At 48.1% G+C, this 143103-nt stretch overlaps 1 protein-coding gene, 4 long non-coding RNA genes and 1 other non-coding gene across 8 annotated transcripts in view; 2 read left to right on the top strand and 4 right to left on the bottom strand.

Annotated features, from left to right (window-relative positions):
- The window catches only part of LOC130543049 (uncharacterized), a 4718-nt gene extending 471 nt beyond the window's left edge, over positions 1 to 4247 (top strand). Inside the window, exons 1-2 of the long non-coding RNA XR_008958073.1 lie at positions 1 to 753; positions 1511 to 4247. The exon at positions 1 to 753 is cut by the window's left edge and continues 471 nt beyond it. This is a non-coding gene — a long non-coding RNA (uncharacterized LOC130543049). The remainder of the gene's footprint in view (positions 754 to 1510) is intronic.
- Positions 4248 to 13037: 8790 nt separating this feature from the next.
- Positions 13038 to 27835, bottom strand: LOC130543050 (uncharacterized). Its single transcript, XR_008958074.1, has 3 exons — positions 27677 to 27835; positions 20173 to 20525; positions 13038 to 18678 (listed from the first exon to the last, which is right to left on the bottom strand). It is a non-coding gene; the product is annotated as an uncharacterized LOC130543050 (long non-coding RNA).
- A 13005-nt stretch (positions 27836 to 40840) lies between these two features.
- On the bottom strand, positions 40841 to 40913 carry TRNAV-UAC (transfer RNA valine (anticodon UAC)). Its single transcript has one exon. It is a non-coding gene; the product is annotated as a tRNA-Val (tRNA).
- Positions 40914 to 58274: 17361 nt separating this feature from the next.
- Positions 58275 to 63796, bottom strand: IRF2BP2 (interferon regulatory factor 2 binding protein 2). 2 transcript variants are annotated; one of them, XM_026504145.4, is made up of 2 exons: positions 62627 to 63796; positions 58275 to 61996 (listed from the first exon to the last, which is right to left on the bottom strand). In XM_026504145.4, the coding sequence occupies exons 1-2, from the start codon at positions 63621 to 63623 to the stop codon at positions 61281 to 61283; spliced, it is 1713 nt and encodes a 570-aa protein (XP_026359930.2). In that variant the 5' UTR covers positions 63624 to 63796; the 3' UTR covers positions 58275 to 61280. The 2 variants fall into 2 exon arrangements, with proteins under 2 accessions (XP_026359930.2, XP_026359929.2); XM_026504144.4 differs by having other exon boundaries at positions 62579 to 63796.
- Positions 63797 to 104135: 40339 nt separating this feature from the next.
- LOC130543053 (uncharacterized) lies at positions 104136 to 107331 on the top strand. Its single transcript, XR_008958077.1, has 3 exons — positions 104136 to 104441; positions 104788 to 105985; positions 106659 to 107331. It is a non-coding gene; the product is annotated as an uncharacterized LOC130543053 (long non-coding RNA).
- On the bottom strand, positions 104382 to 112261 carry LOC123001316 (uncharacterized). 2 transcript variants are annotated; one of them, XR_006410075.3, is made up of 4 exons: positions 112070 to 112261; positions 108745 to 108866; positions 105879 to 106132; positions 104382 to 104812 (listed from the first exon to the last, which is right to left on the bottom strand). It is a non-coding gene; the product is annotated as an uncharacterized LOC123001316 (long non-coding RNA). The 2 variants fall into 2 exon arrangements; XR_006410076.3 differs by having other exon boundaries at positions 108703 to 108866; positions 112070 to 112254.
- Between the last annotated feature and the right edge of the window lie 30842 nt (positions 112262 to 143103).

The raw sequence follows: 143103 nt of genomic DNA on the forward strand, positions 1-143103 counted from the left end.
GCCCAGAAGTCCCGGGTTCCGTGCGGGGAGGTTGCCTTTGCAGGAACCACTGCAATCCCTGCGTGTCCAAACTCATGTTCCAGGGAGGAGACAACAGGGGATGGATGAGCGGCCCAGGCTGGGAGGCGGCCAGCATCCCGCCGCGGGCACCGGGGCTTGGCACCCCTTTCCCGAGGGGAGGTGGAAGTGAATACATCAATGTGGTGGGGTCAAGTTCCAGTCTGCCTCAGTGAAACCCTGGGGAGCTCCTTCTTGAAAAACAACCGGGACAGTGTGACAGCTGTTTAAGGATGCCAAAGAAAAGGGTCCCCCGGGAAAGCTCCCGGGGGAAGGCTCTGCCTGCAGGAGGCTGTGAGTGACAGCCGGCAGGAGTGGGGACAGCCGGCCCGGGTGAGCCATCTGATTCGCCAGTGATCGGAAGCACGGCACACTTGTCAACGCTGGTGGTCGCGATGACCACGGCAGCGGTGCCACGGGTTAGTACCGGTGGGGGCGCCTACGGAGCAGTAGAGGGCTCGGAAGGACTTGACCGTGAGATGGTTGCCATGTTGGAGTCCTTGCTGGTCCTCCAGCGGTTTCGTTTGGGGCCTTGATAAACAAAAGCCACATCGGGCTTTATGGTTGTCAGATAGCTGCAGCTACTTTAACCTCCGGTTCATGACGCGATTGCTCCTCATGACAAACCGGTGGTGGGACATAAAGATGAGAAACATGGGGACAGAAGTCTCCACCTGGAGAAGCTATGCACCAGAGGTAAGGGACCTCACGACACTCCCCACGTGCCCGGGCACCGCCGCCTGTGAAGCCGGCTGGGAGAATTCTTTCTATGGAAGCCCCTGGGCTTAGATCCCAAACCCCTGGAGATCCAGGATCTACCACTTCCTAGCCACGGGAACTGGGGCGCATTAGCTCCATGGTCTCCTCTAAACACTGGAGCGAACGATGCCTACCTCAGGGAGGTTAGGGGAGGTCAAAGGGATGAATACACGCATGACCTCTTACCTTCGAGGGCAGTCACCTGGCAGGCGCGGTGTCTGGAGGCCTCTGCCTCAGCCTGGGGAGCAGGCCTAGAGCCCTGGAAGTCAGCCTGCCCACCTCCCCCTGAGAGCTGGCAACAGAGCGGGAATGGGATCTGCCTGTCCCCATAATCCAGAGCACTTGCTACCAGGCTGTGGTGGCCTGTCCCATAGCATACCAGATGACAGATTTGCCCTCATTTTCTCCTGGGCCTCTCTCGCTTGGGGCAGCAGAGGGGGCCCTCCCTCGTCTGGGCCCCGAGGGCACCAGCCCCGGGGAACTGAAGGCCCAGAAAGAGTGCAAAGGGGAGTAACCAGGGCACCAGGGAGAAGGAGATTCGTTATATTCTTTCTAGATGAGTCTCCCGGCCTGCGGCAGCCCAGGGCGAGTCCCAGGCCTGCAGCAAACCTGTCCGCTGTGGGGCTGTCTCAACATGCTGTTTGGAAAGCCAAGGTTTTCAATGTAAACTTTGTTCTCCCCTCCCTTTCTTCAGGGATTCACAGATGCAGCGTCTCGCGGCGTTTCCTCTCCAGGGTCTCTGGGGCTGAGATCTGAGGTCACACGACATGTCTGTCGGAACAAGTCCACGCCGTGGCCACCCAATCGCAGAGGGCAGGGCTGCGACGGCATTGGCTCCTGGGTCTGCCCCGGTGTAGGGTTCTCAGTGGCACTATTTTTGGCAGATTTTTTTTTATCCTTGCTCTTTATCACAAGCCTGTCGGGCAAATGACAGAGGAATTGCAAGCTTGAATGGGCTTGTCTGACAGGCCAACTTTCATCCTGGGCGCTGCTGCCTGCCTTTTAAAAAGGCACTCTGAGCAGAGGAGAGTAATTTCACACTGATTCCTTGCTGTAATTTGCTTTTGGGTTTAAAATGTCGCGTTTCAATCATCCTAGCTCTGTGCTGGAGGGGAGAAGATGGACCGCACGTGCGGTCCCTGTCTTTGTAACACACACGCACAAAGGCCACTGCTCTGCTCTGAAGCAACGGCGTAAGCCTCGCTGGCGAGCACACCAAGGAGCTCGACCGCGTGCAAGCAAGTGCATTCAAAGGAATCCGTAATCAGGGGCCAGTTCTAGCAGAGAGCGAGCGAGCTGCGGGTGACACAAACCCTACGATTGGACGTCCCCATCATCAAGCATGGATTAGAATACCTTTCTTCCCCCCCGCCCGGGCTGCAGAAAGTGGAGGAGATGGGGGGCTTTAGGCAAACCTCAAAAGTAGAGGGGTCCGAAATCCTGGGGGGACCTGAACACTCCACGGAGGAGGCGAGATCCAGAGGGGGTGGAGAAATTCAGCTTGGACAAGCGTGAGCTGAGAGGTCCAGGTGGCCTCCAGGCTCCTGAGAGCGGGTGAGCTTGTGCTTGCAGCACCGTCTATGGCAAGGGCGGAGGCTCGTGGAAAGGTTAAAGGTCAGGGGACATGGTTGTGCCCGGTTCAGCAGCAGGAAGCAGTGACTTCTCCTGACTTGTAAATCATCTCATCCTTCACCGCCTCTCCCCACCCTCACGTAGAGGCCACGCGACCTGACGTGCCGTTCTCTTTCCTGGGATGGCTTCTAACGTCTCCTGTCCTTCATCATGCTCCTCACCGGGCTTGTAAATTCTCTGAGGTCAGGAACCAGTATCTAGCCCTCTCTGTCCGCTCCAGGCCGACCCTCCCCTGCACCCCTTGGGCAGAGCTGGTGATGCCTCACTCTGGATCCAGCGTGCTCTCTGGAAGCCAGACCGGCTGCATTTCCAGCGGGCTGGTGCTGTCTGGGTGACAGCTCTGTCTCTTCTGTCAGGCTGTGGCCTGGGGGCAGGATCCGCCTTCTCCCTCTCCCAGCTCTTGGCTCTCAGCACAGCGCCTGGCCCTCGGTAAAGGGTTATGGAAAGAGTGTTTCCCACCTTTGGCGCATCATGGGGGACGGCACTAACGGGGCCCGGTATGTTATGTGGGGAGGCAAGATGAATGCTTCAGAGGAAACCAAGGCTCTGGGGCCCCTCCTGATACGCTGGGCCACCCTAGATATGATGTTTTGGGAAGTGATGCTTGCTTTCTGGAACCCTAGCCTCATCTTGAAAATTGGTTCCACTTGTGGGGTTTTTCCAACACTCTCTGTCACCTTTTTCTTCTGGCCTCCGGTGACACTGCTGGACAAGGCGATTTTTCGTAGTCTCCAGAGATGGACTGTCGGGCGTGGGTGGGCAGCAGCAGCCCATGGGGATGGGGAACCAGGCAGAGAGGGGGCCGAGGATCGCGGACTCCATCCAGGCTGCAGACCTAGCCCCTCACCGTGTGAGATGGTGGGAGGGCCTCAGTTGCCCTTTCCGTAGACAGGTGGAACTTAGAAGGGGCGGAGCGACTCCCCATCGTGTCATTCAGAAAGTTAGGCAAACTAGTGCAGGCGAGCGTCTCCGGTGATGCCCCGCACACGGTAACGGCTCATTAAAAGCCAGCTCCTGCCATTTGAAACCAGAAGATGAAACCGAGTCTGGCTTTCTCCACTTGCAGGCTGTCTGACCTGAGCGGGTCAAGGCGCCTTACCTCTCTGCTCAGTCTCTGGTTTCTGAGATGAGTACAGAACTGCTGGCCTCGTTGGTGCTGTGAGAAGCAAGGAGATAAGGGGAGTGACTGTGTTTCGTAAGCCAGAAGGTGTTTTCCTGAGGTAGTTGTGAAGTTACCTGAGCGAAGGCATTGAGAGGTGAGGAACCGTGGAGATCCTGCACGGGAGAGCGACCCCTTAATGAGGACAATGACTGCGTATTAACCAAACGCGGAATTTCTGTGAAGTACGGGCTTTAACAGCCACTTAGGGGGCTATTAACAACCCCCAAGCAAATTGTGACTCTCCCAAGGTGAAGGTCAAGCCTGTGTGTCAATGTGGCTGAGCCACGGTGCCCAGATATATGGTCAAACATGATTCCAGATGGTTCTGTGAGGGTGTAGCAGGATGAAATGAACATTCAAGTCATTGGACTTTGAAGAAAGCATATTGTCCTCCAGAATGTGGGTGGGCCTCATCTAATCAGTTGAAGGCCAGGATTGACCAAAAGATTGACACCCCCGCCCCTTGCAAGAGGAAATTCTGCCAGCAGACTGTCTCTGGACTTGAACTGCAGCACTGGCTCTTCCCTGGGTCTCCAGCTTGCCAGGCTACTCAGCAGATTTTGGACTTCATAGCCTCCATAATCACCATAATCACATGAACTAATTCTTTAAAATAAATCTCTCTCTCTCTCTCACACTCTCTCTCTCTCTCTCTCTCTCTCTCACACACACACACACACACACACACACACACACACACACACACATGTTCTGCTTGTTCTGTTTCTTTGGAGAACCCTGTACTAATACGCCCGTAAACATTTGGAGTCCTCAGATAGCTTTCAACTATACACTCTAACAGTCCCAGTGAATGTAATTTTCACAGAGGGGCCAGTTTCTTCTTTTTTTTTTCCCTAGATTTCTTTTTTTCCCCCTAGATTTCTTTTTTTTTTATAATAATTTTTTATTATGTTAGTCACCATACAGTATATCCTTAGTTTTTGATGTAGTGTTCCATGATTCATTGTTTGCATATAACACCCAGTGCTCCATGCAATACGTGCCCTCCTTAATACCCATCACCGGCCTATCCCAATCCTCCACCCCCCTCCCCTCTGAAGCCCTCAGTTTGTTTCCCAGAGTCCATAGTCTTTCGTGGTTCAACCCCTTTCTGTTTACCCCTCCTTCATTCTTCCCTTCCTTCTCCTACTGATCTCCCTGCTATTCCTTATGTTCCACAAATGAGTGAAACCATATGATAATTGTCTTTCTCTGCTTGACTTATTTCACTCATAATCTCCTTTGATACCCAATCCTGCCTCGGCTGATCCTTCCCATGGAAACCACAGAAAAGGTTCTTGCCCACAGGTCCTCCCCTACCTTTGCCTCCTGACCGACCCTGGTGCTTACCCGTGTGGTCCTGCCATACCTCTGGTCTCCCTATCCCTCACCCAAAGCAATACAATAAAAGGGACAGTGACTGCAGCCCAGCCCCGAGGATGCCCTGGGCCAGCCTCCAGAGACGGGCGAGGAGGTAGTTTGCCCCTGTCCGGTGGCACTCTGCTAGATGCCACAGGACTATTCTATGTGAGATCTAGGGCTGATGGAAAGACAGGCAGCTTCTCAAGCGGCTTGGGCCAAAAGAATCATCCCTTGGCCTAACACAGAAATCATCATCACCATTATCAATGAGATGTAGCCATACAGAGAACCCACGTGAACCATGGTCTCAGTGAGCACAGATGGGCATCCAGAGCTCGCTCTTGGCCCTTTCAGGCCCCTCAGCATTCCCAGTCCCCAGGTGGGGAGCGTTCTGAGGACTCAGCCACCTCACCTGTGGGGGGCGGGGAGCAGAGGGCCAGGACCTCCCGGGAAAGAGTTCAATGACCCTGGGTGACTCATCAAAATCACAGGGCTATATGATGGTAGAACCTGAGAATTTCAGAGCCTGGGAGGGAGCTACCAGGTCAGCGGGGTCCAGCATCCTTCATTTTGAGAAGGAGGAAAGAACTCCCACCGAAACAAGGACGTACACTCACCTGCAGTCCCTGTCACGGGGCCCCAAATGAATGCTGGTCTGAAAATGGGATCGGGGAACAGCTTTCCCTGCAACCAGTGGCTCATTCCAGGGGCTCTCTCCCCGAGCGGGTGATCCACGGAGGGGTCCATCCCTTCATCTGTCTCAGTTTATCAGTATTGGCTTCTCTCCGAGACCCGCAGAATGCGGATTTGGTCGCTCTCATTCGCTCCCCTTCCCTGTGTGCTCTCCTGTGCCTTCACCCCAGGGTGAAGACGAGTGCAGCAGGGGGCTCAGCACAGGGGTGGCCGTGGGGGAAAAGCCAGCCCCAGGCAGTGTCACTGTGATGGTTTAGAGACTCTCCCAGTCCCTCATACGCCTGTGGTTGGTGTCACCGGGGCAGGACTGCTTGGCAGAGTTAGAAGCGAACTTAACGAACATACCCCAAATAATAAGGGGCTGAAAACAAGCGCATCACTTGTCTTCCCAATATCTTCAGATGCCAGGACCGGGGTCCAGTGGATGGTACAGGGGACAAAAAAAATGTAAACAAACCACCCTGGAGAGCCTCTGCTTCCCTGTCCCCCAAGGCCAGGAAGACTACCCACCAGGCGCCTGCAGGGGGTCACTGAGTTAAATGCTGCAGCTGATTATGAAAGGGGCCCAGCGAAGGCACGAGATCAGTAATGACGCTGCTCTTTACAGGAGCTAAGAGAAGGGCAATTAAATCTTGTGCTTCGGGGCATAAAATCTGCCGGGGGGGGGGGGGGGGGGGGGCAAGAATTAATGTTATTCTGAGCACACGACCCTGCCCACGCCCTCCAACAGCCTCTGCTAAGGGACCCAGCGCAGGACGGGGAAGACAGAGGGAAAGCAGGAGGATTTGCTCCAAGCCCCAGGTATTAACCAGCACACAAATCACGAGCTTGAACCCGATGGGCCTCCAGGCTGATCCAGGGTGGCAAATCCGGGCTTCCTGCGGCTTCGCTCCGTACTTGGTTTATTACACGCAATCTGTACAGGGGCTGTTTTCACACCTAATGGCAATCCTGAATCACTATCTATTTCCCATCTTCGCCTGCAAAACAGCAACCCAGAGCGAGCGCTGCGCCATAAATACTGGGCCCCATAAAGCCACTGCTGTATAGATTTGCCTTTCTGTGCGTGTGTGTCTGATTCGCTCGCGCTCTGGCTGCCTGCCAGGCTCTAGGAGAGGAAAAAACCACCCTGAGCATCCCAACAGCCTCATTGTGATCTGTGATATTGAGCAACTCATTTCCACTTCACAGGCTCTGCTGAGCTGTGCCACAGAAAGACAAGTCCCAGACGTGGAAGGGGCGGGAGGAGGTGGAGGGGGAGGGACCGGCGGGGAGGAAGGATGGTGGAGGGGAGGGAGGGAGGGAGGGAGGGGAGAGAAGATGAAAGCAGAAAAGGACCGCATTTATTAAGCTGTTTTTCTTTTGGTGAAAAGAAGCATTTATCAGTGATTTCATATATCATGTGAGAGGTGGCTTCCTGCCAATTTCCAAGAATCCAAACAAGCCGCTGACATCATATGCTAAATATAGCTCTGCCTTTGCTTTAGGTGAATAAATAATGCCGCTGGAAAGGAATAGGTTCTCTTCAGTTACATGTTTATTATGATCAGACTCTCAGGCTTGTGTAATCAAAAGAATAATGCCCAGTTCCAAGGAGGGACTGTGGGCAAAGGACTCAAACAATTTTGGGAGGTGACCTATAAAGCCCTGTTCTGATTGCCTTTCCGTGTGGCCCACGGAGCCTGGCCCTGAGCGGGGTGCTGGGGGATTCAGGTGTTGGGGGTCTTCCAAACCCTGAGAAGTGTGTGTGTGTTCACGTGTGCGTGCTTCCATGTCTGCCCTGCCCTCCACACCGGTAAGGAAGGCTGGCTGACCTCTCTGAGGGAAACGCACAGAAAGGTACGGTCGGTCATGAGCCTTCCGCCAGGCTGGGCCGGAGGCGAGTGCACACTCGGAAGAAAGGGCAGAGGGCAGGGTGCGGGCTGTGGTCAACAGGGCCAAGGCAGGCCCTCCATGTCCGCAGGCCTGCAGGATGGGGCCCGCCTCTAATGGCGACTGGAGATCCTCCCCCGCTGCTCTCAGGCCTTGATCCCACCCCCTAGAGCTTCCGTGTGCAGCGTGTTGTGTCGGAGTCATCTGAAGAATTCAGGTTTAGAATGAGACCTAGGGAGGTTGGCCTTTTCCCAGCTCACCCGGGGGGCGGGCTGAGGACAGAGGCAGCCATGCTGAAGGGCTTGCGGGCACCTGGGGGGGGAAGCAAGGGGAAGTGGGGGAAGGGGACAGCGGTAAAGAGAAGAAAGGACAAGAAAATGAGCGCAGGGAGATAAGGAGACTGTGAATCAAAATAGCTACTGGAAGGTGTTGGATCCCCACTCACATCTGCAAGATTTCTCTTCCCAGTCAGGGATACAATAGAGGTGGTTACTATGGAAACGTGAAAAGCAGCGCGGGAAGGGAGAGGGCTGGGTATAAAGAGGAAAGAGGAAAAGGCACATAACACTTCAAAATCATCAAAGAGGAATACTACGGCCCTTTCCCTCTCTGTGAGGAGAATGGAAGTGATTGAGCCCAGAGAGCGGTGAATGCTACCATCACGGGTGGGGTCAGGGACTCTCAGACACTATAATCCCTTTCTCCCCCTGAAAGCCAGGCATTGAACCTGCTCTCCTGCAGTTAAGATCAGCCACTGGAAAAGCATCTCCAGGCTGCTCGGGGCGGTCAACTCTGCGGTAGACTGCACGCTCCGCTGGGTTCGGCCGTGGCCTTCCAGAACGACCTTGGAGAGATCAGGTCATTTTTCTGTGTCACGGTCTCATCACCTACCTGCCTCCCAGAGAGGAATGACGAAGCACTTTGCTCAAGAAAGAAATGATAGTGTGTTTAAGGCAGAAGCATCGCAGTGTGGGGAGCTCGGGGTGCGGCGGGGGAAGACGTGAGCTCCCGCGGCCAGAGCCCTGAGCGGCCTCGAGGGGCCAGGACGCATGCACAGGCCCAAACCTCATTTATGGCTAACCAACTTCGCTTCATTTCAGGGCGGGTATTAATGGGATGAAAGTGTTTTCTGAAGCTAGGGAGAGGTTTAACTCATCTTTCATCCGGAGCTCACAAACAGGGCCTTGTAGATACGGGAGCTCTCCGATATAAATACAATGATCCACATATGTGACTTAAGTGTTCCTAGTAGCCGTATTTAAAAAAGCAAAAGAAACAAATAGCATAAGTTTTTTTTTTTTTTTAAAGATTTTATTTATTTATTTGACAGAGATAGAGACAGCCAGCGAGAGAGGGAACACAAGCAGGGGGAGTGGGAGAGGAAGAAGCAGGCTCATAGCAGAGGAGCCTGATGTGGGGCTCGATCCCATAACGCCGGGATCACGCCCTGAGCCGAAGGCAGACGCTTAACCGCTGTGCCACCCAGGTGCCCCAATAGCATAAGTTTTAATACAACTCCAATATATCTAAAATATGATCACTTCTTACTACAATTAATACGGAAATGATCAATGGGGTATTTTATATTCTTTTTCTTTCATACTAACTCTTTGAAATCTGGTGAGTGTCTTACACTTGCAATACATCTCAATGAGCCACGTTTCAAGGGTTCAATAGCCACATGTGGCTAATGGCTACTGTATTGGATATTGCTGCTCTAGAATTTTCTATTCTAGCTTTGAGGAATACAAAGAATACAAAATAGGCCTATTCTGCTCAGACACTAATTCTAACCACTTGCCTTGTACCACTATTTGAGCAATAATTACACACATACACACACACACACACACACACTTTGAGCAGGTGGTCAATTTTGAATAGTTCTTTTGCCCTTGAACAGTTTACCATCCGGTAAGTAAGATGAATTTCCATTTTACACCCTCAGTTGATGGGCCTGTGAAATCACACAAACTCAGTTCGAGTCACGTCTCTGTCACTTCCTGAGTGTTACTTTCAGAATTTTCCTCAGTTGTAAAATGGGAATCAGGCCACACAATTGCTTTTAGGAGCATAGAAAGTAATGCCCCACACTAAGCCTAGGAGGGCGTAGGTGTTGGTAAGGGTAGCTCACTTCTTGTCCCTTGCTTCAGCTCTGGTTTACCAGTCTGCCCTGGACCAGCTAAACTTCTCCGGGTCTCTGTGAATGAAGAGACTAGAATTGTATGTGTCTTCACATGTAGGAAACCACGAGAGTAGAAAAAACACTTTAAGGACTAGAATTGGCTTGTTTCACTAATTCAGTGAGAGGAAGAGCTGGGTGTTTTCACAGCACAGAAAGATACTAAGACTAGCCATCCTCAGGCCTTCTTTTGACGGCTGTGAACTACATAGAAGATATTTAGAGAAGATCATGAAAACATGTCCTTTATCTTCTTGAGCCTGCTGTCTAATACAGTAGCTATGAGCCATTTACATTAGTTAAAATTAAAAATTTATTTTCTCAGGCACCCTAGCCACATTTCAGGTGCTCGGGAGCCATGCGAGTGAGAGCGGCTGCCGATTGGACAGTGCGGGCACAGAACATTCCATCATCACCACAATGCCACTCGGGAGTGTTGAGCCATTCGTTCGCTCTGCAGCCAGTATAAAAAGGCAAGACATAATAAGTAAGCCGGTCTAAAGTCCCACTGGATGGGTTTGACTGACTTCACCACTTTCGAGATAAGTCAACCTATGTAAGTTTCTGAACCTCTGGATGCCTCGGTTTTATCATCTGGAAAGTGGGGATGATGACAAGAGAATTTAATTCAGTGGGTTTTGCGAGAATGAAGGAAGGCAACGCGTGTGAAATGCTTACCGCAGAGCCTGTGATGTTGTAAGTGCTTAATCGATATTCAAGATTGCTATTAATGATGCCATAGTCACTGTTTCCAAAAATAAGAGAGGGCTGGGATCCTACTGAAAGGTAGAGGTGCCCTTGGTTCACCCAAAAAACGTTCCTGGAGATGTAACGCCTTGAGCTGTAATTCAGAGGACAGTAGGGAGTCCTCCAAGCATTCAAAGCACTCGATAGGCATTTATTGAGCATTTACTGGGTACCAGGCACAGCTATCGATATAAAGATGGTAAGACAGGTCCCTTCCATCTAGAAGTCCTAGAGGAGGAGAAAAAGAGACCATGCTGATGTGAGTAAGTGCTAGGTGAGCCTGGAGAAGGCGCCCCAGACGCAGGTGTGGAGACTCAGGGGGACACAGCAGAGGGGCGATCCCTGAACACCCGCGGAACGATGGTAACTGGCAGGCGGCGGAGGAAGGCAAAGCACATGAGCGGTCAGGCCTTATGTGGCTACTAAAATCACACGTCTCAGCCTCTGAATCTCCAGGGACAGTGAATCAGCCTCTTGCCGGTTGACAATTCTGGCTCCAGCCCGTGCACGAGCACCCCCTGTGTAGGCAGAGCCCCCCAGGAGCGGGGAGCACCACCCAGCACCTCCCACCAGACCAGCAGCCGTGGGACCCGCCCGACTCTCCAGCTCACGGCAGAGGTGGGGAACCGGGGAGATCATCAAACATGGCTCGATTCTAAGACAAGTTTGAGCATGACGAGTCCAGGAGACTCGCCCCATTATTATTCTGGTCACTGTTCATTCTTTCAAAGCTGGAAGTTTAGCATCTACCCCAACGTCTCCTCTAAAAAGGGCCAGCGTGTCCTTGTGAAGGCTGCCTCGGGGGTGAGGATGGGCCTGTTTGTCTAGTAGTGACAGGCTGCTGTGCCAGCTTGCTGCCCCCAAGGGCCGGATCGGTATGCCAGTCAGGCACCAACAGCCAAGTGGGAAAGGAACAGCCAGAAGAGCATGTTTGCGGGGACTGGGAAACTCTGAGAGGACTGACAGCCCTGGAATATCGATGAGCCCGCTCAGGTTCAACAGCCGGGAGGCAGGAGGCCCCACCAGCCTCCCTACAGGCCTCTACCTGGGGCTCACACCTCCTAGAGCCCTGGAGATGAGGTCATTGGGGTCCTCAGTAGGTGACAGACCCCTCATTTATGTGCAAGGACGGAAACACTGCATTTTTCCTTGGGACTTCTGGTTTTCTCCTGCTTTCTCCTGTTCTTTCCAGCTATTTCCAGAGGATGAAGAGGCCTTTGCAAAGAGCTGCCCCTCCCGATCTCATCCAGTGTCCAGCCTCCCAGAGAGAAATGATTGGAGACGCCCTGAGGGTGACCTGGGTGATCTAGGGTTGTCTGGAACCGCCCTTACGTTTTAGTACCAGAGGTCCTCAGGCCTGGGCCAACTCGGGCAGCTGGTCCCTTGCCTCCTGTCCAGCTTCCTGCTTGGCCCTCAGGGTCCAGGCGGACACACTGCCTGAGAAGCAAAGCTATCTCGCAACAAAGAGCTCTTATGTTCTAGTCGGCAAAGGGCAAGCCTGCCGGGGCCATTTACCCCAGGCCTCAGCTGCCTGACCGGGAATAGAAGGTGGTCAGGAGACACAGATGTGAGGGGAGGAAGCCTCACCTGCTACGCCACACAGAGCACCTGAGGCCAAGCTGGGTCCTCAGCGCCCCAGCCTGCTGGGGACCACAGGGCGTCTGTGCCCCTCCCACTGAGCTTTGGGTCATCAGAGGCCCCGGTGGCGCAGGGGGATAGGAGGAGATGCTTAAGCGTCATGTCCTGATCCCTGTATGTGAGCTCAGTGATGTGCCGCTGTTTACCAACTGGGGTGGGCGGCAAGGTGGAGCCTCGACTTGTCTCATTTGTCCATTTCTTTGGTGTAAATGTTCTGCGGCTGATTTCCAGCGGCCAGTGTGATGCCCCTGAACACAGAACGGGAAGAGGTGCACACAGCTGGCTGTCGCAAGCAGTGCAAGCTGCGTCCTTACGCTGTGGGTACGTCTGGCTGTGCCCACGGAGCCACACAGCCAGGCCCCCGAACTGGACCCGAGAGGAGGCGGCCACTGCACGCTAGGGGGAGGTCGGGAGTCCCGAGTGCCACCCAGCAGCCCCGGGAACCAAGTTACAAGCGATGGGACTGATTCTGAGACAATGAGCGGATCTAACTGGGGCTGGGGGTAGGACCTATTCCATGGCAAGCTGAGCCAGAAGCCGATCTGTGTTCTCTGCAAACAGTAGCAAATGTGGGAGGTTGTGTGATACTCAAAAAAAAAAAAAAAAAAAAAAGTAGAAGGAAAGCAATGATTTTCCTTCCTCACTGGAAAGCATTGTTTTTGTGGGAATAACCTGGACTCAATTATTAAAGTCCCCCCCCTTTTGTATAAAGCATAACTTGTAGTAAACTGCAAGGAGTATTGTTCATTTCAGTTAATGATAAATGATGTTTGACCAGTTTGATGAAGACAGTAAGTCAAACTTAAATGCTCTGGCATTTGATGTCGCTGAAACCACAAATCTTATTAAAAAGCTTCTTACATTTAAAATATGCAAAATGCAAACAAAATTTAGGAGTGAAAGTAAAATTAAATATTTAATGACATAATTAAGTCTTATTAATGGTATGTTCTTTATTTTGCAGATTAAATATTCACAACGATTATCATCTCTTTCATCTTTATTACTCAAGCAATGTGTTTTTCATAATTATTTGTTAGGTATTTTCATTAACATTTGATGAATATTAATAGTTAAGATAAAAAACAGTTTTTATTTCTGTTGTAATGACTTTACAGTGATCATAATATATAACGAAGTATTTATAATGCGTTCCACTTGTTAATATTTAGATCACTGGTTTTGTTGCCACTGCGTGGAAACGTGGACCTCTGGGAGTGATGGATGACAATCGTCACAGTCTGCCATTACTCTTTATTTATTTATTTAATCTACTATTCTTAATGTAGCTTCACTGTGGGAGAAATATGAGTTGCAAACTCACAAATAAAACTAATAGGTCGTGTTTTAGGTTTAATCCTACTCTTGTGTGAATGATGGCGTGCCTATCTTCTTAGCATCCTGATTCATTTCCCATTTTTACCCCATTTTCCTCGCCGTTTGGGTCCATCTGTGTGGACGCCACTCTGGCACATTCTCTCTCCGTGACATTTAAGGTTTAGACCGATGGCCTCCCAGATACTTTCCTTTTGGCACAAAGGATCAGGGTTTTCCACCCTGGACAATATGAAGCAAATGCATATGGCTCTCCTAATTTTCCATTCACGCGGTGATTGCGGAGAGCAAACGGGAGCAGGTCTAATCACCCTGACGTTGCAAAAGGCATAGGGTGACCACGCCTCCTGCGCCCAGCGTGGCGGCCTCATGGCACGAGCAGCAACCTCTAGAGAGCCTGTGGTTTCCAGGCAGCCCAGGAGCCGCATGTTACCACCCCGCATCTGGGGCTCCCACACCCCGGATGATGGGCAGGGAAAGGATGGTGATGGAGCCCGGTCTCACGGCTGGGCCTGCCCCCGGCCCGCAGAGCAGCCCCGGTTCCGGCTCCCTGCTCAGCATTCTGGGCCCAGCAGCGGGGGGCATCAGAGTGCAGACGGCGTCGCGTCCGTCGGAACACGGTGCCCTTCGGCTTTCCCCGCCAAGCCTTCTCTCTTCTGCGAAGGCAGCTGCGTTTTCAGAGCCACAGCCTGTTCTCAAGAGCTCGGAACCGCAACGCTGTAAGCAGGAGGGAGGGGGGCCTCTAGCCAATATCAACCCACAGGCAGTTTGTCATTTCAGTTTCGGGGAACCCCAATTCGCTCTGTTTCCTGGGAACCGACCCCGCTGGGCCCTCTTGGGGGGCTCTTTCTGACTCTCCTGAAAAGCTCGCAGAGAGGGACAGATCGCCCCTCTCTGGTGGGGAGCGAGTTGAACACCCTAAGGTCTCACAGCGGGTGATGAGCACAGCTGGGATCCTGAGACACAAAGCCAGGTCTTTCTGGCTCGAAATCCAGTGCTCTTTTCACCGTGACATGACGCTACCTCCCTTGTCAGCTCTTCTCTGTAGTTTTATAGGACACGGGCTCCAGAGGAGGGTCATTGTTAAGAAAGCCTGAATACAGACAGGCGCACAGACAGGTCCTACCTCATTCAGAGGCCAGTGCACGAACCTAACGTCAGGAGGACGATGCTGGAGGTGTCCTGGCCCCCCCGTCCCTCACGCACGCTGACGGTTCGGCTCTGCTCTCAGATCTGTATGTGTGACAGCCCGTCTCCAGCCAGGCTGTCACCCAGGCCTAAGGAGAGGCCAGCCTTCGGGCTCTGTGCCTTCCCCGGCCCCCTACAAACAGCTGTCCTGGAATATCGAAAACTCACATTTTAATACTGTGCTTCAAACCCTTCTACTAGAAAACATACCAGTTCTGGCTATTTCCAGCCATGACATCTACTGTTGTTGCCACTAAGAGCCCGACTGCATGTGGCCAATGCTGCCAAAAGCAAGTCCAGACATGACACGGGCTCACCTCATACCACGCCCCGGGGGGACAAATCTCCGGAGTGACACATGGGCCTCGGTTTCCCCTTCCTGCTTTGAGCGCATCAAGAAGAAAGCACATGTGGGCTCAACAAGGACAAATATGGAATTCCTGCACGCGGGGGTGAGCGGCCTGCTCGGGGCCGCACGCGGTGACGTCAGGCTGGCCCTGGCTCTCATCCGTAATGTCTCTCCTTGTCAAGCCTGCAATGTGACCATTGTTTATTACCTATTGAGCCCCAGCACCATATTTGGCTCTGCACACAAGATTAATAGATTCTTCCTGTCACCAGCCTCACTCGGTGGCAGGGCTCCAGGCCTCCCCACCCCTCCTCTCCTCCTCCTTCCACCTTCCAACAACCCCAGAGGCTCTGAACCCGCCTCCCCAATGGCCGCTGCTGTAGACCCTTTTGAAGAAGCTGTTTCCGGGACAGGAGGGAGCTGATGACAGATACCCAGTCGGCCTCCAAGCTCGGGACCCAGCTGGCCCGGTGAATTCTCTCTGCCACGGAAGCTGCTGACAGTAGCGGGGCCTTGCTGGAGTCTCCCGTGTCCCCACCTGCCCTCAGCTCCTGTGTCCTCAGAGGATAGAGGCCTTGAGGCTGACAGGCTTGTGATTCACAACGTCTGGTGGGTGGGGAGAGCGAACACCCAAGGGCCAGTTACACCGCCTGATGGAAAATAGTCCAGCTTGGAGTGCGGAGTGGAGGTGACAAAGAGCTGGAAACCACGGTCATGGTGTGTCCCGAGGTGTGTCCCGAGCTTCATGGTGACTCCGTGTTGCATTGGTGCCATAAGAACTGTGGCATCAAATAAGGAAGGATACTTTGCAAAGTTGAAAGACAGTGAGGTAGAGGGACAGTGTCCCAGTCACAAGACTGGGAAGCCCGGTCCCTGCTCTGCCACCAAGGACCAGGGTGACTCTATGCATTACGTGCTGAAACTTACCACCACCCATCACTTGAGGGTCACGCTCACTGTAACCAACCCAGTGAATATCTGTCTCCTCGGCCGAAGGTGAAGAGAGGTTCCAGAAGGCCCCCCGTGTCCTTTAACCAGCAACTCCAGTCCCTCCCCAGACCTACGAAGCTCACTGGTCAGTGGGATGGTAGGGTGGTTTTTCCAAGCACAACCGGCTGACTCCAGCTGGGTGACCTACAATTCAAACCAATTCTGATACCAACTGCCAGGAGTCAGCGTAGACCCCACGGGGCTGCCCCCACATCGGACACCAGCGATACACGGGGTCCCCAGGACTTTCACCCAGCTGACTACAAGCTCAGCGCTTCCCATCACCTGCCCTCGGGCTCAGCAATCCGCTGGAAGGACTCACGGTCGCAGAGAAGCTCTGTACTTCGACTGCACTTTACTACAGAGGACAGAAATGAACGCCAGGTGCAGACGTACCCAGGGTGAGGTCTGGAAAGGTCCCCGACACAGGAGCCTCTTTCTCCCCGGAGCTGGGGGTGCGCCAGCCTCCCCACACACAAATGTGTTTGCCAGCTCGGACACTCCTCACCCCCCCTCCTTTGGGGTTTTTGATGGAGGTTTCAAGAAGTAAGCACGATTGCTTAAATCCTTGGCCATTGGTGACTGAACTCAATCCCCAGCCCCTTTCCCCTTCTGGAGGTTGAAGACGAGGTGGGGTGGGGCTGAAAGGTCCCCCTCTAATCATGTGTCTTGTTCCTCTGGGAGTCCTCATGAGTCACCTCAGTAGCATATAAACTCAGCTACGGTCAAAGGGGCCTTTTTTATATATTTATTTATTTTTAAAGATTGTATTTATTCATTTGAGAGAGAGAGAGAACAAGCAGAGGGAGGGGCAGAGGGAGAGGGAAAAGCAGACTCCCCACTGAGCAGGGAGCCTGACTCGGGGCTCGATCCCACAACCCCAGGATTATGACCTGAGCTGAAGGCAGACGCTTCACAGACTGAGCCACCCAGGCGCCCCATCAAAGGGCCTGTATCAATAACATTCCTGTCCCTCAGGAAATCCTAAGGGTTTTAAGAACTCTGTGCCAGGAATCAGGAACAAACACCAAAGACACATGTTTTTTTACCGACAGGTAGACAGAAATACAGGTGCATGGGGGGGTGCTGCAGAGAGCTACCTGCGAACCCCCGTCTGCTGGCGGGAGGCTGGGAAGTGGAAGTGGTCCGTGAAGCGGGCCGCACTTGGAGGGAACCCTGTATGCAGGGGTTCACCGCGGCGACGGTGTGCACTTCGAATCCTAACATCTGTCTGACCCGGGGCAGGTGACTCGCACCTCCGAGCCTCAATCGCCCCGTCCATAAATGGGGTTAATAACTGCAACACTTCAGGGGCTTATGGGATATAAAGAGACTCTTTCAGGAGAACACCTAAGACCATGGCCTGCACATACGAAGCACGCAATTCACTGGAGCTACTCACAGGGAGTGATGACGATGATGATGCAGGAAAATTTCGGGGGGACAGTGAGAAATTGTGTGCGTGGTGGCCCCGATCACCTCGTGATCCTCGAGACATCTGCCGACTCAGGCAACCGTTCCCAGACCACCTGACGACCGGCTCCCAGACAATCGCTTAATGGTCCGTGGGGTGACCTGTCCTCCTTCACGCTGTGGAAACCACAGGGCTCCCCTCCCTTTAACAGCTTCCTTGAGGTCTAGAAATTTTTGCATGGTTTGGCTGGCACGGGATCCAAACGTGATGATGCCCTAATTAGAAAGAACTAATTTTTGAAACAACAGCCATAAAATATTTGTTAAACAAAGCAAAAGCATTAATCAAAACAGGAGGGAGAGGGCCAAGTTTTTGTGAGGCGGCCTTCCAGCTTCTGGTAGATATGCCTCAAAATAGGCCCGAGAGAAGCCAGTGTCAGGGTGCCCCAGATGCCTTGAGGGAGGACGATGGGGAGACCCAAGGGCTGGAGGTCGCTTGCTTGTTGTGGGGCTCAGGGATCTAGGAGGCCCTGGGGTGGTCTTGAGACTGTGGCCGGCTGAGACCTCCAGGCCGAGCGGAGGGGAGCCCAGCATGGGGGACACACGGGCAGCTCTTGAGCTGTACCCGCCACTCCCTCTGTCCACCAGGGGAGCCGGGAGTGAATGACAGTGGAAAATTTCAGGCTGTTGTTGTTTCCTTTGTACACTAACCCCCCTTCCCAGGCACCTCTTCCTCTCCCTTCAAAGAAACACCCAGCATCTTGCCTTGGGCCTCAGGCTGGAGTGGTCTGTCATCCACATCTTTGAGTAACTGGGTGCCACTCTGCAAGCTCAGGCTTGAGGGACAGGGATGGGAGCCCTGTCGGGCCTTGGGCACAGCTCCCTGGACTTCTGGAATCAACACTCCCAACACCCGGGCCAGGACTGGGGCAAACACATCCACAGCCAAGCTCACTGCTGCCTCGCGCAGTGCTGGCAGTTCAGGGCCTTGTGGTGCCATTGGCAGTGTCGCTGGCCTGCAGCCTGCCTGGGGGTCTCACAGAAGGGCTCTCAACCAGAGAGAAAATGAGATTCTCCCCCATGCGCACATCTGTGGAGAGAGCGTCACCTTGCTCTCCTTCTGGAGCTCTCGGGAAGCCATGACACACGCTTGGGGTCTCCCTTAGGGGTTCAGAATGATGGAAGCCAAGGATTCACCAGAACACACCAGCTGGCAGCTCCATGGGGAAAGGGCCAACCCCACGGGTCGCTCCTGGGGCCCAGGGCCAACCAAAGAGGCCATGTGGAGATACATTCACTCTGAAAGAAATGGGGAGGAGGCTGTGAGGACCAGGAGTCGGTGAGAAGCACAAGCGGCAAGAAGGCAGAGCCGAAGTTGGAAGAGTTAGCCCAACCCAGCAAATGAGCATCGACATGGACGGAGGGCCAGGCTCGTGCTAGGTGTTTAGAAACAGAGGAGCCGAACACGGGCTTGACAAGGACGCCGGGCAGGGGGCATTAGTTCTCAAACTTTGGTGTGCGTGCACGTCTATCCTGGAGCTCTCCCAGGACAGATGCCCAGGCTCCACGCCTGAGACTCAGATTCATTTTCACAAACCACCCCAGGCGCTTATATGGCAGGCAGTTGGCGGCTCAGCCTTTGGGACTCACTGGTCTAAAAGGCACTCAGAGGAGGAATACCCACCCCAGCTTGGGGACATGGGGTTGTAGGAGGGAAGTCTGGGGACAGACTTGTCTTGGCACAGACACCGGAGCCAAATGAATCTCAAAAAACAAGGAAGAGAGAGAATGAGAAGCAGAGAATAGACAGAACATTCCAGGCCAAGCACCATCGGAGCAAAGAAATTGAGGCGAAGACATGTCGTAGGTCAGGGTAGCTTCCTATGGGCCCATGACCCAAGTCGTCACACAGGCCCCGCGCTTGGAGCTTCGTGCGCTGTGGTCGCCATTTTGAAATTCTTCATTTTATCCTTGAAGTTTTGTTTTGAACAAGGGGCCTGCAATTTCACTGCGCTCTGGGTTCTGCTATTTATAGACCAGCCCTGCTGGGGTCCAGGGCATGACAGGAAGCTTGGGTTTGAAGTGGGAGTGAAGTAGAGGTGGCTAAAGAGATAAGCAGTTAAGATCCCCAAAGGCCACATTGAGGAGCTCAGGCTTTGTCCCACAAAGGGGCGGGATTTTCAGAGGGAACAGTGGTTAGGTTTGCATTCCATAAGGACAGCTCAGGAAGCTGGGCCAGGTGGGTCTGCACATGGACACCGGGGGTGGCCAGGAGGCTGTGAGGACCAGACTGGGATACCAGGGGCAGCTGGAGAAGAGATGGTGGAGAAGAAACCCATGGTGAGTGTTTGGAAGTGGAGGTGGGGTGAGGCAGGGAGAGAAGCCAAGGAGGACTCCCAGATCTCTGGCCTGAGCAACGGAGTTGTGCGTGCTCCCACATTGCAAGTGTTTTTGTTTTTCATTTCCTTATCTGGGATGGTGTTTACCATAAGCACATGTCAGCCTTGTTCATATTTGTCAATAAGAGCTGTGTTGTAATATAAAAATAACTTCTACCCTTTAAGCAGAAGAAAAGATGGGGAAAAGGGGGCTCTGGTCCCAAATTCATTCACCTGTCTACGTCCCCGGTAAGATGTCCAGTTCGTGGGTGGGCCTTGCAGAGCGGCCCACGAGAGTCATCCCTAAAACTCCATGCTGAACAGGGAGATTTCCCAATAGGCCTGCAACTGTATTTGCTTTTTTCTACCCTGAATACCAATTATTTTGTCCTTTTGCTAGAAACCCAGCACTGACCTTGAAAATATCATTCGTGTTGGTAAACACACCGGTTGTTTTGCCAGACGTGGAAATCTGTGCTTTAGCTGTGACCTCAAGACACCCTTGCTCCAAAACCAGCCGCCGACAGGTCTCGGCCCAGATGGGCAAGCGTCCCGTGGATCTGAGGCTTGGAGAGAAGTAGTCTGAAGCTAATGCATTTCTCTGAGCCCCTTTGATCTAGAATCAGGCTGACAATCCTGGGAGGCCAGACTCGCCCGGAGATTTTCAGGCTTTTCCTTGGATTCAGCCGGCTGTGCTTGAGAACGTTTTCCCTCCGGCATCTTGGGCCTCGGGCTTTGAATAACTTGATATTACAAATTAAAATCACCCTGAAATATGAATGAAAGGTTTTAAAAAGAAAAGAAATTAGATTTTGCTCCAGTTAGACCTCTTGAAACGGGCAAACAGGGGCTGCCTCGGAGCCGGCTTATTGACTTGCAAGATAAACTAAATTCAGCAAAGAAAAAAAGTCCAAATCAAGCAGCAATCACAGAAGGCATTAAAAAAATATTACTCTTAGTAAATAATAATTATTCAGTTTTTCAAATACTCTAACAGCATTTTTCCTGTTCATAAAAATACACATGTAGACTATAGAACTTTTAAAAATGTAAATAACAAAACTACCCAGAAACCATCACACAGAGATAATATTGGCACATTTTGAGGTGTCCCCTCTCAGCCTTGTTTCTATGCACATATTTATAAATTCTTTCAAAGTCACTCACTCTGAAGGTTTTTTTTTTCAGAGAGGGAGAGAGAGTGAGGAGGTTGGGAGGGGCAGAGAGAGAGGGAGAATCTTAAGCAGCGCCGAGCCCAACGCAGGCTTGATTTCACAACCTTGAGACCATGACCTGAGCTGAAATCAAGAGTTGGACGTTTAACCGAATGAGCCACTCAGGTGCCCCTGCTCTGAAGCATTTTAAAGATAGAGATCGTGGATTAAACTATAACATTCATTTGAAAACCAGATGAGTTAAGTGGCCGTGTTTTAAAATCATTTTTTTCCTCAGTCAGAAAAACTAAGAGGCAGCCCACAGAATGGGAGAATATATTTGCAAATGACACTACAGATAAAGGACTGGTATCCAAGATCTACAAAGAACTTCTCAAACTCAATACACGAGAAACAAGTAAACAAATCAAAAAATGGGCAGAAGATATGAACAGACACTTTTCCAATGAAGACACACAAATGGCTAACAGACACATGAAAAAATGTTCAAAATCATTAGCCATCAAGGAAATTCAAATCAAAACCACACTGAGATACCACCTTACGCCAGTTAGAATGGCAAAAATAGACAAGGCAAGAAACAACAATTGTTGGAGAGGATGTGGAGAAAGGGGATCCCTCCTACATTGTTGGTGGGAATGCAAGTTGGTACAGCCACTCTGGAAAACCGTTTGGAGGTCCCTTAAAAAGTTAAAAATTGAGCTACCCTATGATCCAGCCATTGCACTACTGGGTGTTTACCCCAAAGATACAGACGTAGTAAAGAGAAGAGCCATATGCACCCCAATGTTCATAGCAGCAATGTCCACAATAGCTAAATCGTGGAAGGAGCCGAGATGCCCTTCAACAGATGACTGGATTAAGAAGTTGTGGTCCATATATACAATGGAATATTACTCAGCCATCAGAAAGAACGAGTTCTCAACATTTGCTACAACATGGATGGCACTGGAGGAGATAATGCTAAGTGAAATAAGTCAAGCAGAGAAAGACAACTATCATATGATTTCTCTCATCTATGGAACATAAGAACTAGAATGATCAGTAGGGGAAGAAAGGGATAAAGAAAGGGGGGGTAATCAGAAGGGGGAAGAAACATGAGAGACTATGGACTATGGGAAACAAACTGAGGGTTACAGAGGGGAGGGGAGTGGGGGAATGGGATAGACCGGTGATGGGTAGTAAGGAGGGCACGTATTGCATGGTGCACTGGGTGTTATACACAACTAATGAATCATCGAGCCTTACATCGGAAATCGGGGATGTACTGTATGGTGACTAACATAATATAATAAAAAATCATTATAAAAAAAATCATTTTTTTCCTAATTAAATAAATAAAGTATACCCAGTAAAAGAAATGTGTAAAATACAGAAAAGCACAAAGGAAGACAATAATAGTCACTTGAATTCCAACCAAAGAAAACTATGATCAATGTTTTGGTATGTACCTTTCAGTATTTTTTTCCTTGTGTATATGTGCCTTTCTTAGTTATTAAAAATAGTAAACAGTATAGTCCAGTTTACTGTTTGCGTTTTTCATTTAGTGATACAGAAAAGAATATTTCCTTTAAGAATAAATTTCCTTCTACCTGATTTTTAATGGCTACCTAGACCCTATTCCTCTTTATACATGTATAATTATTTACCTACCCAATCTCCTATTGGAATTTATAGGTTGTTTGTAATTTTTCATATTATAAACAATGTCATGGTTAACATACTTATGAATAACATCTGACTATTTTCTCATAACAAATTCCTAGAGAGTAAAATTGTATTAAAGGAGATATATATATATATATATATATGTATATATATATCCTTATTCGATAGACACTACTAAATTGCTTCCAGAAAGGTTCTACTAATTTATACTTTCACTAGTCCAAGCTTTTGAAAACATGACTTAGTGGCAATTTAATTATCTCTGTTTTTCCATCTGAAACAAGACAGAAACTAGTATCATGGTGAGCGTGACCCAGCGAGGCCTTGAGAAGAGTCACCATCATGTGTATCCAGCATATATTTTCACGTGTGCTCAGTGTGTGAGTGGTGCGGACTGTCTTTTAATTCTTACGACATCTCCCCAAAGAATTGTTTTTTAATCCCCACTTTTAGATAAGGAAAGCGAGGCTCAGAAACCTCAGATCCTTGCCTTTGCATCCATGACACCACGCTGTCTGCATGACCACAGACTCGCGCGTGGCGGTCCAGCGGTGATGCAGTCAGAGAATCCTAGCCCGGAACCCGGACCTACAAACACCAGGCACTTCAAACCTCGCAGAAACACATGCTTTACTTTAAATAAGTCAACGAGATAAACATTCGCCTTTCTGATACATGTAACATAAACACTCTTGTTCCTGGATTTGTTTTTTTTTTTTTTTTTCAGGTAAAAAGATTGCCAAGGTTTTGTCCTCCTCTCCTGGAGGCAAGGAATGAGGGAAGGGAGGGAGGGAGGCTGGGGAAGGGAGAGCCGGCTTGCTCAGAGGACCGAGCAAGGTGAAGGAGCCTGTCTTCCAGGTCTGTGCTGGCAGACCTCCCGCTTTGAATCAGAAGTAGGGAATTTGCTTTGGTTTCCTGACTGGGTTGCCTTGTTTATCAGCCACAGGGCAAGAAACATGCCACAGCCATGAAGTAAAGTTGACATGGCATCCTGGGGGAAAGGGAATGATTCCAGAGGCTGAGTCACTGCTCTGTTGCAGGTACAGAATGAGGCACCCTACAGAAATTCCGAGCCGACTGCCAGACTGCGGGCTGCAATAACAAAGAGAGACAGGTCTACGGATGACCTAACACACTCTGAGTATTTTGAAATTCCTGGGTTGTAAAAACGGAGAATGACAAAGTTTCAAGTAGACCTACGTTCACTCTTCCTTCGTAACAGGAATCAATCCCACGGTTGCCTAAAAGTTGAGCATTTCATTAACAATAGTGGCAGCCAAGGCGGTGATTTATTGGGGGAAGGTGTGTCCGTGTAACTGCAAATTCCCCCGCACGGGCTGGCGCCTGAGCTCTTCCCACTTTTTTCCTGCCTTCCTCTCCATCAACTGTCGTTATTGACATCCACCCACGTGTTGTTCTCTGAAAAGACGGAGGGCCAGCAGCGAGCCCCATAGCATGCTCAGCAAGTGCCATGAAGAGAGGACATCAGAGCTCGTCCTGTCTAGCCAGAGACCTAAGCAAAGCTGCTCGTGATTCTGTCACTACACCTGCAATGCCCCTAAAGGAGCCTCCACCACCCGCTGGCTGCGTGACCGAGCCGGAAGCTCATCACTCTACGCCTCAGTTTCCTCTTCTGTAAAATAGGGGCAAGAATAGGTTAAAAAAAGGGGGGGTGCTCCTGGGTGGCACAGTCAGTTAAGCATCCAACTCTTGGTCATCTCAGGGTCATGAGATCGAGCCCTGAGTCGGGCTCCGTGCTGGGCGTGGAACCTGCTTAGGATTCTCTCTCTCCCTTTCCCTCTGCCTCTCTCTCAAATAAATAAATAAATCTTTCTCTCTTTTTTTTTTTTAAAGAAGGGATTAAAAAAGGAGGGGACATTGGCCACTGGCCTGTGAGAAGGATCCAGAAATGCCGGTGTTGTATTGCTTCTTGTTCAACCCCAGCTGCTTAATCTGCCACCTCCCAACATTTAGCTGCCCTTCATCGAGGGGATGGCAGGGAGAGCTCTCGGGCAGGCATCAGAAGGCATCGTTTTAGTTCAGACTATTATTTATCACTTACCTGTTGTATGCCCTTCGTACTAGTGGTCATAGCAGTAGTAGTAATAGACAACCTGACTTCGTGCTGGGCATTTCATGCCAACTTAATCCTCACCATACCTTGTTGACATAGGTAATATTATTCTCCTAATTTTACAGTGAGGCTTAAAGAGGATATATAATTTGGTCAAGTTCCCACAGCTTGTAAATGTGTATTTCCTGGAACTCATCCAGGAAAACTGTTTCTAGAGCCCATGATCCTAACCATTGTTCTGCCTCAACTTTTCCAAGTTGTTTTTTGGCCCACCAGGACCTTATTATTTGATCAGTGGGTGTAAAGAACATTTTGGAGGCCTGTTCAGCATATTTTGGGAGGAAGAGCTGCTCTTCTATTCCAGAAGGTTCCATCAGAGCTATAGATTAAAGGGCCTTCGGCTACGATCATCCTGTCCCCCAACCATAGAGCTGATGGAGGACAGTCAGACTCTTCCCCTTCAATTATTGTATATGCAACACAAGAAAGAATTTTTCTACTCAAGTTGCTTATCTGGAGCTGCCAGGGGCCATATTTCCCAAGGTGTGGACAGGGCCTTCCTTTGCTGGAAAAGAATAAGATCTATAGATAAACAGAAATAAAATATGGATGGCTACTTAGAATCCCTAGTTCCAGTTCAGAGACCCTGGTTCTCTTCATTATTGCTTCAACTCCATGATCAACCCAGTGCTTCCACTGTGTAAATGAATAGCCTCGTGTCTGTGTGACTGTGAGCTCCGTATTTTTGCTGGCAATCAAGGAAGCAGGGAAGGGGCATGAGGGGAAGCTGTAGACAAAAGGTACACAGAAGTGAAGTAAATTACTTTCAGTGAATACAATTGCATTAGAGACAAAAGTCAAGTTAGAAGGAAATCATGTTAGAACCAGAACACACTTGAAAAAGCATTTCATGCAAACCCTTCATTTTACAGATGTGGAAACTGATTTGCAAATGGACAGGGTAACTAGCATGGTGTTAGGCAACTGGCTGGGGCTGAGCTCGGGATTTGGCTGAATTTAGGTGACCTCCCACTTTCCCAGGACTCTTCCTGGCACCTGCCCTACCTTCCCAGATAGGTAGTTGGAAAGGAGATGAGTGCATTACAGATGAATGTATAGACGATGGGTAGATAAATGGACAGATAAATTGGTAGATGGAAAAATAGAGGCTAATAGATGGGAAGAGAGAAACAGATTTAGCAGAAGATTTGATCGTATAATAAAAGCCACTGGAAAATCGAGATTAAGCTAGGAAACGGCATAGTCGAAAAAACACCAGACTAAGAAAACATTCCAGATTTTACGTCTGGTCCTGTGCTCACTAACTTTGTTGACTTGAGCGAGTCCTTGAGCTTCTGTGACTCTCAATTACATGTATAAGTTGGTCATAAATACATTGTGAAAAAGCATACATGTGAATCCTTTGTTAACTGTGAAGGTTTTTTATTTTAAGATTTGTTTATTTATTTTAGAGAGAAAGAGAGAGAGCATGTGAGCAGGGGGTGGGAGAGGAGGGAAAGAAAATCTCAAGCAGACTCCCTGCTGAGCGAGGAGCCCAGTGTGGGGCTCGCTCTCACGACCCTGAGATCATGACCTGAGCCGAAACCAAGATTGGATGCCCAGCCGACTGCGCCACCCAGGCGTCCCAGCTGTGAAGTGTTAATGAGTGTAAGGCATTCCCATCCATTTATGAAACTCCACTGTAATCATGTGTTCAGATTTAGACGCTCCTTGAGGACAGGGACCATCCTTACCTCCTTCTGTATACCAATGCCAGATACTCAATGGGTATTTTTAAGGTCAATAAACAAAGCAATAGCATTGTTTTTATATAAGTGGTCTTCCTCACCACCCGATCCAACCTAGCTCATGGGCTCATCCAATCAATACAGAGTTTTGATTAAACGAAAAATGACACATACCAAGAAGGACATGAGGGCAAGGGGAAGGCCCATGATTGCCCCTTGGCCTGCAGCCTTTCATCTTAATAAACTCTGAGGACTGGTCTATTCTTCTGAACTGCCTGTAACCTGTAACCCAGTTCTGCTTGGTGTTTTTCTTTCTTGTAACACATTCATGTTCCCTACCATCTTGGAAGTGTCCTCTAAACAAAAATACACTTGCAGAGAAGAAAGACATTAGAGCCCTACTTCACACAATCACGGAAGTTCATTCAAGTTACGTTTCAGATCCAAATGTAAAAAAAAAACACACAACAAAAAAACCCAAAACATACCAAAAAATAAAAACCTTTCAAACTTTCTGACCATGGAGCAGGGAGAGATTTTTTAAAACTAGACCAACCAGGGGGGGAAAAAAAAAACATGATTCATAAAACAATGACTGATAACCTTCATTAAGCTTTGAAATTTCTGTTCGTCAGAAGATCCCACTCTCCAACTCCAATTTAATTAAGTTAAACATGTGTTGGTGTGGGTCCCACTTGGGTATCACCACCCCTGAAGTGAGGTGCTCAGCGAAAGGTTGTTACCACACTCAGGATAGCAATGATTTAGGATGCCACAGGCCTGGAAGGATCTTACTGTTCCCATTAGGGATTTAGCTAGATGATTTAGGGACTGGGAGATGGAGTTTGGGGGAATGTGTGCAAATCCTTTGCTACCAATGGAAAAAGAATTTAATATGCACGACCAAACAGGTGTTATGAACACCTCGAGGGAATGGAGCACATCTTTTTTCTTTCTAGATCTTAAGAGCCTTGGGCAGGGTCTGGCACAAAAAAGCCCCTTTGTACATGAAGGGACAAAAGATAGCACTGTCCTCATAGAAGAAAGCTATTGCTTAGCTCAATTTCACCAGGGACTTCTTACTCTTTCGTGTTCATTAACCTATGGCTGTCTTCTCCAGGCTCTGCTGGTTATGAACATTATCTCTTCCCTGCCCCCCAACCCAAAAAGTGATCAGCAGAACACCTCAATCACAGTGACATCTACCCTGTGTTTTACAGTTTGCAGACTAGGTCCAACCTTGTGCAAACATACCTCTCACTTCTGTGTTTGATATGACCTCCCAAATGCTTAGACCTTGTGAGTGAGGACTCCGGCTCCCAATATTTGTCTCAGTCCTTTCTCCAAGTTTGAGAAATGGTTCGCAGCCGTGAGGACTCCACCCACCACTGTCCACAGAGCCCTGCTTATGATGGGCCAGCCCGACAGGCTTCGTGGGCATTGCCTCATTTCGTCTCGCAGCCACTGATGAGGTAAGCACTATTTTTGTCCCTATTTGACAACTGAAGAAACCGAGGGACAAAGAGATGAAGTCATGTGCCCACGGTCACGCTGCTGGCACGTGGCAGACTGAAGACCAAGTCGCCTGACTCCAGAGCTCTCAGGCTTACCAGTACCCTCAACTACCTCTCCTTAGGCTGTACTCCTTTGCTTGTCCCTCTTGAATGCTCTATGTCCCTCAACTGCTGGCTTTCACCCCCTCGCAGCTTTGATGAGCTCAGAGCTCTAGGTGATAGCGTTGCCTCTACCAGCCTGCACCCCCAAGAGTCTCAAAACAGACAAGGCGAATCCTCAGAAAGCAGCTGGATGCTGGGGCATGCCCCTGAGATCTCTCCTTTAGAACGGAGGCTCTCATTCCCCCAGCTGCTAGAAGGGTTGGCTGCTGAGGGCTCACAGCTGAGACTCTTTCCGGGAACCACTCTTGCCTGATGGGAATCACCAAGATCCCCCACCCTACGCACTCGCCTTTCTGGGAACAGGCGGCCGGTGGTTGGTGGATGCAGCGTGCAAGCCCAGGCTTCTAGCCTCAGCTGGGCCAACTCCAAAGGGCCATCCTGACTCCAGACCGATTGCAACTGCTTTCGAGTTCCAGCCCTCCCTCTCCCCAGGTCTGCTTCCTCCACTCCCCAGCGGGCCCTAGTCCCAGGAGCACTCCCCAGTAGATGTCCTGCATGCACCTTGCAGCCTCAGACCCAGATTCCCAGGAATCCCTCTGAACACCGAAGTTAATCAAACGTCTCTGAGCAACGCTTCATCTCCTGATGGCAGAGGGAGGCCTCGTGCAGGTGGTGGTCTCAAACCTCTCCCAGTGTTCCAGTTTTCCTGCCCACCTGGTCTTTGGCATGGCCGTGTGCATGTTGGCTCTTTTTCTTTTATTCTTTCAGTTCACTAGAATTTTCTGTGTGCATTCCTGTGTCCATGAGATTCACCTACACCTACAGCCAACAACAGGGCTGTGCTCTTCCTACAGCTTCTCTCCTACCCCGGACAATGCCTGGAGTGTCTCAACCTGGACCCAAGTCCTCATGATCGTGCTCTCCCCACAGCCCACACCTGTGGGCAATGGACTTGCTTGCAATTTACGTGCAGAAAACATAAAATAAACAGACACGGGGAGGTGTAGGAGTATCGCTGGGTCTTGAAGATGGAGTGCACCCCTACAGGTAAACCCAGAAGTCTTTGGCTAGTGTCCCATCTTCTCTCTCAGCTCAGACCCTCGTTTCTTCCATGTCAAGATGCCATAGTACATTCTGAGAAACCTCTTTATCTCCGACTTCTTTCACTCGAATCCGTTGTGCACTCTGCTGCCAGATTATCTTCCTAAACGAAGCTCTCACCATACCCCTCCCTGCTTAACCACCTTTGTGCTCCCCATTCCCTACCGACGGAAGCCACGCATGTCATCCTAGCATCCCAGACCCTATCCGCCACGAGGCAGCCAGCATTTCCCTTTGTGATGTCGCTTGTTCTCTTTTGTTCAAACGCTCCTCAGGAAACCTGATCCATACGAAGAGCTGCCAACGGTTCGGACTACGCTTCTCTAATAACTTCGGCTCAGTCTCCCTTAATTTACACTCGTCTGTATACTTGGCTTCTCTTCCCTCCAAGATTATGAGCAGCTCGGGAGGAGATGTACTGCAAACCTTAGCGCTAGGACGGTACCAGACACAGAGTGGGCTCTCAGGAGATTCACTGAAGTGACTCATCGTCTCCCAGGGGAAAGAGATTTATTCTCCTCCCTTCTCCCCGCCTTTCTGCCAGTCTTTGTATTCCCAAAACCCATCTATACCGACATTATAGGATGTACTTATTTAGTCATATGAAACATACAGCAACACACGGCATATTGAGACGCTGTCCTGAAACACGCCTTGGGAGAAGGATGATTTGGACGCTGAGGTAGAGCGGAGGGAAATGAGGTCACTGCTTTAACTTAATGAGGGAGAATTTATAATTTTGAAACGAAGATATTCAAACAGTGGACTAAGCCGAGGGTGGGGAGGAGTCCTATAAAATAAAGCGAAGGCCAGAAATCAAAGATAAGCAAGTGGTACATGTATTAACAATTTTCAGGAAAAAAAGGTGAATATTCTTCGGAAGGAATTCAAAGCCTAGTGCACTGCCTTTTGTCCTTTCCTAGACAATTGGCACAGGGCCACTCCTCCTGGCTTGTGGGGTTGGGCTCAGGGTCTGGCTCTGGGGCTCTGACCACCTCTCCGGGCTGGTCGAGGTTGCTGTCCTATCCTGTCCCCGGCTCCTGAGTCCCAGCTCCGCGGACAGTGATATCACTCTCTCACAGCACAGGCTACAAACGTAACTGCCTCCCATTCAAACACACTTCCCCTTATTTCCACAGAATCTTGTTCCCCTGACAAATGTCTGGAAGCTTCTGGTAGGAAGTCAAGCTCAACTGAGCTTCAGCGATAATGAAAAATGTTAGATACAAAGAGTTTCTTAATGAACACAGTGGTGCCTCTGAGTTGCATTTGGACCTGTTGACCTATTTGTCCTCTTCCGAGCTTTGGCCCCTCTGCTCTAGGTCATGGGCATTTCTCTCCAACGGCAGCTCTGTTCTTGCTGGCTGTCAAATTCCAGAATTGGCCCCAGTGGTGAGAAAGAAGGGAGCTTCTCTCCCCTACTTTTTCTAACAACTTGTCAAAACTGACACAGACCTGGTGTTTAAACGTCAAGCCATCCAGGATAGGAAAGGTATTGAGAAACGCTCTAGAATAGATTCAGAGTCAATGAGGGAACAAGTGTGGATAACGGTATTTGTACGAAGGATTTGCGCACTGTGGAAATTTATCCCAATTCATATTTGTCTATAACATCCCTTGTTTCTTTATTGCAGAGTTGCCTTTATAAGAGAGCCTCCGATTCCAGACACACACGCACACGCACACACACACACACACACACACACACATCACTGGAAGCCCAGTGGTCACTGCAGGGTGACCTATAACCCCAACAACAACCTATAACAACAACCTGTAATCCCAAACACCCACTCTCATGACCAACACTGCTCAGGCCCCGGGGCCACCTCCTCCACGTCTGTCCTTGAAGTAAAAGGCACTGCACTTGAGCATCGAGCACCGAGAAGGTGTGTTTGCCCCGCTGCTGACTTTGGAAAGGACCACGACTTTGGAGCGTACGGAGGATTAGAGCAGCAGAAATGCTGGGATAAGAAAAAAGACAAATTCTTTACCTTGTTAATTCTTCCCCTCCTATAGCAAGGATGTAATAAATTCTTGCATAATGAAGAATTATTTCTCAACAGTGCCAAAAGTCCACTCTCTTCTCTTCCCATTCTAATTCAGGGTTCTGGGGGTACATGAAAAAATTACACAGTATGCGTAACGGTTGCGCATACATTTTGGCTAACATTTTGCAATATCACATAACTTATATTTCTTTAATTTTTTACACAAATATAGTTCTAAATAGAACATATCTGATGTGTAAAAGCGGTTCTTGACATTAGCAGCTAAGTGAACTTTGCTAGAATTGCAGATAGTTTTATTTTTATAAAAATATGCATGGAGGTGAAATGAAATCTCCAGTAGATATCTTTTGAAAACCTTCAGATCTATTTCAATAATTTTATTTTAACTTCTGATATTCACTAAGTAATTTGTATTTTGCGTTTTGGTTGCAACAGATAATTTTGACTATTTTTGGAAGAAAAACAAGTTTTTTGAAAACATAGCTAAAATAATTAAATTTTTAGCTTCTCACATTAACGTTAATCTACATATTGATTAAAATATATTCAAATTTTGTACATTTTAATATAATTACATTTACTTTTAATCTGTTAGATTATTGCTATCAAAGGAACACAGATGGTGAAAATCTTGATTATAAGAATATAATTAATGATTTTGCCGAAACGAAGGCAAGAAAATGAATTTTCTAAAATAAATCTATAATCGTTTGTAAGTTCATGTCTTTGTTACTCATCCAAACATCGCCTGCCAAACAACATCCCAGACAGGCTAACAAAGGATCACATTCCTCCCCCTTTGATATTTTGCTAATTTTTCGTCATAGAAAAAACATAGCTCTACAAACATTTTTGTATTTTGTCTTCTGAAGGCACATCAGGGGGAGGACAGAATATTTTTTAAATGGTTTATTGGCTTGACTTCTAACTTTTAAATAACTAGACATACAGTGCAAGAGCGCCAGGCCTGGGGATGATAGGAGCGGGGAGCTCTCTATGGCTGCTGACCCTACGGTGTTTTCTAACTTTACTGAGTAGACACACCAGGACGGGCCCCTCCCAAGTGCTTTCATGCACTTCCTTCGTCCTGCCCACGAGCTTGGGGCGGCTGGGATGCAGGGAGGGAAGTGACTGGCTCATGGTCATAGTGTGATGACCAGGTAAGCGGTCCCTCACCCTGGCCTCTGGGACTCCAAATCTTTCCGCAAGCATCCCCACCACTTCCCACTTCCCCCCTTCCCACCCCCTCTCTGTGGCAGAGGCTGACAGGCCACGTCTGCTCCTTGTTTATTTTGTAGAGATCCTCTGATAAGTGCTTTAATTGTGTCACCTGTTATACACCTCTTTAAAACTACCTGCATCAATATATCTGTTATGGATTTCAAGCTCATTAAATAATCTCAACACGCCGTATGCTATGTGCAGACACTTGATAAATTACATTTTGGCCACAATTGTATTGGTAAAACTTTTGAAACAGCTTAAATGCTTAATACATTGCGCTGCATTAAGACATGAATTAATTAATAAATGTTGGTATAACCATTCGATGTAATATCATACAGGAAGTGAGAATATTGGTGATGAAGGTTCCCAAAACATGGAAAACACGTACAACAGATACAACGGTAAGTGAAAAAAAGAAGCATATAAAATTACACATATCGGGGGTGAGTGGGTGGCTCAGTCAGTTAAGCATCTGCCTTTGGCTCGGGTCACGATCCCAGGGTCCTGGAATCAAGCCCCACGTTGGGCTCCCTGCTCAGTGGGAAGCCTGTTTCTCCCACTCCCACTCCCCTTGCTTCTGTTCCCTCTCCCGCTGTCTCTCTCTCTGTCAAAAAAAAAAATAGATAAAATCTTTAAAAAAATAAAGATAAAAAAACAAAATTACACATATCATCTGTCAGAATTAGGTAAAAATTAGTATACACATAAAAACAGACACACACGAAAAGAAAAACAGAAATTTACAACTAAATACTAATAGTGGTTGTATTTAATGGTAGTTATTAATGTACTAGAGTGATTTTGTTCTTTTATTTTCTTTTTTCCTATTTTTAAAACGGTTTGGGATTAGGTTAGTTTCATACTGAAAACATATCACTTGTTTAGAATGCATTTTTTTCCTGCAAATAATAGCGATGGATTTTGGCCCAGTTTCGTATGATCTGTGCTACCACCTAATCGTTTGCATGACATGCCCGTCTCCCTGGCTCCGTGCCTTCCGTATGATGAAAGCTATCCCGACCGAGGAGACTCTCCGAAAGTCTGCCTGCTGTTGGCAAGATGCATTTTACAGATCAAGCACTTTAGGCTTTGTCTTATAAATTAGGAGGAGCAGAGATGAAAAGAACCGAGGGTCTTGAGGTTTTCATACAAACTCTGCCAACAGAAAAGTTCTATCACTTTCTAAAGGCAATGCTGTCCATCAAATCCTCCCCCCGGGACATGGAACCGTGCCACTTGGTCAGCGAGCTCCAGATAAAAGCCGCTTGTGATCAGAACGCCTCCTCTCTGTAGTGACCAGTGCCTCCGGGCACGTCATAGCTTCCAGGCCTTTGAGGGAACTGCATCCTCACAGGGATGTGCCAGATTGGAAGCCAGCCTTGAGGGCCATAGAAACATCTTTGAGTAGCTAGGAAGAACCCCGCAGATACTGGGATGAGACTCTCTCTAGAAAGCCCTCGCGAGCCTGAGGTGCACATCCACTTCACCCGTGCCTGTCTTGGGTTTTAAGGTCAGGAACCCTCTCCCAATGGTAAGTGACAAGAGCAGGAAAGACTTGGTCAATGGAAAACTCATGATCTCTGCTGTCTCTTCCCATTCTTCCCCTTCTTTCCTTCCTTCCATCTGAAAACCCACCGTGTGCCAGCTGCTGTCCCCAACACTGAGGACCCAGAGTCACATTAGACACAGTGGTGGCCTGGAGGAGCTCGAGGTCTACCCCTTCCCATTGAGAGTGTGGTCCCCGGATGGCCCAGAAGCTGGTGGGAAATGCAGATCCCCCCTCACCCCTGCTGGCCCCACCACAGACCTACTGACTCAGAAACTGGATTTTTAACAGGTTCCCCAGGAGACAGATGGGCACACAGAAGGTTGAGAAGCTCTGGCCAATAGAACTCTGGGAAGGCAAGCCCAGTGTTTTTCTGAGTGCGGTTAAGAGTGGACCGTGTTACTTAGCGTTCACGAGCTATTTTAGCTGGTTTTGCACACATCATGCAGAAGGACATGTGACTGTTGGAGGGTGCACTGCTGTCCTCACGAGGACAGCCATCACCTGTGGGAGCGGAGAGTCCCTCTGGAAAGCTTTGTGGAGGGGATGGACAGGCAGGGATGCGGAGGGGAGAGGAGAAAGTGGGCATGAGCTTCTGTGGAGGAGTGGCCAGGGGATCGGGAGTGTGGGCGAAGCACGTGCACACAACCGTGGAGGTCCCGGGCCTGAGCAAACGAGTTTGAAGGGATGCCTTCCTGGAAGCCTCATCTGAGCAGGACGTGCCTTCCCTTTCGGGCTGAGAAAACCAAATCGCTTCCCGTGCTTTGTCTCCTCACCTGCAGGTGGCCACTCAACAGATGAAAGCCTTCGAGGGCCCGGAATATGCCAGGGGCACGAGGGGCAGGAAATCCAGTGACCTCTTCTCCCTTCCAGTGCTGCTGAAAGAAGGGTCCTTGGGGATTGCAGAGACGTGCATTTTTTGTGTGGGGTTGTCGTGTTATTGTTGTTTGTTTTGTTTTGTTTTTAGAGAGGAAAGTTTTATTTGTGCTCGGGTCAACCTCCCCTCTACCTACATTAAATTAAACTTGAGACAACACACAGGTTTCAGAAAGATTGCTTCAGGAATAAAAAGGGTGCTGGAGTTTTGACCAAGCCCACACACCTCTTGTGTGCCCCCAGCCCTTTTTGGCAACAAGAAGTGGCGGAAGTATCCAAGATAGGAGTCTCACCTGGGTCTCCAGAATGCCCAGACACCATCCTGGGCATTCCTCATCACACAGGTGTTATAAAGAACGCCTGTGATCTTTCCTTTCTTTTGGCGCTCTGACTTTCTATTGCCTTGGGTGGAAACCAACTCTTGGCATTGGGAGTTATTAGGCGAGAGAGGCACAGATGAAGATTTATAAGTCTTCCTTCCGTAGGAAATTATATATATGGACAACATATTTCATATAACATTTCAGAGAACATACTCTATATCTTTTTGGCACGTGCAGAAAGAATTCAAGTACATTTGTTCTAGATGGGAATAAAAAAAGTGAGTTTCTTCTTCCCATAGTCTTTGAGGAAACAATTTATAAGTTGCCAATCTCTTGTATACGAGAGCTGTACTCTCCAAACTAAACACAGATCATCAAGAATCAGCTGAAAGAGCCAAGTCCTAGAAAAATTTCCTAAGAAAACTGAACCACCTGCTACAGGAGAGAAAATATCCGGGCCTGAGAAATAAAATCCCCTGAAGATTGTGTTGACATTTAATTGCAGTACACCCAGCACCGCTATGAAGACAAACTACACCGTTCTCAGGAGGAATATGGCTATTAGTCAACCTACGCTACACACGTGAGCCCAAGTACTGCTAAGTCAAAACCCAACAAAACCCATACTTGGCATCACGAAGGCAGAAAAGCATATTACTGGCTGAAAATTGTTGTGGATTAAATTCACATTCATTCATCTTAAGCCCCATAATATCTTTCCTTGGATGTACTGGAAAATGTTTGACCATCCTGCGTGAGAGACTGTAGATTCATGCCTCTGCTTCTGCCGAAAGTTTCCAAAAGCTGACAAAGAGCCCACTCTATCCGTTCGAGAGAGAGGAGAGCCATCCTTTTCGAGAGAATAAGCAACACACGTGTCTTCAGGTCTGTGTCTGCATATACCATGCCTATTTTGAGGAGGAACTGAGTTCCTGACAGAAAAATAACTTTTATTTATGTTAACACATTTGGGATGGCTTATGTATTAGTCAGCTCAAGCTGCTGTAACAAAACGCTGCAGTGTGGCTTGAACAACAGATATTTATTTCTCATCGTTCTGGAGACCGGAAGTAAAAAGTCAAGGTGTCGGCAGATTTGGTTCCGGGTGAGAGCCTGATTCCTGACTTGCAGGTGGTCGCCTTCTTAGTGCTTCCTCAGGTGGCACAGAGAGCGAGAGAGAGTGAGAGAATGCGAGTGAGCTCTGATCTCACTCACTCTTCTTGTTTCTTAAGATTTTATTTATTTATTTGTCAGAGAGAGAGAGCACAAGCAGGGAGAGCTGCAGGCAGAGGAAGAAGCAAGCTCCCCACTGAGCAAGGAGCCCTACTCAGACTCGATCCCAGGACCCTGGGATCATGACCTGAGCCGAACGCAGACACCCCACCGACTGAGCCACCTAGGTGTCCTGTCATTTACTCTTCTTATGAGGACACTAATCCCAGCCCACCCTTGGGGGCCTCACCTTCATGACATCATCTAAACCTAATCCCTTCCAAGGACCCCACCTCCAAATACTATCACGTTGGGAGCTAGGGCCTCAACATGTGAGTTTGGGGGGGACACAGACATTCAGACCACAACAACTTCCAGGTGGAAAAGATGGAGTAGGAACCAACATGGCCACGGAGGTTCTCAGAGCCCCGCACAACAGTTATCTGAGAAATACTCATTTATGCCCCCACAGAACTTCTGGGCGGCAACGTTAGTTACGTCACTTGGACACAAGCAACATCCACTCACCCTTCTACGTAAAATCACAACTTCCCGTTGTCTCTCCATTCAAGTAAAACCTCTTCACGCGACTGACAAGAACATCTGAAGCTCGGGTTTGTTACTTTTCCAACGCAGTTCTCACCACCCCTCTGGTTTTCTCCCCGGCGACCCCACGCACTCCCCCCTGGAATGCGGGTCGCTGCCCCGGGCTTGTATTGGCACCAGTATTTACCGTGGGGCCCGTGGAAAGCTGTGCGAAGGTGGGATTTGAGCTGGATAAAAGGACAAGTAGAATTTCCAAAGGAAGGGCCGGTGGGTGCACAGGCACAGGGCGCATGTGGCCAGAAAGCAGGCTTGGAGGCGCGAAAACCTAACACTTGGGCCAAGAATGAACAACCTTCTGTTTTACAGGGTTCCTGGGCAGCTAAACATCGATTTCCTTACGAAGAGGAATCGAGTCTAACTATTTTAAAGACCTCTTCCTCGAAGGTATCTCAGAGGGCACGTGACTAATGCAATCCTAGTGGTTAGGCTTCCTGTGTCTTACTCGAATGTGCGCTCGGGAAAGTTCGCTTGATATTTTTCTTAGTTGTTTTCGCGGAAGAGGAGCCCCCGCTTCTTCCCCGGGCTCCGCAGGACTAATTTTGAAATGCGTACTAAACGTCCATCACTCAGCAAGTAACCATCTGGTCTCTGAGCCCGATGTGTGCATGCGCACACGTGTGCGTGTGTGTGTGCCCGAGTGTGTGTGCCCGCGCGTGTGCCCGCGTGCGGGTGTGTGCGCCCGCGTGTGCGCGCGCGTGCACGTGTGCTGGGCAGGCTGTGTTGGAAGGACAATGTGGCAGGGACGGGCCTAGTGAGCTGTGTTCCCAAACATGGGCAGTATCTCGTTCTGAGGGTGACACACCACAGTGGGGTGCGTTCCCGGGGAATGGCTAAAGCCAGGGTTCCCTTTCACTCACTGCGGACAGAGCATAAAAATATCTCCAGCAGGCATTTTTCCCAAAGGCCGGGGGGAGGGGAGGCAATTCACTTTTAGGAGAAATACCGCCTATCTAAAAAAATGAAGGGGGGGGGAGGTGTCAGACTTCACTGGGGTTCATTTCCTAGCGTGTTTGGAGGAAGAGTCCGCAGTTGCCGTTGGGAAGGTTGAGGTCTAACACCAATCTCCAGGGGAGGGAGGTCGACCCAGGGAAGGTGAAGTTCTCCTCCAGGCTAAGTTTCCAATTCCTCTTGTGAGGCCTGGGGCCGGGCCCCTGGCAGCTGGCTGTCTCCGGCCCCGCGCGGGGGTGGTGGGGGGACCGCTCTGGACAGAGCCCGGGCCCACCCACCCCGGCTCTTGCTTCCTGCGGCAGCCACTCGGGTGCCCACGCCTCAACCAGCCTTATTTTCAAGGCACCCAAAAATAACAACATTTGATACGGGGCCTCTGAAGGCTTTGGCTGGGGTCATGTTTCCAAATTCTTGACTCAAGTATTGTAAATGAGAACTGCTTTTTTTTTTTTTTTTTCCAGTCAGGCTATTTTTTCCCTCTTTCTTTTTTTTTTCACAAGTTGTTGGGAGAACCCCAACCAAGGAATCAGTGCTTAATGGGTCACAGGGTATAAATAGTAGTGTTGAGACCATAACACAGGGCTCTTTGTACTATCATGCAACTAAACCTAAAAAAGGAGAAGGAGAAGAAGAAGAAGAAGAAGAAGAAGAAGAAGAAGAAGAAGAAGAAGAAAAGAAGAAGAAAGAAAAAAGCTTCCAAACAGACCAGTTAACATACCAGCATGGGGCTCTGCGGGGTATGCGGAGATTTGAGCACAAGCTACATTCTATATTTGTCCACTCCAGCCTTCCACTACCGACATCTATTTACAGCTTCCCCGTGGACACAGGATACCCTATTCATGAAATAGGTACTCACAGAAAAAAAAAAAAAAGTCTGTATTTATTTTTGTGCTGCCGATAGTTCATAAACATAAATTAAAGCAAATAAAGTCAACCCCGAATGGGGAAACCCCAGCTCTGGGCTCACCTCCCCAGCCCCTAGCTCTGTGAAGGTCTTTTTACTTGTCAGTGGGCAGGAAGCTTTTCTCATCCGTGAAATGGGGACAAACATACCTGTTCACTCAAAGTTGTCACTAAGTGACATGTGCTGCCGCTTTGAAAACTAAGAGATGGAATCTGGGGGCTTCTTGGCTTTGAGGCACTCTTTAAATATGAGATATTATCCTAATTAAGCTAAATTTTCATCATGGGGTCAGTGCTTTGATGAAGTTAAATGGGACGATCCAAAGGATCTATTAATTTGCTACCAGTCATTGTATTTGGAGACCCTGAGGGATCCTGAACATTGATTAGTTATGACAGGCCTGACGGTGTATTTCTGGGTGATTATGGCAAGCGTTGGGTGGTATTATAAGGGCTGCCAATTTTCATGTGACAGTGAAATTCATGGCTCTAACACGAGTACTATTATACCAGTAGAAGGGACTGGGCTGAGGGACATGTGACTTAGCAGCTGACAAGCGCAATAATTCTCAGAACTCCGTGGCTCAGAATGTGTGCTGGCTACTGAGAACTGGGATTTTAGAAATAGAAAGTTCAGATTACAAGCCTACTGGGCAGAAACTTGAACTCCTGGTGCTGGCCACATGCCCTGGGTATTCAGGGGTGGGCCAAGGTGCTGGCCATTCAGTGTCCTCTGTTTGAATTCTGAGCCTGTGAGCAAAAAGTAAATAAATTAAAAAAAAACATCATCTTTGGCAAAGAGCCTCTTTCTTCTGTGGACTCTCCTGCAGGGCTTCTCGGGCAGGATTGACCTCTGGGCTGCCATGAGCCCACTGCTCCATTTTTTGGTGGGTGGTACGTGGGGTGGAGAGGTGGGGGGGGGAGCGGGGTGGAGGTACCACTTTTGTTCAAGTTGTTGGATTAACCAGAAAATGAGCCGAGGACAAAACAGTGGGGGGCCGAGTGGGGTCACGCTGCGCGGGGGAGGTAACGGCGCCTGCTAATGAGGTGTAGCGTTTTGGTGGCTGGTATTTGAGTCGGTGGCTGGGGGAGAGGAGCAGAGAAGGGTCCAGGCAGCATCGCTTAGTCCTAGCGCTCACGCAGAACCGGGACGCACCTGCACTCTGATACCAGAGACCAAGGAGCACACGCGGAGTCCCTACCAGGTAGCAGACACGGTGCCAGCAAGCACTTTGCACAGATCGCCTCATCCGATGTGCACCTCATCTGAGGTGCTCTTCTTACGCCGGTCCACACACAGGAGCAGAAGCTTAGAAGAGAGCGTGTCCGAGATCACACAGCTAGTGACGTCGTAGAGGTGGAACTGGAACCCAGACTTCTTGATATCAAAACCTAGGCTGTTCCTGGCTTGGCTCAACTTCTTTCTTTCCCCATACCTCTCACGCACAACACAGTGCAGCTAGCACTCAGGCTCTCTCGGGGGTGAAGTCAGAGAAGCCTCTGAGAAAAAAGGTCACAGTACCATACAGACCCCAGGACTGGCCCTGGAGGGGAGGGGTCCTGGCTCCCGCTCTCCTCCATGCTCTCAGTGCCCGGCAGCCCTGCTGGACAGAAATCGGGAATATCTGGGCCTGGAGCTGGGGACCTTTGATGTGAGATTTTAGCTTATTCTCTGTGCCATAAATTGATAAAAAGAAAACCTGCGTTTCAGGACATTTGTACACACCCAGGAAATAGTATTTAAAAGGATCCTGGGGGCACCTGTGTGGCTCAGTCAGTTGAGCGTCTGACTTTGGCTCGGATCATGGTCTCAGGGTCCTGATCTCTACCCCAGGTGGGGCTCCCCTGCTGGCGAGGAGGCTGCTTGTCCCTCTCCCTCTGCCCCTCTCCCCACTCGTGCTCTTTCTCAAATGAATAAGTAAAATCTTTAAAAATAAGTAGAAATAAATAAAAGGATCCTGATTGGTAAAGATGAAAATAAGCCTATTTTTTCCCTTTTTTGCTCATTTCATCTTCCAACTTAAATGGGAATGAAGGCAACTTTGTGGTTCCACCGGGACTCGAACCCAGGAGCTTCTGCGTGTAAGGCAGATGTGCTAACCACTACACCATGGAACCCAAACACTTATTATCTACTTCAAAAAGCATGTACAACAGTCCCCCTTATCCATGGTTTCACTTTCCCTAGTTTATTACCTGCGTGGGACCAATTGGTTGGGAAGTAAATGATCTTCCTGATATAGTGTCTATGGCCTGATGCCAGGTCACAAGCCCACGTCACTCACGTCACTTCATCTCATCTCATCTCATTGGCATTTTTATCATCTCCCGTCATCACAAGAAATACAATAAGATATTTTGAGAAAGGGATCACATTCACGTAACTTTTATTACAGTATATGCTTATAGTTGTTCTATTTTATTATTAGTTATTGTTGTTCATCTTTTACTGGGCCTGATTTATAAATGAAGTATGTGTTTATCATAAGTATGTATGGATAGGAAAAAACAGCATACACAGGGTTGGGGACTATCCCCAGTTTCAGGCATCCCCTGCGGGTGTTGGAAGCATCCCCCGGGGTTAAAGGGGCACTGCTGTACCCTGTGTCTTAGCCTCCCAGGGGCTACAGTGGTTAACTTCCTCAAGCTGCTGTGACCACAGCCCTGACTCTTATATGTTGAACTTTGAGACACAAACTCCTCACCCTAAATCATGCCACCCTCTGCTCCTGCCTATAATTTCTGAAGGAAGATCAGTGCTCTGAAATCTTTAACCACCCCCCTCCCCCCACCATTGATGCCAATTCAACACAGCATCTCCCAGTAAACACCCAAGGAGGCTATCTCGGATGCTGTCCTCGGATTGATTGCTCCTATTTTCAGATCCCCCAGTCTGCTCATCTCTGTCTTCCTGGGTAGACTGAGAGCCTCCCGAGTGGCAGGAGCCCGCACAGTGCCTAATGCGTGCAAGTGAGCGAGTCGCGCTCCTCGAATGGGGGCCACAGCGGCGGAGCTGGAGAAGCAGCAGGGCCGGAGCAGCACAGGGGCAAACACGGATCCTCAGCCTCACCCGGCATCTCGGCAGCCTGGCCCGCTTCCGGTCGGGGGTGCTTTGGCATCACCTCCCCGCATCCCGACCTAACTCCGAGGGGTCGGGGAGGACGGGACAGCTATGATTTTTGCCAAGGAGTGTCCCAGCCTCACATCAAGTCACTGTTACTCTCTTACCTAGGCATTTGTCATCTTCTGCCAAGACGGAGCCCTGCTCCAGTTTGCGGAAATGAGGCATATTCGCAGCCTTGGAATCATCTTCCACGCCCTTTTCTCACCGCTGCCCGAAATCAGATCGGGCTCCAAACCTTATCAACAAAGCTCTTTGAAATTCTCACTGAGCTCCTTCTCCGCCCCAATCCTGGTCCAGTTCCACAGAAGGGGAATAACGTAATAGCCTGTCCCTGACCTTAACTCCAGCGTCCCTGGGTTCTTCCATTCTCCATCAGTACTGGGACCAGGGCCAGCTTTCTCATGACCACCCCTGGGCTCCAGGCGCCTCCCTGTGCTTAAGTCTCTGGGCCCTTGGAGTCCCACCTTCCCCCATTTAGTCAAGTTTTATTCCCCACTACCCCCCAGTAATTAACCTGCAGTGACAGAAGTCACAGATTTTTCTTCTTGATCCCAAAACACATGCTGCTAATTTCTGCTCTGCCTGACGTCCTCTTGCCTCCCCTCTGTTGTGCCTCCTCTTAGGCCTCTCTGGTGTCCATCTTCCGCACGAAGCCCTCCTAGTCCCTTCCACCCCTGTGTGGCCCGTTCCCTTCTTGGAACCGCACACCTGGAGTGTAGACGAGGCCCTTCCGTACCTGCTCGAATGCCATCTCAGAGCTCCAAATAGATTCCAAGTTCTTTGAGAATAGGGTCTTGAATCTTATTTATCTCGCGTTCCTCACAGTACCTTGGGAGGGAAGAACTTACAGAAGCTGGTGCTCGGGATTGATCTTTGCAGAGAAAAATTAGGAACGCGTTAATTAAGAAGTGGGAGACATGTCCTACTGGGAGAAGAAAGGGCTCGCCGTGGGGTTTGGCGGCACAGGCTGCTGCCGCTGCTTGTGGTCATTTATACTTTTCTCTCTCCTTCTCCTTTCCCTTTTCCTTCGTGATCATCAACTCGCTCTCATGGGCCATTCCTTTACTGTAGGCTACGAGACCGCTAGCTCTTAAAAAAATTATAACAATCTAAAATCCACCCTGTGGATTTTAATGTATAGATTGCATACGATAAACATTTGTCAAATGAATTCATTCATGAAGCTTCTGGTACCCAAATCCACAAAATCCCACACCACTAAAGCCATATACCTCCTTCTTTGTTCTTCATGCACGAACACCGGCTTTGCAAGGTTTTAGTCTTAAAGCACTTTCCCTAATTGCTATCTCTTCTCTGTTTTCTCCTTTTCCTTCCACCTCTAGTCTGTCCTATTCCATTTTCTTGTGTCTTCTTAAAAGTGATCATCTGGCTTTTAAAACACCCTCTCATGAAGTCCCCGAGTTATTCATTATCATCGTTGGACGTGAACAGAGTTGCCATAGCAAGAGGCAATCCATGGAGATAGATCAGTGGGAAATGGACGACTTAGGGAATGATCTCTGTATATCCTATGACAAAAATTCAACATATTACTATATATATTATGTGTATATATTTATATATACACAACTTCCAGATGGAAGGCGCAGCATCAAGATGTGTGCGGGTACTGATTTCTCCCCTAAAGCACTCTTGCGTTGACTCTGAACACCACCCAGCACCTACAAGGGGGCGGTCAGTGAACTAAATAATGATGTCACAAGCCAAGATGCTGAACCTTGTTGGATCGTGCCGCTCTATGCCACGGCAGAGCTCAGGAACCTATGGGAGTGCCCCCTGAGAAGCCCAGGTAGGATTCTGGGAGAGGAAATGAGAAATAGTCCATAGGATACATAGCTCCATGCAGAGACGCTACGTGTTTTAAAGCTAATAATTTATGGTTTCTTTGCAATAGCAATTCTATATTTTATTCAGCATAGCAATCACCACAATTGATTCATAAAAGCAAAATTGCCTAATCAATGGACTAGAAATACAGTCACTGTGAATATAAATTCTTTCCTCTTCTAATGATACCCAGCTAATCATTCCGGCTCTTCTGGCTCGTTTTCCTGATTAAACCGGGAGAAGAAAGACAACAGGAACATGTGACCCCTACATTAGCAAACTAGGCATGAAGAATGAGAATGAACCCGTGGGTAAGCGAAGGGTTTGGTGGGATTTGTTGAATCCATTCTGTGGCACATCTTAACTAATATTCCCCACACTGCCAGGGCCCCCAAAAGTGTTACCCTTAAACGCTGAACACCAGTGGTAAAAGAAGATGGCATTTAGGGTTAGAAGGTCTGGATTTCGATGGAGGCTTCATCGAGTAACTTTCAGCCAGGCGTGACTTTTCCTTGCCTCGATTTTCTGTTCTGCAAAAAGGTTTCTGATGCTTTTGTTTCCAAGACCTGAGAGAAGCAGAAGTAAAGTAAGTTACACAGCATGGCATAAGTGGTCAGCGGCATAATTGTTTTTTCTGCACAACTTAGAAAGCTCTGTCTGTTACTATAGGCAGCACCCTAGTCTGATTCCAGCGACGTTCTACCCCCATTGTGTCTCTCCCTAGCCTGGAATGATATCCAGGCACAACTCTGCTGAGTTTTTTCTCTGGAAGTCTCAGCTCCCGCTGGTGATACGCCGCTTCCTTCCACACAACATCGGCTCAAGCAGTGGAAGGTTCTCGTCGCCCAGTGGCTGATGGGAGTGCCAAGTGCTCATGGCCAAGCTGGGCTGGCCAACATGCACGCCTGGTACACCCGTATGAGGAGAACACTGAGCAGGAAGGGTTGGCGGACTTCTCAGCAAGGGTGCAGGGCGATTCCTCCCCTGGCATTCTGTGTGACACACCCGTGCCAGTAATTACAGTCGCATCTTGGTAGAGAGGGAAATGGCACAGACAGAGGGAGGAGCAAAAGAGACATTTTATAGCTTGTGAAAATATGTCCGGCCATTTCAGGTTGTGTTTTGTTTCATTTTATAAAAACAAATTACAGGGGCACCCGGGGGGCTCAGTGGGTTAAGCATCTGACCCTTGATCTCCGCCCAGATTTGGATCTCAGGGTCGTGAGTTCAAGCCCCACGTTGGCTCCAAGCTGGGTGTGGAGCCTACTTTAAAAAAAAGAAAAAAATACAGATCAAAATCTCGGAGGCAGCCCCCTCACCTGGGCTGTCCCGACATGTCTTCGAGCCACCTTCTTCCTGCATTCTCTGTCTGGGCCCCGCATCCCTGTCAGCAGTGTGTGAGTCACTCACCTCAGCTGCCAGTGGCTCCCAGTGGCACCCCACAGTTCTGCCCACGTCTAACAGTCGTAAAGCCGACTGCTGTGAGTTCAGTTCTGGTGATCGCTCCCTCAACGGCAGAGAGGCAGACCCATCCAGAGCAAGGAAGTCTGAAGACACGCACATCGCCCAGTCTACCAGCCTACCGGCCACCACCCTGCCCCTCCATGCTGGACTAACCCTGCCCTGACATCCAGGCAGGGAGACCCCTCCTTCCCAGAAGCTGTCCTTTCCTGGGTTTAGGGCTGGGGCCCGTGACCCTGCAGAATGAGACACTCAGCCCCAGGGGTCACCACTCCTGCGGGCTGCAGTGTTGTGTGTGCCCTTGGATTGAACACGCAGCAGCTCTGCTTTGGGGGCTGAGGCGGAACACTAAGCTTAGCTCCCAGCATCCCACCCCTCAGCCACTCCTTTTGCTGGAATTGATTCGACCCCGGCTCCCGAAAAGGTCCCTAACTAGATGGGGACAAACTCCTCCCCCTGCCCTGAGATTGGAGAGAGCAAGGTAGACCTAAGCCAATCAGAACAGAACATTCCCTTGGTCACGTGATGATGTCAGGACTGAGCCAACCAGAGAGAAGCTTGGTGCTCGCTCCCCCTTTCTCCCCCCCCCCCCCCCGCCCCGTTCTGGAAGGGATGTACCGCTCTCTTTCCTCTTGGATGTGAATAAAGAAGTGTGTCAGCCATGTCACAATCAAGGGAAGCCTGACTGAAGATAACATCAACACTGGGAAGGTAGAGCCAAGAGACCCGGAGAGATGCTGTTTCAAACCTGAAGAGAGTCAAACTCGGAGCTGGCCTGCCTGTGGATTTTTCAGTTCCAATGAGTTCCCTTTATAGTTTGAGCCTATTTGAATAGGATTGCTGGTGACTTTGCATTTGAAAGCATCATAACTGATAAAGCATCATGGTCTGGGGAGGCACGGGGAGGAGAGGGAACTTAGAAGGTGGCCCCTCAGTTAATTTTATGTGTCCAGTCGGGTAGGCCATGCTACCCAGTTGTTTGGACCCACACCAGCCTAGATGTTGCTGTAAAGGTATGTTTTAGAGGTGACTAACATTTAAATCAGTAGACTTTGAGTAAAGCAGCTTGCCCTCTGTCATGTGGGTGGGCCTCATCCAATCAGTTGAAGGCCTTAAGGGCCAAGGCTGAGGTTTTCTGAAGAGGGAATTCTCCTCAGGATTGCAATGTAGAAACCCTGCCTGATTTTCCAGCCTGCGGATTTCAGACTCCAGACTGCAACATCAGCTCTTCCGTGGAATTCCATCCTGGACCCTGCAAACACAACTCCATGAGTCAACTGATTAAAATCTGTCTATATCTATCTATGTAAAATATATATCACAGAACTAATAGGAGCGATACACATACATGTATATGTGCATGTGTGTGTATGTATATATTGTTTCTCTGAAGAACCCTGACCAATACGATGGCATAAGACTTGTCCACTAAGATAGGACAAGCACTTGTTCAGCTGGTTTGGTGGCAAAGTCGGCTTCGGGAGATGATGGCGGGGAGCCCTTAATCCCTGAGGGTCTCAAGCACCACCTGCCAAGAGGTCATCACCATGGAGCCCAGAGTCTCAGCAGGTGAGCAGGGCATGACAACAGGGAACCTGGGGCAGAGAGCCATCCCCTAGGGGATGTCGGGAAAGAAACCAGGCAAGCGGCAGAGTTCTTCCCATGCGCTGGGGCCTAAGGTGGATCCCAGCCCTAGAGGAGGCCCAGGCTGGAGGGCAGGACACCGAGTAGCACCTGAGAGTAGGACCAAGGGAGAGCCCAGTCTGTGGACTTGGGCAGCATGGGCCAAGAAAGGGAGGGAGTAGCTGGGAGCTGTGACTGAGGGGCCGTGGAGCCATCTAGAAGGCTTCTCCAGGGACAGCAATTCTAGGACAGGGCAGGGCAGGAGACTCAGGGAGTCACATGGGAACTCAGTGGTGCGAGGAGATCGTGGGATGAGAGAAGCACTCACAAGTCCTTCGTCAGGTCTGGATCGGCCTGGGGACTGGGGCAGACATTAGCCTTCTTGGTGGGACATAGGAGTGCAGGGCAGAGGAGTGCTGATGTCTCCTCCTCTGTGCAGCGTCCCTTGCTCCCCCCTCCCCATAGAGTGACCATGTCTCCCCAAACCTCCATGGTGACCTACAAATACATTCACTGTGGCTCAGCCAGGCAGTACCTCCCATGTTAGCAACCCCATGTGACATCGTTAGCACACACTGAAATTAGACCCTCTTGGTTTCGCACACGCCCTTTACCACACCTTTCAGAGTAGCAAGGGTACCTCCAGGCTCTTGTCAGATCTGCCCAAAGGAAGGAGCCTCTTCGGGGATCTGTTTTCAGACTTCTTTGTCTCTTGTGGCCTTCCTACGGGGACCGGCGTGCCCGGCAGCCTACCCCCAGGTTTTCCCAGCCTTGTGGGGAGGAAGCCCGCAGTTTTTCCTGGTGCCTTCTGCCTCCTGTCCCCCACTGTGGAGCCCACGACAAACCCCAGCATAACACTTCTGCAAGGCCGAGGAGAAATGGGATCCCGTGGCTTGTAACTGCACCAAAGTCACTAGAACCAACTCCCAGAAAAGGTCTGTGTCCTTAGGATGAGCTTGGGATTGAGGGGAACAGTATTGGGTCAATACTTCACAGATGACCAGAGAAAACGTGTCCAGAAGCTGGTCTTGATATTTTTGTAAATTATCTGCAAGGGGAAGTGAGTCCCTAACTTCATGTAAGGTGAAGCTTCTATGGGTGGAGAAATCCCAGGGTGAGCAGTAAAAGTCGGTATTTTTACATTACCCTACAACCTACAGTGCCTTTTCCTGTTCTTGACTCTGGACCTAATGCCATAGGAATTTGCATTCCCTTCCTGCCTGTGGTGCACTGGGTGACACGCACATTTAGTTAATTTAGATACAACTGGCCTCGGCCTTTGCTGCTAGAGATAGACCAGAACTGGACACCCTCGGGCCTCCCATGCCAGCCTCTCTCCAGCTCCTCGAACCTGGTGGCCTTCCTTTGTCCTCTCCCCCCGGGCCAAGGCGGGGCCACAGATCCCCACATTGACCCCCGGCAGAGGACAGCCATGCAGACTCGTGACTGACGCCGGAAGGGACAAACAATTGGAAATCCATTCCCACTGCAGGTGGTGAGGGAAGGTTCTGTGCAGTGGGGGTTTGGATCGAGAACTCTGGAGTTGGAGGGGATGCAATTTAAATGAGGATTTCCAGAAGGCCTATTAGAGAGCTCTTGTTCCCACAGAGGGCCCCTGGGGAAGCCCTGAGTGGCAAGATCTCAGGTGTTGGGTGAGGGAAGAGAAGATGATGGGTCGGTCACCCCCCACCCCACACTCTGATGCGTCCTGCTTGGGGATAAAAAACAAGCTCTAGGTTTATTGGTGTGATTGCCCCAAGGAGACTTGATGTACCCCTTGACTTAGCCCTCACAGTCAGCTTAAGAAGTCGGTGCTCTTCTTATCCCCATTCTACAGATGAGGAGACCAAGGTTTAGAGACAGCACAGAACTTATCCAAGGACAAGTTGGTGGGCCCAGGCTGTGCATGAAGGCAGTCGTGCCTTTGACCACTTCGTGCTGTTCTTCATTAAATCTTTCACTAAAGGAACCACTGCAACCAGCTCTGACGGCCACCCGGGGAGCTGTTAGGAGAGCCGTGCTGCTGTGCACCCTTCCTGCTACCCCCCCTTTCCTCTCTCCTCCCGTGCCAGGAGAAGGTGGGGGGCCAGAGCAGGCACAGCCAGCACCCACTCTGGGTTCGGCCATCAGAAGCCATTCCCACCATCGCTGTAGGCCACCCTGAGGGAGTCTGACACCAGCCAACCCCAAGGAGAAGCTGCTTCGTCCTGCTTTACCTGCAGCCCCAGCTCTTACCCTTGTAAAAGCACCTCACGATACATCACCCTCTGACTCGGACTCTGGTGCGTTTGTTGGCATATGCCCCTGACCTTTTCTTCCTGGTTTTGCTGCTCTGTGCCTGTCTGCGGGAACCCTCTTGCCTGGCTAAACAGTTTCTGTAGGATCCCTGTGCTTGCTAACCCCCCAAGATCCATCCCACTGAGTTGAGCTCTGTTCCTTCTCCCGGTCCCTTCTGGCAAGCCCTGCCCTGTGGCTGGCCATGCTCAGTTTCCTCCTCCGCGCAGCCCTCCTGCTGCTCTCTCTCCAGCCGAATGACCGTGTTTCCACTGAATCTTCCAAATACATTTTTATGACTCTTATCTTATTGTTTAAGATTTTGCACCACACTTCCCTCATGAGACTAAATTTATTGCTTTAACAAATATTTACTGAGAACGTTCACATGCCACACACTATTAGGCCACAGGGGATGCTTTGCCCTGCCTCGTGGGGTTTACACTCTAAGGCATGCAGGTGTTGGGGTGCAGGGGAGACAAAAAGTTATAAACCAACAGATACATTCAATGTTTGATGGGGAACAGTGCCAAGGGGAAGAATCGAAGAGGGAACGGGGGGTAGGTTGGGATGGTTTTTTTTTTTTTTTAAAGATTTTATTTATTTATTTGACAGAGATAGAGACAGCCAGCGAGAGAGGGAACACAAGCAGGGGGAGTGGGAGAGAAAGAAGCAGGCTCATAGCAGAAGAGCCTGATGTGGGGCTCGATCCCATAACGCCAGGATCACGCCCTGAGCCAAAGGCAGACGCTTAACCGCTGTGCCACCCAGGCGCCCCGGGATGGTTCTTTTATATAGGGTAGGTGGTAAGCTGAATAACGACCCCCCAAAGATATCTGTGTTCTAACACTCTGAACCTGTGTATATGGGATGTTACAGGGTAAGGAGACTTTGCACATTTGATTAAGTTAAGCATTTTGAGATGACCAGAGTATCCTGAACTACTCAGCTGAGCCCAATGTAATTCTAAGTCTTTATAAGAGGAAGGCAGGAGGCAACGTGGGGACAGAAGCAAGAGGGTGGAGTGGTGGCAGGAAGGGGTCACGAGCCGAGGAATGTGGGCATCCTCCAGGAGCTGGAAAGGGCAAGGAGACGGGTTCTTTCCCGAAGTCTCCAGAAGGAACCAGCCCCGTCAACATCTTCAATTTAGTCTTCCGACAGCCAGAACTCCAAGATAGTAATTTTGGGTTGTTTGAAGGCACTAAATTTGTGTTAATTTGTTACCCAAGCAACAGGAACACTGGGGTGGAGACCTGAAGGGAGTGAAGGAGTGAGCTATGCATACATCTTGGAAGACCATTCCAAACAGAGAAGAGCAAATGCAAAGGCCCTGAGGCAGGAGCCTGATAAGCGAGATCAAGAAATAGCCGGAAAGACAGTGTGGCTGAAGTGAGCACGGGTCCGAGCCAGGTCTGAGAGCTAGCACGGCCATGCATCTGACTCTAAAGGAGATAGAAAAGTATCTCAACAGTTTGAGTGAAGGAGAAGCAAGATCAGGCCAATATTTTTAAGGTTTATTCTGGCTGCTGCATTGAAAATAAACTGCAGAGAAGAAGGGATAAGCTGGAAGAACAGTTCAGAAGCCTCTGCTTTGCCTCAGACAAGAGATGATGACGGTTTCAACCAGGTGGCAAGAGGTGATCAGATTCTGATTACATTTTTTTGAAGGTAGAGCCAAGAGGATTTGCTGAGAGATTGGATGGAAGGTGTGTGAGAAAAACTGAAGTCTACAGCCCTGCAAGGTCTGCGGCCCAAGCCACTGCAAGAACTGCCATTTAGTAAGAGAAGAAAGCCTGAGGGAAGAGAATTCGGGGGCTGGATGTGCGGGACTCAGAGAAGGACATCGAGGGCAAGGTATTTGGAGTCAGCATATAAATATTATTTTGAAACCATGATTCTGGACAAGATTACCGAGAGTAAGTGGACAGAGAGAAAAACCATCTGAGGTCTGAGCCCAAGGCACTCCATTCAGCGAGGTGAGTCAGTGAGCTGGGGAGTTGGAGAAAGAGGTTTCTGGAAGCCAACCTGAGGACACTGTTTTAAAATAACTCTCTAGGGGCGCCTGGGTGGCTCAGTTGTTAACCGTCCGCCTTTGGCTCAGGGTGTGATCCCGGCATTCTGGGATCGAGCCCCACATCAGCCTCCTACACTGGGAGCCTGCTTCTTCCTCTCCCACTCCCCCTGCTCGTGTTCCCTCTCTCGCTGGCTGTCTCCCTCTCTCTCTGTCAAATAAATAAATAAATAAATAAATCTTAAAAAAATAAAAAATAAAATAACTCTCTAACTCCAGCCCGAAGCCCAGCACTGTGGGGTGATGTGCCCAAATTCATCAAGCCCTTGATATGTGCTGGGTCCCAAGGTATGCGTGTTAGAGACCTCTGTCATTCAATCCCCTCAACAACTCCATGAGGTAAGTAATATCCTTAACCCATTTCACAGATAATTAAATTGAGGTCAGAGGGTTAAATGCTAAGGTTAGGAAGAGGTGGAGCTGGGGCTGAAATTCAAGAGCCCATATTCTGCCCCACAAACTAGACCTGCAGGGGAGAGGGGGAGGGAGCCAATGAGTGAACGCAGACATGACTACGCCCAGGCAGGTGGTTCTCCTCGTGTGACTTTTCCTCTTCCATCTCTCCTTTCCTTCTTCGCTGCTTGCGATTTGCCTCATCCATGAACAGCTCCAACCTGACTCATTCCATCGAAGCCCCCAACGTCTCAGCAAACACTGGCTGATAGATGAAGGACCCCCGGCTCAGTCTGGTCACGGCTGACACCCCTCTCAGGCAATGTGTGTCATGGAGACTCCGGTGAGTTCCTTCCAGGGCCACAAACGTGTGGTGTCGATGAGCTCGGAAGGCTTACTTACGGAGGTAAAGACCCACGTGCAGAGAAGTGTGATTTACAAGAAAATGAAACACTTTTTTACACACCCAACATTTTTACCAAAGTCAAAATTCAGTGAAGGTGTGTTTTTCTTTTTCATCAGACATCATTTTTATTGATTGATTATTTTAAAAACCACAATAGGCTCAAACATGTCCTCACCCCACCCCTACCTGCCACCAGGTGGCAAATACCACCCCTGCCTTTAGAGCCATCTGAGTGCTTGGGATAGCCATTTGGGTGGTTTACGGGGAAGGTGGCCCTTCAGTAAATAAGTCTGAGCAGAGAAACTTTTAGGAAAAGTATTCATTTCCTTCATCTGTGGTCTGTATTTTAATTTTATTTCCAATAGAACTGTGCATCCCCCCAAGGGGATGACACCTTCACGAATCATCTGCTGCTACGCTTTACACTGGGTGGGTGTCCTAGGTACCCGACTCTAGCCAGAGAGACGATGCATCTTCTATGATGACAGCAGGGGGAGCCCCTTCTCTCCAGTGTTTCGAGGCTGTTTGCTATTTTTCCCTTTGATACAATAACCAAGAATCTATATTTTTAGTGGTACACATTCACGGCACCCAAATACCTAACGGGCATCACGGATACCCAGTGCTTTCTCGTGTCTGGCTGATAGATGAAAAACCAAAAAGCTGTCATCAAGATAGTCCAGTCTGATCCCTTTGCCCCTACTAAGGTAAGTACATGGTAATTTAAAAAAATAATAATTGCCAATAGAAGCACAAAACTTGATTGAATTACCTGAAATGGCCACCCAAAGCCCAAGAAGTCCTGGAGGGTTCCTGACTTCTGTTCCAGTGTTGTGTGTCTCGTGCAGAATTGGACAGTCGTGAGGCGTGTTCACATAAAGCCTCTCTCAGCATAATTCCCTCTTAAAGATCTTTGTGAAGGAGCCGAGCAGGTGACTCGAGTGTCACCGTGTTGAGAGCAAGAGTCACAGGAAAAGAGCAAGAGTAGCTTCCTAGGACCGAGCTGCAACCTGAGAAGCCTTCTGAGTTCCTGGATAAAATATATAAGGAGTGGGCTGTTCTGTAGGAATCCACCTCAAGCTTCTCAAATGTTTTTGCGCCTGTTGTCTGGAAAGAAATATAGGTTGGTGAAGGAAGTCATTTGCTAGACTTGGGTCTAGGTATTCTCAAGCCTGGAGCACGGCTTTATTCATGTATTTATTTATTTATTTCCCATCCATCTACCACAATCAAGTTTCAACAATGACTGAAATTATTATACAACACTTAGTCCACAGTGAGGTTCCTCAGCCCCCACTGCAAGGCTGGTAACGAATGGCATTTTAGTGCTACTGCAGGGTATTAGATTTAATAATTAACAAAAATGAGAAGTTAACGAACCGCGGGGCACCTCAAGCGCCCAACAGTACCATGATGAGATAAAAACTTCTTTGCTGTTGTTCTAATTGAAAGAAAGGTTTCTCTATAAAAAGGCAACTCCGTTTTAGGCAGTCCGTGGTTACAGTACTTTATTTGACTTCGTAGTATCCATATGGGCATGTCCTGAGGTCTGCTTAATAAACACATTTTTATGGACATGCACTGTGCGTGCATTGGTGTGCTTTCCCCGAAGACAGATGCCCCTTAAATATGAGTGTTTACTCCACCAGCACGGAACATTTGCCTTATTATAGCCACAGTCTTAGGAATTAAAAAAAAAAAAAAAAAAAAAAGCTAGCATCATGATTTCCAAAAAGGGAGTGACATTTGGGGCAGCTCTTGTCATGCGCCCTCCCCAACTTAGAAAATCCACCCAGGACAGCCGGCAGCGCGTCAGGGACCCTCGCAGCAGCAGCCAAGGCTCTTGCTGACGTACGGTGGATCTTTTCTGGGCAACCGAGGGCTCGCCACACCCCTGAGCTGGCTGGCACGCCGCTTGCTCGCCTCGCCCGGCAGGAGCCAGACCTTTACTTTATTTGGTTCACGACGCTGTAACCAGTCCAGCGCGCGCGGCCGGGGACGCACGCGGCCGGGAGCGCGCGCGCACGGTCCTCCGGGCACGCGGGCGGGGGCGCGGGGCCGCGGCTCCTGGCTAATTATAGCCGCGCAGCTGGCGCGCTGGCGGGGCGGGCCCGGGCGCCGACGCCCCCGTGGGGTCCCGCCGTACGGCCCCACGTGCGCCGAGCGGGGTGCGGGGCGAAGGCGCTGCGCCGGCGGCCCCGGCAGAAGTTCTGGAATAAATAAACACGGGCGCGGCGTGAGTCAGGGTGCCGCGCTGGAAACCGCAGCGAGGTCTCCTCGTGGGCGCAGGCCCTGACGCAGGCTGCTGGAGAGGCAGGGAGCCTCCTCCCCTTTCCTTCCCCTCCAGTAAACAGGGCTTGGCAGCGCTGGCCGCTGTTTTCTTCCTTTCAAAAACGCCGCTGTGAGCCACAATAAAAAAGTGAAAAAAAGAGAAAGCTACAATTTGACGATTTTGACCGGGCCAATATGTTTCCAAATGGCCTCTTGGTACTTGTAGGAAGATACTGAGGTCCGGCGGCCCCTTTCATGCATGGCGGTTGCATGCTGGGCGTAATGAATTTCTTGTGTGCAAGCACTTTAGACTGCGGACTGTGTTCCTGTGTCAGAGTCCTACTGAGGTTTCAGATAGAAGTTCTAGAAAGAGACTCCATCCTCCACGTAAGGATTTAGCCCTAACTATACTTTCCAAACTGGTGCAAGGGAACCGACGCGGGGTTAACTTTCCTCCAGATGGGCCCTTCATCAAGCAAACTGACATCCCCTTCCTATCTGTGGAATTGTCTTTAAGCTCCAAGAGAGCTGGGGCCTAGACTCTCAGCTGTTCAAAGCCTGGAATGATGTGCCTACTTACTAGGTGTCAAATAATAAGGGCGACAACCCATATGGTGCTTATTAAGAGAATAGTATTCCAAAACTTCTCTAATGACTGTGACCCTCCTGTGAAATTCTGATTTCAGTTGTATATGGGGTACAATAAATCTTTATCTGTTATCACCAAAAAAAAAAAAAAGTTAACGGAATGGCTGTTTGGAGGCAGAAATAACAAAAACAGAGGTAAGAGGCTTTCATCCTGGGTTGAGGCACGCAGCGCCTGTTCTGCTTTGCAGCGCACGCAGCCTTCTCAGTCTTTGGAGCACACGGGAGGACCCAAGCCCAGGCTGTGTGCAACAAAATGCTGATTTATTCAGACCCAGGCCGTCCCTACTCCTACGTTTCACTTCTATGCAGAAGAACTCTTACTGCTGTGGTTAATATTTTAAAATCAAACAGTAAAAGAAGGTAAAAGCTCAGTAATCTGAAGCTCTTTTAATAAGCTCTTATTATACCTTAAACTTACTTTTAATGAACTCTTACTATACATTAAAACAAATTTAGGCCCTGAGTTCTGATGAAGTGTTTCTGGACTTATTTTTCCTGTCAATATAAATAGCCACATTAACAGTTCAAATTATTTGATTTCAAACCATCATGGGAAAGAGAGTTTCCAAAAGGCAGAGAAATATGCAATGACCCAAATATTTATCTGCTGAAGTTGCTGAGTACCTACGCAACAACACGTGACTCCTTGGTTGTGCGTGATGCCTGTCCCCTCGTGGGCATCTGAATGTTAACTGGTAGTAGTGATATAGAGAACGCAATAGTCACTGCTAAGTAAACGTGGTTAAGTGATGGGCTCTACAGATTATATAACACAGTTCATTTTCCCCAAAATGCAAAGTATATTTAGAAATATTCAAATGGGACATTATTACTCTGTATAGGATGTCTTATCTCAGCATCAAGGGCTTCTACTGAACTGCTGGAGGAGGCTCTTCGATTATGCAATCCAACTTCTAACGTCCATTCAAAAGATGAGATCAACCAGTGCATTGAAGCTTCCAATTTAAACTAGGAATCCCGTAGTCTCTTATCCAGGCCTTGTCTGACCTAAAAGAAAATCACCTCCTAGAGGATTTTCGTGGCTGACTTTGTGATAAATTTGATGTGCACTGAAGACTCATTTTACGAAGACTTTTGAGTTTTAAAGGGCTACATTTTTTTCAAAGCAGTATTATAGAAAAAACTGCTTATACCATTCCAATAGGGTTGTTCTAGTAAGGAGATTTTACTCAATTGTTTCTCAGATTCAAAATAAAAGAATAGCTTTAAGATCCAATGTCTACATGACTCTAAAAATGATTTTGACCATAGCATACGTTTTTCCCCTAAAATACCTTTTCTGTAGTTTGTATGGGTTGGTTTATGCTGCTTAGTGCCATACAGAAGAACACAATAGTTTGTGACAAAGATCAGTGCTGATGTAGATTTCATATTCTATAATTTAAAAAAAATGATACCTTGAATTTAAAAAGTAAAGTCTTTTAAAATCAAGCATTTGAAATTGTATTGACACAGGGAAGGAGCAGGTAACAACAGACTAATGGGTTAAAACAAAGTTCACTGTTTAAGTAGGTATGAATTAGTTAATGGTAAATAGGGATAGTGCGGATATCCCTAATTATGGATTTATCTGGGGATTAATAGAGAAATCCACAGATAATCCATAAATCCAGTCACTTTCTACCTTCCGACCTCTGAATTTACGAATTGACTCTTTGTATATTGGCGTGTCTTTTAAATCACTGCCAGGGGTTCATAACTGGAGGAAAATGCAGGCTGTCAACAGGAACAGCAACAAAGGCTTTAGATTATTAATAATCTGGGAAGTTATGCCATAATTTTTTATTATAATCAATACTGTTGCTGTCAGAGGCCTAACCGGTGGCACTGAAGGAGTTAAACAGCATCCCCCACCCCTGCCTCTCATTTCTAAAACCCCAGATGATGAAGTAGGTAAATATGTATTCCATTCATTGGTGCCTCTGACCTTGGTCCGTGACAGAGGAAAGGCGTGTCTTCTCACACTGTTCCCTACGAAGAAAAGGCAAGCAAATGAGGGTGACTCAGGACTTCTAGTGGCCTACACACGACTGAACATTTTTCTGAATGATTCCACGTATACACTTTGGAATCAGGAAGAGAAACATTTTACTCTTCACTAACCAAATAAAACCATCTATAAATCATATGCAAAACAACTTTGAGTAACGAGGGACTTCAGTCTAGGAATTAAAAGGAGTTCTGTATTTTCCCTTTAACTTTTTTCCTCCTTTGGGGAATAAACAAAGACATCTGCCACATCAAGAGTCTGGTTTATTTGTTTTTTTTAACTGGAAACTGAATGCAATCATTAAAGTTTACTTTGGGAGGAGCTTTTGAAATTTTAAAAATGACTTCTGCAAGCTGCAGTCTTTTAAATTTTACTAAAAATAAAATTTAGCAGTTTTAAGTTTAAAAAAAAAAGGAATAGTTCAACATTTCTTTTAACCTGATTACTAAATGAAACATCGTGTTGTGTATTATAAGCTATAATTAACTTATTAAGAATACAGTTTCTTGAAAACTGCCTTAAGCAGGCTACTAATAAAAAAAATTGACACACTCATAGTGATGGGTCCCCCAAGTTACCAGACAACCCCTACTGATAATATACTCGGTTACACATTAACGGTTGCTGTTTAGTTTAAAACACATAGTCTGTGTGTACCCTATCCTCAAACTCTTTGTCAGGTTCACAACTTCCTTTCCTAAGAGTCTGCCAAGCCATTGATCAATAAAACGAGTGAAGGCTGCAAACCTCTAGGAACTGTCTTACAATGTCTTGCAAATGTGTGCTGGGGCTTCCCACCTCTTATCTCTTATTTATAAATTCAGATTTCAGGACGTCAATAAACCTCACAAAACCTCACACCTGGCTTTCGCTCTGACTTTATTCCAAAGCTTTCCAAAAGGTAGGCTATTTTCCCCCTCTTTTGTCTTCACTGCCTTAGTCACATAGCCCAACATGGCTGTTTCGTTCCAAAGCTTTCCAGAGAGCAGCTCCATGTCTCGACAGCCTTTTCAGTGTTGTCAGGATCTTTTCCTTCCAGTCTACGATTGCAGAGTGGCTGGCTCTACTGCAAGTTGAAAAATAAACAAGTGCTTTCTGGCTGTACTTTGTTCAGCTCTTCTCTTTATCTGTTTCCCTTATCCAGTTGCCCTTTCCCCCGGTCCCTAGCACTTTTTTTTTTCTACCATCAGTTGCCTTTTTGTTCTGCAGTCTTTTATCTCCTGTTCTTCTCCTGCAGTTCCAAACCCCAACCCCAACCCCACACATCCTTTGGTCACATTGCCGTTAGTGATTAAAGCAATAGCCATTCTGAGCTGACTTTAAAAAATTAGAAAAGGCCTCAGAAAATGTTCAGTGCTCCCAATTTTATCTTTATTTAATGCTAATAGTTAAAGAAAAAAAAAAGATACTGTAAATCTGACAAATGACAGAATGCAGGTGATTTTTCCATAGCGTGATTTTAAAATATAATAATGTAGATATCTGAGATTACACTCACTTCAGCTGACATGAATTTCATCATATATAGAAAAAGTATCACCTTCAACTTAAAAAAAAAGTAAAGGTTAAAAGGTGGCACACTTTAAAAATACGTGGTGGCCAAGGAAAGGTATATAGTAAAAGTTGTAAACCATGTGTACGTTCTCATAACTTTTAATGTGAGGCCACATGAAAGACAGTACATCTGTTAAATTCTATAAATTGTTAAAGCAAAAAGGGAAAGCTTTGACACCCCATCCCCTAATATTTTGAGTATTAAAAGCACAGCTGAAATATTTAGGATCTGAAATCTGATACTGCCCGTGTACAGGAAGTAGCTTTCTGACCTTTTTATCCAGCTGCGGAGAATCTCTGCACTGTCATCAGGTACAACAAAAGATCAAACCCGTGTCCCAGTGTTAACTTTTTAACTTAAGAGAATGCCAGAAAAATAACCCGGATCAACATTTTACAGCTGCAAGCCTTCCACGAAGGCCACCCAAGGGCCAGGCAGACTCATGCAGACCTTAGATTTTAATGGGAGTAACCTCAATACACAACCCTTTAAAGCTATTTCTATTCTCCCCCCTCCTTGAACACCAGCACAGAGAAACCATACGTTGTCTTTTCCACAGCTGGATAGACTTATTCAAAACAGCAGGATGGTTCTTTATTAATCTTTTTTGGAAAGCTTATCTGTATTGAGATTGCAAAGCATACAGATAGCTACCACGAATTAGGTCAAATGACTGATCAACTTGTAAAATCTATGAGGTCAAATTCCAGTTTATAATAAAGTGCTTAGATACACATTTATACAACAAACCATAATAGTTGAATTCTTTACACGTCTTTATGGGCATGTAAAATTGACTCTGTGTTTCTGCATGTGTGCATTTACATAAGAGAAACCAGTCTGATCTGAGTCATAGATGAGCCAATTAAAAAAAAAAAGTGTAACAACAAACTGGTTAATCATGCAACTCTGTTTGTAATATAACAATGACCGGTAACATGAATTTGCAGAGCATTAGTAATAGGTGCACTCATTAAAAACACTACAAAAAAAAAAAATACTGTATTTGGTGCAGTATCTGATTTTCAAGTGTTAATAACTCGACCATTAAAAAATATTTGAGCAATTTAAAAAAGAAAGACAAAAACGTAACCAAAAAGAATCCAAAGAGGGTAACAATCTCTATCTTCAAGTTAAAATAGAAGCTAGGTCGTAAACGATACACATAAGTTGTAGTAGACCTTGAAGCCATGATTCAGCCTAATTATAGGGCCAGTTACAAACACCTGAACATAAAAGGATTTAAAATAGTGTTCCTGTCAATGTTAGATCGTAACAGCACAAAAGAAAAACCAGTATCACTGTGAGACAACTATTTCTAATAACAGATGATTTATTGGTTTAAAAAAAATCATTTTACTGATGCAAAATAGTAATCAAAAGAAATTAGTTTACAAAAGGTTTCTAAGAATAGTTTGAGAGGTGGGGCCTGCCTATTATTAAAACCCTTTCTTTAATTTTCACTAGTTTATCTTTTTTTTTTTTTTTTCCAGAAGAACAGTATTATTCACTTGGTATTTCAAACACATGTAAGAAGGAAATTACAGGTTTCCTCCACCCCCATCTGGGCTGTCACTGATATGCCCACGGGCAGTCCTGGCAGCACCACGCGCTGTTACTGTCATTGTACCATACTGTATTTAGCACTCACTAGAAACGGGGTGTAGGTGATAGTACCAACAGCAATAGCACTACAGGTAAATGATAAAAAAACAAAACGAAACACAAAACAGAAACGAAACCAATCCCACAATCTCCAAGTTCACCTGAACTGTAACTTCTCTTGCGACTCTTTTTAAAGGAAACGACACCACCAACAACAAACAGAGCTCTAGGGTGTTTAAAAAAGATGAAGTGGCGCTGCAGAGCCAGGCTCTGTTCAAAGATGGCAGTGCCATCTTGTACACACCACCATCCATTACCACCGTCTTCAGTCACTGAATTGTGTATTATGTAACCAACTAGCATGCAGCATTGTAATCCTACAACTGATCACGTGGGCAGTGAACAGTGGTCAACTTTGCCTTTAAAAAAAAAAACAACAAAAAACTCCCCCTCCCCCCCCAAAACCACACAGTCCTGAAAATCTCTCAGCAGCAACTCTCAGGCAGTCATCAATATCCCAACAACTGAACTTTAAGAACAAAACAGAGAAAGATTCAAAATCTATTTTCCTACTACTCTGAGAGGACAATGTTTTGGGGTAAACTTGGTGACATTTCTCAGTGGCATGCCGCCCACTTCACAACAGTGCCCCCTTCGCTCATTCCCTTTCCTTCTCCACCAACTGGCCTCCAGCCTGAGAGAAGGGCCAGCAATAAGGAATAACAGACAGTAAGGCAATCTTACAATGTCAGAAAATGTATTTGGCTTTTTTTTTTCTTTTTAAAATAAGTGCATACAAATACAGCTAGAAGCATTTCGGATTTGCCAAGTGCTCTAAAAAAGCAGCGCAAGTCACAGCCTACATTGAACGGTAACTGTCACCAGGATAATAAAGCACAAAGATATGCTAATAACATTAACAAAAGAAGAAAATGCCTTTATAAGTACATACCTTTTGTCGTCAAAAAAAATATAGAAACACAATGTATTCAAAAAAATCAAAATTATACAGCCATGTTTATGAAGTCTACATTTCCCTTGTCTTGGATATATATATATATATATATGTGTGAGTGTGTGTGTGTGTGTATATATATATATATATATATATATATATATATATATATGGAGATATATACACAATTCAAGCAGTTTTAGTTAAGGGTAATCATCAGGTTTTTCTGAAACCGGAAAGTCACGAGTCTCTCTCTTTTTTCACTTTCACATCTCCAGCAAGGATGGTTGCAATTTCCCCTTGCATAAAGGCCCAGGGGACATTGGAGCCCACAAGAGGGCATTTTTCCCCACTGGGACAATAGACCTCTCCACTAGCTCCCTGCTGTTTGATGCTTTGTCTGGAGCAAGGGAAGCAGAACTTGTGCGAAGGGACAGACGGGCACTGCACAAAGTGGGTGTCCTCCAGCCGCTCGTGGCAGAGGGTGCAGCACAGAGGGGCGCTGGCTGCCAGAGAAGAGTCTGGGAGGCTGGCAGGGTGCACTGGCTCCAGTCCTCCTGTGCTGCCTGCCGCCTGGCCCCCCACCTCTCTGGGGCCTAGCCTTCTTTGGTTCATAGAGGACGGAGAGGGTGGACTGCTGCTATTCCTCCTGGTAGTGGAGTGAACCTGGTTGGCATCTTTCGAGGCATGACTGCCCCCTGCATTGTCTGCTACTAAGATCAGGGCGGCCATGGGCGACTGGCCATTCTGAGCCGCTTCAGGCGGTGTGGTCCGGTTGGAATGAGGTGAGGCAGTGGGTGGTGGTGGAGACACAAAAGAGGATGTAGGAGTAATGGGGATCTTGAGCCCTTCTGTGGGTGTGGACAGCCATGGCTGTGCCTCTCCATTGATCTTAGGGGGCCCAACTTCACCTTCTGGTTCTGGAGAAGGCTTTCTTTTCCTTGCTGTTCTTGCAACTGGTTGGGGCGGGGGGGAAGAAAAGGGAAAAAATAAATAAATGGATGTGCACTGAAAAGGCCATTTCTTTTACTGACACAAAACAAGACTCACTAAAGAATTTCTATTCTCTTAAAGCTTGTATAGAAAATCTCACGAGTTTCAAGCGCACGTGCAACTCACAACACTTAAGACTTATGGGGCCCTGAGGCTGGATTTTAAAAGCCACAGAACACAGCACCTATGTAACAGCCTGTTTTTACACATGCATGCAGGTACCCAGGTTGAACTGTGCATACGATTGCTAACGTCCCCTAACAGGTTAAAAGGTGGCTGGTGCCCTCGCGCTCCCATCCAAGAATGTGCTGGGAAAGGAAAACCCTGTGTCAGTGCCTATCAGCCCAGTCTGACTCATCTCTGTTATGCTGCTTCAGCACATGAACACGTTGCCACTAAGCACTGGTTCCGCCTCAGGCAGATCAGGAAGTTGGGTGTTTGTTGTTTCTGGGCTGGGGCAGAAGGGTGAATAGAAAGAACACCCCCTCCTCTGCTCTGCGTCCCCCTTTCTCCCCTAGGTCCCCTCACTCCACAGCCGCCCCTACCTGCTTTAGACCCGTTGGCCCCGTTGGCCTCGAAACCCAACAACCTGCCTGCAGTCAGGGCCGGCTCCTTCTTAAACTTGCTCTCGAAGGGCCCCGAGTGGCCGTGCTGGTGCAGCGCCAGCAGCGTGTCTCGCACGGTCTTGGGCCTGTTGACCCAGTCCTGCTCTCCCGGCCCGCGGCCTTTGCTCGCGCCCTCGGCGCCCAGCTCGGTGGCCCCGGCCGCGGTGGCCAGGCTGTCGGTCGCGCCGCGGTGCGAGGGCGGCGGCGGCTGCTTCTCCTTGGCCGCCGCCTCGCGCTGCTCGTGCTCCACGGCCGCGCTGCTCGACACGGACGCTGGCCGCTTGTGCGAGCTCAGTTCGGCGGGCTGCGCCGAGCCCAGGCCCGCGGCCGCGGCCCCCGAGACGGCGGCCAGCGAGGCGGCGGCGCGGCCGCTAAGGCCCAGCGCGGCAGGCAGCGGCGTGGCCGAGCCGTTCATGAGCGGCACCAGGGTGGGCGGCACGGCGTGCCCGCGCCGCGGATTCGGGCTCTGGCGATTCAGCTCCGGGGGCTCCTCCAGCTTGGAGAAGCCGTTGGGCACCAGGATGCCGTTCACGGGCGGTGGCTGCGGCGTCGGCGGCTGGGCCAGGCCCGCGGCCGGGCGGCTGCCGCCAAAGTCGGAGCCGAGGCGCGGGGGCCGCTCGGCGGCGGCCGCCAGGGGGTAGCGCTCCAGGGCCTGCGGGGCGCGCGGGGTCGCCTCGGGGCCGCCGTGGCCCAGCTGCTGCTGCTGCAGGAGGATGTCCTTGGCCGAGAGCGGTGGCGGCTTGGCGGTGGCGGGGGCCGCGGCGCCGGGCGGGGAGCGGCCCTCCGGGAAGCAGCCGTGCGCCCGCTTGAGCTGCCGCGCCGTCTCGATGACGAACTCGACGCGGTCGGCGCCCTCGTAGTTGACGCAGCCGCGGCACACGGGCTCCGTGAAGTCCCAGATCATGGCCCAGGGCATGCGGGGCAGGTCACACAGGTAGCACGACTGCCGCCGGGACGCGGCCGCCACCGCCACCGCCGCGGCCATGTCCGAGGAGCCCGCGGCGCTGGAGGTGGAGGAGGAGGAGGAGGAGGAGGAGGGGGCGCCGCCGCTCCCCGCCGGCACCACGCGCGCCCTCCTCCCCCCCCAACCCCGCGTCTCCCCCACCAGCGGCGGCGGCGGCCGCAGAGGCGGCGGCGGCGGCGGCAAAGCCCGCGAAGGCTCGGCGCCCGCGCAGCGCCCCCGGGGCACGAGGGGCGGCGGGCGCGGGGCGAGGGGCTGCAGCCGCGGCAGCACGTCCCCCCGGCCGGCGCGGGCGCGGGCGGGCGGCGGGGCGGCGCGGCGAGGCGGGCGCGGCGGCGGCGGGAGCTCGGCCGGGGCCGCGGCCGGCCTCCAGACCGGGGCGAAGACGGGCCGCGCGGGCGCGGGAGAGCGCAGCAGGTCGCGGCGGCGGCCGGCGCGGAGTGCGGGGCGGGGGGCGGGGAGGCCGGGGGGGCGGGGGGCGGGGGGCGGCCGCCGGGGCAGGCTCAGCCCGAGCGGCGGGGCATGCCGCGCCGAGGCGGCGGCAGCGGCCGGCTTGGAGCACGGGCGCGGCGCGGGCCCCGGGTCGCTCCGCTGCTCTCTCACAGCTCCTGGAATCGCCGCTCTCCAGCGCCCGCGTCAGCGCCCAGCCCTCCTCAGCTCTGCCGCCGCCGTCGCTGCTGCTGCTGCCGCCGCGGCCGCTCCACTTCTACAGACTTGATTCTTCGACAGCCTCGCACGGCGCCTGCGCGGGCCCCCTCCCCTCGCGCGCGCGCCCGCCCTCCCCCGCGCTCGCGCCCTCCCCCTCCCCCCGCGCGGAGGGAGAACGAGCGCTGCCGGGAGAGCCGGCTCCGCGGCGCCCGCCCGCGAGGCAGCGCCGCCCGTCCGCGCCGCGACCGGTGTCCCCGAGGTGAAGGCGGTGCAAGCGTGGTTTGCTTCCCTCCAGCCGCTCAGCTGCCTGCACTACTCGGTCACCGTTCCTCCCCTCCAGAACGTTTGGGCCACATTGTGCTAATGCTCGTGTTTTTAAAAGCAACACCACTTTGTGACTTGGTGCTGTCAGTCTCTTGAGGATGGGGATTTTAAATCTAGCGTGGTTCACAGTTTTGTTTTGTTTTTTAAGGAGTTACGTTTGAACTCCACTAAGTGCTTTCACACTCGCATTTGTCTGGGAAGGACACACGCGCCGGCGGTGCCCTTAAGTTTTACTAACAGAGAAGTCTGACTGTTCCCAAGCCTGGAACTGCGTCCACACGCCGTTCGGCGGAGCCCTCCCGGACGGGGGCGGGAGCGCGGTACCCCTTGCAAACACCAAGACTTCCTCTCAGCCCCGCCCTCCCCTCTTCCCCAGCACCAGCCTGCCCTGCGCAGCGGGGGTCCTCGCGGTGCCAGAGGACCCAGCCGCCTTATGTAGGACCGCGGAGCGGGCGCGTGACGTGGGCGCAGAACCGCGGATCCGCGTGCGCCGCCGCCGCCCAGTGCGCACGCTCCGCGCGGACGTGACTCGGCGCCGCTGGCACTGGCGGCCTCATTGAACGAACGCACATTCCAGGGATCCGGGGTCTACGGCCAGCGCGGTCGCGTCACCGCGCAGGCTCCGCCCCCTCCGGCAACAGTGGGCCTCCAGGCCCCGCCCCCGGCACCAAACTTGGGCTGGAGGTGGCGCGGGGCGCGGGCGTTGGGGTCCGCGCAGGCCGCGGGGGTGGCTGGCGGGCCGGCCCGTGGGCCCCGCAGGCAGCTGTCGCGCGGGGCCGGGCCGTCGGCTGAAGTCCCCGGCGCCGTAGGGGGGCGGGACCGACGGCGCAGCCGAGGCCAGGGTAGCCCCTGGTGCGTGCAAACCCGCCTGGCTCGAAGGCGGGGTGAGGCCGCAGAGCCTGCTCTGCCACTGTTGGCAGCCGCAGACTGTACCCAGACTGAAGTGAGCACTCGAGTTTCACACTTTTATCAGGAGGAGGAGCTGGTGTGTGTTATGGTAAATCACTTTTGGCTGGTCGTTAGTCTTACTGACTAATAGACGGGGGCTTAGTCACTCTCAGTTGGGACTTAGACACATCAACTCCGTAAGGGCGGCCCTTTGGAGCTTCTTTTGTTGGAAAACAGGCCCACATCGCTCCCCGAGACTGGAATGGGCTGGTTAAGTGTGGGAAGAACAGGGTACTAATTATATTATCTTTCCTACAACTGGATTGGTAGGTGGAGAGAGAAAAAATCCTGCTGACGTTTCTCTCTAGTTGTTGCTATTGAAAATGCCAGGTTGCTTCAAAGGATTAACCACAACGAAGAGGAAAAACACCCTCAGCAAAGCAGTGGAGGGAGCTGCCTAAAGCACATGAAGAAACCTGTTCGAAAGTGGCACAGAAAACGTAATGCCAGACCTAAATGCTTTTACAGGCCAACCCTGCATGTCTTCTCTTGGGGATTTCCAGAGAAGGTGTGCTTGCCATAAAGGTCTCCCCATCTGTTCCCGGATCTTGCTTGCAATTGCAATCCTGCCTCACCCTCTTCCAGCTGGGAGAAGTGGGCCTGCCCAGATCCTTCCCTGGAGCAGCTGGTGCCAGTGGGCTTGGTCACTCCTGGTACCTGCTGCCTGGAACGTCTTTCGGGACCTGTCCCTCTGGTCACTCTCCATGGAGACCCTGTGCCACTCATTGTAGCACGTGACTTCTCTCTCTGGGCCACTGCCCAAAGTGGAGGAAGTCCAGTCTTTGTGCTGCAGAGAGACTAGCCATCTGAACATCCCCAAGAGATGGCCCCCACTAGGCAGTGACTGGAACATTAAAAACCAAACAAACAAAAAACCAAAAAAACCTCCTGTGTTAGAGCCATGGCCTAATTATACTCATTTACCTGCAAGCTGGTACTGTAATACCCTCAAGGGAGAGCCTGCCATTCCATCCCAAAATAGAAATACTGAGATACAAATTCTGCCTTGAGAGGGACTAAGTAAGGATTCTTGTAGAACGGAGCTTTTCTTCTCCAAATGAAGGGCATTTCCTTTTTATTTCACACGAGGAGTTTAATGTCGAAACCGAGTTGTTGTAACTTCCTTAATGAAATGCCTGCTGGAGAATGGAAAGGCTGTTTCAGTTCTGGTCTCTCTTGCCATAAAAGGCTCCGGGATCAAGGGGGTTAAGGCTGGCACTGGATCCGGGGCAGCAATTCCTTATATTGTATCAAAAGTCTTTCATGCTGCCTGGCCTTTCATGTAGCTCCGAAGCAGCTTTATCGATCTATGCTAAGTAAACATAGCTTTGTTTTCGTCTTCCACCCTCCGCCCTCCCTCCCGGCACAGACTGGAGTTGGATCCCTTCCAAAGCGGCTGCTGCAGCAGCTACAGCCGCCTCCTCCACACACAGAAGCAGGGTTTCTAGGGTGAGGCAATGCGTCTGCAATTCGCAGAGACAAGGCAGGAATTGTAATTGTAGTTCATCATGTGATGACTTATGAAAGAGGAAGTTGGTATGTTTTAGTCACGTAGACTCTGCCCTCTTGCTTAAGGCTGCAGGTCCTTTCAGAAGAGCATTATGACAGTCTTTGCCACTCAGAGTCAAGGTTACCAGGTTGGCTGCAGGGAGCTCCTACACGTTCATATGTGGACAGGCAGGTGGATGCCGCATGAAGGGTTGGTGGGGTGGTGGGTTGAGGCTGGCTTTTAACCAGAACGCTGAAATGCTGCAATTTGTCTTAAGAACTAAAGGAAATATTCTATGGGGAACACTTCTGCCAAGATTAGATGAAGCAACAGTCCTTTCCAGCTCTAATTTCGAAGACTTTTTAAAAATAAAAAGCCACAGTTTAGGAGCAAAAGGAAAGCCATTCTGTATGATACCATCAAAAAACAGGAATAAGGGAAGTGATCGGATGTTAAGCCAAAGGGTTGAGCAGTTCTGAGCAATAGCTCGGGGTGGAACAAATCTGCCCTCCCCACACTGCGATTTACATGGGTTTCCACTGTGTGAGCATTAAACATCTAAAATCTGAATCTGGTCCCCGGAGCTTACTCCCATGGAGATGCTCTTGTTAACATACCACAGCCCTGTACTGATAGTCCACAGGGCAGTGTAAAAAACATGGTTCCTTCCAGAGGACCCTGAGGGAACTCTGCCCTGAGGACACGCAGCTGGGGGAGGGTTGCAACGTGTGTGCTCTCCACGAGGTGGTATTCCTAGAGACTGCTGAGTTCATGCACTTCACCCTATATTCACATGCGGAATCACAGCCTTCATTCTTTAGAGTGCAGGTTCTATTAATAGCATGATGTTGCAACCGTACTAGAGCTTCTTAAACTCTGACCCTGGCATATTTGGAGGAGGAAAAAAAGGCAGCCCCATGTCATTTGGATGTCTGTGGATAACATCCTCAGCTCCTTGTACTTGGGCAAAATTGCCATGAGATTGGAAGAGTGCATGTGCTACTCAGGGCTTTTCTACTTTAAAAAAAATTATAAATATGGACTTGAACGTATCTGTTAATGTCAATACATCTATACGTACTATGGAGAGTCATGACACAAATGAACCTTCTGTAGTAGATAGGAGAGCCTTTCTTCTAAGAAATAGCATTTTATGAGAGTTCTACTGGTTTTCAAATTGCAAATACACTTTTTTTAGAAATACTTTCCCTCTGTTTGACCTCTCCCTGCAGCCTGCCTCCCCTGTGCACAGAAAGCATTCGGATATTAAAGAGACTTTTGCATGTGGAGGAGATAAACTCTCTGTGGAGGGTCTAAGAATCAGGCCAAATAAAATCACAGGAGCTCTTAATCACCCGCATATTATACACAGAAGCTGTTAGTCACCAGCCTATGTGTAAACATATGTATAGGTCCCCATTTAGAGTAAAAATTGGGGTCTTGATGTAGGCTAACTACTTACTGTGTCAGAATTTAAAGAGCTAAGTGAAAAATACAGACAAAGGAGAGATTGAGGTCACACACTCGCTCAGTCTGCAAGGAAATTTGTAGGAGAACTGGAAGGGATTCAACAGCCATTTGCTGCCAGAACCCTCCTATTGACTTTTTGGAAAGAGCATGATGAAATGTACTTTTCTGGAAAAATGTCTGAATGCGGGTTTAACGGATATTTAAGACACTCGCCAAAATCCTTTTAAAGATATCACTAGGAAGATGCTGACAAAATAGTGAACTAACTTCAAGGATAATGTTTGAAATTATTGAGATGGTTAATTTTCTTTCACTAGCTTACCTACTTAAAATGTGACTTTCCTGCATACCCTTTCAGTAGTAAGGGGACTGAAAAAATGGAAGATGTTGCAATTCTAAAAGGTTAAGGATCATATGATCACTTTGTGTTTATTATACCTTTCATATGGACATTCAAAAAAGATATTTCAATCACAAATTCTATTATCTTGTCATTCTTTTTCAGAAACCAAAACCTAAGGTGTTGAAAGATTAAGTGATTTGCCTACAGTAGCATTAAAGGTGTCAGAACTGAAATCCAGATATGAGTCCTGTTGCCTAATGATGTAGTCTAGAAGATTCTACTCGCATTTTGAATAAAAAAAAAAAAAATCATGTAAGCACAGTGTAGAAACCTAGCAAGAGAGTGTTAACATTTGTGAGTGTTAACAAAAAGAATGTTAAGATGTGCCAATCTCTATCTATATTTATAGGGGGAAAAAAAGCAATTCTAGGATAGTTCACAGGACATGCAATGCAAAGAACAGCAAACAATCACAACAGATAGAGGGAGATGGTAGAGATGAGAGACAGTTGCCACCACGCCATGCCTGGGATGGGACTCCTTAAATGGCAAGCTATTTTGTGCTGGTCTTTGTGAACCTTAGATGAAAATCAATGTTGGTGGTAGGATAAAAGACGTCCATTCTGGGATTTAGTTGGGTGAGGATATGGTTTGGGCAGTCACCAAATTGGAATACTGTACCTCCAGCCCCATATGACGTGTTTTCTTAAAAACAAAAAGGAAAATCTCATGAAATCGTTTAATTTCTGTTAGAGGATTCCAATCCTAGCTACTTTGCACTCAGACAAATAAATACAAGGGGCTAGGGGGCCCTGAAAAGAAAAAATAAAAAAAAAAAAGTCAAGTCAGATATTCCATAGCCTTTCATGGTTGTAAAGGGCCTATAGGAAGCAAAATGATCATAACTTATTCCAAATAGGCTTTCGTTGTCATTGTTTGTATTTCTTATGAAAAAGAAGTGAGCCAATATGAACTAGACTGACTTTCTCTTGACAAGCTGAAAATATATTTTGTAAAAGAATGCCAATCAGTGGGAAAATTTGGCCTTTACCAATGGGGTTTCAATAATCTGTGCTGGTGGCTTACTTGCTCTAGTCTAATGTGTTTAGAAACAAAAAACAAACAAAAAAGAAGAAGAAGTAGAAGAAGGAGTTCCAATCCAAGATGGCAATGTAGGGAGACCCTGAACTTACCCCCCTCCATGGAACACGCTAGAACAGTTCTTCCCAAAGAAGCACTAGGGGCCAACCCAACAGCTTCTCCACAACAAAGAATAGAACAGGAAAAAAAAAAGTAGTATTGTCATTTAAAACAATTATTTTATGTGTATAGGTGAGATTCAAATAATACCCAAAGATCTAAATGTTTAACTGTAAAATTATTTCTCCGTTTTTTTGGTGTGTGTGGTCAGTTTTATGTACAGAGGAGTCACAGAGAGCTCCCTGCAGAAGGAAAAAAAAAGAAAAATTTAAAAGGCTCATGGTGGGCTGTCATTTATTAATCGGAGTAAGTGCGCGTCCGCATGGGCACATCCGCTCCTGTGCCCACACGGCAATGCCTGTTTGCCAAGGGGAGTGCAAAACCATCGAGACAATTAAGATTCACACTCAGAGCTGAGTTGACACAGGGAAGAAGAAAACTAACTCCAGCTGTGTGGGGACAGACAGCCTGAGTTTGTGCCCCAACAAAAGACCACTGGTAGACAGAAATAGAGAAAGAGATTTCCTAATGGGCAACTGCCTAAATATAGTGTGTTTACTAAAAAGCTTGTCACAGACAGCTAAAATGCAAGTACGGATGAACTTTGATGGACTTGTTGGCCCGCCTTGTCAGCCCTTCCAGCAAATTCCTAAGTGAGGAAACCCGGCTGAAACTTGCCTGCGAACTATAACACATGCAAACTTCCTAGGGGCTATCTCTTAGCATTTCAGAGAGAGCTCGATTTTGAACATTTTCCAGGGTTAACAGATCAATTCGTTCTTCTTCACCATGACAAAGCCGTCGTGTCCGTTCCCTTTTTCAATTTATTGGGGCACCAAGGCAATGAAGACCTTGCCTTCAAAGAAAACGTGCAGGTAAACAACAGCTAGAAGCCACGTTTCCCAGACTGCAGTTCTTTCTTTAGCCCACTGGTGGGCTACCTCCTATTTCTGTTTTCTTCCCAGGTTCTTTTTTACATACATGTAAATACCTGCACAGGAAGTGGCCGAGGAACCATGGGTTCTGTTCACACACCTGGCAGATCTCCTGACGCAGGTCACTGGGACAGCCTGGGCCTGGCGTTTCTCTGTACCAGGAGAGGAGGCGCTGAACTCGATGCCATTTCTACTCAGACCCTTCCCACGCTGGGCGATTTAACGGGACTACGGGGGAATTTGACAGACCCAAGCCCGACACACGTGGCATCACAAAACAATGCAGAAAAATGACCAGCGAGTGTCTGCCCATTATTTTGGGGCATTGTGCCATCCAAATAAAGTTGTGAGGTTAAGTGGCTACCAGATCATCACATCATCTGAGAACATTATGTCTGCTTGGTTTGGGCTCCGATCCCAGGCTAGGAGTGTCTAAGCCACGGTCTGTACTTAGTTTAAGTTAGCCAGGGCAAAAGCATCTGTATCAGCATTAATATGCCCAATTAAAGTGTCTCAAGACTTACGGAAAATATTTCTTTCCACAAGAGACCGCCTTATTTTATTTTAAATATATTTATATATTTTAATATATATATATATATATATATACGGGTAAAGATTATGTATATATGTATATACTTCATACAAAATGGGCAAAGATTCAATATCCTATCGGCAGCCCCTTCAGATTACTCAAGAGGACCTCAGTTGAGAAAAACAAAAAACTGTTCCACACACTGACGGGCATTTGGCTGGTAGATCAGAAGGATGTGGAAACTTGTTTTGAGGGGTTTTTTGTATTCTCACCCAGGATTCCTCTGCTTATAGCTGTGCGGCTTCTCTGCTGGCTCTGTACTGAATTTATAAAGGATGTTAGGGGGGATAAGTTCTAGGAATCCTGATATTTTGAAATTTGTTAACTGTAGTGAAATATTACATTCATAACCTTCTGTATGTGTTTCATTTATTTGGGTCTGATTAGGAAAAAGCCTAATGAAGTTTCTTAAATTCTATCTATTTCAAAAATGGTGTTGGTGGGAAGCACGTATGTGGATGTTTCCACTATTTTTCTAAAAACAAAAAAGAGCCATATTCCTTGCTTTTCATATAAAAATTACTCAATACATTTGAAAATGAGTGTCCCAGAATCAGACTTCCAGATTCCATGAATTCAGAGTGTGGAAAAGGAGAAGCAGCCCCTTTCAGCTGTAACAGGAGACATTCTTTTAAAAGCCTGGAATGCTGAAGCCCTCTTATACTGAAAACATGTCAGGACATGCCTTTTTGGGATGCTGTCAAGTGGTTTAGGCTCAGAATCTTACATTCCATACTTTTGAAGTTGTTTTCTGTTGGCAGACGACCTCTTGATTATTTTCATGTGGTGGGCGTTCAGGCCAACCTCTCCGGTTCCCCGTAATTAACCAACCCCCCCCCCCTCCAAAAACCAACCCCAAAACCTCATACCCTGTGAAGTGTCCATATTTTAGCATAAAGTTACGGGCCGTGGAATGCTGGGCTTATCACGGTCAATCCTATGAGCCTTGTTACAGTTCTTGACAAAAGTCACTTCCAAATCAGGTACACATGACCTAGACTGCTTTACCCTCCAATGCTCGTTTCTACTTTGTAGTAGTTAAGGAAGGAAAAGTTACAGTTGCTGCGAAAAAACGTTCACCTTGAAACCAGGAGCTGTCATTTCCCTAGTAACATCAAATGGCAGTTTCCATTCACCTCAGCTCCTTTTGGGGTCAAGGCTGGGAATGGGTTAGCAGACAGATAAATGAAGGAACTGGTGAATGGAGTCCCTCCTGACTCAGAAGGGTGCAGCTGCCCCCTCGTGCAGGAAGGAGACAGCAGTTGGGTGCAAACCAGTTCTCCCGCTCTAGAGCCCCTGTTTTCTAGAAGTTGTGATTCATGGGTTGGAGGATGACACCACCAGTCCAGTACACTGTACAGCATGAACCTTGTTAAATTAAAAGTAAATGCTTCCCCCCCTCCCACCTCCCCAGCCATCAAGAATTCATTCTACAGGTGCTTCTATCCGTGGCTCCGGAACAGAGGTAGCCCACTTAAAACCCTGGCCACATTTGCCTCGTTGCAGAAGACACGTTAGATGTTTTGATATTTCTCGAACGCCAGCAGGATTCTCCACATGTCCCCAAACGGAGAGGTGTCATCTTGAGTGATGGTTAAAAAAAAAAAAAAAAAGTGTCTCGTCTCATTTCATTTTGTGGGAATCAGTTCTTAATTGTCTGTTTTATTGGGAAATTTCCCAGAGATTTATACACTATGAGAAACTAGTCTGGAAGAAGCCAAACAGGACAGACATAACAGTCAGAGGTCTTTTAAAACATTTCATCTTGCACACCAAGAATACAGCTTGGAAACCATTTTCATGCTTTTATTATGGTATATAAATTATGATATTTTAGGTGAGGCCAATAAAGCCAGCATAGGGGAGAAAATCAGTTTCTTTCTTCAAGCTTTCCAGCGGTAGGAGAATTTAAATAATTCTATGCTAGAGTTTCAACACCTCGGATTGAGCACTGTTGTTTACGAAGTAAGAACAGTAATCCTCACGTAAAAAGGTGGTATTGCTACCCGAGACAGCAGATGGTGTTATTAAATACACAGGCAAAGTCTAAGGTCATAAGGAACTAACAATTAACCAGAAATACGATCTGTCACACTCGTTTAATGGGTAACCTGCCAGATATATGCCACTTGTATTATCGTGAGTGTTGGGAGGCACATACATTGTCAAGCTACAGAGCAGTTATGCAATCAGTTTGGAAATATTGTGATTATATTCTCCTTTCAGCATTTAGTGAAACCAACGAGCTAGAGAGAAAGTGAAAATTGGTGTGATTTCCTCACAATCTTGCTTTCTGTTGCCTACTTTTAAAAATACTTTACCGTTTCAGATTGCACAATTTCACAGCTATCCCTGAATATAATTGGTCTACCCAGACTAAAACTTGTCAAAATTGTGGATTTTGTACTGCTAATTCTAGTGGTTCCGAGGCCTCTTTACATTATCGTAGGTATCATTTTTGCCCCTGCCGATTTTGCAGTGCAAAGGTGATGAGAAAAGATTTGGCTGCACACGGTGGCAGCGCAAGGGGCCAGGGGACACAGCCTGAAGCCAGGAGCCTGGAGGAAGGGCATTGAGTTAGGAGTGGGGGGCAGGGAGCAGGGGGCAAAGTGTAGTCAAACACCAGTACTCAATGGGGACACCATTAAAATCTGGAAGTGGACTCAGTTTTGATTATAAATCAAACACAAATGTATCAATAAAGTAAGATCTTACACGGACAGCCCAGTTCCTCATGAGGGTTTTCCAAGGAGAATCTGCCACAGAGAATGTGCGAACCGTTTCCTTTTCAGTTAGGCTTTTGAGGATGAAGAACTGAATTCTAAATTCATGCAAAGAAAAAATGACCATCAGGGCAGCAACCAAATCTGGATCACGAAGAGGAAGCTATTTGCTTAGAATTTGGAAGGGTAAGCCTTGGCCCATAAGCAAGAACTCCAGAGTGTGTCAGAGAGTTGTAACTGCAGCCATTGTGTCTGCTGATCTGAAGACCAGCGTCTGGAAAAGCTAAAACATCCCCCATGCCCCAGGTGAATAGAAGATGAACAATGGAAAACAAAGTTCAGAGGCCACTGGCTTATCAAAGTTAAGTGGGTGGATCCCAGTCTGTGGACAAAAACCTGTTCTTAAATTTCCCTGCTGCTGGATTTGGTGAGGGAGTCTGAGTCACAGAAAATGCATGCTAATAAGATTTTTTTTCTGGTGCAGTTTCACATATTTAAATGTGTATATTTTCATTTCTCCACATTTAAACTGAGTCAGAAAAGCACAGCATCTGAAGGCACAGACGCCCAGTCTGAGACCTTCATCTACGAGCTCAGGGAGCTCGAGTCTCCATGTGGCTAGGACTCCTGCTGAAACTTCCAGCAGCCCTCAGAAAAGCCAGCGAGGTACCCTTGGGCTGAATGAATGAGAACTTTCTGGAGAGCGGAAGACTGGTGGAGGTCCAGCTGGAAAAACATGTGGCAGCAGAGGCGGAAAGAGGGCTTCATGACCGAGAGCTTCATAAAAAATGTCTGGAGGCTCAGGCAGCCGTTACAACCCAAGATCTTACTAAGCATGATGGAGGTCCTTACTTCTAGGACTGCCTCCAGTTTACCTGGATCCCAGCCAGCGCTGCATCCTCAGGCGCCCCTTGGGATGATGCCCGCAGAAGAACAGCATCGCACCACGTCCTACCCCAAGGCCAGGGCCCCGTGCCTGCTCCCCTGCCCCCACCCTGATGCAGCACTCAAGATGGCAGCTCACTGGGTCGTCCTGAAAGAAAAAAAAGTTTGCAAATGGCTCCAGTCCTTTTCTTTTATAATAGGTCAGGAGGGAGAATGACCATGGTCAATTCTCTTCTCAATCCTGTGTGAACTCAGAGCATTTTCGAGCTGCTCAGTGAGCAAAACCAGGCAGTGTGAGTTTCTGACAACGACACCATGCCAAGATGGGCTCTCCAGATACGTGCACAGCCTTGAGGTTTTATGTCAGTCCCTCTCTGCCCAACGTCATTTCCAAAATAATGGAAAGGAAGATTTGATTTTTCCATGTGAATTCTCCATAATAATCTTCTCTTATTGCCAATAGCCATTTGTGTCTGTTACTGAGCTTTAAGAACATTCTACAGGGAATGCTGTATCCCTTAGAAAAGACATAAATTAGGAGTTGATTATTCAGAATTACATATAAAAAAAAAACACTTTACGGAGTCCATAATTTACCACAGGGTTGTAAAAAAAAAAAAAGCAACAGTAAGTTCCCCTAGAATACTTAAGTAGTAGTATGTTTTTAAAAATGTAACCAACATACACTTTTTAAAGACATGCACAGAATGTATGGGGGAGGTAGACATGTACACCTCTTTTTATCAGTAATACAGTAATAGCTGACACTACTACTTTCCTTCACTAGGTAATACTGTCTCCCTTCCCGTTTCCCTGAGGGTTTTCCACCACCATTTTCCTTAAGCGTGGCAGTCGTAGAAGCCGCAATTATCGGAGTCACAAAACTCAGGGCCTGACTTTATTACCCAATCATAATGACAATTATCCTTCTAGTTTTCCCTTTGTCCATGTACACACATTTCCAAGGCATGTTTTTCCACAACTGCAAAGAGAAAGGCCAATGGTTCACACTCTCTATACTTACACTCTATACTGATAAAGCAATGTCATTAACTTTTGATAAAAGAAGAAGCAAATTATAGCCCCTTATGCTTAGATTATATTTTCCCTCTTAGGGAACTCAAAGCGAAAACCAAGATGACCAGTGTGTGTGTGTGTGTGTGTATACATAGGTATTACTATATTGTTATATAATTATTATATACTACTAAAATATTTTTAATAATGTCAGGTTCAAAGTGAGCTTTCCATCCATCTGGCCAAGGGGGTTGGGGAATGTGTACCTAAGACTACTTGGGCCCAATGGAGAAAAGGCTTTGAAGCCACAGAATTTTCTAGATGTTCAGAGAGAGGAAACAAAGTCACTTCTCAAGTAAAGATTTTCTCTCTGCAGGGCACCGGAAATGCAGAGATAGATATGGTCTGGGGGCTAGCTAAATGTTTGTTCTTTTTAATGGAGGCCCAGCTCCCCCTTGGCTGCCTGGCTCTATGTCACATGGTACGAGGAGCGCCAAATCCCTGTCAGCAGACACTCTGAGGTTTAAGTCCTGTGTGGGTAACGCATGCTCTGTGAAGGGTGCCACTTCTGCTTCTACTGTCCCATTACTGTGTAAACACAGGCAAACCCTTTTCTGTGCTCCACTTCCTCTCTAAGTTGACATACAGTTGGCCCTTGAACAATGCAGGGATGAGGGGCGCCGACCCCCCGGCAGTCGAAAATCCACACATAACTTTTGATTTCCCCAAAACTTAACTACTAATAGTCTGTGTTGACCTGAAGTCTTACTAATAACACGCGCGGCCGATTAAGCTGTATTTTGTATGTTATGTATATTACATACTGTATTCTTACAATAAAGTAAACTAGAGAAAAGGCACACCTGGGTGGCTCAGTCGGTTGAGTGTCCGACTCTTGGTTTCAGCTCAGGTCGTGATCTCAAGGCCGTGGGATTGAGCCCCATGTTGGGCTCCATGCTCAGTGGGGGAGTCTGCTTGGGATTCTCTCCCTCTCTTCCGCGCACGCGCTCCCTCTCAAGTAAATAAATGAATCTTTAAAAAAAAAACTAGAGAAAAGAAAGCATTATTAAGTACATCGTAAGAGAAAATACATTTACAGTATTTTCTTTTATTTCTCGAGAGACAATCCGTATGTAAGTGGATGCTCGCAGTTCAAACGCACGTTGTTCAAGGGTCAACTGTAAATGTGAGATTGGCCGATATGTCCAGAGACCACTCGGTATGGGTAAGTATCACCCCGCGGTTAAGAGTGCAGGGCCTGCAGGCAGAGAGCCAGGAATCTTAGTCCAGTTCTTCCACTTTTACCAGCTGTGTGATCCTAGGCAAGTTCCTTAAACTTGCCGTGCCTCCATTTCCTTATCTGTGAAATGGGTATAAAAGCAGTACTTGCCGCAGAGGTCAACAGAAGGGTGAAACGACATACCGAGTGCCTTGAACAGCTTAAGACACATGACAAGCCCTTGATTCACCCTGGCTTTTGTTATGTTGGGTATTTCCGGACAAGGCTGAAGCAGACATTTTTTTTTTTCCTCTAAAACCAACCAGTTCTTCTACCTCCCGCGGCCAGACTTGAGGATCTTACTTTAGGAACAAGCCCTGCTACTTAGCATCCCTCCACACCCACTGCTCCAGGAAGTAGTTATCACCAAAGCTGCCAATGACCTCATTGTGACCATCTCCAAGAGACTCTTATCTCTAATCCTTCCTGAGTCAGCCGCCACTTCTGTGATCACTCCTTCCATTCTTCTTCTCACTTTGGCTCTTAAAGTGCTATCCCGTGCCTACTGAACTTAAGGCAAGAACTTCACGAGTTCTTAAGGTGTGTGCTTTACCGCCCCTTGCTTTACTCCAGGCTACAGAGTCCTCAGTGCTGGCACGTCGTAGATACTCAGTGAATGTCCGTGGCCCTGCCTTCAACTGCGATGTTGGAGAATGTCCTCAATCTCTGTCCCCTTGTTTTCTTGATATTTGGGTCCTTGCTGCGCTCCCTGGCATCCCTGCTAAGTGACGGAAACCCTGGAATGCCTTCTGACTTATCGTCCACCTTTCTTTACTTGAGACCCGACATTCTTCATAGTTAAACTTCCTCTGCCCAGGTTTCTAATTTTTGTGGTGGGTACATTGTTAATCCTCCTTTTTTCAGGAAACAGATGTAGCAATTAAGCCCCTAAAACATCAAAACCGCACACAATTATTCTGAAAACAACTCCTTTGGGGATGTACGAGATGTGTTGTAGCAAGGGAATCCTATTCTCCGAGAGGCAGGACCCAAGAATGTGCATTTAAAAAAATCCAGTTCCTCGGGTGCCTGGCTGGCTCAGTTGGTAGAGTGTGCGACTCTTGATCTTGGGGTTGTGGGTTCGAGCCCGTGTTGGGTGTAGAGATCACATAAAAAGAAAAGCTTAAAAAAATAAAAAAGGAAATACAAATAAAAATAGAATTCCTTTCTTATACACAGTAAGTATGATAACCATTGGTTCGCTCTCACCCTGAATCCCCTCTTTTGCACGTCTCAATTCAGGGCCACTTCAACTGAACCAAGTTATATACCTGTGAGGATCAAAGTTACTTAATACATTAGCTTATAATATTAAAAAAAAAGAGGCAGATTTCCCTTTGCATGCACACACATGCACATGTGTTCACGCGCACACACACACACACACACACATTGAAGTCAACTGTACATGGGTTTTTAAAAATTACCTATTTATTTTGGATTATTCACACCATTAGACATAGCAGGGCCAATGATACTTTAAAGGAAAAGTTCTAATTTTTAAAACGTTTGAAAATGTTTTAATTTTTTAAAAGACTTTCTTTATTTGAGAGAGAGAAAGAGAGCAAGAGACAGCGTGGGGTGGGGGGTGGAGGAGGGGCCAGAGGCAGAGGGACTCGATCCCAGTATCCTGGGATCATGAGCTGAGCCTAAGGCAGACCCTTCACTGACAGAGCCACCCAGGCACCCCAAAATATTTTAATTATAATTTCTTTTAAAATCGGAAGGGAGAAAATAGTATAACAATAGTGAATATATATTAATGAACTCAGTCTCGACTACATTTGTCTTTATACCACTGCACTTATAGGACATAGTTTTTAATGGAAGAAGGGGCCCACAAAGGCAAAAATGCCCACAGCATTTCCGGGAACCACAAAAGTTATAATGCAGCCCTGGTAATGACAACTGACCTTTTTTAGGTTCATGTGTTCATATGAAGAATTCCTGGAATACTTTCATAGTTTTGATTTATACATTGCCTTAGACTTAGTCTTTGGTATTCTAATTTCTTTCTATTTATTTTGATCCTCCAGAGACCTCATCTCTGGAATTGCTTTTGTTCACTGTCTTTATACTAATGACTTCCAAATCTCTCTTCCCCTCTATCCTTGTGTCAGATTCTAACTTTGAACTTCTAACTGCCCATGGGGTATTTTCCACTTGTGTATCTCATCACAGGCTCAAAACCAACAAACACATCCCTGAGCTCACCTTCCCCTGCTCTTCAGTTCTCGCTCTCTGCTCTCCCGACTGTCTATTAGAATTCCCACTAATTTTGTAGTGACTATGAGCCAACCGGAAGCTCAGGTCCTCTCTCCCGCCCTTATCGGAAGATCTGGCTGGGCCTTAGGTCCTGATCTGAGTCTTGCTGCCCACCCTCAGCCCTGCTTTACTTGACTCTCATCAGACTCCTGTGTGCATTCCCGCTTCCTCCTACAACACAGTTCCTAACCATCCCTGAATTGACCTTAGCACTCTTTTCATCATTTTTTCCCTCTGCTCCATAATCCCACTAATTCAACACAAACTCCTTACTAGTTTTTAAGGGCCCGCCTAAGTGTATCCCTCCGTTCTGGCCAACATGTCTCTCTGTACATGAACCCCCACCAAAGGTGACAGTTAAAGACTCCCCTCACTCTCCCATGAACTGGATTTGCTGTCTTTGTCTTTTGTTCAACTCTACATTCATTCATTCACTCATTTATTTGGTGGACTGAGGCGGGGGGGAGCTTCTCTGGGCACAGTCACCTTAAACATTCCCTTCCTACCTATTCCAGCCCTATATAGCTTTCAAAGCTCAAGTCAGGTCCCCATTTGCGTAGCCCCGGGTTTACCCGTGATCACTGGTCTCCCTCCTCTGCACCCCCACAGCACTTGTGCAGTGTCTCAGAATTGAGCACTTCGTGATGCTTGTGATGTGGGATTTCTCGACAATGTCGTGTGTGCTATTTGTCTGAGTCTCGTGAAGCAATAATCTTTATAGATAATCTACCTTTTCTATCACCCAACTGCACCTTATGTCAAGCCCAGGGCTGGGGTAGTGGTGCCAACCCACTGATTATTATCAGTAACCCTCGTATTTCAAGAGCTTACTATACTATGATCCAGGCACTGTCTGTGCTAGACACTTTATATACACTGATCCCTATGAGGTTGATATTATCATCCCTCTTTTACTGGTTGGCGAAACTGAGGCTCAGAGACATTGGTGAAGTTGACATAGTTGTAAAGTAGCCAAAGTAGAATTTAAGGTCTGATAGGCTCCAAAAAGTATGCTCTCACTCTCTTTGTTAAATTACCTCTGCTTTCGGTGGGTTTGTGAATACTCAAATCTGCTCATTCTCGTCCCAGTGATAATTATGTTTGTTTTCTATCTCCCTTTATGTATGTATATATATATATATATTTTTTTTAAAGTAATCTCCAGGCCCGACATGGGCCTCGAACTCACAACCCCAAGATCAAGAGTTGCATGCTTTACGCACTGAGCCAGGCAGGTGCCCCTCTCCCTTGGTATTTTTTATAGCCTGCTATTCTATCTTTTCAAGGCACTACACTTATATCAGACCCACTAAACCTTCTAGAATTTTATTGTAAATGTCCACCACATATTGGTTATTTGAGTGATATCTATACAAAATGATTGTAAGCATCAACCTCACATGTGGACACACCTGGTCAGTACCTCTCTCTCATGCAATGTAGTATATTTTGACAATTAAACAAATCTCAAGATTTTTAAAAAAATCAATAACCCTACAACGGAAAGAGAAATTTGGAACATAAAAATAGTATCTCAAAATGAATACGTTATATATAAAAGTTCACAACCAGGAATTCTACAATTGGGTTTGCGTTTTTGTTAAGTCATTAATCCTGTGTTTCTCTGTTGTTTCTCCGTGTCCCCTAATCTTGGTGGAGTTCCAGTCAAGCCTTAAAACCAGATGATGGAGTCTATCCAGACCATTCAAAGCCTTTCATACTATTAAGAAAATAAAATAACAAATTAAAATGAACTTGCTTGATTATAAGGTAGTAATTTTATTTTAAGGACTTTTGTGCGGGGGCTGGAAACTCCTGGAGACATTTGTGTCGAAACACATAGCAAAACCAAATCTGTCATAGAACTGTCATCCCCGGGTTTTAGAGCATGCCGTCTCATTACTGGGAGATGATAAATATTTGCTTATTAGCCCTTCGGTGAGACTGGTCTCCTTGTGACAGGAAACGTTACCTGTCTCCCAGTGTCCATCCTTGTCTCTTTCTTGGTAACATTGTCCTTATTATAAATAGTGATTGCTTTCTTCTTCTTTTCATTTTTATTTTTTTAAGATTTTATTTATTGATTTATTTCAGAGAGCACGAGCAGGGAGGAGGGGCAGAGGGAGGGGGAGAAGTGTACTCTCTGTGATCATGACCTGAGCCAAAGGCAGACGCTTAACCAACTGAGCCACTCAGGCGCCCCAGTTCTTCTTTTTTACACCTGAATCATTATTTGCTCTCTGTTCAAAAATAACTCAGCCAGAAAGATTTTTCCTGCTAAAGCTATGATGTGAAAACAGAAAATTTCACCCTAATCTTTTGTTTTATCTTGCTTATTTTGTTTTTACCTATATCTATTTGTCACCTTTATTCCTGAAAGAAGAATTCGGGAATTATGCAATACTCTAAAATAGGGATTAACAGGAAATGTTCCTGGACAACTTTGATTTGTAAGGGAAACAAAGAATTTATTGCTGACTTGGTTACCAGCGGCAGAGTAATCAGAAACTCTGTGAAGGAAGCTGGAAGCTGACCTCGTTTAAAGTCGCTTAAAAAAGCTGAGGTTGCTAACATAATATAATAAAAAAACATTAAAAAAAAAAAAAGCTGAGGTTGATTTTGTAGTTCTTAGTTCTTGGTCAGACTCTCACAACAATTTACTTTTTTTTTTTTTTTTTGGATAGCGTCATGGACATCTGCAGCTTTTTCCTGCTCAACTTCCATTTCTTCCTGTGATACTAGGATCCTCGTTTTCTTTAGGGAACTACCCCTCCCTGACTCCCAGTCCTGGTAGTTCTGAAGGGGCGCCCAGTCACCCTCAGCCCCAGGAGCGGGTGTGTGGTCCAAGTCTGGCCAATGAGAGTTTTAACCTTGCTGATTGGTTTAGGACCAAACAGGTGCTACACGCTGAGCCTATCAGAGCCAACGCTGTCACACGATGAGCCTATCAGAGCCAAGGCTGTCAGCCCCAGGAGCTAGGACTGAAGTCCCGGGAAAGAGCCCTTTTGCTTGAGTGTTTAAACTGATGGAAAGTTAGCCTAGAGCTTCTGTGGAAGAGTCTATCCAAAAATAGGGAGTACCTGCTTGAGGATGAAGTCAAGAGAGAGAAGGCAAAGCCGAAGGCTGGAAGCATGTTCCTGAAAATATTGTTTGACAGGCTGGAACCGACTCCACTTGAAAGTCCACTCCTGAGTTTTTCTGTGTATACATCGCCTTTTATTATGAGTTGCATTTCTGTCGCTTGCAACTGAGAATCTTGACCATACACTTGATGTGTCAGTAAATTAATTAGGATATAGAGATATTTAAAAATTCCTTCATTGAAATTTTCTCCAGTTAGAAGGAGGATGGTCATTCCTCCCCCAAAGGACCTCTTAGGACTTTCGTTTCCCAGAATAGGCATACAGTCCTTTTGTACACATTTTCCTTTTACTTGCACACAATCTAAAGATTTGAAAATATACCTATTTGTTTGCCTGAATGTTCTTTTTTTTTTAAGTTTTTTTTTTTTTTTTTTTTTTTGAGAGAGAGAGACAGCAAGCGAGAGAGGGAACACAAGCAGGGGGAGTGGGAGAGGAAGAAGCAGGCTTCCCGCTGAGCGGGGAGCCGGATGCAGGGCTCGATCCCAGGACCCAAGGATCAGGCCCTGAACCGAAGGCAGACACCTAACGACTGAGCCACCCAGGCACCCCTGCATGAATGTTCTTAATACACTTGTCTTTCCTTGTCATTCACAGTAGGTAGTAGGGACCAAGATGGATGTGTTATTATAACACACAACAAGTGCCGCTTGCCGTAAGCAGTTTTCTTACAATTTGTGATGGCGAGAAAGACGATCATTTTTCCTATAGCCTGTAGCAGAAATCTTCCTGCCTCTCCACTGGAGGTAACCAGCCACGGGGAAGCCTCTTCTCCAGACCACCTTTTACCTGCGGGATGCAGTGTTTTTCTCAGCACACCCTCTGTGAAGGGGCTGGTCCACCACAGTTTTCCATTCATGAGCTTGGGTCAAGCAGAGCACCATAGAGATCAACAGAAGAGCTCCCCATGAGGGAGGGCGCAAGGGCCGCAGGACAGGTGAGCAGTACAGAGGGCTGGGTATTTTGGCCTCTGCCAGTTGGGATGATTATTCGCCAACCTTCCAATGGATGCCAGTGGGAACAGCGCTGCAGGCCAAACTGGATTCTTTACAACTATGTGTTCATTAGGGGAAAACACTTCCAATACAAATGATTGACATGGAAACCGGATATGCAGTCCGCTGCCTAAATAAAAGTGTGCACAGGTAGGCCATTCAGACTCAGTCACACAGAGCAAAACAGGGTCCATCAGGACAGTGGCTGCAGCCTCTGTCGCAGAGAACGAGCGGCGAGTAGCCCAAATGAACGGGGCTGCTGAATGGCACCTCATTTGCAGCGGGAGTTCGGCACCTTTCCTCTTTGCTGCTTCACTGATACGAGGAGAACAAGACATTAGGGCGAAGGATAATGTGCTATCAACACATAAAGCTGAAAGAGAGGGACTCATGAAATGTCACTCATTTGAAGGTCTACTTTAGCCTGTTCTGTCCTCTTACCCCCAAACACATTGCACATTATTTTAACCGTCTGTGTTCCACTCCGAAGCCCAGGGCACCCGGGTTTATCGTTGAGCCCAGCCTCGTGAAGCTGCGGCCCACGATCCAAAGGGGAGTAACTGGTGTGTTTTACTGTCTCTGCTGAGAGGAGGGCATAGATGTTATCAGATCCCTGTGGGACACGTTGCATTGCATGCCTCAAAGAGATTCGTTGAAGTCCTAAACCCTGGGAGGTGACCTTGGGGGTCACTCAGTTCAGGGTCACTGTGAATGTGACCTTATTTGGAAATAAGGTCCCTGGAGATGTAATCAAGTGAAGATGGGACTGTTGTCCTGACCAGAAGAGGAGAAGAGACCCAGGAGAGGACACCACGTGACACCAGACATGGAGATTGGAGCCATGTGTCTACGAGCCAAAGGAATTCCAAAGAAGTCCAGCAACAGCTGGAGCTAAGAGCAAGGCACGGGACAGATCCTCCTCTCGAGCCTTCAGAGAGAGCGTAGCCCTGCTGACACTTTGATGGTGAGCTTCTAGCCTCCAGAACCATGGGAATGAAATTCTGCTGTTGTAAGCCCCCAGGTTGTGCTAGTGTGTGACAGCAGCCCCAGGACACGAACACACCCTGCTAAAGATTAGTAAGGGCTTGCTACTGTGAAACCCACCGTAGAGTAGCACAGAGGAGAAGGGCACCCAACAGCTGTCCCATGTGGTCATAACGAACTGTGCCACCTTCCACAGAGGAGGGGCCCCTCTCCCAGGCTTCGAGATAGCGGCTCTAGATGGGACTGCCCAGGTGCCCCTGGACCGGGGACACGTGGAGGGCAGGATGCGTGCCTCGTTCTCCTCTGCATCCCTCCTTCTGTGCCTGAAAACCGGAAGTGCCCAATAACTGTGGAAAATATGAATGAAGTCATGGGACAGTGTTTTCCGGATGAGCGATTAGCATTACTTTCTGACATCACTGAAGTATTTACCGTCCTCTTCTGTGAAAATATAAGTGGCGAAGACATCATATCCAATGGCTTCATCTGCGAAACCCACTCTGAGACCTTGAAAGACACGACCTTGGGCTTCTTTGAGATCTGATTTGGTTCCTGGCACTCTAAGCGGCAGATGTAACCAGTAACACCTTTGTAAAAAAAAAAAATCTGAAAATCCCACTGATACTATGATTCTGCAGCTCATATGTGGCCTCAGTTTCTTAAGTTTTTGAAAAGATTTTATTTATTTATTTATTTATTTATTTATTTATTTATTTATATATTTGAGAGAGAGAGAGAGAGCATGTAAGCAGAGGAGGGCGGGCGGAGAAGCAGAGGGACAGAATCCCAAGCAGAGTTCCGCCTGAGCATGGGGCCCTAAATGGTACTCGATTTCTTGACCCTGAGATCATGACCTGAGCCGAAATCAAGAGCTGTTCGTTTGACCGACCGAGCCACCCAGGTGCCCCTCAGCTTCTTAACTTTTAGGGCAAGGTGCGTTACTCTCCATTTAAAAATCAGCCCACCCAAAATGATAGCCTGTTGTTTTGTGCGTGAATTCCTCTTAAATGCCTTTTGAGACTCTAGGTGAAAGATACTATCACCAGCAACAAACAATAAGTGAAATAAATACCAGATATAAAATCAGCTTCATGGGCTTCCGGAGGGACATGGAATGTGTGGGGGTTTCATTTGCTGAAAGCCGGGAACTGAGGTACGTTTTAAGAGTTGAATGAGAGCTTTTTTAATAAACTGTAAAAGGCTGTAAAGAAGTCAGTCACTAGGACTATTATTTTTCCTATTCCATATCCTTGATTAAATGACAAACCCAAAGATTCAGTAACCAGCCTTTTCTCTTCCGTGGACTGTGATTTCTTTACCCAAATGAGAAAGTTATGGCTAATATCCCAAGATCCCAGCTAACTCCATTTTTTTCCTTGAAACCTATGATTCTATCAGCAGAAGTGTGTGTATACCTAAGTTCCTGAAATATGAGAATATATTTGGTGACTCTATTGGCACATAATAATAAATTGTTATGCATAAGTTTTTCAGACTATGTTTGGTATAATATAGAAGACAAAATTAAAAAAAGGTAAAGGGGGGAAGTAGAACATGAAAAAATATCAAGCATTTAAGAAAATATATCTATTACTTTAATAATTAAGATTCAACTTATCTAAAGAGGAGAGCTGAAGAATATGTTTATGATTCACATGAGTATATCCCATGCTCATTGAAAAATAGATTTTTAGGAAAAAAAAAAAGAGGAGCAAAAGCTTCATGATGCAGTTAGAAATCCTAGCTGCCTTTTAAATGTAAACAAGCAAACTTAATTTTTTATTACGTAAAAGAAAAAGTTGAACTATCCCTAACTTCACTGCATAAACCAAACACCATATTCAAAAATGACCGTTGCTGAATTTTTTGGAATCAACAACTTTTTCTGTCACTAACAGTGTTTCTTGATATTCCTGAAATCAGCTAAAATGCTGGAAAGAGAATGTAGAAATACAGAGTCAAGAAGCTATTAATAGAGGATTTTGAATTCAAAGGAATCATCATTTCTTGTATATTTTATTTGCTTTTTGAAGAAAATAAGCCTTTGATTTTAGTGTGTGTTCTAGCCTTGAAATCAGCTCCCTACAGAGAAATTCCTGGTTCAATGCGGGGTCCATCAGAGTACCCTTGAACCTTAGGTCACAGGCCCCCAAGTGTGGACAAAGCAACACAGAGCATTGATGAAAGAGGAATCTCTAGGTTGAGTGCTCCTGAAACACAGGAGAAAAACATGAAAGCAGGAGGAATTTTAAACTCTAAAGATGACAAATACTTAGACTGGCCCAGGCTAAAGGAAATGAGGCAATAGGGCTAAAAAAACAAAAACAAACCCCCCCAAAACCAAAAATCAGAACCTGTCATTTCTCTCCATAACTTTCTTTAGATAGCCCTTACATGTTTTAAGAAAATTTTTTTTTAATATTTTAAGAAATATGTAACAGGAGCTGTTCAACATGCTTATATCTCTTGCCCTAGTGATTCTGCCTCTAGATATTTGTCTTAAAATATCAGAAGTGTGTAGAATGATTTTGAAGATGTATTTTTTGCTGAAGCATTATTTGTGATGTAGGGAAAGTGAGAGACAACCTCAATGTACAAAAATAAGGAAAAAGTGAAAAAAATTGGATTCCATCCATGTGATGGAATGCCGTGTAGATATTTTAAAATCCTATTTTCCAAGATAATTGTTCATAAAGGAAAATGCCCAATCTGTAGCACTCAAAAAAGGGCAGATATGCAGTCATATATTCCATATAATCATAATTTTAAATATGTATATGTGTCCGTTTATATATAAAGAAAAAAATTGGAAAAACACACCAACATGTTAACCATCTCTAAGTGGCAGGATTTGAGATTACAGGTGATTGTTCCTGGCTTTTTAAGTATTTTAAGTAGTATTTCTTAAGTCTTTTTAGATTTTTCTACAATGAGCCTGTATTGCTTTTAATAGCAGAGTTTTTAATTTTCAAGGTTAGGACAATCATGGACGTTCCCTTAAAATGACAGTTTCCCCCCTAAATCAGAAATGTGGACACTGTGTTTTGGGTTTAATGGAATGAGGTGGAGAATTATGATTCAGTGTTCGATTTTCACACATAATGACGCAGTCAATGAATGGATATTTACAGAGCACACGCGCATTCAATCAGCCAGTGCTTATGGAGCCCTTGCCCTGTCCTGGCCACTGAATTCATGCCCAGGAGCCAGGGGACCTCAGGGAACAACCCGGGCTGGATGGTGAGGGCGAGAAGCTCCTACTCTGGGTGTTCGGGAATGTCACAAATCACTGAGGAATGAGGCATTCCGAAAGGTTGTGCAAATTTGCCCAAGCTAACTCGCAAGGAGTTGAACCTTTGCTCTCAAGTCCAAGACCCAGAACCGGCTACTCAGCCGGGCTCACCGCTGAGCCTGGAGGCAAAGCCTCCGCAGGTTTCTGGCATGATGTAATGGCTGCTTCGTCACCTGCCCACCTGCCGTCTGGTCTCAGAGGCTCGATTGGTCCTAGAGGCTTGGTTTGTTGTACCGTTGCACAGCTTAGTGCTTTCTTAGCACTCTATTCAACTGTTGACAGCTTGATATTCTGATCAAAGGTTAAAACCGTATTTCTCCGTATATTAGGATGACAGATTGTTGATTTCCCAGATCAGTTCTCTCTCCTTTCCTTCCTCTCTCCCCACCTCTCTCCTGTTTGCAAGCTTCTACTTTCCAGTTGCTTTATCTGCATTTCGTAAGTAGCTCGAAAGAGGAGAAACCGAGAGCTCGGGGACCACGTGGCTATCCCTGCACAATCAGATCCTTGGGGCTCGCTATTCTTTAAAGTCACTGAGGATGGAGCCGAGGCAGCCAGCCCTTCATCCCCCAGAATGAAGGCCGCTGTGTGACTACCAGTGGCCTGTGTTCCGAGCACACTGCCCGGGGTCTGTTTGCAGGGAGCCCCACACCGTAAAGGGCAGGTCTGATTGTGAACAATTTACTCACTTTCCAGAGAGAGTCCTGGTGAACAGGGAAGCATGTAAGCAGGTGGTTTTCTGCTGCAGAAGCCACCCAGATGTGCCTTCTTCCTACATGGGCCACGGCCTTTCCCAGCCCCCGACGTTGGGGTTTCACGTGAGTCACCCAGGAGGCGGCGAGCCACTCATTAAACTGTACCGGCGCGCTCCGCAATTTCTTTCTGTGTAGGGCAGGGTCCAACCACCCGTGCTGGGTCTTTCCAGTCAAAGTGGCTATTTTTCCTCAACCTTTCCCTGCCCCTTGGGATAATGAGAGCCGTTTACAGGGATAAACGTTTAAACCTCACTAGGAGACAGCATAGCCTCGTGGTTAATAAGCACCCTTGTTTCAAATCCCATCTCAGTTGTGCGCAAGCAATGCGTCTTTCAGGAAATTTAAGTTTCCTCACAGGGGTGTGGTCAAGTGATAATTAGCCGTCGCCCCTTGACCCAGCGCCTGGCTGATAGGAAGTCTGCAGTAAAGGCCGCCGTTACAGTTTATTACCCGTTCCTTACATGACAGTGTCCCTAATACAGGACGTGCGCATGCGCGCGTGCGAGCGCACACGTGTTTGGTGCGTGGGAAGAAAGGAAGGATGCAACTGACGAGGCTTGCTTTCGGAGTTGCCGCGGTTGGACTTTTTTTCCTTGGGATGATAGGAATGGGACATTTCTTACATATCATATGGGGAGGTGACTTCAATTTTTCTTTCAGCTCTGCATCATTTGAAAGGGCATTTGGTGACAGTGAGCTGTTTTAGAGGTCTGTGAGGTGGGCTAAAGTAAAAATAAATGAGACAGTGAAATTTTGTTTGTTCTTTAAAGGAAACCTCTTTTTCCCTCCCAACAGCACTGACAGTGTAATGTGCGTTCTGACTTATCCTCTCCTTACAGTCCCCTCCACGCATTTCTTTTCCCCATTTCCTCTCCTTTCCAGAAATAAGATCTTTCGAGCAGTAAGACAGTGCTTCAACTATCCCAAAACAGGGAAACTCTGAGATGGCTCTTAAAGGAGATGAACGAATACTAATCACATAGTATGTAATAATCTCGCTTCTGTGTATGGTACATGGTACACAACCACCGTAACAACCCCAGCCATCTGTGGGAAAGGAGCCGTTCTGGAGAGCTGAGGGCTTGTCCCTCAAAGCACCAGAAAATAACCAACTAAATCAATCAATCAATCAATCAATCAAATAAAATAAAATATTTTTAAGAAGGAAGGAAGAAACTAAAGATAAGATGTTTCGGACAGAAAACTTTCTGAAATGTAACTCAATCTCGACTGCTTTCGGAAAGAGTCTGGGAAACTCATATTTAACGTCTTTTCTTCTTCTCTTGGTCTCAAAGTCATCCTAATGAGAACCGATTCTAATGCTGTTGTATGACAAAGTTATGTGCTTAGGCCGCTGAGACAGGTAGGACGTTTGCCTGCACACTAAGAGACCCAAACTACTGTCCCTTTTAGAATTCTTGTGTCTGCTTTCCACACTTTTCTATTTCCCCCTTCTGTGGGCTGTCAGTATGACTTCCGGTCAGCATGTATGTCTATAGCAAAAGGCCTCTTTACTCCTAATTTCCTAAGTGCTGAGGGGTGAAAGCAAGAAAATCACACTGGTTAAAACTATGTGTACAATAAGCATAAATATTTCCTGAGTCAGGGCCTAGGGCTACTGCTCCTATGAGAGATGTATATGTCTAAGAAAAGTGTTTCTTAAGTTTTGTTTTAGTTTAAAAAAATTCCTTGTTTCGAAACTCTTTTCTGTGTAAGTGAGGTTATGCAATGGTCAGTTCTATGTAAATAAAAATATATACGAAGTATTGTGGACCTACCCACTCCCATCTCTGTCAGCCGTTATTCAGATGCTTGCATTCAGATCATATATTTCCTTGGTGCCCTGAAGTTTTGAAAATTTTAATAGCTCTGTGGATTGAACTGACATGAGACGAAATTATTTCAAGTCTCCTGCAGTGATTTTTACACTCATAAAAATGTTCTCAATGTATCAGAGGCAGTGTTTGATCACAGAGAAATAATACCCTCAGAAATCTAATTCAGGTGCGATCTCCTTTTGGAGAAAATTTCCTATTTTCCCAAATGCTTTGTAAGATGCATTTTCTGTGACTGGCCATTTCTGTTTAAGGTTCTATTGGTCACACATGTAACCTAGGCCATCGACAGGCCGTTGGGATTTCCTGATAGAAACCATCGTGGGTATTAAAAGTCAGTGGGTTGGGAGGAGTGAGTCACCAGACACTGGCACATTCAACTGTGCAATGCTCCTGATTTACAACTTTGTCCCCCTTCCTTGGGTTGTCTCCCACAAGCTGAAGCAACTCGGGAAGCTGAGGAACGCAGAGCAGACTGTGGCTGGGCTGGCCTTCCAGAAAGGTCCACACAGTGGTCCCTGGACCCTGGGAGGCCTCCGCTCCCCCTACGCTGTTTATATTAGCTATCACGCACGGAACAGTCATGTGGTACGCTTTGCAGTCAGCAAGTTTATCTTGTGTTAAAGTTTTACCAGTAGAAATCAAGTCGTGTTTACCCCCGTTCTGCAGCAGGTCATGTGCAAACAGCACCTGTGAACATTTTCAGCACACATGCTGGACTTTCTCCTTCATATTTCTCATCACAACAAATGTTGGGGGGAAAGCCAGCAATTGTCAAATCCCTGGAAAACGTGAAAACCCTCCCCAGAAATGGCTCCCAGTCGCTGCTGTCAGGGTGTACGGGACGTTACCTTTGCCGTCCGCAGAGCTCATTCGTCTATTGTAGACAGCAGTCCTAGCGTAAACCCAAACTCAGCACACACGTGAGAACTCTGAATGCTGCTAACAGTCATTCTCTCCATGAAACAAGAGTCCTTGACAGAATTTTTGTTTTAATGTGTCAGCATTTAAAAGGATTCTATAAACTGGATTTCATCATACTTTCCCATCTCTTTATTTCATGTTTATGTATCAGTCACAGTGCGTGAAGCACAATTCTAAGTGCTTTAAAACACGAATTCATTTAATACTCATAACAACTTTGTGAGATAAGGACTTTACCCCACTTTACATTTATGTAAACCGAAGCACAAAGAGACTAAGTAAGTGGCCCAAGGCCACATTGCTGGTTAAGTGATGGAGCGAGAAGCTGAACCCAGACCAGGGCAAGCAGAGAACTCCTGTACTATGCTGCCCACCCCACCCCCTGTGATTATAAGTACTGTTCTTTTTGTTTTTCCAAACAAACTGAACCAAAGTTGAGTTTTTAAAATATCTATTACATTAGCTTGCTAGGGCTACCATAACAAAGTACCAAGGACTGGTCATAATCTGCTAGCCGTTAGTATGCTAGACATTATTAACAAAATGTCAAAACAAGGGACACCCGCGTGGTTCAGTCCGTTAAGCATCTGGCTTTGTTCAAGGTCATGATCTCAGGGTCCTGGGATCGAGCCCCACATTGGGCTCCCCATTCAGTGGGGAGTCTGCTTATCTCTCTCCCTCTGCCCCTCGTCCAGCTCGTACTCTCTCTCTCTCAAATAAATAAATAAAATCTTTTTTTAAAGAAAGTCAAAACAAGCACCGTGTTCTTTAAGGAAAAATATGGTCATTAGAATACCGAAGTTGAGAAGTTCTCGGGGTTTTTTTTTGGCGGGGGGGGGGTAGTTTGTTTGACAAGTCTCTCCAATTTCAAGTGGGCGAAACTACTATTTTACCTTGATTTCTTCCCTTCCTCTTACACCAAGTGTGAAGGTGTGGGGGACGCTTTATTATCTATCAATCTGTCTGTCTGTCTGTCTATCTATCATCCATCCATCCATCATCTCAACAGACCACAGATTGAGGAGTGAAGTAGTCATCTTATTAGTTAATTGCATTTTTGGCAGGTGTTTGGAAAGACTTCATTTTAGCTTTCTCATCATAAAATGTGTCCTTTAAGCCAACTGTAGAAAGTATGAAGTCATATAAAGGGAAAAAGCTTTATGGCAAGAAATCTAAGGTAAGCCATCTTTTATGACTACGAGTAAATCCTGGGTTACAGTGAAAAATCAGTGATACGTAGACATAGGTGTGTATATATGTAAATGTGAGATACCCTACGGAGTCTGGCATGGAGCAGCTCGTGGTTAAAAATATTAACAGGCAGGCATGAGGTCCCAGTTTCTCCTGACAAATGGCAGAAATTGAGACCAGCAATGATTTCGGTCCCCGTGATGATGAACCACATGTCACACTATAATTTTACTGCTCACAGGAGGGCAACTATTGTCCTGCCCCTCCCAATCCTACTTCAGATTCTCCGAGTAGAGCATGTCTGTCTTAGCTGCGTTCATCGTTTCTGCGACTACCACTCACGGCCGTGGAGACACAACCTAAGCCAATTCCGAAGCATTAGACAGGCATGAGCATAAGTACTAGCCATCGCTTTCCCTTCTTTTCGTTTCGAATCCCAAGAAATGAAAAACAAGCTGGGCGCTAGTGAAGTTGTCAGCGTCATGCTGAATAAACTACAGCAATCCTTTGACAAACCTGGTGTTGTGATCATGTGGTTTTATATTCGTTTATTAAAACTCAAAAATACGTAACCCTCTGTCAAACGCTGGGCTTAGTTCAGTCCCCTTAGAATGATGGTTTTCCTTTCTCCTGGGTCGTGTGTGCCCAGTTTGGGGAGCTGTGTCTGTTCTGTCCTTCAATGAATGGACAGAAAGGTAGGCCAAGAAAAACAATGTTCTCTTAAGTTCCTCAATATTTTGGGCAATAGCCAGATGGTTACTGTTAGATCACAGTATTGTTCGCAATTATTTGTTCCCTCTCCTTTATTTTTTTTTAAAGATTTATTTATTTATTTGAGAGCGAGAGAGAGAGAGAGAGAGAGAGAGCATGCGAGCAGGGGTGGGGTGGAAGAGTAGAGGGAGAAGGAAGAGAATCTCAAGCAGACTCCACACTGAGCACAGAGCCCAACGCAGGGCTTGATCCCACAACCCTGAGATCATGACCTGAGCCAAGAACCAAGAGATAGACGCTCAACCGACTGAGGCACCCAGGTGCCCCTCTCCTTTATTTTTTTTAAAGATTTTTTATTTTTTTAAGTAAGCTCTACACCCCAGGTGGGGCTCAAACTCACAACCCCAAGATCAAGAGTCGTGTGCTCCCCCACCTGAGCTGGCCAGGTGTCCCTATTCCTTCTCCTTTAAAAGGATTATACAACCAGGGTGGCCTGGGTAGCTTAGTCATTTAGGTGTGTGCCTTTGACTCAGGTCAAGATCCTGAGGTCCTGGGATCCAGCCCCACATCAGGCTCCCTGCTCAGTGGGGGAGTCTGCTTCTCCCTCTGCCTCTGCCCCTCCCCCCTGCTCTTCTGTGTGCTCTCTCTCTCTCTCCCAAATAAATAAATAAAATCTTTTTTAAAAAATAAAAGGATCATATATCCTTACAGGTCAAGTATGGGCACCCCCCCCCCCCAGGCCAGCTTGATCATGGGATTGACTCTGAAGGACGTGTGAATAGACATGATACATGCCATTATAAGCAGAAGCTTTAAATGGGATTCTGTGGTACAGCTTGGTCCCTTGCTCTGCTGCCCCCTTCTAAGAGAACAGCAGGTCCCAGATAAAGACTACTCCTTCCACTGCAACCTGGAATGAGAAAAACATGGGATAGAGCCACAGCAGACCCATAATCTACATGTATTGTGAGTAAGAAATAAACTACTGATGTAAATTACTGAGATTTGGGGATTGTTTGTTATGGAGTGACGCTGACAAATACAGTCACACAAGATTTTGCTGAGATTTGCACAAATAAAACAAGGGAGAATGTGAGTGAAAGAAGCTATTACATTTCAAGCCAGTAAGGACTACTTTATGAACATAAAAGAACCCATAGCTTATATAACATGTTATTTGTTGGAAGAATGTGCCTTAGAAAATCATGATATAACAGATACATATACCAAATGCCTGATGCAGATTAAGGAGAGCGGATCTTTAATATAGACAGAGCGTGTTTCAAAATTGTTGTCTTCCAGAATTTTTGTTTTACGTATGCATATTTATGTGTATGTGTGGGAATATTCACACAGAATACTATTTTTATTTTTGTGCTCTAACCCCCCATTTTCTGAGTTCTTGATCTTGCCAACTGAGATTTTGTCAATATTTTCCAGGAATGTATGGCTGATTACAGATTCTAGCTCTGCAATCCAGGAGGGTTTTTGATAAATGATTATTGAATATAAATATTAGAAGGAGAAAAGTGGAGCACCATGACAAGACTTGAGCCTAAAACAATGCTTGTCACTCAGTAGGCGTTAAAACTACTTGCTGACTGAATGAATAGATTTTAATACCATAGAATTAGGTAAGATAAGGGGTTACCTTCGTAGGGAGGTTTGTTTGCTGTATATGTAATTATGAATTAACTCCCAGCTCATCTCATAAAGACTCTGGGTCAGCTCGCTCTAGAAAACATGCCTCGGAGAAGTGATTTTCTTTTCTTTCTCTGTTGGCCCACACAGAAAGGGGAATCTTGAGTAAGAAGGAAAGGTCTAAAAGGTTTTGAGAACTTTTGCACTCTGTAATTATATTCTTTTGGCTTTTTTCTCTGCTTGTTGAATGTTTTTGGATTCTTGTTGTTGTCCTTTGATTGATTCAAGCCTACTATGATGGTCGTCCTAGATCCCGATTCATGTTCTCAAAAGGACATTTGTTGGAGGACCATGAACTGAGAGAATACATTCTTTGAAATTTAGAAATAGGTGGATCCCAAAAGTACCCAAGGACCAATTGTCACTTAAAGTGAGCACATAACTGGGGTGCCTGGGTGGCTCAGTCGGTTAAGCGTCTGCCTTCGGCTCAGGTCATGATCTCAAGGTCCTGGCTCGAGCCCCACATTGGGCTCCCTGCTTGGAGGGGAGTCTGCTTCCCCTTCACCCTCTGTCCCCCTCTGCCCTATGCTCCCCCGCCTCTCAAATAAACAAATGAAATCTTTAAAAAAAATCAGCACATAACTTAATTCATATAATACAAGGTAGATAATTCACTGCTCCATTCCCATTCTTTCACCTATGTATTCTCTCTCCTACAAGATCAGGCGTATCATATGTGGCCTGTCATGCAGCTAATTTGTGGCTGGTTTGTTTGCCTCTCAGTGCAGTTACCGAAGGTTCGTGAAGTCAGGAGCTGGGGCAGCCATCTTGCAAGCATGAAGAGGCAAGCCCGAAGACAAAAGCCAACATTGCTGAGGATGGAGAAGCTAAAAGATGGGAAGAAACCAGGTCTTCCATATCAGCCTCTAAATTAACTAATCCTTGAACTACTCAGCCCCAAACTTCTTGTTATGCAAGACAATAGGCATCATTTGGTTTTGGCCACTTTGCTTGGTGTTCTGTTCATGACAGCTAGAGCCATCCAGAATGATCCCTCGGCCTTTTACCATTTCACAGATTGATTGTTGTGCTCAGACATGCCTGGCTTTCGGCAGAAGAGCTCATATTGGGCTCTCCACTCCAGGAGCCTCTGGTCTCTGCGAAGAGATAATAAACTGCTCGTGGGTCCACAGTTCCTGCTGCTCCTTTGCTTTGTCTAACATACAGGCCATAGCGAGCACTCGAGTGGCAACTGCTTATTTTTTCATAAAATAGTGGCTAAAACATGAATATATACTTTTGAGACTATACAGAGGCTCCTACAAAGAATAGTTAAGGGCCCCGGAGGATGACCACACTCATGTGAGTCCTAGCTCTGTCCTCCCTTGATCAGGGCTAGGGCTCCCAGGGAACCACGGTGTCACCTGCCTAGTGAACCCAATCCCATAAGGTTGCCAAGAAGTTGAATTTTCTGCCTCTACCGTACGTGAGGGCACGCTCGGCATCAGTAAGTTTCCTAAATATAAAATAGTGAATGTGTTCTAATTAAATAAATTAAGGACTCGGAAATTAAATGTAAAAACTAATAACAAACCTCCCATTTGCCCTCAGCAATCATTTAGGCTCACACCTCCCCTGTTAGCAGGACTAAGAGGGCCCAAGAATGGCTGAAGCTGCCATTTCTCTGTCCCCATCCCCTCAACAACCTGTATGTTGTGTGAAGGCGTTAGCAATGTCTGCCTGGCTCACGCGGTCCCTGCCTGAGCTTCTGCCTCCTTGTAGGTGCTAAAAACCCACACAAAGTGTGAGTAAATGATGAGCCGTAATGAGAGGCCCAGGCCTATGAGAGGGTCAGCCATATCGGATCCTGGCGGGCACTGCTCCTAAGGGATCCTGCTCCGTGAGTTCCAGGAAAAGAGCAACAAGGATGAGTTAGTACATTGTTGGCAAAAGGGCTTCACTGAAATCTTGCTGTAAATTTGTTACTGAAAGGGCACTTGGGCATTTACTGTTAAACAAAGACAGGAATCTATAACATGAATTAGAACTTCCATTGACTGAGCAAATGCTGTCTCAAACACTGTGCTCTGTGCTTCAGACATTAATTCATTTAATCCTCCTGACCATCCCACAGGTGCTGTGGTTGGCAACCTCTAGGATGTCCCCTGATGACCCCCACCTCCTGACATCCACTTCCTTGTACAATTCCCTCCCGTTGAGTGTGGGCTGGATTTATAGACTCCATTCTAAAGGACAGTGTGGTAGAAGTAATGGGATGTCACTTGCAAGATTAGGTTATAAAATCATTGGCTTCTATCTTGGGTGCTCCAGCCGCCATGCTGCGAGCTGCCCTGTAGGGAGGCCTATGTGGCCGAGAACTGAAGGAGACTCCCAGCCAAAATCCAGTGAGGAGCTGAGACCCTCAGTCCAACAGCCTGCAAGAAATAGCATCCTGCCAACAACCACACGCATTGATGTGGAAGAGGGGCCTCCCCCAGTCAAACCTTCAGATGGGACTGCAGCCCTGGATGACAGTTCGACCACAACCTCATAAGATACCTGGAGCCAGAAACTCCCAGCTAAGCCATGCCCAGACTCATAACCCACAGGAATTGTAATATAATAAAGAATTATTTAAGCTGCTACATTTGGGGGTAATTTGTTGTGTAGCAATAGATAATATAAAGAGGTACTAGTATTATTTGCACTTTGTAGAAGAGGAGACTGAGGTTCAGAGTGAACAGGAAATGGTGGAGCCAGGATGTGGACTGATGTGATCTGACCTCAGAGGCTACATGATCAATGACTGGAGTCAGTTTCAGATGGTGGTAAGTACGTTGCTACTGTTCAGCCAGAGTTGGTACTGTGCAGACTCTTCTTTGGAAAAGAATCTTCTTTGGAAAAGCTAATATGTATCTTCCCAAGCCAGGTAAAATGTTTGAAAGATTCCAAAGGAAAGAAAATTACAGCATGCAAGCAATCATAAAGCATTACCATTTAATTTCCAGCAAAAATGACCTCCCGCCTCCCAGCCCACGACCCCCAAAGTAATCCCTCCAGCAGTTTCTTCTCTACTCCTCACAATTATGCAAAATACTGCAAATGTGCATGCATGATTGAATTTATACAAATATTATAGAGAGTGCATACACACACACACACACACACACACCCCATCTATGAAAATTTGGGATCACAATTGTTCCTGTTACCTATTGTCGTGTAGCAAATCACCCCAAAATGCAGAGGCTTAAGGCAGCACCAGCATTTTCTTATCTCCCTCTCACGGTTTCCAAGGGTCAGGAAGGTGGGAAGGGCTTGGCTGGGTGGTGGGCTTGGTACCCTTTGCAGTTACAGCCAAAAGCCTGGGCGACCTGGGGCTGCCCGGCTGCCCTCTCTCCCATGCTAGTTTGGTGATTTCAGGGCAGCCTGGCCACTCATTTAGCAGCTGAAGGCTTCGAGAACAAGAGTTCTAGAGACGAGGCAGAAGCAGCAACACTTTTCATGACATGGAGTCAGAATCACGTATTGTCATTTCTGTCAAACCCTGTTGGTCAGAACAGTCCCCAAAGCCTGCACGGTTTGAAGGGGATGAGGCATAGACCTCACCTCTCAGGGGAAGGAGCATCAAAGAATTTGTATACATATTATTGAATTGCCATAGGGGGATATGCTCAACACTTTGTTTGGTTTTTTTGCTAAAGAGACACACCAAAATTTCAGAACTTTGTCAGATATTGCTAATACCTTGTCCAGAGCCTGGCTATCATTCTCTACTTATTAAAAAAAAAAATCAATGACTCCCTATATCAAGATCCACCAATCAACTCAGAACCTTTTTCTAGAAACTTCTTTATAGAGTTGTATTTTCTAACCAGTCTCAGCGGAGCCCAGCTTTTTTGCCACTCCCAACAATGCTGTAAAGTACATCCTCGTCCCAGGTGTCACGGTAGGATTTTGCCAAGGTAGTTGTGGGCTAAATTCAAGCAGTGGGATTCCTGGATCAAAGATTACGTACATTGACAATTACGATTGACGTTGCTAAATTGCTCGTAGAAGAATCTTACTAGTGGCAAATGACCACCAGTCGATAGTCCCTGTAACAATATTTGCACATACCTGTTCCTCCACATACCTTCACAGGCAGTAATTACTATAAAACTTTACAGTCGTTGCCAGTTAGGTGAAAAGCGGTATCCTGTTAGCACTTAGACGTGTGTCTTCAATTTCACGTGGAAGTGCTTGTTGGGAGTTTGTATTATTTTTCTTACAAACTGCTCATTTCTATACTCTGCCCAGTTTTCTACTGGGTTATCCTGCCTTTTGTTTATTGATTTGTACTAGCTCTTTGTAATTTAAGGAAATTAGTCCTGTGTTTCTATTATGTGTTGCAAATACTTGCCCTGTTTAAAAGTGATTTTGTCACACAAAGGTATACGTGCTTTTATGGTATGGAATGTATGGTTTTAAGTCTACCTAGAAGGTAGAGAGGACCTCTAGGACGTCCCTTACAGAGATGATCGGCAAAGTCACCCCCAATTTTTAAATCTTACGGTTTCAAATGTTATCTTTAAGTTTTATCTACAAGGAATTTATTGGGAGCAAAGAGTAAAGTAAAAATCAACTTAAGCTTAACTCGTTTTTCCAAAGGGCCGACCATTTCTGAATGGGTCCCACACCATTTGTGGAATAATCCCTCTTTCTGCCACTTTCCAGGAGCTCTTGCTACCTTTACCTGACGCACGCTCACTGGCCGCTCTGGGTAGATGGTCATTCTGACAGTGACCTAGAATTAGGGTCGAAGTGAATTGTAGCTTCAGGAGAGGAGAGAAAACTGAGAAAGCCCCCAGTCCAGCTTCTCACTAAAGGCAGACAGGTTCTCCATCTTGGGGACCGAATGGAACCCCCCCCCCCCCCCCTCCTGGCGCCACACCCTGGGCCTGGCTGAGAAAAATCTCTGTTATGCCCCTTTGGCAGTTCTTTTCCACTGGACCCTTTTTGGGTCAGTCCATGAGGCAGAGCCGCTGTGTAAGTTGCTTTCACGGGAGCGTTTTGGAGACTATTCAGGAAGAGCTAGCCATGAGCAAAACGGAATTTGAAATAAATCATTTGTCTCTGTGAAGGTGAACAACCATAGGACTTTATATGGCCATGGCCCTGTCTTTAAGAAGGCGTAAGGCACTTTGCCCTGTCATTAAGCCATTTGGCTTGGTGGGGCGGGACAGGGGGAGGTCTCTGGTGAGACCTTTGCTTCCGCCCTTCGTTGATATGACAGAGGCTGGGATGGAGCTGAGGATATCTTTCCAATTGGCTAATCTCAGTTGCTTGGAAAAAAGTTAGGTTGGCGCTGGGAGTCAGCCCTTACCTACCTAAATAGACAGCTGCTGGGTCCCTGGCATGGACATTGGCACCCATGACTGCAAAGGTCCAGGATCCAAGCCAGCTGCCTGGGGTGCTCGGGAGAGGCACGGGGTGCCTCCTTCCCACACTTGAAATGTGCCAGGACTGGAGGCCAGCCCCTGCTTCTTGTCTGAGACAGAGAAATACCCCCTCCACCCCTCCACCCCCACCCCACTGAGGATGGGGCTGTCCCCACGATGCACTCGAGAAGAAGCTGGATCTGGGTTCTCCCACACCCAGCGGCCACTCGGAAGCCCCAGAGCCGGAGCAGGAGCGCCCCGAAGCATCCCTGTCCTACTCCTGTCCCATGTGGAGACTGGGCCCATCAAGGCCTCCCCAGCACCCCAAGCTGGTCCAGGGCCCAGATTTCTACGTGAGGCTTCGTGGCTCAGACCTCAGTAGGGGCCTGGGAGAGAGGGGAGAGCCAGCAGAGAAAATCTCACCCCCCCCCCCCCCCCCCGTGGGACTGTGCAGGTGGCCTCAGGGCCTCCAGCTTCGCAGATAACAAACAGGAGCCCTGCCACCCCAATTGAACAACAATTTAAGGTATCATGCTCATTAAAGGGGTTGCAGGCGTAAGACCTGACTCGATGTAGGTCTAGTAGTTAACAAAAATCAGATGGTTGAGAAAAAGAAATCAGATGGTACATAAAAATATGACTCCACAATGGGCAACTGAGCCGTTGCAGTGCTTTTCTTTTGTTGTTTTTTCCCCCATGCTGCGGATAGTTACACACTGCGTCTGACACGCGAGATGGTAGCTGGGGCTACTGACTTTTTTATTTACTTAAAAATCACTGTGGGGGCGCCTGGGTGGCTCAGTTGTTAAGTGTCTGCCTTCAGCTCAGGGCGTGAGTCTGGGATCGAGCCCCACATTAGGCTTCTCTGCTGGGAGCCTGCTTCTTCCTCTCCCACTCCCCCTGCTTGTGTTCCCTCTCTCTGGCTGTCTCTCTCTTTGTCAAATAAAAAAAAAATTAAAAATCACTGTGACTTGCTAAAGAAGGTTGAATGGTCCCACCTTTCTGTTAAAAAAAAAAAAAAGAAAAGAGGAAAAAAAAAGGCAAAAAAAAAAAAATAAGGCAGTCCTAAAATGAATGGTTTCAGAGAATCAAATCACCGAAGTGGTACCGGCAAGACCACCCAGGCCCAGCACCGCTTTCTTCCTCCAGCTGTCTTTGAAGGCGAGGGTTTAGGCTTGTAATTAAGGGATGCCTTTGTTTCTTTAATGATGCTAATCCTCATCTTGAGGGAAATCACCTTTTAGGTAACATGCAGCCACCACCCCTGAGGGCACGAAATGAAGGAGGACCACACTGAAGTCCCAGGCTCCCAGCTGTCTTGGAGGAGGAGTCTGGTCGCTGGGCAGGTGAGGGGGCGGGGCGCACACTCACCTGTGCGGCTGAGGCCCACAGAAAGGTGTGACCACAAAGGACTCCAGTGCCGTCATAGGGGACAAAAACTACTCTGCAGAAAGAGAACCATCACCGTTTGGATTGTGAAAAGCTGAAGCGTCCCCTTCTCCTCCCCAGACAGCCATTAGAGCCTGAAGCAGGCGCCTGTGGGAAGGCGGGCCTCCGGGTAGCAATGAGCTACCAGGTCCCTAAGGTACCATGTTGAATTTCTCAATCTAACTTTGTTTAGTTTGGGGAAAACATTTTTCGGTCCAAAAAAAAAAAAATCGCTGTGGTTTCTCTCCTACTCCCACCCTCTATAATCGCAGCTTGCAAGAAAGAGTTTCACCATTTTCCCATAAAACCAAAAGAATGAGGATGCTGGGCAGACATTCTTTGTTTCTTTTCTTCCATCTCTGTCGATTGCCCCCACACCAGCCCTTGTGCTCCAGGCGGGCCTGTCTGCCCGCTGTCCCCACACATTCCTCATTCACACTGGGCTCTGGCCAGGCAGCGTCCTGCCCCTTTCTCCTGGTCATACTTCCTCTTCCAGAAGCCAGCTCCATGCTCACCTCACTAAGCAACACTGGGGTAGGGTTGGAGGGAGCCCGAGGTCCTTCGGAGCACACACTGCAGGTTCGGCCCTGTGCCACCTGCCAGCATCGAGGAGCTTAGTGCTTCCTCCCCGCAGTCTGCTGAGATTGTCTGCAATGACTCCTTCACGCTTCCTTTCTCCCTGTGGTCACTTGTAACTAACTCATCGATTCACTCATCATCCGGCAGCTCCTGAGTTCCCACTATGATGGGTCCGCTCTTGTACAGTATTCTTTCGCGCCCGCCCCTTTGTGAGTCTCCTAAAGCCCGTTCACGTGCTTGGGCACGCGGGCACTCTCTTCTCAACTAACACATTTTGAGGGATTCCCTTTGTCTTCCAGTTATTTTCGGTTGCTAGTCTTCTCCCCACTGCTTTACTCACATCTTGGCACTGGTGTGCTGTTTCAACCAATTCTCGTCCATTCTGTTCTATTCCTTTAGCAGGGCGGGGCCCGGGGTGAGTAGCGCCTTAGTCAAAGCTCTTGGGTTCTCATTAATTGCTCTGCGACTGACTCACCGCGTGAGCGTGGACGAGTCACTTCCCTTTCTCACCCTCAGCCTCTCCAGCCTTAGCAGGCTCTCTGCACATCTGGAAGGAACACGGCCAGAGTGAATGCGATGTCCTCTATACCTCAGATGACTATATAATCCACCGGCCAGCTGTCCCTTTTGAGAGCAAAAGGAGTTATTCATAATTATACCGCGACGGGTTTAAACACGTTGGTCCCTAGCAGATTCTAGAATCGCATGTAAAAATGGGGAGAGGAGCAGGCTTTCCCTAGCTTATCACCTCCCAGCCCTTGGAGATAGACGAACACCAACTCGCTGCAGTCTAGTATTAGCTTTGCTCGAGAGGAGGGCCGAGAAATTCAGACTGTCTTTCATACCTTTCTAACCTACGCGCAAAAATAATCAGATACAACCTGGTAACACAGGGTGATCTGAGAAATGGTGGGTGACGCTGGGCAAAGCCGTCATCGTGACAAAGAAGGCTCTTATCTGCTTGTCGTAAGTCCCAGCCTCCCACATTATGCCCTGCCCTGCCCCTCTGACATTTAAACCACCCTGATATCAAGCACTTGCGTAGTTGAAGTATCTAAAAGAACACCTGGCCCTGTCGATTAAGTGGGGCCTGGAGGAAAGGCTAACAGAACTCCAGAACGGCCCTAAGGGGCCTTACTATGTTCTGAGAATTCAGTTGGTGGGAGTGTTCCCATGTAAGATCTACATCTGGGCTGTGGCCGTCGGACCCCTCGACTGAACTCCTTCTGGGAGGGCACCTCCAGGCCAGAAAAGAGAGCCAGCATGCAGTGTGCAGAGGAATCAGGAATCACCAGACACAGAGCTACCCATGCTTGGCTCGGGAACCAGATACCAGGCGCTGGGCAGGAATTCGCCCTTGGGAAGCTGTTGCTTAACCCCTTGGCTTCTCAGGCTCCCTGCCTCCTTGACAGAGGCCAAGGCAAACAGGAATCCTGGGTGAGACCAGACCAACCAGCCAATGCCAGCTCACTTGGGGTTAGAGCAGGGCTGGGAGGGGCCCAACAAACCTGCAGGATGCCGGGAGCTGGGCAGAGTCCCAGGGCCAGGCAGGTCTCTGCAGCTCCCACTTCCCAGTGGAAAAGCGCAGGATTCCCTAAGACTGTTGCAAGAGGCTCAAATTGGCTTCAGATTACGTCTGATCTAGCTAGAACCACTCGGGATCCAGGATGAAGCTGGATCCAGTTACAGATCTCCCTGAGGGGTAAAGAGAGATCCGGATACAACTAGATGTCCAGTTGACACAGTCTCAAGAGCGAGCCCAGCCCCTCGGTGTGGAGTTAGGGTCTGTGGCCTTTGCCCCCAGTCAGCCATCGACATCGTAAAGGGTTTGTTCCGTTATCAGAGGGAGGGGAAGGGGGAGAAACATAGGAGATGGTGTCTGGGTGTGTTTATTTTCTTTTAAAATGTAAACCGAGTTGGAGATGTTCACAGGGACACATAGGGCACTTTGACTGTCAGCCTGTTGGACGGGCAGTCCGCGTGATCTCTGCTCCGCGGTGCACCCTGTTGGCACTGGACAACATGGCAGCCATCTTTACACCAGGGTCTGCGTGACCCACAGGGCTCCTGGACGTTGATCAGGACTTCTCTCCCATTAAAAATGGACAGGCTGCAGCAACCTGGAACCAGGTAGATTAACTCCAAGTTGAAAAAACTTTCTCCTTTCTCCAGGAACCCGAATACAACACTGGAGATCCTGGGGAATACAGAGAAGAGAGTTAGCGGACGCCCGGCGCTGTCCCCAGATCAGGCGTGTCTGATGAACGAAATCCCAGGGAAGCCATCTCTTCCTGGCGTGATTCTGCTCTTACGGGTTTCAGTGATGAATAACTAAGTGTGCGCTTTCCGTTCATAGACACACGCAGGGACCCTGTCTCAGGGCAGGGAGGTGACATCAGGTGGAGATTAGGGAGCTGATCCTTCTAGGCCGATTGACTGCCTGTTGTTCAGCCCCAAATGCAGAAGCTGAAAGTCCAAGCTGCTCCCAGGAGGTCCCAAAGACCCCGACGTTTCAGGACAGTAAAAGTTGGTGGTTGGGGAGGAGGGAGCCTGGGCGGCTCAGTCGGTTGAGCGTTGGACTCTTGATTTTGGCTCAGGTCATGATCTCAGGGTCCTGAGGTCGGGCTCCCCACTTAGCAGGGAGTCTGCTTAAGGTTCTCTCTCGCCCTCTGCCCCTCTCCTGCTGCTCTCTCTCTTTCTCTCTCTACCTCTCTCTCTCTTTCTCAAATTAATAAATTTGGGGGCAAAAAAAAAAAAAAGTTGGTGGTTGGGGGTGAGAGAAGCCAGTGAGGAAGACCCTGTCCCAAGGGGGCTTGTCCTCACTACTGTCCAGTTTCTAAAACTCAAGTTTGCGCTCTTGGGTCCCTTGGCTGGGAGGCTGTCCCGACAGACACAGTGAAGGCACTGTACGTGGGAGACAGGCCATCTGGGCCAGAGCTGAAGACTTGCAGGTTCTCAGGTGACTTAGAGTGAGTCACCAGCCCAGGCCTCTTTCTAGTTAAGCAGAGGCCATGCCCCAGTTTTGAACATCTGAAGGGCAGGCCGGTTGTGGGTGAGGAGCCCGCCCTGATCTGCATACAATGGGGACAATTGCAGGTGCAGTTTGGAGAACCGGAACCGAGAACCCACTGCCCTCCGTGCCGCCCAGAGTTGCTAGGGGTCTTATACCCATATTCACACCAGTGCTTCCTGGTCTCCTGAGCCCTGCAAGCCTCGTTGCCCTCAATTCACTCAAAAAAGAGAGAAAAAAAAAAAAGCCTTACTGAGCAGCCCTCAGCCAACCCCCCTCCATGGGCAAGTCCTTTCTTCAAGGCCAGAAGTGCCACTGTTGACATCACATCCGTGGAGGGAGGAGAGACAGCAAGCAGGGGTGAGTGGGTGATGTCACCCTGTGTTCTTGCTGAGGCGGTGCTCTCCATTCTTGGGGACTGGCTTCAGCAGAGCCCCTGGGACGCAAAGCAGGTCGAGGTAATGCCACTCCTGGACGCCGACGTCTTCTATCAGCGAGCCCAGAGAACTCGGGAGATAAAATGCACAACGATCTCAATTGGATTAATTAATCCGTTTATGTATTTAGCGTGTGAAAGTTCTGCCAGTTCTTTCTAAATGAGGGAAAGGTGCAGGCTGGGTGGTTTGGATAGAATCTGATGAATGGAAGACAGATATGGATCTCAAACCTGAACGTTCTCCAATGCCAGGCTACTGCCTTGGACAGTCTTCGGGGGGCGGGCCATGGGAAGTGGACAAGGAAGAGGAAAACAATCGTGGTTTTCTCTCTCCTTGCTTTCCCCTGCACATTAAGAGTTTGCCTACAGATTCAGCAAAGCCTGCCGGGCTGGGTGGCTCTGAAGACTGCCCTGGACGCTGACTGCAAGGTGTAGGGTCCCTCATCTACTGAGGCCTGTCCTTGGGGCTCGGCCAGCTGTCGGCAGGGGCTCTCCGCTGCCCACCCCGTGTCCTGTGGCAGGAAATAAGGAAGCAGAGGCAGGGCAGCCCTGGGGTGGAGGGGAGAGGGCTGGAGTGACCTAACCTCTCCTTTTTAGGTTCCAGGGCCCTCCCTCAAGGCATGGACTGCGTGAGAAATGGATCCACAGCTCAGGAACCAAAAGAGACACACCCAGCCGGGTGACCTCCCCACCAGCCAGTGACCCGTGGCAGCCAGCTCCCATTGAGAGGTTTCTATATACACGACCCCGTGGGGGACCCGAGTGCCTGGCAACCATGGCTCAGGGCTTACGTAAGTCAAATTAGGGAAGTGAGAGGTGCACATGAGACGTTCTGGAAGCAGGGAAGCCTGGTTGCACACACTGAGTGAGAGCCTTGGTGGGTAAGGCTGTACGAGGAGGTGGGGCTGGAGCTGGGACTTGAAAAGGAAACAGAATTCAAGGAGCAAACCAGAGATGGGAGGGAGCTCTGGGCTTAGCGAGAAAATGTGTGGATAGACAGACTATGGACAAGGTGTGCTTGGGAGAAAGTGAATATTCGGCATGGCAGTGCTGGGGGTCCTGGGGTGGGGGGCAGTGGGAAATAAGGCAGCAAACGTGGGTTCATGCCAGCCTTCGGATGTTCCTGAAAGTCAGGCGAGGGGTTTGGACTGCATTCGGGGGGGAGCTGTGGAAAAGTTTTGTTAAGGGGAGTCAGTATTTATTGAGATCTTACCGTGTGCCAGGGGCTGTGGTCGGAACTGGGGTTTCAACCATGGCTAAGACCTGGTCTTTTCCCTTAGAGACTTTCTTTTTTTTTTTTTTAATTTTATTATTTTTTTAAATTTATTTGACAGAGATAGAGACAGCCAGCGAGAGAGGGAACACAAGCAGGGGGAGTGGGAGAGGAAGAAGCAGGCTCCCAGAAGAGGAGCCTGATGTGGGGCTCGATCCCGGAACGCCAGGATCACGCCCTGAGCCGAAGGCAGACGCTTAACCGCTGTGCCACCCAGGCGCCCCCCCTTAGAGACTTTCTAGTTTGGGGGACAAGAGGGATAAGAAACAGATACTTTCAGTCACATGTGCTCAGTGCGGTGGTGGAAATATTCCCATGCTGCCGGAAGAGCTCAAGGATGTGGCTCGAAGCCGGTCATGAGGAGCGTAGGGTGGGACGTGGGGAAGGGCGAGTGAGGAAGACCTTGGCACCAGAAGGAGCTGGACCTTTATCCTGAGGGCAGAGGGGAGACCATGGACGAGAGGAAGAACCCAGAAGCCAGGGAGTGGCAGGGAACGTGTGCCTAGACGTAGGAGGGAGCCGAACAAGGCAAAGGAGGGGGAGATTAGCAAGTACCCTTTAAGGTGGGTAAATGAGTCTGGTAGCAGCTGAAGGGGGGACAGGGCAGGAAGATCCTAAGAGATGAAAACACCCACCAGAACACGACTGGACTGGGCATGGAGAGGAGATAGAAGCTGGGACTGAGAAGGGCCAAGCAGGATGAGCAGAGAGGGACAGGTCCCTCCATGGCTGTCGCAGTGGTGGGCCACCCGCCTGGCTGAGCGCTCCATGGGGCCCCAGCTGAAAGGGGCAATCTTACTGCCGCTAGTTATCTCTTTGAAGTAAATCTATTAATTCTTTTGTCTCTATAAGAAGACAAAGAAACTTCCCCCTGGCTTCCCAAAGACCACCACTGCTCACACTTTGGAAATTCTTCTGTCAATTTATTTTTGGTTTTTATTTGGTTTTCACATTGTTGTAATCATACCGTGTTTACAATTTTGTATCCCACTGCATTTATCATCCTGGCGTGTATATGTTTCTGCATGTTAAATTTATCCTGCTTATTGCAAAGGTTCATATTTTCATATATATTTACATGCAAAGGCTCACTTCACTGGTTTTCCCTTTCTTAGCAACAAACTTTGACAATGTTTCTTTTCTTTTCTTTCTCTCTCTCTCCCCCACCCACCCTCCCTCCCTCCCAGCCTTTCTTTCCATCCCTTCTTTTTCTCAGAATTTCTAGTTGCCAACTCACTGCCTCCCTTCATTTCACATCTCCTTCTCCAGACTCATGACTGAACATCTCTTTCAAAGCTGCGAGGAGCTTTGTAAGACAGACACCGGAGGATTGCTCTAAGGTCTAAACTCCCCGAAGTTTTGAGGTACCTGCTGGGCAGAGGGAAGATTTCCGGGGAAGGCAGTTCTCACCCAAAGAGCCTGCGGCCGAGAGGCTCATGACTCCAGGCCAGGGACAGTTGTCAAGATGAAAAGGACAGGAAGGCGAGTCTGGGCCAAGGCATGTAAAGGTGTTTCCTGGATTTTTCAAGACCCTAGAATGTCAGAGAAAGGGAAATGTAACATATTCTACTTGGAGAGGAAATAAATGTGTGGTCTGTCAACTAAGCCCTGGTCTACACTCGGAAAGAGTTTTAATATCATATAGTGTTTACAGGGATGTTTCCCAAGGGCCAGTTTGCCCTTTCCCTGCTGGGTGCCTTGACTAGGTCGGTCCACACAGCCCTGCTCTCTCTCCTGCCTCTCCCTCTTCTCTCTCCTTTAGCCTTGTGAAAAGCCCCAAGGAGCCTTTGTCCAATAATCATGATACCAGCTCACTTTGTCCCACATGCCCGTCACTGTCCCCAGCCCTTGGGCGAATGTCTCAGGACACTACCGGGAGACGGGTGCTGTCATCATACTCAAAGAGGATTGTCCAAGGTCACACAACTAGAATGTGTCAGAGCCTGGATGTAAACCCAGGGCACCCGACCCTAAAACCCATGCTCTTAACCGCTACTCCAATACTCCCGTTTGTCTGTTACGCAGTCTCAACTTCGCCCCTTTCAAACGCACACCAGAATCCCAGTGGGATTTTATTGCAGAGATAGGCAGAAGTTCAAAGCTCTTTTTTAGATTGTGTGCCAAGAATTCTACATATTTTGCAGTTCAGTGTTGGGTGGGTGCTTTTTTGGGCCAGGTGTGGAGCGACTCAGACAGACTCCGCCTTTTCCTGACCCATGCAGAGAAACAGAGCGTTGCCTGAGTGCGGCCAGCCGGCTGTAGATACGTCAAGGCTTTGTGTTCCTCTGACATCCAGGGCCAAGGGCCGCAGAGCGGGGACAGCGTGTTCCCCTGGCCTGATCTAATCAGAACTCTGCCGCCACCGCACGTCTGTCTGTCCCCCGTGTGTCCTAGAGTCCATTTCCCATCCCCCAACGCCTCCGTTCCTGTCTCTATCGACTCGCAGGACGGAGTTTCTGGAGGAGAGAACTTTGTCAGGAAGAGGAAGTCACCAGGGTTGATTTCAGAAGACGCCCCTCTGCGCGCCTCCCTTTCTAGGAGACCCGTGAATGCCTTTCACTGGGGGCAGCCGCCCTGCCTCAAGTCCACCCACCCCTACTAGCCACATGCTTCCTGCCCCGAATGTCAAGGTTTTCATTTGACCATGATATAATGAGCTGTATAAAATTAAAAACAGCTAAATACCATCTTATTTACAGTAATTTTCTGAAGTCATCACAAAAACCTCTCCTTAACGACGCCAACCTCCAGATCATACCAATCACCAAGGAGAAGCCCAATCACTACAGCCACCAACCACAACATAAATCAACCCGGAGCCCCGAGAGCTCGCTCGCCCTCACTCTGTCCTCAGCCCAGGCGGGTTTTTCCATCACGTGCTTTTCCGGCAGCAGGGAGTGGGGTGCAGGGAATGCTCCGTTCCCCTTCCAAAAACTGGGGACACTTAAAAATATCTCCAAGCAAGCAACCAGGACTCAGAGGAATGCTGTTCACACCTGCAGGAGCTCAGCGCTGGGTTTCAGGCTCCTGAGTGCCCTCCAACCTGGGCTGTGGCCGGGGCCCCACATGGGCACCGCTAGCAGGACCCGGATGGAGTGGCTGTATCTCCATCTGGGCGGATAACCTAGCCACAACCCTAACTCCTTCCAAGGCCCATGCCATTCGTATGCTGCTGTCCTGACCCCCTATAATTCAGAATGTGACAATGTTTGGGGATGGAGTCTCTAAGGAGGTAATTATGGTTAAATGAGGTCATAAAGGTGGGTCCTAATCCTATAGGGCTGGTGTTCTTAGAGAAAGAGGGAGAGACCCCAAGGAAGAAAGGCCATGTGAGCACGCTGGGCGAAGGGTGGCCACCTACAAGCCAAGGAGCGAGGCTCTGGGAGAAATCAACATCCTGACATCTTGATCTTGGCCTTCTAGACTGTATTCTGAAAATGTAATTCATTCCCTAATTGGGTACTTACTGGACTTGGGGTTTTCTCAAGTATATGTCATGATCCCATATCTCAAAATAGATCACGGGTATCAAACTTTAGTAGATTTGCTGACGTATTTAAGTCTGTTTTTCTTTCTCCTAAATTACCTGTCCCTACAGTCATGTTCTTTTACTTGTCGAGTATAGATTTAATTATTGTCGTATGCAACGAGTCTCTGCTCTTTATCACATTTCATTCCTGGAGAGTTTATGGCAAAGTGAATGGCCTAAAAGTGGATTATATTTTACCATAGGAACAACAATGTAATTGAGAGTTTTATTCTTGATTTAACATCAAATGAATTCTAGGTATGACCATAATATGTCGCAAAAGCAAAACACAGCAGTTTTAAACCTCTAGAATCGATTGCAAGAGTAAAATTAATGTTCAAGCCATTTAAAATGGGATTAAATGGATTATATATATTTTGTAATGAAAAAGGCTTTGTGTGCGTGCGTGCGTGTGTTTGTGTATAAAATATAAAATTTCCCTGTTTCTCCACTCTTCCCTGACAGTCCAGTCTACACATTGGCACCAGATTCGGCTTAATAGATGAGCCTGCAAGTTGACAAACCTTCTCGCTCCCCTTCCTTTGTAGGATCAAGTTGAAACCCTTGAGCATGGAAGGTAGCCTCAGCTACCCCCGGCCCCTCCTCCAGTCCTCAACATTAGCTCACTGCTTAGCCAACTGACTAACAGCTGTCTCCCAGGCCTCGCACAGCGCCCCTCCAGCCCAGGAGGACTCACGTGCCCAGCCCCAGAGCACTGGTTGGCTGGTCACCTCCTTCCATGCTGGGGCATCGTTCTGTGCTATTTCTGCTGGGTGGTGCTATCCATGGTGGACAGCCGGGCCTCAGCAAAGGAAACGGAGAGAAACCAACATTTGCTGAGGACCTACTACGTGCCAGGCACCATGTCGAGCATTTTTACACACTGAATCCTTACAACAACCTTACGTGGTAGGTGTTTGCATCTTAACAACTGGGAATGCAAGGGTTCTTTGAGTAACTCAGCTAAGGAGTGATGGAGCCAGAATTTAAACCCAGAAAGTACACAGGAAGGATAGGAAACTAGAAATCAGGAGCTCTCCAATTCAATTAACCTCTTCGAATCTCATTTTTTCCTCATTAACGAAGAGGGCTAACCATACCCACCACACAAAAATGGGCAAATTAATTGAAGACATGTGTTTGAAAGGCTTTATCAGCCATTGGAGGAATTATTTCTCATGGTGCCTAGCCCAGCGTAGCACTCACCAAATATTTGTTGTTAGATTGATGTCTATTTCTTCTCTGAAGAGTTGCGCTGTCTGCTGGTCCCGCCCACCATGTCTCCCTGCCGTTAGCTGGTTCATGTTTTCATGATAATACCTGTTTTCATAATAGTCGTGTTTTCGACTTTGAAGAAGAGATCACACTGTTGCTGAGAACCATTTCTCAGTCCAGAGTGATCAGACAGTCAACACTTACCTGCACACATTGACAAATATTGCTTAATGTCCTTAGGAGAATTCCTCCCTGTATTTTGTAATCGGTGTTGGCGAGTGCCAACGAACTCCAATGTGTAAGGTCAGTTTGCTTCTACTCCTTGGAAGATAACAGTGGTCAATAATCGTTTCTACCGTCTCCTACTTGTCGGGCTCACTTCAATGGGCTGAAAACCCCTGATAGGGGGTGATTATCAGCCTTTTCCCTACAGTACCTACGAAAAGCAGTACGGGTCACGTGCTAAGTCATTTATTTTTACTAAGAGTTCTGTTGTTACTTTGCGTGATAATGGTAACTGAGTTTTGGCTTCTAACTTGTCTTTCCACACCTTCTGAGGATTTGTGCACGATACTCAGCATCTTTTATGGCCTGGGTTCTGTCATTTATTTGGGGCTTCAGTTTTCCTTCTCTGTCCTTGTCCTTCCTTTGATGATGACGCAAGTTAGCTCCTTGCAAACACATCTTCTACATTGATTCTTATCACAGTATGATTCTGACCCTCAGCTCTCCGATTTAACCTTTCAGAAATTTCCGGAAGCAGTCTTCTCTTGCTCCCGTGTAGAGTTCCTGTCTCTGAATTGCTATAGTCAGAACTTGTCTCTATCCATGATTTCTCTCCTGCTTCTACATTTCTTTTCATCGGAAGGAGTAAAATCAGTACCTCTTTGCATTTCTTTTTTTTTTTTTTTAAGAGATTTTATTTATTTATGTGACAGAGAGACAGCCAGCGAGAGAGGGAACACAGCAGGGGAGTGGGAGAGGAAGAAGCAGGCTCCCAGTGGAGGAGCCCGATGAGGGACTCGCCCTGAGCCGAAGGCAGACGCTTAACGACTGCGCTACCCAGGCGCCCCCCTCTTTGCATTTCTTAACTGTAGTTTTTAATAGCTTGGATTCTTCTCATAAGAGACGTGCTTACCCTTCAGAGTGCCTTTTCCACCACAACTGCCTTTACAAAATCAAAGTAATTTTTAAGATGGTATGACACACCGAAAGCGGGAACCAACAGCACTTTGGGGCATAATGCTAATAACTTCTAGATACAGATTTTATTTTTCTACCTTACATTTCTGCTCTATAAGCTTACTCCGGGATCAAAACTGAAACCTCCCCCAAACAAATCCATTTTTCCCTTTTCCCTTCTTGTCCAACATATGAACCTTTTTCACTCCGCCTGGTTTGGCTCTTCATGAATATTAATCAGTACCGTTGATTGAGCTTTCCATTTTACATCCCTTAATAGACGCCTCTCAGGTGTCTACTAATCAGATAGTTTATCCACCCTAACTAGGCTCACTACTCTCTTTTTTGAAGAATGCTTGCTTTAGAGAAGTCAAAGGAAAAGTATTTCCCTTCCTGCTTTCTTTGACTGGTCTCCCATGGACCAGTTGAAGGTGAGGGGGGCCTAGCCCGGCAGTCTTTCCTTTCTTCCTCTCTGTCCCCACAGTGCCCCTTCCTTTGCCCCAGCATTTTCTCCTGACCGCCCGTAGTGCTCATTCCCCACACCACTTGCCCCACAGCATTCATGCTTCCTGGCTGCCATGGCGGTGCTCACCCTTCCAGTTGGCCTGGGCTGCCATTGTTCTTGCTCCACGTATCCTCCCAAGAGTCGTGTTAAGTGGAGGTGCACTAGGACCAGGGTCACTTATGGGACTGCTAATGGGTTGCTGAAAGGCTGGGCAGACAGAGGTCAGTCAGAGGCACCCTGGCTGTGGGTGACGGCTGGTCTTCCTTTGTCAAGCAGGCTTCCTTGGTCTCCTCGTGGGAGACACTCTGCCGAGGCGGTCCGAGTCGACTGAGGTGACGTTCATCCTCCAGGCAGTGGCCCCCTTCCTTAGCTAACTTCACAGATAGACGGGGCTCCAGGAGAGAGGGGTCCTCTCTTTCCGTAGGGCAGCTGGAGCAGAGCCCATTTCTGTGCTGCTTGCATATAATCTCTTTGGGAAACGGTTTGTTTAGTAGCTAGAAGAGGCGAGCCTTGTGTGAGCCTGACGGGGAGTTAGGTTGCGGGTGCTCAACACACCCCCTAGTACCAGCTGTTCTGGAAAGAAAAGTAGGTACATAAATGAAAGAAAGAGGTATACAGAAGTCTACGGTGAAAATGAGAAGTGACTTCAGGTTTCTCAGTGTCAGAGACCCCCATCCCCCTCTCCCCTGCCTGGGACATAATGAATAATAGATAGTAGTAGTAGTAGTATTATTAGTAGTAATAATAATGATAATAATAATAATAATAGTAAACCTGTGTGCTCTTTTATGTGCTAGGCATTGTTCTGTGCCAGCCCTTGTTCTAATGGTGTGAATATATTAACTCCCTGAACCCTCCTATCGACTACAACAGTCCTCATTTAACAGATGAGCGAGAGAGACTCATGAATGAAGTGACCGAGGTCACAAGAGAAAAGGGTGTGGTGCCAGGACTCAGACCCCGGCAGTCTCTTACCCACACACGCATGTGGCTGTGTGCACGCGTGTGTGTGCAGACGTATGTGTGTGAGAATAAGAGAGAGTCGTATTTCAAAGACAGATGTGGAGCTGTTGATAAGCATTTGGCTCATCTGGTTCCTCTTCAAAAAATATTTCCAGACGAAATAACAGCCCCAAGAGCTACCATTTAGTGGGGGGTGCCTATGAAATCTCCAATTCTTACAACGATCCAGCAAGGTCAGTCTCTACGTAAGGAAACAGAAACTCAGAGAAGTGAAGTGAATTACCCGGGAATACTCAGGGAGTAGAAGGGGAGCACCACGGTTAGAGTCCAGAGGTCATGTTCTATCCAGGAAACGCGGGGGCCATGCCTGGGGAGGCCCTTCTTTTTGCCAAGGGCATGGGCCAATCACGCTCCCAGAACTCTTTCAGAGTTTAAAAAAATTTTTCATTACACATCTGGCTGATTCAATTTAATAAGACCTCATCTGACCCTGGATCACTGGAAGAACAGCATGGACTCCGCTTTGTTGATAATTTTCACACGGAGTATCAATCCAATATTCTGGATTCATCGACATGCCCATATTTACAGAACTAACAGGCTAGCTCTGTGATAGTCTCTGAATGCTTATCTCTGAAGGAAGAGCTGCCCAAAATTCAAGGAAAGAAGATGTTATAAGAGAGTATTTCTATTCCTCAACATTCTATTCCTCTAATTGTTTTTGTCCTTCCCTTGAAAATGTTTTGACTAGCGTGAGGGTAAAGAATGTCACCTGGGTTCCCAACCTGAATGCGAGCTAGGATCCAGACCTGACCGGCAGACTGGTGTGTGACTTCGGACAGCATCATTCTGTGTGGGGTTTCAGCTGAAGGAGGAGGAAGGTACAGGAAGCTGGGGGAGAAGCTGAAATGGAGAGGCCACAGTGGTATTCGTCCCCGGAATTGTCTCCAGCTCAGCGCTGTAACTTCCTGTTCAGTCCCCAGGAGAGAGGGCCTTCCTGCCAGGCCGTAGGGGCTGACATGGGGTCCGAGGAGAGTGTTCTGCTTTGAGGGAGGAGAAGTCATAGAGCAGGCAAGGGCTCTTAGCCCCACTAACCTGGGGTCAGGGCACTCAGGGAGGACCTAGATGCTCTCTTGGGAGGTGGGGGGCACAGACCCTGACCATCAGTGCAATCGGGTGGGGAGCCCGAAGGGCAGTGGCAGGGCTGTTATGAGCAGCTGCGAGATGCTCTCAGGGCCCACAGATATTCTCGGAGGGCGGTACAGGTCGTGAACACCCCGTATTCTGTGTGTTGGTGTGGGGCTGGTCCGAGCCCGTGAAATCTAGACCATTGCTATTTAGGCGGCTCATTAGTGTCCACCGACCGCCGGAGCCTGGGCTGATAAGAACAACACGCATATGAGTGGGGGGGGGGGGTCCCTGAATACGGGTGTGGCGGATTCTGCACCACCAGGCAGCCCATAAATAGAGGTAGGTCCTTATTCATGCTCAGATATAAGTATACGTTAGAAAAATATATAAGTATAGATATATATTTCTCTTTAAACAGATATCTTAGGGGGTGCTTGGGTGGCTCAGGTCATGATCCCAGGGTCCTGGGATCAAGCCCCGTGTCGGGCCCCCAGGGAGCCTGCTTCTCCCTCTCCTCCCCGCGCGTGCCCTCTTTCGTTATCTCTGTCACTATCTGTCTCTCTCTCACAAATAAGTCAATAAATAAATGATAAAATATTTAAAATAAAAAATACGTAAAAAAATAAACAGATACCTTAGGGTTGGGGCGCTTGGATGGCTCAGTTGATGAAATGGCCAACACTGGGTTTTGGCTCAGGTCATGATTGCAGGCGGTGGGATGGAGTCCGGCAGCGGGCTCCGTGCTCAGCGTGAGTCTGCTTGAGCTTCTCCCTCTCCCTCTCCCTCTGCCCCTGCCTCTTCTCTCTCTTTGTCCATTTTAGATTTTTTAGTTCCAGGATCACGGCTATGATTCAAGTTATAGGAGCCCTGAAAACCGGTGCCTAGCAGACTGAGAGAAATAAAAGCATGCAGAGGAAATCCTGGGGTCAGCGAGGGCCCTAAGAAAGCTCCTCCATGCAGAGGCCGAGAGCACATGGGCTGCGTAATTGCCGCACCCCCCTTGGCAGGTGCGCTGCATGATTGAGTCCGGGGCACCCCCCCCCACACCGTGCTACCGGGGCATCCAGGGCATTTCCGCAGGCAACCACATAGACACTTCTCGAAGGCAGGGGGGGCTCAGTCTCCAGGAGCTCAGCCCAGAGCTCCCGCCCAGGGTCTCCAGCTCCCCGTGACACTGTCGCCCAAGCCCTCAAGCAGATGTTGGAGCCAGACCCCCTGCACGAGCTGGGACAGGACCCTCCTGGGCCCCCACTCGTTCCAAGCAGACCACCAGCAGTGCTGGGCGCAGTCCACATATCTGCTAAGCCTTTCATCTTAACCCTGTGCCTTGATACTTTAATTAAAGGATCCGAGAAAGCCGATTCCTAACAGAGGCTGGTATGGAGCTAGGCCCTTCTATAACACACCTACTTGCTATAAACAAGAGTGCCAGAGAAAGGTCGACGGGATCAGAAGCGTTCCCCTTCTCTTCCTGCAGTATGGACAGCAGACTTGAAATAGTCCTGTGTAAGAGTGACGCCATCCCTCATTTATTATTGGACTTACATGTTCTCCCCCTCTGGGCTCTCCCCCTTCTTACTCCACCTTGAACTTCTTATCTTGGAAGGAGATAAAATTCTGCGGATTTTTGTTTTTGTTTTTGTTTTTTCTCAGCATTGTGCTCCTCGGCAGAGCACGAGGCCTCTTCCCCAGACCTCTCACTGGGAGTGGGTGCGTGAGCCTGGTGAGGGCTGTGGGAGAGCCTGCTGGACGGAAGCAAGAGGGAAGCCCTTGGCAGCAATTCCTTGTCCTTCCATGGCTCTTTCCAACCTCTCCAGAGGGAGACTCGGCTTGGGGGCGTTAGTAGCTGCCTTCGGCTCGGCACACAGAGCAACAATCAGGCAGAAATGGAGAGGAGCTTCCCTGTAAAATGAGAGGTAGCCGGATGAGGCAAGGAGTCGGGCATGCCCTCTCTCGTGTCCCGAAACCGAGTTAGGATGAGAGGGGTCCTGTGGTCAGCGAGGCTGGCTGCTAAGGGAGTGTTTGTTGGCCGGGGAGATTGGAGGGCATCTTTCCAGAGCACTTAGAATTCTCCAGTTGCGCCATGCTCCTGTGGATGGAGGTATGGGAGACACAGGTGGAGCGTTGACCCTCTTCCATCCTGCTAGGGGTGGGACTGACACCAGGTGAGAGGTCACGTGACCTGGAGCCCACAGAACTCCGGGCTCCTCTTCTGTGGCAGAGGCAAGGATTAAACCAAGGAATGGGAGGGTCCAGGGAACCAGGCCATCTCGTCCACAACCTGTGGAAGTGGAACTTGATAACTTGTTTCTGGAAAAAAAAATTTAAATACACACTGAGAATCTTAAAATTGTGCCTATCTTGCTTCAGCGCTTTCTCTTCTAAGAAATTACGGTAAAGGTACAATCCAACACATTGGCAAAGATATAAGTGTATGATGTGCATCATGACTTTATTAATATACAAAAATAAATGAAAGAATTAAACAATCGAAAACTTGTCCAGGAAATTGTGACACATCTATACTTTGAAATGACATGAAGATTGTTAAAATTTATGTTTTGCAAGACTGGCGATAACAGGGAGATGCCTGTTATATCGCACAAATAAAAAGCAAGTTCTAAAATTATATATAATTTTATATTTTTCTTATAAATATAAAATTTATTTTTATATACATTTTATTGTATTTGTAGATATACAATAAACCAAAATTTTGAGGAGAAATAAAAACATATAGAGAAAACTAGAAGGGAATACACTGAATAAACTTTTTATTTGGTGTGGTAGAAGGTAGAATTGTGGGTGGTTTTTATTTTTTTATTTTTTTATATTTTTTTATTTTTTATATTTTTCTGTACTTTCTTTTTCGGGAATAGTTTATATTTTACTTTCTAATGATAAAAGTAAAAATCTTTAAAGATATTGAACAGGAATTATTCAAATAAATGAGCTATTTAAAAATCAGTTTGCAAATGAAGTTACATTGAGTCCATGTCACCCTGTCGCGTACCAGGAATTAACAGCTTCCCTCCAATCCAGTACTTTCATTAGTCCACTAAACGAGGACTGAACTGGAATTTAAATCACAGTCCAAAAGGCAAAGAATAACAGTGGTGAACTACCAGAAAAATATCCCCAATTATTTGCAAGTCAGAGGTCAATGTTTCCTTCTGCATCTACGATGGGAAGAGTGTCCAACGTCTTCAGGGAAGGCAGAGGCATTTCATGGCCTGTGCTCCTCCCATTCCCACCCTGAATCACTTTTTTCCCAGAAAAGAATAAAGAATACTCAATGAAAACTATTAAAATGCTTGGCAAAACTACACAGACAAACACAGAGGCCAATTAAGTATAAATAGTTCATACCAAAGCTGTCTCTTTGACCCAGCCACGAATATCTACCCAGCCCCAGATTTAAATGTTTGGATGAAAATGACAGAGCAGCCGAAGACCGGCCAGCCAGCTGCAGAGAAGCACCCATTAAAAGCGATCACATCTGTCTGAAAAGTACGCGTGCAGTTTGCAGTATATTTTCCTAAATGCATGGAAGAGGGTATAAACATCTGACAGTTGCCCTAAACCTGGAGAAGGTGATTTGTTTTTTCCACCGCCCACTCTGACTTTTATTTTTATTAATTTGGTCTAAAACAGGAGGCTCCACTCCTCTCTTTGGATTTTGAAGTTATTGGTATCCTTTTTTTTTTTCTTTTACGACTTAGCTGCTTTAGAGTTTGCAAATGAATACACTAATATTCATTATGAGAAGACGGCCTGGCTTTTTGGAGGACAAATGCTGTGGGGTGGTGGAACCCTGAGGACTCCAATCCTGGCCCTGGCATTTAGCGTGTGAGTCTTGCTATATTCCCTCTGCCTCTTTGGGCTTCGGTCTTTCCATCTGTAAGTACAGGATGGCAATACCTTCTGTGTTGTAAGGTCATTGTGAGGATAAAATGAGACAATATTTTGTAACCTCTTAAACTCAATGAGATTTAAGATGATGCAGTCATCCTTACTTGGCTAAGTGCTGTGTACTCACTGCTCTTGAGGTAAAATTAAAAAATACTTGGTAATGCCAAAAAAACCCCCAACCAAACCAACAAACAAAAAACCCCACGGTGTTAGCCTGTTTATATAGAGATGATTAAGGTAGGAAATACACTTTGATTTTTTTTCTGAGAGTGAGGACAGGTGTTATTATCATTCATTTATAACATGTATTTGGGGGCACCTGGCTGGCTCAGTCAGAAAAGCATGTGGCTCTTCATCTTGGGGTTGTGAGTTCGAGCCCCACGTTGATTGAATTTGTTGAATCTCATTGGTAGCCACGTTGGGGGTAGAGATGACATAACCAAATAAACAAACTTAAAATGAACACATGTACTTATGATTTTGATAAGAAGATAGCCACTGCATAGACTGCCTCCCAGTATATTAAAAAAATAAAAAAACAGACTAAAGCTATTTTGAAAGCACAGCTAACGTCCTCCCTTTCCAAAAATAGGGCAGATCACAGTACCTGACCTCTCTCCTACTGCAAAACACCCAGCAGTACTGAAAGCCCGTAACATCCTTTTAAATCATCATCTGAATTCCAAGAAAGTAAGAGAAATCTCTGGGGTTAAAAAATGAAGGCGAATGTGAACCCCCAACGGTAAGCATGAGTTGATGTTGTAACTGCTTGGATAGGAAAGGACGAGTCAGAGATGGGAGGTTGCCAGTCTTATTAGGCAACAGGACTCCTGTCTCTCCCTCTCTGTCTCTCTCTCCAAAAGTCTCACACACACACGTATGATACTATGAGTCTCCCGTATACTACCAATGAGACTCAACAGATTCAATAAAGATTTTGCAGTGTTATATTTATATTTCCTTTTTTAAAAAAATTTGCATTTTTATCTTTGCTGAAATATTTTACATTGAATCCCAAACATCATGTTACTTCCCTCTCCATGGTTTGACCAGACAGGATGTGCCCCCGAGGGGGAGCGCTAGGAAGGACACAGAACTACCTATGAGGTATTCTCTCCAAGCAAGTAAACAAAACCGAAACTAAATCTATATTTAACCATCGCTTTAGGGAGATAGAGGACCCAGGAAACATCTCAGATTCGGGATACCGATCTTCAGAACTCAGAGCACCAGAGACTGACGCCAATATATGAATTTCTGTTACTCAGAGCTGCTCAGACATTTTCTAGTACATGGAATATTCATGTAGGTGCTTTTGGGAAAGCCCTCCCTCTGCCTTTTCCGTCAACCAGGTATCCAAGAAACTCTCCGACTTCAGAGTGTTGCTTGGTGACTATAAAGCCAGAACGTAGAGAGCGAGCGTCCATGAGGGTGTGTGATCTTGGGTACAACAGAGATTTATGAATTAATTTGGCTTCACTCCAGGGATTTCCATTCTAATATCAAATGACTACAACCAGAAGACTTGTGCCCTTAAATATATTTTTAGATTTGTATATGCCCTAAAAACGATGCGATTTTTGTGTTTGTGCTCGTGTCCTTAATTTACATAAATATTGTTAGAGTCCTCGTTTTGTTTGTATCATTGAAAAATGTAGAGTGTTCTTTAGTATATATATTTAATAATGACAACAAAACAACAACTTATTGAGGGCCTACCCTCTATTGGGCACTTTTGTAGCTGCTGGGGACATGGTCATTTTGTGAACGTGTTTTGAATTTATGTAAATGACATTATGCTGTATATCTCAATCTGTCTCTTACAGTCGTTAATCAGTACTGTCTTATTAAGACCCAACCATGCTGAGTGTACATCGTGTTATCGTTCTGATTGCTGCACTAAATGCCCACATCAACCCTCCTTGTGCTAGAAGCATATGTTGTCTCCACTCATCGCTACCGCAAAGAATACTGTGACAAATAATCTTGAACATATTCCATTATAGTCAGAATTTATCTGGGTTATTTGCCCAGTTATGGGACTCACTAAATGCTGCCAGATTGCTCCCTGGAGTGTCTGCACCCGTTTTATGAGAGTTCCTGTTTGTTGGGACACCTGGCTGGCTTAGTCGGTGGAGCGCGAGACTCTTGATCTCAGGGCTGTGAGTTCGAGCCCCAGGTTGGGTATAGAGAGTGCTTAAAAATCAAATCATTAAAAAAAAGAAAGTTCCCATTTCTTCAACCTTCAACAACAATTGACATTATTCAATTTCAGTAGTTTTTCCAGATCTGATGGATGCAAAAATTATTGTCTTAATTGCTATTCCTTTTATTTCTCACGTGACTATTAAAGCAGATTTGGGTTTCTTCTAGTATGAATTGTGTCTTCAGATCCACCACCCACATTTTTATCTAGATCGCCTAGATTTTTCTTCTTTGAAAGATATCAATTCTTCCTTAAGTTAATATGTTCCATAAAATAACAACTGCAATTCCAGCATGAATTTGCCTTGCATTAGAGATGTTCCGTGTCGTATTTCTCCCCCTCAAGCTCCTGGAGGGCAGAGCTGCTATTGTTTTGGGGTATCCCATGGCACTCAGACTCAGCCCTATCCAGAACAGCGCTCAACCAGGGTTTGTTGATTGACTATGAGCTGAGGGCAGGGAGAGGGGGATGCCACTTAGTAAGTGGCCGCTTTGTAAAAGGCAGACGCCAGGCATGGGCTTGGGCTGGCCAGCCAAGGCCAGGGGAGGGAGGGATGGGCAGCAGGAGTGGGGACACCAGGAGTTCTGTTCCAAGGGAGCAGGATGAGTACATTTTGTAATCTCATTTCTAAAAATACAAATAAAGAACCTAATGGAAACAGCATAAGTATATCTATCACCTTTTCAGTTAGAAATATTGCACCTAAGAGCTGCTTCTTCCTACAGTTCTGAGGGTCTGTGCTAAGTCCTGAAGTTTCCATGTCTTGTGGCCAATGACTATTTAGACGATCTTACCCTGACTCCAGATCTAGATGACGAGGCTGAGATTATTCCTTAGAACCAGCAGGCAGCGTGGAGAACATGGGAAGAGGCTGTCCTTGCTCAGCACCTGTTGCCCAGATTGTACACTATCTTTTCTGGGGCTCTATCTTTACTCTGCGTGTTGATTAATTGGACTTGGCATAATAAATTGCAGAAGACTTCAAAGTCTCTATAGGTAAGTGCTGCAGACAGACAGTGATTCTGTCAGTGCTGAATGAAGCCACTGGATGGCTTTTAGCCGGCATGCCGTGCTGGTTTAGTTGGACCCGGTCTGGTTTTGTGCAAGGCTGGCTAACCCCACCTAGTTCTGAGATCATAGGAATTGCCTGAAAGGGTATTTATTTGCTTAAGGGTGTATGTCTTGGTTTCCCAGATAGAGTGCAAGCTGCCTGAGGATATAAACCATAGATTTTACCTGTTTGTTCCTAGCAGAGAGCTATGCTGATAATTAAGCACTTGATAATTATCAGGTAAATGTACTAATGGATGAGTTAATTAGAAGGAGTAATCGAGGCTGGCTAGTCGGTCTCTTCACCTAAACTCTTCGGAATGGTATACAGGCACCTGGCCTAGCAGGCCCGCTGATCTTGTAGTTGGGACTGTGGGATCAATTGGGAGCAATATTACTTTGTAGATATGCCGAGAAGGGCACCATGGAGGAACAGGAGAGAAGTGAAAACTACAAAACATGAACATTAGCGCTGGCTGGATGAGCGCATGCCATGTCGGGTTGCTCAGGACCCTGGTTGTCGCTGCACTGGGTGACCAGGTCTGTTTTCCCAAGCCCCCAGCTCAGCCTGCTCTGCAGACAGCCGCTGGATAACCAGCCCTGCAGGCTGCAGTGTATTAGTCCGGTGATGGATAGGAGATTCACCCAGCCAATTTATCAACTGGTCAGCAATCAGAGGTCTCCCAAGGATCTGGAGCGAAGAGACACAGGGGCAAGAGAGAGCAGCCCGAGGCGCAGAGCCACTTTGTCATCTGAATGTCGGGGTTGTGCTAGCGTAAAGGTGGAGAACTCTTGCTGCAGAGGTCCCGCTGTCTTTCAGCTCTGCCCTTCCCGCGTCCCTGTTTGGCAGGGTGCTCAGCTTTTCTTGGGTTTCTGCGAAACCTGTTTATAGCCTTGAAATGCATCGCTTTACACTTTTCCCTTATTCTTTCTCAAATCGGAGCTGCTTCGAGCAGGCTTCTGGTCCCTACAACCCGATGAGCTATGTCCGAAGCACTCCTATCGATGGCGATTTCGTATCTTGGGCCCTCCCCAGGCACACGGCAGCCCCGCTCGCCACTCCAGCAGATGGTGACCCTGCAGGTGGCCGGGAGGCATGAATGACTCAGAGCTTCTCAGCTGAAGGAGGCTTGTCTCCAACAGACCTGAGAAGGCCCAGAATAGAAGGGATCCAAAGGGAGATGAGGGCAAGCTGCTGTTCCGCAGGGCTGTGGCTGCGTAACAGCAGCCGATACCTCCGACCCAACTGACCACACACAGTGGCCTTCACACCTGTGATAGCAATCAACCCGGCCAAACAGAGGAACCTGCTTCAGGGTCATAGAATTCCAGAACTGGATGGAATAAACTTTAGACGTCTCTTAATCCATATGAAGAGTTTTCTACAGCTTTTCTTACAAGTGATCATCCCATCTCTTCTTGAGCATGACAGGACAGCCTACTTCTAGAAAAGTCTATGGGGAAGAATGTTGGCCCTAATTTTAAGCCAAAACCTACCTCTTTTTAATTTTTACCCATTGGTACTAGTTCCGGACCTCTGCAAACATACACGAACAGACTGCTTTAGAAACTGAAGCCAGCCCTTTAAATATTTGGACAAAAGAATCGCATCTCTTTTAAATCTTCCTTCTTCCAGGCTACAGGTACCAAGTCCCTCCAGTCATTTCTCCTGTGATATAATTTTGAATCCCTTCACCAATCACTGTTACTTTTTTCTGGCTGTGCTCTAAGTTGTCTCTGGGTTATTCATAAAATATGTCAGTCGTGCACCTTTGGATGATGCCTGACCAGGGAGGGATCCTTCTTGCTTGTGACTGCACTCACCTTTGGAGCACTCCATACTTTCGAGAGCAGTTGCCTCTGAGGTCCCGACCCTTCCGGTCATTGATCAACCGAATGCTGGTGTGGAATCAGCCAGCCAGGTTCTGACCTGCCTGAGCCTTCCTGGGGGTACTAGTATGGACACTCCTGTCCTCCCAGCACTACCCCACTCTTAGAGAATCAGCCTTTGTCAGCTCCCCAGGGGATAACTCACTCCCTTCCAGGGCCATGGGTCAGAGATTGGCCAGCTTCCAGCTTGGGTCCAGATTGGCAGAGATGAGCATCCAAGCTGGGCCACAAAGACCCTTGCCGGCCAGTCAGCCATGGGAGCCTAGCTGGAAGGTCTTGGAGACATGTCATGTCTCCTTTTGGGATGGTTAGGGGAGAGCAGAGACACCAATCTTCAGAGGACTTAAAGGAGACTCCTGGAAGCAGAGAAGGGAGTCCAGAAGGTCCCATGGAAGTAGAGTAAAAAAAAAATTAACCAATGTCTTGCCAGTTTCCATAGGTTCCAACGAAATCTCTTTCAACTAGTTTCCATGAAGTTTCTCTGTAATAAACTTTCTTTTAAATCTAAGATTCTTTGGGGGCACCTGCGTGGCTCAGTCGGTTAAGCGTCAGACTTCTGATTCTGGCTCAGGTCATGATCTCAAGGTCATGGGATCGAGTCCTGAGTCAGGCTCTGTGTTGGGCATGGAGTCTGCTTAAGATTCTCTCTCCCTCTCCCCTGCCACCTCTCTCAAAAATAAATATATAAATGTAAGATTCTTTGAATGAGTTTTGGTTCTGCACAATCTTTAACTAAGACTTTAGGCAAGTCTTTGATCCTCATCAGGCTTAATTTTCCTTAGAGATAAATTAAATTGATTGTACGACAGTGTGCATTCACTCTGTGATTCTGTGTCATATTATTCCCATTCTACACTGGGTACTTGGGAGTGTAGACTTCTGTATGTAATTCCAGGAAAATTCCATCTCACATGTTGGACTATATTTGGGTCTTTGATTATAAAATCATAAATGGAAGGAAGCTTGAGAGTCGTGGGCTCCTGTATCTTCACCAAAATCTTTATACTGGTTGTCTTTCACATTGGAAGAATTGTCCAGAAATTTCATTTCTAGACAGCTTAGAAACGTATTCATTCATTCATGTGTTTATCCAGTAAGTTCACCAGAAGTCCGGTGTAGACAGGGTGTGTTGGTTCAGCGTCAGCGGAAAGCTATGCGAGCAGGGGGTGCAAGTGGTTTACTGTGGTCTGTTAAGATGGCCACCCCAGCACCAGCTACCTGTGTGTTGAAGGACCCAGGATGTGGGCTCTGGGGCCTTGGACTGACTGAAACGCTCAGTCACAACCAATTGTATGAAGCCAGACACACCACACAAAGAACTGACAACACGCAGGTTAGTCAGGTTTTATTTGTTAGTAACAGAGGCATAGAGATGTGGTGGGGAAGGAAGTATGGAGTTGGGCTGAAACGAGCTTTGGCTGATCTTCATATATTAATTATGCAGGGCTGTTCTCATCCCTCACTTGCACAGATAAATTAAACACCAGCTTAGGGTTCGAGTTGGTAAGTGGGAGAAAACAAGGAAGAAATCTTGGAGGCAAAATATGGGCTGTAGCTCTCTGAAGTTCATAAATGCTTCAGAAATCAAAGCGGGCTCTACCAGCTGCAGTGGTGAAAAGCAAGGGCATGCGGAGTCTTTCTTGCACACGCAGTGGCTCTGTGGGAACCACACACTTGTGGGTATGATGTTCAGAGAGGTCTGAGGAGAAGAGGAGAAGTAGAGAGAGACACCTCTTCAGCACCGTGACCTCAGCCACCCCTGCCGAGGGCCTTTGCAGCTGACTCATGCTAGGTAACTGTAAAGCTCATGGGAACCAACCATCGAGGCCCAGGTCTTCGGGTCTGGTCTTTGTCACCAGCCAGAACTGCTCCGAGTCCCAAATCTAAGAGACAGACATTCCTCGGCCTTCAGGGACCTCCCCCACCCCACCATTCTCTCTTGCTCCCACTGCTCAGCCAGTCCCACCCCCGGTGGAAGCCACTGGTTGGTCACGTCTTCATTTGGAAAACGGGCGAGATTGCCCCTACGTCGCTGGGTTGATGCGGAGCCGAGGTGCGTTCAGTGTGTGGTGCAGGGCCCGCTCCTGGGAGCCACGCAGTAAATGGCAGCTCTACCACACACGACAACCCCCTCTTCTCCACCACGTCTTCCCTCTCCTTGTAAATATGCTCTTTCTCCTATTTTAGAAAAACCCTTTAGTGCTCAGAGTCTCTGTCCCTTCTCCTCATCACGAAACTCCATGAAGGACTCAACTATACTTGCTGCCCCCTCATCGTCCCATTCTGGAAGCCACCAGAATCTGACTCCCACCCCATCACTGCTGTACTGCTGCCCTCGTCCTGCCTCGCCTCCTGATTCTAGTCTCTCAAGTCTCTCAAGTTCAAAATCTCAGTGTGATCCCAGTGCTTTCCGCATTTTCTCTCCCTGTACTCAACAGGTGTCTAGATTCGGTGGACCCTGTCACAGAAATGTCACCTTCCTCTGTGTCCCACAGCTTCAAAGTCAGCCTCCCCACCGTCTCTGGCCAGGACCATCATGACTTGTCTCCCCGCCCCAGTCTTGGCCTCTCTGATGCATACGTCACACCCTGCTCTGTTAAACACCTTCAGGGACTCTCGGTCAGCCCTGGGACAATGTCTAAATTCCTTAGTGTGCCCATGGGGACTTACCGGTGGCCTCAGATTTCCTCACTACCGGCCAGGCCCAGCATGCGCGAGCTGGACGCACTGAGCGCCACACCACGCCGATGTGTGTCAGAGCCCTCAGAGCCTCGTGCCCTCCCACCCTCCTTCTAACAGGACCACCATTGACCTCTCATTGTCAAACGCTGTCCTGCTTCAAGACCCACATCGAATGTCACCACCTTTGTGAAGAAGTTCTCGCCCTCCTCCTCAGGGGCCTGCGGCGCTCTGCTCACACTCTGCGACTCACCCTTGTGGTGTCTGCCTCTCCCAGGGTAGTAGGTTCCCAGTGGGAGTGATCAGGGGCCAGGCTTACGCGAGGTGACCAAACGCTGCGTGATGCACAATTAATAAAATGGGAGGAGAAATGCTTTGGACCTTTGAACCCAGAGCCTGAGAAACCATATGAGAAGTGAGTGGCATTCCAGGGGGGCATGAGGAAGCCCCATTCCTTGCTCTATTTATGTTTCCAGATCGACTCTCGAGCTAGAGAAAGCCCAGAAGCTAAATAATGAGATTATACTCTGGAATGGAGCTGTGGTTTTGACCGGACGCTGCAGGGAAGGCCGGAGTTTGGTTTGGCCGGAGCTCCTCAGCTCGCCTAAGTGACAGGCCTCACGAAGAGTAAGACTTTGCCGCCGGCACTTGCAAGCGCGTCTCTGGCGTGCGCTCCTGGCCGTGGCTGTTCAGGGCAAGGCCACAGAGAGAGAACGGTGCAGCCGGCCTTGAGCGTCTAGCTAGGCAAGAACAGGGCTGGAGGCAGAGGGAGGCCCAGGCCCGAGAAAGAGCCTATCCACCTTTGCAGACACTCCTCCGGTGGGCTGAGCCCTGAGGGCCTTTCGGGGGGGTGGGGAGGGGGAAGGTGGAGGTTTCCCAGGACCCAACCAACACAGAGATTTTAAAAATCCAGAGCCCTGAGGTCTGACCTGAAGGCAGGCTGGCAGAGCCGGGCATCTCCGAACAGCGAATGTGACTTGCAGCAAAGTCCGGAGGGAAATACAGGATTTGGGAACTTTTGTGGAAATAGTACTGAGAATAAAGTCCACTCCGCTCAGAGCACTTCTGAGAGAAACGGGCCCGGCCACACGGAACAGGACAGATGGGCTACAGAGGACGAGTGTTCCTCAGCACTGCTGTGGGGGAAGGAATACTACAGAAGCCTACATGGCCCCAACGGGGATTCTAGGTGACACTATTAACAGGTGACAGCCGACACGGAGGCGACATCAACAGAGGTTAATGGCTGACTCGAAGGCATTATTTACTGTTGTTATTTTTGCCCTCCCTCACGGTGCTTTATAGAAAGCGCTTTGTCAAGATTTCCAGGCCCTGCCCTGTGCAAACGGCATAAGGCTGATTCTCAGGGGAGCCCCTCTCTGAGGCTAGATGATAGCATGGAAGCAAGAGGGAGTGAAGGGTCCTCCAAACCAGAATGGTGAGCGGTACCCTGGCCCCAACCGGACTGAGCAGGCCGCTGAAAGCCCGCGGGACCGGAGAGGAAGGGTCGGGATGGGCCTGCAGTCCAAAAGCAGAAAATAAAATAACCATTCTTCAAGGTGACCCAGCCTGGATTGGTTTAAAAGTATCAGCAAGCCCGACGCCACATGGATGACACTGTATGTAAATTACACTTGGAGACATTTGCCATGGGACTGACGTACCCATGATTTATACAAGGTGATGGTTGGTGATTTTAGCAACAGAGATGGTACAAACCCCAGGCCATTCTCTACGTGGGGTAGAGCGAGGCTCTCCTTCACAATGTGGTGAGCTGCTTTAAGGAGAGTGACACCGCACGATGATTCCCCTCGGATCTGTTTCTCCATCTACCATCTCTGTGCTGCTGGAGATGAGGCTGGATCAGGCAAGAAGAGAAGGCGTTTACCTGGCTATGCATCAGTATGTAGAAGAAACAGAGGCTTTCTAGTACCTTAGAACATTCTCCTTTCTTTATGTGTTTGGGTATTTGTTCCTTCCATTCGTTCCTTCTGTATATTCCTGAGACTCGGGGCCTTCTTTGGGTTTGGAAGCCCAGAAGGATGAAGGGCCATATTATGACTTGGATTTTTGGTTCCCCAAGCCTGAACGTTATACCACTATGCTGTGATGTGGCCAATTGATTTTTGCACAAAGTTCACCAAGGCTTTCCACGAACCAAGGAAACCAGAACAAGGTTTTTGTGATAACTTACAGGCTGACCATGAATAAGACCATTGAGCAGAATGGGGGTTGCTTGGGCTAAAAATACGTCTGTGGCAAGCCTAAGAAGCTAGTGAGATCCTGAGGACACAAGCTTCTTCAAAGGGATAAGCTTATGCTGAAGAGGGTCAGGGGTCAAGACACACTTTCTCTTGGGCACCCTCTCGTTGGGTTGGCCAGGTTTCTCCATGCTCGCACAGCCTCATGGTGAATAGCGAGTCACTTCTGGGAGGTCCTCTGGGACAGCTCGGGCCCACAGCAGCTGGGAGGGTGAGGAGCTAAGAGCGAGCGGCCAAAAAGACAGGAAAGATGAAAGGAGGACAGGCTCTTAAAACTAATCTTGAAAAGATTACTAGCACAACCCAACTCCTTAGAGGCTGGGTTTTCCTTCAGAATGAGGTGGCTGCAAATAGCGCCCTTCGGAGAGCTAATAATGGAGCACGAACTGCCACGCAACTCCTGGGCTCGTGATGAATAGCTCGGAGGAGCTTAGAAAAAACCACAACCCAGGCCGATGCTGCAGTGCCGTCCACTGATCTCTCAGCCAAGAGGGTTGGACGGGGCCGAGGCCAGGAGGACAGGGAACAGAATTGAGCTCATGGTACCAAAGGGACACAGCCTTAAGGACAGCAGTATTCCAATCACATGATAGCATGACAGGAAGCAAGAGATGGAGAAACCAATGAAAAGGCCTAGGATACTTCTTTGGAAAAACCTAACGGGGCTCTTGAGCATCAGCCAGGATTATACAAGGACTGTTCACACTTGGCTGGAGAGCTGGCTCTAGGGAGAACTCATGCTCAAACACTCCCTGGATATGTGGTCATAGGAATGATGAACACTTCTGATTCTGGAGCTACTCTGGGGCCAAGCAGAGCTCCAAGTTTCCTTCAGTCCAAGTAAACAGAAGAGAGCCTCCCAAACTCCTGGCCCTATCATGCAGGAAGGTTGTTGGCCCATGGCTTCATGTTGGCTACACCATGCTTCTCATGACATTCTGGACACACTTCTTGGTGTTTCAGGCAGTAGTCATCCCAGCTGGGTTAGGAGAAAGGTAACAGAGTAAGTGACGAATTCAGGGCACTGGAAAGAATTAAAAGATAGGCTTCATCAGAGTAACCAGCACTTTCCTGTTTCTAGGGCATATAATTACAATGTCTGTGTTCGGTTTGGGGTTCAGCTTCCTGTACTGACTCAGTCCACAAAAGCCCCTCCCTCTCTCTGTATTCCTGCAGGACATGGAATGCCTTGAATCCTTCCTAAACATTTCCTGTATTTGCCACACTCTTTCCATTTTCATAATCCTATACTGTGCCTGCAATGAAATTCAAAAGCAAGTAAATCATATCTTTGTCCTCAAGGAACTTCAAGTCCAGTGTGAGAAATAGGCACATATATAACCACGTTACTGTGGAAGCAGAGGTAGGAGACCTGGGTCTGGCTTGGCCAGCGGGTTTCACGAGAGTAGGAATGGACGAGGATGTCCCTCTAAGAGACAATGTGTAGGATCTTAAACCTAAAACCAGACGTATAAGCCAGGGGGAGGATCATAGTGGGAAATTACATGGAAATCTAAAATCAATGAAGCTAGAATGGCCAGAAATGGAAAAGCAAGTGGGGGGCACAGGGCAGGAATCAGGAAGCAGAGAACTGAGAACAGTGAAGAAGGGGGCTGGGCTCTTGCCTAAAATCACTGTGGTTCACAGATTTGGGAAGGAGATTTGGGAGCCAGCCAGGACAAAGTAGGTGGGTGGGCAAGCTGGACTTAAAGGATCAGGGATGCAACGACAAGAGGGGATCGATTTAAGAGATGAGCAGAAAGCAATTCGATATGAAACATGGAAGAGAAGAAGGCATCTGAAATCATCGTGGACTTCTCGCTGGGAGGCTGTCTGGGAGATGCACAGTGATGGCGTCGATTGCCACACAGACTGGGAAAGAGGCAGGCTTGAGGGGGAAGGGGATGAGTTCATCTGGGGCATGCTGAGTTTAAGGTTGTCAAGGGATGGCCAAGTGGACTTGTTGCTGGGGAAGTAGTGGGAAATATAGTCTCTGTACCCCAGGATTTGGGTCACGATTGGAGACCTGTATCTGGGAGTCGTCAGCCAGGGGAGCAAAGGATCACCCACAGAAACTGAATAGCAGGTGCCCAAACCGAAACTCGGAGGTCATCTACGCCCCAAGAGCGGCATGCCTATGAGAGCCGTTCGATGGGGTGGTCATGGCAGAAGGGGATCTGAGCTGGAAGGTTCCAAGGTGGCAATGTGGTGCGTTTGCTCTTTTGGCTTCCCTCCAGGTGTCCCTTAGTCACGACAGGGCATACAGTACACTCCTCATAAACACAGGCTAAATCAGGTCCATGCGCTTTCACCAACAAGCACAGCGCGGGCACGGGACCAGCTTCACTGTCTAGCTGTGGCTCGATGTTTGACACAGACCTACAAATTCCCTCCATATGCCGCCTGCCCACAGCGCGTCCCTTCTTGGCCACTCACAGCATTGGAAGTTCACCCTATTTATTTTTAGACTTGATTACAGTCCACTCAGCATGTTAATGGTGCCATGACTTCCACCACATAGAAAGTTATCCATGTTCACTCACGTCTTATCTCCCTCAGACATCAAAGCCTAAGTTGCTGGACAGCAAGGCCCACGACTGGCTCGGTGTTATATGCCTATCATGGCAACTAGATTCAACATTGAATAAATATCTGCTCTTAAAGGAATAAATGGGTCACTGTTGTATATGTTCATGCTCCTCTGAACTCAGCTTTCTCATCTAGAAGATGAGGGAGTTGAAGTAGATCCTGTAAATTCTTCCCAACTCGGGATGCCAAGCATTTTAAGGGTCTTCTCTTATTGATTTTATGAGTTTTCCCTTACTGACCTCACTGTACATTAGAGAGTCATTCCTGACAGGTAACCAATGTGTTAGCCCTGTGCTAGGACCAAGTGGGTTTAGAATTTAAAATCTAGACAGAGAGATGGGAATAACCCTAGGAAAATGGCCCCAGATATGGCAAGCTGCTTATACTGAAATCTGAGTTGTGTGACAGACCCTAGAGGTGAGGACAAATGGAAAATCAACCCCGAGGTACAGGTGTGGGCAGTGTCCCTGCAGGAACTCTCTGTCATCACTCAAAACACCCTGGCAAAAAATACTTCTAGTTGTGTCTGCCTTTAGGTCTGAGAGAAAGGAGGGAGAGGAATTGTGATGAAACTTCTTTCTCAGCAGCAAGCAGAAATAGGGACGAGAACCATTGTCTTTTGATGGGGGAAGGCAAAACAGTTGGTCCAGGGAAGATCTGGAAGATTGGGTGTGAGGGAGGCCATGAAGAGCCTAAGTTGCCAGAGAACATGAGGGCCTTGAGAGAGGGGCACAAGCAGAGCCAGCTGTGGGAGAGAGAAAAAAGGGAGTGAAGGGATACAACCGAGAGCCAGCGTTGTCCATTCCATGCGTGTGTCTAGCGCTGACAGGCCCTGCTGAGGAGAAGGGTCTGGAATGAGGCTGGAACAGCATGGAAGTACTTATTTTACGCTGGGGAGCCAGGAAGTGAACAACAGCCCCTGAGTGTAGGATGTGTACGCACTTCCTGTGCCACTGGTCAATGGGATGGAGGGAGATGTGTGTGTCAACGGGGGGGGGGGGGGGGGCTCCATCTCCTTCTACCAACAGAACTGGAGCCATCCCTCTCCTCCTTCCCTCCTCTACCTTCCAAGAATGGAGCTGAGTAAACCCCAAGGAAATCATTCTGAGGTGGTGTGGTGTGATCACCGGCCCCGTGGCTCTGGGTCACTGAGGTAACAGCAAATGTTCTTCTCCCCGCGAGGCTGGTCGCATATTTCTCCTCAGGCTCCTCCTGGGCCTGGCAACGAGCCTGAAGTCCTGTACACCCCAGGAGGAAGCCCTCTGAGAACACGGGAGAGGACGGGAGGAGGCTTTTCAGCCAGCAGGAAGATCTCTTTGGGGCTTTGGCTCTTCACATTCAAGGTGCAAGCCTTGGCGATTTTGTGGAAAATGCACGAGACTATTGTCCAGGTTTTGCAGAGTTTAAACCCAATGCCTGTTATGCCTGGTAACGTGACGTGGGGCCTGGGGCCCAAGCTGCCAGCATCGGGAGGTCTCTGCAGAGGGCTAAGCTGAGCCTATAACCAGGTCCCCATCCCCCCAGTCCGCAGTCTCGGTTTGGGGGCAGGGGGGCATTTCTGTCTTGTGCGGTTCTTTGTTTGTTTTGCTTTAATAACCCCTCTGGAGCGCCCCTCTCACTCCTAGCAGCCCTTCCTTGGCTGGGGAAGATTCCACGCGCACAGTGCAGGAGGGGAAAGCAAAATCCGCAAGGCTGTGAAGTCCTCACCAGAGCACAGGATCCAGGTTTGCAGAAGGCCTGGAAGCCCTGTGCCAGCCCCACGAGGCGGCCCAGGCCGCAGGGCAGGAGTCCAAATGGAGACAGAAGAGCCAGAGGCAGTAGCCGTCCTGTGGGCCCAGACTGTCCTTTCCAGCTCGGCCCTGGGCAGGTTATGGCTGCTTTAAGTCACTAGCAACATCAAGGAAGTGCCTTTGAATCTTGGCCTAGGGCTTGCGTTGGGTTTCCTCCAGAGGTTCGGCTGGAAGGGCTCAAGGATTGAAAGTTACCGCCTCTCAGTGCATTTCAACAGTAAGTCCAATTTTCTTCCATTCTGAAAATATTTGGATTTGGGCCCAGGCCAACAACCATATATAGTGAAGTGACAAAGGCTCAGAATGAGTCTGTCTGTGTCGTCCTGTCCTCATCAGGCCCACAATCCAGCACGGAGGTGGAAGAGCTGAAGTCAACAAAGGAACGAGAACCGTGACTGTGCTGCACGCTAGGATGAAACAGTGTCTCTTTCAGACAGACAGGCAGCGAAGGCCTTTCTGAGGAGGTGACGTTGAAGCTGAAACCTGGAATATTGGATAGTGAGGATTCCAGGGAAAGGGAGGGAATAGCCTGTGCAAAGGGCCTGAGGCAAGAGCGAAGACCTGAAGCTGTTCCAGAACGCCAGCAGGCCGATGGTGCTGGAAGAGGAGGGCGGTGTGGTGTGCGCCGTGGGCCCCACAGTGTGTGGCCTTCTGTCTAAACTCACTGGGGAGTGAAGCAGTGCCCGACCCTGAAACAGGCTTAAGATGATCGCTCTGGTCCTGTGTGGAGAGTAAGCTGAAGGGAAGACAGAGGAGCAGCCAAACAGGGGCGTCGTCAGGGGAGTTCACCCTCGAGAGGATGGCCCACCTCAGTCTGGGGGATGCCCAGAAGGCTGCCGGGAGGCAACACTACAGGAACTCAAGGAAGACGGCCACCGCACAGCGTTAGCTGGAAGAGGCGCGGCGTGGAGGGGAGGAGCAGCGGAGGGGAGGCAGGGAAGCCAGCCTGGGGGTCCGGGTCTGCCGCCGAGCTGAGGAACACGGCCTGGTCCCATGGGCAGCGGGGTCACATCGCGTCCAACTGTTCCCAGGTGGCCTCTGAGGTGTCCACGGGGGCTGACCTGGCTGGGGTTGGGGTCCTTGGGCCCAGAGGCCCGGGGCTGCTGGTGACGGTCACCCTGACAGCAATGGAGACTAAATGAAAGGGGCTGAAGCCTTTTGTATGTGAGGCGGGAGGTGTCCCCGCACTGCTGCTAGGACACCTCCCCTCCAAGCAGGGGTTAGGAGGCTACAGGCTCCAGACTCCAGCTTCCTTCCATTAAAGCCTCCTCCCACCTCGGGCCTCTGCCCCTGCTCTGAAAGATCTCCACACAGTGCGAGCGTCGGCGAGTGTTCGTGTTTGCGGTTACTACCGCCCACCCACCCTGCTGGCCACCACTACCCTGGCTGTGGGGTCCGCCCACGCCCACGCCGGGCGTCACAGCCTGTCTCCCCACCCCTCGTCCCGTCACCTGTTTGCACCAGATGATTTGTGTGGTGGTCAAAGTCGGCCCCAAGAAGCCAGGGCCTGGGGACGTGCGGGGCCCAGCAGGGCCGACTCCAGAGCAGGCCTGTGCTGAGGGGTCGGAGGGCCGAAGGGAAGCCAGGGCTTTCCGACAAGGCGCCAACAACAGTGTGGTGTCCCCGTGACAAGCGTGGACGCAGGAGGACACAGCCAAGCTCCAGCCATCGGGGTCCCTCCAAGAGGCAGGTTTGAGGAGCCCGGGAAGGGTCCCCCCAGAAACGCTGGAGTAGGTGTGGCGGTGAGCACTACCCCTGGGCCACTACATGAGCCAGCAGCATGCATCAGGGGTGGCGGGGGGGGGGGGGCATCCTTGCGTGAACCCACCCAAAACTCCTGCCCGAGCCTCCCAGGGCCACAGGGGCAGGGCAGCAGGGTAGGGACAACCTGATGGGACACCAAGGGTCCTGCAGAGGCCAATGGGGGCAGATAGGCTACGGTTCTTACTCTGACTGCAGCGACAACGTGACCTGGGACCATCTGAGTCAAATGTGCCCTCCCAGAGTGCAGGGACCTCTCCTCTCGTCCCTGGGCGGCCTCATCCCCCAGATGCCCCGGGATAGCGCTCACCCCAAATACCACATCCACGTGTGCTCCTCGGGGCTGCTCACATTCGTTAGACATCGCGTTTCGCTTTTTGGCTCAAAAAATGTCTGCCATACCTCCTTCTACTTCATTTTTTGCTAAGTTACAGCACAGAAGAGGCAATAATTATCTCCCGAGTGATTGATTAAGTGAATCACAGAAATACCTTTCAGGTGAATGACTGAAGACTTTTATTTAGAAGTAACTTTGCACTTGTCTTCGGTTCAGGGCCACACCATGGCCTCAGCTAGGCTGCAGCGTGTGACAAAGGGCAAGGTGTGCTTGTTTACCTGGAAACCCAGTGACCACAGAGCCGGTCCAAGAGTGGGTCCCTGACACCAGGCCCGAGCACACCAGTCCCCCGGGCCTGCAGGAACCACATGCCCAGCCTCATCGATTTTTCTTTTTCGCGTTGTTCGAAGCCTGATTTGCAGACTGACTTGTGGTTACGGTGAAAGAATCCTAAAAAGAATGAAGTCGAGATGATCCATTTTTAAGTCAGTGCCAAAGTCCTATCCCTTTGGCTAGGTCTGGTTTAGGGAATGTGGTATGAGAGACATATCAATGGAAGGAGTAAATACGGAAGGTTAAAAACTGTAAAGGTACTGATAAGGCTTATTAAGGCTTTCCCCCCGGATCCGCCGCTTATTAATGGGATCTCCGTCGACTGAAGTAGAATCTGTGAGTCACGCAGGACCAGCCCCATCCTCCTTCATCCCCTAATCCGGTTTTCCATCAGATTCTACTGATTTGGCCACATTTCCCGCTAACCTCTCAGTAGGACTGAGGACATCGCACTGCTGACGTCACTGGGTGGAGGTGGGAATGAAATGCCTCCATAAAGTGGACGGCGTACTTGCTAAAAGTTAGCAGATACTGTCAGGAAATGCCTGGTATCCGGCTCTGGACAATGAAAGACTGAATCTTTCCAGCCCCAGAAAAAGGAGACAAATTCCCAGCTTCCAAACCACGGAGTGTTCCTCGGGAAAGAAAAATGCAGAGAAACCGGTTTGTGCAGTTTGTTTGTTGGTTTGTTTTTGATGGGGGTGGGGAGGGGATGTGGGACAGAGACGGAGCCAAGGAGCCAATGGGGAAAGGGCTAAGGACTTGCACCTCCAAAGGTAACAGAGGGGTGCCTGGTTGGCTCAGTTGGGGTGGTGAGTCCGAGCCCCTCATTGGGTGTGGAGTTTACTCTAAAAAAGGGTAACAGAGATACCAATCTCAGAACATTCAAGTCCCAGGATAGGCGATGGCTATGTGGATTCAGGGGGATGTTGGATCCCCAAAAACCTTGGTCTTGGGGTTTGGTGGCAAGGTTTGCAAAGAGGGGAGAGGATGACCCTGAGGGACATCTCTGTGGATCCCACTCTCCAACCGGGAGACGGGGGGTCACCCACACAGGCTGGGCCATCGTAAGCCTGGAGCTCTTTGTAAGTTCTAAGCCAGACAATTGACTGAGCTAGACTTTCTAATCTACTGTTATTAGAAGGGGCTCGGTCATGATTTGTTTTCAAAAAATAAAGAAGGGTAAAATTTCTTACACTTGGGTGCTGTGAAGATACACATGATTTGTGTGTGACTGTTGCGATCAAAATAAAAATTCATTTTAAAAATCATGGAGTTTGTAGTAATTTTTTAGTCTAAAGGCATTTTCTCAATGTACTAAAAGTGCTATTGCTACTCTGTGAGACGCTGAGAGAATTTTTTTTTCTTATAAAATACGGATCCTCATTCCTGGTCCAGTTGAGAACGACTGGCTTATGGGTAAATCACACGGCTCAGAATTCCATCCATGCCAGGCTCTCTCGTTGGTCTCCCTGCCTCCTCTCCTGGCCTCCCCTGTGCCCTTGAGAGGGCAATGCTCATGTGTTCATTCATTCATTCCGCAATATTTGCTATGCCCCTGATCGCTCTCAAGAAAGAGCAGAGAGGACCCACAGACCCTGTTCTCCTGGAACAGACATGCCAGTCCCCTGACAAACCATGCTGCTTCACGCCTGCACGCTGTCCTTCCTTCCTGCTGAAGGGTCGGAGAGCGGGCTCCCCCACATGCCAAATAGCATGACCAGCTGGCACAGAAACCATCCTTTATCTGTCCGAATCCCTCCTAAAAGTCTAAGGCGGCCTGTGCTTTATGCACTGATGTATTTCCAGAACCCAGGCGTACACACAACCTGCACAGAGTGGGGCTCCTTAAAGTGGTGAAAACTGGCCTGAACATCGGCACGTACCTCTCTCATCCCAGATGTCGACCTGGCAGTTCTCAACCCAGGCTGCACATTAAAATCATCTGGGGAGCTTTCTAAAAAGCACCATGGCCGGCTTTCCTCCCCAGAGAATCTGATTTAATAGGTCAGGGTGGGGAAGAGGTTGGGGGGGGCAGGCATAGGTATTCTTTAAAAGCTCCCTAAGGGAAACAACTTACATAGAGGTACAAAAATAAAGGTCAAATGATCTGGTCTTTCAGAAATCTCCTGCCACTTTCATGGGCACATCGAGGGCGTGAACTAGGTCATCAGGACAATATGGAATTTCAAAGGCACCTCGCTACGGAGCCCCATCTTGCCACGTCACTCTGGGGCCCGTCTTCTGCCTGTGTCTGGGTTAGCACGGGCCAAAGCAAGGACAATGGTGCCAAGGGGCTTGGGAGTAGAGAGGCTTCTCCATTCCAAGGGGTAGGGATTCATGGCTGGCAGTGGGGGGGTGGGTCCATGTTGGTCTTCTTGATGCAAGGATCACCAGGGGGGTTTCCCCCCCACACTTGCCATCCCAGTAGGTACTTCTAGAACCTTCCAAGATGTGTGGCAGACAGTTCTCCATCTCAGAAAAGAGGGCCCCAAGAACATCACCTCCAGAATCCTGTGGGGTGACTCGTGTGAGGTGACAACCCCACTCCCGCAACTGTCCTGCTTCTCTCCCCGCCCCCAACAGCTGCAGTTTGGCTACGAAACATGTCTGTTGTGATTTCCCCTTTAGAGGGAATGAGTCAGGTCCTCTGAAGAAAAGGTGTTAAAAGAAGAAAAGTGTGTGTTCTCAATACCTCTTCCTTAGGAAAAATGTGATGCGGGTGGGAGAACCCACCACTGCTTTATTTCCATGGGTTTCTGCAGGGTGCAGACGCGGAAATTGGATAGTCGGCCTCCTGAGCAGACCGAGAACCTATGTCAGACTCCACAGCCAGGGGACAGAGCAGTAGGACATCTTAAAAGGAGCAAATAACAGAAAGGTTTCCCAAGCCCACACTCTGAGAAAATCTGCTCGGCAGTATGGACCCTGCATTATCCACGAACAACCACAAGGAAGGCTGTAACCCACTTTTCCTACTATCTCCTTCCTACCTCCCAAAACACCCTTTGAAAATCTAGTAAAGCATTAGCTATTTTCAGGATTTTCGCTCTTCTATGTTTTAACCCACATATTTCCTGCACACCTGAAGCCCGTTTCCATGTTGTGTACTGTTGAGCAGTGAACAACGGTCTGTAAGCTCAACAGAACATGTTATGCACTTGCGGGCCGATTATTCAGTCACCCTTCACTCCAGACCAAACGGCAATCACCGCAATCGGCATACGTTCCATAGGTTACTGCAAAAAACCCCTTGTGTCACTGCGTTGGACGCATAGACAGCATTCAACTAAAATTAGAGTCACGGGCCGGCTTCTCACCTGAATAAAATCCGGGTGCCATTGAGCTCACAGAGATAATTGTACTTCAAGATTTACAGCAGCGCCTCTCGTCTGGAATCTTCCTCAGCCCCGGCCACCCACCCCAGCCCCATCTCTTCCTCATTGGCCCTGAAGCCCACAAGGCTGCATTGAGAAATGATGAATCTAGAATACAGCATAATGGGAATTGCTGCTGTATTAGGAAAATGCCCTGGGAACCCTTGAAAAGCAGAGGGAATATATGATACATTTCTTTTATAATACCGAAAAAGGGCAGGCCTGCCCTAGAGTAAGGCTGTGGGGGTGCTGGAGGCAGGAAGCCCATCTGAGGGGAAGAGGCCTGCATTGGACTCCTCGTCTGGCCTAAACGCTCACCATGAATTGCCTTACCTAGAAGCAGCACTCCTGGAAAGTTAAGCCGCGTGGGGCCATGGCCAAGGGACGGAAGTGCCCGGCACACACTACACACCCCTTCCTTGTGTCAGGTCAATACTTAGCGTTATCGCCTGGGACAGTCCTACCGTTGACGTAAAGCTCAGGTTTTGTAGATGACCTGTGACCTGTTAGAGTTCCATCTCTGTTCTCCTGGCGTGAGGTCTCTGTCCTGCGTTAGGCTGGTCATTTCGTGTCAAATGGGGATCGTCGCACGTACTCCTACATGGCACTAAGAATCAAAAGGGAAATACGAATGGAGTATTGGAACTCCTCAGACGAGGGACATGGGCAAATTCACAGCGTTAGCCGCCTTAGTGGCCGAGCAATGGAACCAGAGCGCGGGGGAGAAAAGGTGCATTTGGGTGAGCTTACGGGTGGGCCTTAATGGTTTGGACTTAGGGCGCTATAGGTGTGAATAAATATGCTGAAAGCATTGGGGAGAGTGGATTCTCTGGGGTCCTCATCTCTTGCCTCTCATTCAGCAAGAAGGAAGGATGAAAGAGCTTCCAGTCTAATAACTGTGAAGACTTTAAACAAACAGATCAACATAGAAAACTACCCTTTTCTTTTCATGCAACCCTAAAGCCCACAGCAAGGGACGCAATGATAGCTTCGGCTGAATTACATTTCTTACTCCAATGGATCAGCCAGGTAACAGCAAAGAGCATCCAGAGGAAGAGAACCCCAGGGCTCTAAGCTCCTGTCTTTCCTTTGGCCACGTGCCTCGAAATGCTCTTGATTGTTAAGGACAGATGAGAGGCAGAAGGTGGCTCCTAAAATGGGACCTGCAGGTGACTCTTGTGCCTTTGAGGGGCCTGTAGCCCAGCTGACAAGAAAGACAGGAAACCCAAGGGGTACCAAATAACATAAGAAGTGCTACATGGGGGAGCTTGGGTGGCTCAGTTGGTTAAGCGTGTGCCCTCGGCTCAGGTCTTGCTCTCAGGGTCCTGGGATGGAGCCCCGTGTTGGGCTCCGTGCTCAGTGAGGAGCCTGCTTTCACTCTCTCCCTGCCCTTCCCCCAACTCATGCCACGTTCTCTTTCTCTCTCAAATCAATAAATAAAATCTTCAAAAAAAAAAAAAAAAAAGAACACTGTCCAAACAGGACAGGAAGCAGAAAGGAAGAGATTATCGGGTTGGCTGGAGAGGGGCAGGAAATTCTCCCTGGAATGAGGCAGCTGAGGTGAGTCTTCGAGAATCAGGAGAAGCTAGCAGGTGACCAGGACAGACGGGCAGGTCCAAAGGCCAGAGGCCCGTGGGAAGAGTAAGCAGTTTGGTAAGGCTGGAGCTCAGAGCCTGAGCTCAGAGGCTTACGTGTTTGGTGCTGGGCTCAGACCTCACATGTGGGTCTTGGGGGAGAGTGACATGATGGCAGTGTGTAGATTGTATATTTTTGAAAGATCCGACCAATTGCAATGTAGACGTGATCGGGAGGCAGAGCGGTGAGCAAAATAACTACAGACACTCCCAGAATACAGTAAGGATGATAAAGAGTTAAGAGTGGGTACAGGTTTTGGTGGGAAGATGATGACCTCACCCACTATACTGGGGCTGCAAGTTATCCACATGGAGATGTCTAGTATGTTTGGGGGAACCCTAACCCAAAGCTTTGTGAAGTGGTTTTGGCTAGAGATGAAAATCTGGGGCTCATTCAAATGCAGAGCTATGTGGGAGCCATAGTTAGGATTGGGGTACCGAGGTGGCACATGCAGCTGAAGGAGAGGAGGGGACCCAGGAGGCTGGGGGCCCCGATGTCAGCTAGACACGCAAGGTTCTATGAAAGGAAGAAAAGCAGAAGAACGTCGTAGCATGGACACCAAGGGAAGGAGGGAGTTCCAGTGTGAGGCAACCACTTCCGGTGTCAAATATTTGGGGAGGACTGAATAAGGTACATCCTGAAAAACGCCCTTCGGAATTGAGGCATTTGGAAGGTTCGTGGCAACGTGAGCAAGAACAGTGACAACGGAACCGGCACAGGTAAGGGAAGAAGCCAGTTTTCATTGGACTAGAAAGGAACAGGAAGGGACTAAGTGGAGACAGCAAGAAAGATACGTTATCTAGATCTTCCTAGACTCTCAATGGGGTTACTTCCCGATAAACCTATCGTAAGTTGAAAACACCCTGAGTGGAAAATGCACTGAATACACCTAACCTTTCAAACATCCTAGCTCAGGCCAGCCGACCTTAAATGTGTTCTGGACACTTCCATGAGCCCACGGTTGGCCAAAAGCATCTAACACAAAGCCTCTCTGATAATAAAGTGTTGACTGTCTGCACAACTGTGTGAATTCTGTCCTGAAAGTGAGAAACAGAACGGCTTGTGTGGGTGCCCAATGGCGGGAAGCGTATCTGTTGCTGGCCCTCGCGATCACGTAGCCCCCTGAGAGCTGAGGCCACCGCCCCGCTCAGGAGAGATGTCTGTACTGCTAGGCCAGGAAAAGATCCGAATTCAAAGTATGGTTTCCACTGAACACGTATTGTTTCCACACCATCATAAAGACGAAAAATCACAAGTCGAACCCTCATAGGTGGGGGACCATCTGTACTAGGAAGTGTTGAGAAGGCCGTGTGGACACTTAGCTCCTCTGTCTATACCCTGTGAAACTCCAATTATGCAACAGGCATTAACGCACCTTCAGTGGGACAGACAATCTGTTCAGCTCCGGGGGTACAAGCATAAAC

Source organism: Ursus arctos, unplaced genomic scaffold (assembly GCF_023065955.2).
Source record: "Ursus arctos isolate Adak ecotype North America unplaced genomic scaffold, UrsArc2.0 scaffold_7, whole genome shotgun sequence".
Classification (NCBI taxonomy): domain Eukaryota; kingdom Metazoa; phylum Chordata; class Mammalia; order Carnivora; family Ursidae; genus Ursus; species Ursus arctos.

Coding starts and splice junctions, on each gene's coding strand:
- IRF2BP2 (XM_026504144.4), bottom strand. CDS start 63,623: ATGGCCGCGGCGGTGGCGGTGGCGGCCGCGTCCCGGCGGCAGTCGTGC. Junction 61,997..62,578: donor GGCCAACGGGTCTAAAGCAG/GTAGGGGCGGCT, acceptor CGCCCCAACCAG/TTGCAAGAACAGCAAGGAAA.